Source organism: Oppia nitens, unplaced genomic scaffold (assembly GCF_028296485.1).
Source record: "Oppia nitens isolate AA-2021 unplaced genomic scaffold, nextdenovo-longstitch-racon4-pilon3 scaffold23_pilon_pilon_pilon, whole genome shotgun sequence".
NCBI classification, from domain to species: domain Eukaryota; kingdom Metazoa; phylum Arthropoda; class Arachnida; order Sarcoptiformes; family Oppiidae; genus Oppia; species Oppia nitens.
In genome coordinates, this window is record NW_026533203.1 from 1,190,737 (window position 1) to 1,302,730 (window position 111,994).

The 111,994-nt window shown below is 23.1% G+C and overlaps 28 protein-coding genes across 28 annotated transcripts; 10 read left to right on the forward strand and 18 right to left on the reverse strand.

Moving 5' to 3' along the window:
* Positions 1-191: 191 nt before the first annotated feature.
* On the reverse strand, positions 192-2,159 carry LOC128953800 (cytochrome P450 3A29-like). The gene is made up of 5 exons (XM_054299320.1): positions 1,983-2,159; positions 1,458-1,876; positions 1,085-1,387; positions 604-1,020; positions 192-535 (listed from the first exon to the last, which is right to left on the reverse strand). The coding sequence occupies exons 1-5, from the start codon at positions 2,027-2,029 to the stop codon at positions 192-194; spliced, it is 1,530 nt and encodes a 509-aa protein (XP_054155295.1). The 5' UTR covers positions 2,030-2,159.
* Positions 2,160-5,659: 3,500 nt separating this feature from the next.
* On the reverse strand, positions 5,660-6,779 carry LOC128953696 (uncharacterized). Its single transcript, XM_054299210.1, has 4 exons — positions 6,650-6,779; positions 6,321-6,575; positions 5,975-6,244; positions 5,660-5,894 (listed from the first exon to the last, which is right to left on the reverse strand). Exons 1-4 carry the CDS (start codon positions 6,717-6,719, stop codon positions 5,722-5,724), a joined length of 768 nt encoding a protein of 255 aa, XP_054155185.1. The 5' UTR covers positions 6,720-6,779; the 3' UTR covers positions 5,660-5,721.
* Positions 6,780-7,399: 620 nt separating this feature from the next.
* On the reverse strand, positions 7,400-9,058 carry LOC128953695 (cytochrome P450 3A29-like). The gene is made up of 2 exons (XM_054299209.1): positions 8,691-9,058; positions 7,400-8,492 (listed from the first exon to the last, which is right to left on the reverse strand). Exons 1-2 carry the CDS (start codon positions 9,034-9,036, stop codon positions 7,459-7,461), a joined length of 1,380 nt encoding a protein of 459 aa, XP_054155184.1. The 5' UTR covers positions 9,037-9,058; the 3' UTR covers positions 7,400-7,458.
* A 5,132-nt stretch (positions 9,059-14,190) lies between these two features.
* LOC128953801 (uncharacterized) lies at positions 14,191-15,303 on the forward strand. The gene is made up of 4 exons (XM_054299321.1): positions 14,191-14,354; positions 14,488-14,548; positions 14,615-14,691; positions 14,758-15,303. The coding sequence occupies exons 1-4, from the start codon at positions 14,283-14,285 to the stop codon at positions 15,301-15,303; spliced, it is 756 nt and encodes a 251-aa protein (XP_054155296.1). The 5' UTR covers positions 14,191-14,282.
* Positions 15,304-18,077: 2,774 nt separating this feature from the next.
* LOC128953802 (uncharacterized) lies at positions 18,078-19,002 on the reverse strand. The gene is made up of 4 exons (XM_054299323.1): positions 18,984-19,002; positions 18,779-18,941; positions 18,441-18,719; positions 18,078-18,357 (listed from the first exon to the last, which is right to left on the reverse strand). The coding sequence occupies exons 1-4, from the start codon at positions 19,000-19,002 to the stop codon at positions 18,078-18,080; spliced, it is 741 nt and encodes a 246-aa protein (XP_054155298.1).
* A 689-nt stretch (positions 19,003-19,691) lies between these two features.
* Positions 19,692-22,169, reverse strand: LOC128953603 (putative glucosylceramidase 3). Its single transcript, XM_054299100.1, has 5 exons — positions 21,756-22,169; positions 20,980-21,657; positions 20,712-20,893; positions 20,206-20,638; positions 19,692-20,131 (listed from the first exon to the last, which is right to left on the reverse strand). Exons 1-5 carry the CDS (start codon positions 22,119-22,121, stop codon positions 19,739-19,741), a joined length of 2,052 nt encoding a protein of 683 aa, XP_054155075.1. The 5' UTR covers positions 22,122-22,169; the 3' UTR covers positions 19,692-19,738.
* A 1,152-nt stretch (positions 22,170-23,321) lies between these two features.
* LOC128953803 (uncharacterized) lies at positions 23,322-25,016 on the reverse strand. The gene is made up of 5 exons (XM_054299324.1): positions 24,982-25,016; positions 24,069-24,197; positions 23,656-23,921; positions 23,525-23,577; positions 23,322-23,465 (listed from the first exon to the last, which is right to left on the reverse strand). Exons 1-5 carry the CDS (start codon positions 25,014-25,016, stop codon positions 23,322-23,324), a joined length of 627 nt encoding a protein of 208 aa, XP_054155299.1.
* A 1,977-nt stretch (positions 25,017-26,993) lies between these two features.
* LOC128953804 (uncharacterized) lies at positions 26,994-28,608 on the reverse strand. The gene is made up of 3 exons (XM_054299325.1): positions 28,429-28,608; positions 27,655-27,936; positions 26,994-27,261 (listed from the first exon to the last, which is right to left on the reverse strand). The coding sequence occupies exons 1-3, from the start codon at positions 28,488-28,490 to the stop codon at positions 26,994-26,996; spliced, it is 612 nt and encodes a 203-aa protein (XP_054155300.1). The 5' UTR covers positions 28,491-28,608.
* Positions 28,609-34,724: 6,116 nt separating this feature from the next.
* On the reverse strand, positions 34,725-35,736 carry LOC128953805 (uncharacterized). Its single transcript, XM_054299326.1, has 4 exons — positions 35,688-35,736; positions 35,464-35,599; positions 35,105-35,377; positions 34,725-35,001 (listed from the first exon to the last, which is right to left on the reverse strand). The coding sequence occupies exons 1-4, from the start codon at positions 35,734-35,736 to the stop codon at positions 34,725-34,727; spliced, it is 735 nt and encodes a 244-aa protein (XP_054155301.1).
* A 5,167-nt stretch (positions 35,737-40,903) lies between these two features.
* LOC128953613 (uncharacterized) lies at positions 40,904-42,405 on the reverse strand. The gene is made up of 5 exons (XM_054299112.1): positions 42,146-42,405; positions 41,863-42,070; positions 41,716-41,807; positions 41,443-41,626; positions 40,904-41,337 (listed from the first exon to the last, which is right to left on the reverse strand). The coding sequence occupies exons 1-5, from the start codon at positions 42,150-42,152 to the stop codon at positions 41,061-41,063; spliced, it is 768 nt and encodes a 255-aa protein (XP_054155087.1). The 5' UTR covers positions 42,153-42,405; the 3' UTR covers positions 40,904-41,060.
* A 1,203-nt stretch (positions 42,406-43,608) lies between these two features.
* Positions 43,609-44,655, reverse strand: LOC128953806 (uncharacterized). Its single transcript, XM_054299327.1, has 3 exons — positions 44,196-44,655; positions 43,944-44,089; positions 43,609-43,748 (listed from the first exon to the last, which is right to left on the reverse strand). Exons 1-3 carry the CDS (start codon positions 44,639-44,641, stop codon positions 43,609-43,611), a joined length of 732 nt encoding a protein of 243 aa, XP_054155302.1. The 5' UTR covers positions 44,642-44,655.
* A 2,465-nt stretch (positions 44,656-47,120) lies between these two features.
* Positions 47,121-48,120, reverse strand: LOC128953807 (uncharacterized). Its single transcript, XM_054299328.1, has 3 exons — positions 48,087-48,120; positions 47,538-48,000; positions 47,121-47,412 (listed from the first exon to the last, which is right to left on the reverse strand). The coding sequence occupies exons 1-3, from the start codon at positions 48,118-48,120 to the stop codon at positions 47,133-47,135; spliced, it is 777 nt and encodes a 258-aa protein (XP_054155303.1). The 3' UTR covers positions 47,121-47,132.
* A 1,912-nt stretch (positions 48,121-50,032) lies between these two features.
* Positions 50,033-51,157, forward strand: LOC128953808 (uncharacterized). The gene is made up of 4 exons (XM_054299329.1): positions 50,033-50,084; positions 50,209-50,713; positions 50,801-50,946; positions 51,027-51,157. The coding sequence occupies exons 1-4, from the start codon at positions 50,033-50,035 to the stop codon at positions 51,155-51,157; spliced, it is 834 nt and encodes a 277-aa protein (XP_054155304.1).
* A 4,730-nt stretch (positions 51,158-55,887) lies between these two features.
* LOC128953810 (uncharacterized) lies at positions 55,888-56,914 on the forward strand. Its single transcript, XM_054299330.1, has one exon. The coding sequence runs from the start codon at positions 55,898-55,900 to the stop codon at positions 56,912-56,914; it is 1,017 nt and encodes a 338-aa protein (XP_054155305.1). The 5' UTR covers positions 55,888-55,897.
* A 1,793-nt stretch (positions 56,915-58,707) lies between these two features.
* LOC128953618 (uncharacterized) lies at positions 58,708-60,546 on the forward strand. The gene is made up of 4 exons (XM_054299119.1): positions 58,708-58,840; positions 58,904-59,345; positions 59,451-60,113; positions 60,211-60,546. The coding sequence occupies exons 1-4, from the start codon at positions 58,795-58,797 to the stop codon at positions 60,485-60,487; spliced, it is 1,428 nt and encodes a 475-aa protein (XP_054155094.1). The 5' UTR covers positions 58,708-58,794; the 3' UTR covers positions 60,488-60,546.
* Positions 60,547-60,679: 133 nt separating this feature from the next.
* Positions 60,680-61,546, reverse strand: LOC128953683 (uncharacterized). The gene is made up of 4 exons (XM_054299196.1): positions 61,492-61,546; positions 61,331-61,402; positions 61,028-61,252; positions 60,680-60,960 (listed from the first exon to the last, which is right to left on the reverse strand). Exons 3-4 carry the CDS (start codon positions 61,224-61,226, stop codon positions 60,731-60,733), a joined length of 429 nt encoding a protein of 142 aa, XP_054155171.1. The 5' UTR covers positions 61,227-61,252; positions 61,331-61,402; positions 61,492-61,546; the 3' UTR covers positions 60,680-60,730.
* A 1,260-nt stretch (positions 61,547-62,806) lies between these two features.
* LOC128953811 (uncharacterized) lies at positions 62,807-63,771 on the forward strand. Its single transcript, XM_054299331.1, has 4 exons — positions 62,807-62,860; positions 62,940-63,035; positions 63,114-63,392; positions 63,483-63,771. Exons 2-4 carry the CDS (start codon positions 62,956-62,958, stop codon positions 63,769-63,771), a joined length of 648 nt encoding a protein of 215 aa, XP_054155306.1. The 5' UTR covers positions 62,807-62,860; positions 62,940-62,955.
* A 452-nt stretch (positions 63,772-64,223) lies between these two features.
* Positions 64,224-65,346, forward strand: LOC128953675 (uncharacterized). The gene is made up of 4 exons (XM_054299189.1): positions 64,224-64,347; positions 64,488-64,571; positions 64,635-64,910; positions 65,015-65,346. The coding sequence occupies exons 1-4, from the start codon at positions 64,265-64,267 to the stop codon at positions 65,271-65,273; spliced, it is 702 nt and encodes a 233-aa protein (XP_054155164.1). The 5' UTR covers positions 64,224-64,264; the 3' UTR covers positions 65,274-65,346.
* Positions 65,347-65,943: 597 nt separating this feature from the next.
* Positions 65,944-66,731, reverse strand: LOC128953680 (snaclec agglucetin subunit beta-1-like). The gene is made up of 2 exons (XM_054299194.1): positions 66,643-66,731; positions 65,944-66,521 (listed from the first exon to the last, which is right to left on the reverse strand). The coding sequence occupies exons 1-2, from the start codon at positions 66,713-66,715 to the stop codon at positions 65,977-65,979; spliced, it is 618 nt and encodes a 205-aa protein (XP_054155169.1). The 5' UTR covers positions 66,716-66,731; the 3' UTR covers positions 65,944-65,976.
* A 931-nt stretch (positions 66,732-67,662) lies between these two features.
* On the reverse strand, positions 67,663-69,091 carry LOC128953647 (uncharacterized). Its single transcript, XM_054299154.1, has 2 exons — positions 68,976-69,091; positions 67,663-68,926 (listed from the first exon to the last, which is right to left on the reverse strand). The coding sequence occupies exons 1-2, from the start codon at positions 69,052-69,054 to the stop codon at positions 67,674-67,676; spliced, it is 1,332 nt and encodes a 443-aa protein (XP_054155129.1). The 5' UTR covers positions 69,055-69,091; the 3' UTR covers positions 67,663-67,673.
* Positions 69,092-69,932: 841 nt separating this feature from the next.
* Positions 69,933-71,101, reverse strand: LOC128953642 (uncharacterized). The gene is made up of 2 exons (XM_054299147.1): positions 70,958-71,101; positions 69,933-70,861 (listed from the first exon to the last, which is right to left on the reverse strand). The coding sequence occupies exons 1-2, from the start codon at positions 71,013-71,015 to the stop codon at positions 69,969-69,971; spliced, it is 951 nt and encodes a 316-aa protein (XP_054155122.1). The 5' UTR covers positions 71,016-71,101; the 3' UTR covers positions 69,933-69,968.
* A 2,679-nt stretch (positions 71,102-73,780) lies between these two features.
* On the forward strand, positions 73,781-74,834 carry LOC128953812 (C-type lectin mannose-binding isoform-like). The gene is made up of 2 exons (XM_054299332.1): positions 73,781-73,796; positions 74,404-74,834. Exons 1-2 carry the CDS (start codon positions 73,781-73,783, stop codon positions 74,832-74,834), a joined length of 447 nt encoding a protein of 148 aa, XP_054155307.1.
* Positions 74,835-75,223: 389 nt separating this feature from the next.
* On the reverse strand, positions 75,224-76,047 carry LOC128953677 (regenerating islet-derived protein 3-gamma-like). The gene is made up of 3 exons (XM_054299191.1): positions 75,928-76,047; positions 75,825-75,863; positions 75,224-75,759 (listed from the first exon to the last, which is right to left on the reverse strand). The coding sequence occupies exons 1-3, from the start codon at positions 75,983-75,985 to the stop codon at positions 75,287-75,289; spliced, it is 570 nt and encodes a 189-aa protein (XP_054155166.1). The 5' UTR covers positions 75,986-76,047; the 3' UTR covers positions 75,224-75,286.
* A 10,688-nt stretch (positions 76,048-86,735) lies between these two features.
* LOC128953836 (snaclec lebecin subunit beta-like) lies at positions 86,736-87,352 on the reverse strand. The gene is made up of 2 exons (XM_054299357.1): positions 87,287-87,352; positions 86,736-87,217 (listed from the first exon to the last, which is right to left on the reverse strand). Exons 1-2 carry the CDS (start codon positions 87,333-87,335, stop codon positions 86,763-86,765), a joined length of 504 nt encoding a protein of 167 aa, XP_054155332.1. The 5' UTR covers positions 87,336-87,352; the 3' UTR covers positions 86,736-86,762.
* Positions 87,353-88,654: 1,302 nt separating this feature from the next.
* On the forward strand, positions 88,655-89,525 carry LOC128953835 (trypsin-1-like). The gene has a single exon (XM_054299356.1). The coding sequence runs from the start codon at positions 88,674-88,676 to the stop codon at positions 89,523-89,525; it is 852 nt and encodes a 283-aa protein (XP_054155331.1). The 5' UTR covers positions 88,655-88,673.
* Positions 89,526-90,046: 521 nt separating this feature from the next.
* On the forward strand, positions 90,047-91,009 carry LOC128953664 (trypsin-1-like). Its single transcript, XM_054299178.1, has one exon. It carries the CDS (start codon positions 90,075-90,077, stop codon positions 90,975-90,977), a length of 903 nt encoding a protein of 300 aa, XP_054155153.1. The 5' UTR covers positions 90,047-90,074; the 3' UTR covers positions 90,978-91,009.
* A 417-nt stretch (positions 91,010-91,426) lies between these two features.
* On the forward strand, positions 91,427-98,174 carry LOC128953813 (thioester-containing protein 1 allele S3-like). Its single transcript, XM_054299334.1, has 11 exons — positions 91,427-91,533; positions 91,688-92,138; positions 92,213-92,248; positions 92,325-93,823; positions 93,900-94,020; positions 94,127-94,364; positions 94,515-95,482; positions 95,551-95,828; positions 95,929-96,061; positions 96,123-96,191; positions 98,169-98,174. The coding sequence occupies exons 1-11, from the start codon at positions 91,460-91,462 to the stop codon at positions 98,172-98,174; spliced, it is 3,873 nt and encodes a 1,290-aa protein (XP_054155309.1). The 5' UTR covers positions 91,427-91,459.
* Positions 98,175-98,974: 800 nt separating this feature from the next.
* Positions 98,975-111,557, reverse strand: LOC128953814 (substance-K receptor-like). Its single transcript, XM_054299335.1, has 4 exons — positions 110,715-111,557; positions 100,527-100,627; positions 100,330-100,420; positions 98,975-99,313 (listed from the first exon to the last, which is right to left on the reverse strand). The coding sequence occupies exons 1-4, from the start codon at positions 111,555-111,557 to the stop codon at positions 98,975-98,977; spliced, it is 1,374 nt and encodes a 457-aa protein (XP_054155310.1).
* Between the last annotated feature and the right edge of the window lie 437 nt (positions 111,558-111,994).

The window sequence follows — 111,994 nt, forward strand, 5'->3', positions numbered from 1 at the left end:
TTTTGTAAATAATTAAGATATAATTTGTGAGAAAGTATGACATCATTATTCAAATAAATATAATTTTTATATAAATTGTTTACAAAATTAAAAATAATAATTATAAAATAATAATATTAATAATATTTGAAAAAAGAGATTTAAATAAACTATAGTTAAAATATGAGACAAAAGTATTATATAAAAAAAAATTAAAGACGAGTTGATATTTGTCTGGCTTTGAGATTAACGGCTAACTCTTTCGGTGACATTAATATACTTCCCTTAAAATACTCCATTTGTTTGCTATTATCAGGTAATGTAAACTCAAATCTGTGGATCAGTTTCGCCAAACACATCCTCATCTCATTCAATGCAAATCGTTGTCCAATACAAATACGAGGTCCGCCACCAAACGGGATAAAAGCAAAGGGATGGTGTGTTGAGTCTATGAAACGTTCGGGTTTGAACTTTTCGGGTTCGGGCCACAACTTCGGGTCCCGATGTATGGCATACGGTAATATTTCCACTGAACAACCGGCAGGTATTGTTATGCCTGAAAATATATTAAATAATTTATATCATATTTTTAATAATAAAATTAATAAGTAATATAAATAATACCAGTGTTTCCCAGTTTGTAGTCCTGTAGACATTCACGTTGAATACGAGTGAGAGATGGGGCCAATCGTAGGGTTTCATTAATCACAGCATTCAAGTACTTTAAGTGAACCAACTTTTCATATGTAAACTCATCAACAGTTTTGATCTCTTCATACAATTTTTGTTGACTTTCTTTGTTTTGCGACAAATAATATATAGCATGAGTTAGGGCCGCACTTGTAGTATCGTAACCGGCGATAAAAAATAGTATTCCCTGTGCTGTCAACTCATCCGGTGTAAGTGTGCCGATAGGTTTTGTTTGTTTTGTTTGTTCATTGGACTCATCGATGTCGACATCACTGTTGGAGTCATATCCGAGATCTTTGTTTGTCTTTTCCGAATCAATCATTAATTGTATAAAATCTGTCCTCCGTTTTACTGACAAATTAGAAAACAATTTAATTAAAATATAATTTCATCCATACATTACAAAAATACATACATTTATCATTAATTCCATATTTATTACGAGCTTTTCTTTCCTTTAATATTTGATTTGTCAGATCATCGAAATATTGAACGGCATTCACATCAAAGGGTTCACAGTTTAATAGTTTACCCAAAGGTGGGAACAGAACTGATACAAGTGCTTGAATATTGGCGTCGACTCCAAGAATTTTCTTAGCGTTTGTCACTATCGGATGATTCGGGTTTTTCACGGATTCAACATTTATACCATAAGCACAGGCACTGATCACATCCATAGCAAAAGCGCCGATATATTTGCGCATATCTACCGGTTCACCTGTTATATCAAATATTTTAAAATTATTTTTGTATTGAATAATAGTTTGACTTCAAAATAAAATACAAACCTTTCTTTTCGTAATCACTTAAACTTTCGACAAACTTATCGGATATGTCCGATATGTGAGACATCATTGCCCTTAGTTTTCCTGACGTGAATGTCGGCGATAGTATACTGCGAACCCGTTTCCAGTCATCGTTTCCCGGCATAAAAAACAGACTTTTATCGATCTTAGAGCTTCCGAAATGAAAGTGTTTGTGATCGGGAAATATATGGAAATCCCTGACCATTATGTCGCGCAACAAATCGGGATCATTGATACAAATGGCTTTCCTATCAAACGAAAATGAGCCATATATTGGTCCATATTTTTCGTATTGAGTTTTTGTAAAGTTATGGTGATTAGTGAAAAAGCCGCCCATCTCTATAAACTTTGGTCCGACTACACCCCGACGCGACCAATAGGTAAACCGTCGATACAGTAAACTATAAATATTAAAAAATAATATTAAATTATTTATATAACAAAATTAATCAAAAAATATATTTTCAAACTATTAATTGAAAACTATATTATTATTATTTTGCTTACAATAAGATTAATGAAACAGCTATTAGAACAACAGTTAGAAAATCCATTTTCGAAATAATTATTTGTTGAACAAAATATTACTTTTCAATCAAATATTTATTAAATTTATTTAATGTATTTGCAGATATATTACATTACATTACATCACATTATATATTGAAATTTGGAAAAAATCTTTGGATTTATAGTTTGAGTGGAAAACAGGATCCAAATATAGTCAGCTAAACATTACCTCCAATGCATTTGCGCACAAAGATTTATGTACTAATAAAATGTATTACAAATAAATTGTTTGATATTTTTAAAAGCTATAATTTGTATATATTTTTTATAACCTAATAGTTAATAATAAATACTAACAGAATATCAGGGATTTATTTTATATAGCATTTAAGTACATTCATTGCAAACATTTAGTGCAGTTGGGGTTTTTAGTGTACAAATTTTTATTATATACTATAAATTAATTTATATATGAGTACTGATTAAATTATCGATAAACAAATAGTAATATAATATGTATATTGAAAATGTTTATAATATGAATACAGTATGATATTAAAATAGAAAACTTAATAAAATAGATAATTTTTACACTAAGATCAACTCAAAAAAAATAATTAGAAAATATAGTTTATATAAATTATAACAAGACTGTTGTCAACAGTATTACAATATTTATAAATTAATTAAAAATTTCATAATATTTATTAAAATTTTTATTTCAAAAGTATAACATAGTATATTATAAATTATCAGTCATATAAAATCTGTTTTTTATAAGATCTATGTTTATAAACCTATAGTATTAATATTGTCTAACAAAATGACAAAATGACCTTGCTTATTTGTTTGTTTAGTAAACCACTATATTGTATGTACCGAAAGTACGCATACATACAGTATAGACGAAAAATAATTAGTTTGTTTATTTCTTTTCAGTACTTTTGGGGATTTATCAGATAAACAAGTTTTCATTATTGTTTTCAAACATTTTTTTGTCTGCAATAATAATATGGTATTGCACTATATATATTGTAATTATAGTTTTACTGTATATTAAATAAAATTTATAATAATATTATTGTGCAATAATATAATTAAATCGGAAATATTTTAGATTTATGTTTCATTATTTATTAAGAACTATCTTTTTTTGTATAAAATAATAAAATTAAAAAAATCTCATTTTTGATTTGGTATTCATTAATAATATAGCAAATAACATATACATTTTATGTCTTAAAATATGGTATTTTTATAAATATAAATGATTAAAACACTAAATTATGTATCAAAGTTAAAATAAATAAATAATTAATCATACATTATTAAATATTTTATATTTATTTTAATTGATAAAAACGATTTTGTATACTAAAAATCTATTAATAATTACTTAACTTTTATATTTAAGTAAACATTTAAGTTTATAGAGTATTATAAAAGAAAGTGCAAATTGATGGTTAAGTCATCAGTTAGACTAAACTCAAATCAATTTATAAACTTTAGCCAATCATATCATCATTTTTTTGTGCAAACGTTGCAAACACTTGTCAGTAACCAAACAAAAGAAATGTTAAGTAATTATATTAAGTATTATGTAAATCATTCAAATCTTATATATAATTGTCATTTTTAAAGTATGAAAATATTTTTAAGAATAAAATACTATAATAAAATGACCTTGTAACAATAGTTAGAAATTTAATAGACAATATAGATAAATGTAATCAGGTAGATGTTTATATTATACATATGTATTTATTGAAGATAACTTATAATAATATTTAATTATTAAGCAAATATAGATAGTTATAATATATCCTTTATATGAATGTATGAATTTAAATGTTAAAATACTATTTATCTTAATATTTGATAAAATATAGCCTAAAAATTGTAAAACATATTTAAAATTTATTTATACTAATTAAAAATGCCTATGTAAGATTTTTGCTAATCATAATAATTTATGTAAATTGTTAATTTAAATTACGCTTAAATTTAATTAAATAAAAATAAATTAAATTATATGATAAATAATATTTAAAATTAAATGTAAAATATATGACACACTATTAGTTAGTTATAATATTGTATAACTTTAATCAACTTTATTATTATTTATCACTAATTTTTATATTAAATATAAATTATTTTAAAAATAAATATAGAAATATAAATAAATCATTGTGCTATAAGTTATTAAAACTTTACAAATTATTTATACATAAAAATTAAGTAATAATAAATTTTATAATATTTAATAATTTATATATATACAATACAAAATAAATGAGATCATTAATAATTTTTAATACAAAATTAATTATTTTAAACAAAATAGATGGTAGTATCTATCATCGATGATACTGTTTTGAGGGAACCAGTAGTTTGTAATGATTTTTTAACAATAGGCACATGGTCAAATAAGAGTCGCATTACAATAGCTATAATAATACCAATAATTATAAGACATCCGCCACTTATGGATAACACTCCTAATAAATTGTCGGTAAAATATTTAGCAAATAACATGTGACTAATAATAACAAATATGTTAATTATAGCTCCAATTAGGACACATGTATAGGTTATATACAATGCATATAATTGATGTCTATTTCGTTGAACTACTGGTGTAAATGTATCTTCAGTTATGGTTAGTTTCCTCCGATATTTCAAACATAACAAATAGTTTAAAGTCATTTCTATTATTTTATTTCACACAATATTTAATTATAAAACCAAAACATTTAAAAACAAATTAATTAAAAAATTAGTATAATATTATTGAAAACAAATTTTTATAGAACATAATAAAAAATAATTGTAATGTAATTTTGTTTATTGCTATCAATAATTCATTGACTTATTATTATTAGTGACTTATTGAATATTAACATAACAGTGTTATTGAATACAAAAATAAATCTGAACAATACAATTGGAAAAAATTGAAATTTATAACAAATATATCACAATTAATAGCTATAAAACTTCTATTTATTAAAGTGCCTTGTTCATTATACCAGATATTATGCACTTATATTCATTGATCACTTAATATAAGTTAGCTATTAGTTTATGGTAAATACTGTACTATTAAGTGATAATTTTAAAAAGCGGTGCATTTAAGACAAAAATAATATTATGAAATGATTTCTTTTGTCTGCCACTTATACACATTAATTGATTAAATGATAAAAATATAATATACGTCAAAACAAGCATTTCATGTTTTTTGATCTTAAAAGTCAATTGATGATATGGGGACATACATGTTATAATTAACTCTATGGTATTTTAGTAATCATCTGTAATAATTGTTTCATACTTGACTTAAAATACATACCAAGGTATTTATTATTTAATCATAACTATCTAATATATTTAATATAATAATTCTAATTAATATTATATATTAATTAATATAATATAAGATATAATTTAAAATTATAATATACCACTGTATATAATTTAAGCAGACTTATATACAGATTATCAACTTTATTTAATAATATTTATTTCAGTAATAATATAAATTTATAAAGATAAAATTTAATATATTTAAATAATATATTGCTTATTTTGAAAGAAATGAATGCATTTCCGATATATGTAATAACTATACTATACTATCAAAAAAATGATAGACAATTAATAATATCATTGGTTATAAATTTATTGTTCATTATTACATCCAATAGTAGCAACTATTATCAAATATATCAATTTAAAAACAATTTGTTGGTTGAATACATGTGAATTGTGGTGGTAGACGACACACACATTTGTGGCATTTATTTGAACTATAAAGCGCTGAACCGATCGGGTATTTACGGGTCTCGAACTCACACATAAATGAATCGCTGTCCAAACCGCGCACTCGGATGGCACTAGATTTGGCTATAAAATATTACAAAATTATAAATTATTCAAAAATAATAATTCATAATAATATATAAATTTAATATTGATTGACATACGGCACTTGTAATCAATAGGACAGCAACCGGTGTCACTATAAACTGGTGTACAGCCGGCCATCAATCGTGGATCAGATTTCAGATCACAATTGATTGACTGACACTTTTTGTCATCATTTTTCAGACGTTCACTCTTCAGACATCCTGCGATGGGTTGACTGCAATCTATATGAATGTATTGGCCATTGGATACACATTTGCAAAGACGACAAATGTTGTCGTCGACAACGGATGAATCCAATGCCAGAGTCTGTCCTCTATAGCGACAATCTGTCAAATATTTTAATGCATTTATTTATCAGTAATTCAATTAAATTTCAGTTTATTATATTTTATAAATAAATACCATTTGTTTGGTTTACAAAATTGCTGGTTTCGGGACATTGATAACGTGATGGACACTCACAGCCGCCTTTAATGATGGGACGACATCCTCGTGTCATATAATGCTGAACCAAATGTTTGTCCACACATTGTGGACACATTTTTTTGCCAACAGTGTCTTCATATTTAATAGGATTTGGACTCAAACTGTATGATATATTAATGCGTCGCACCGGTACCTGACTTTGCTGTAAGTCATGCCATGTATTTGTTGAAACTTTTCAATTTAAATATAAAGTATTTAAAATTTAATTTTGTTAATAACAAAAAATTATTAAAACTAAATCATACCCAATTGTAAATTAATAAATTTTAAGATTATCGCTAAAATGAACACAAGATTTAGCAAATAATTAAACATTTTTGTTAAACTATTAAATATAAAGTAAATGAAACTTTCAAATWAAATTTATTTCAAGAGTAGTTATCCTTCAGAATAATGTAAAATATATAAAATTTTAATAAATATTTCTAAATTTARCTKTAATTTATACAAAATATCAAAATTATATTTCATAAGACATCATAACTCATTGTATGATAATTTGTAAAACTTGAATAAACTATTTACTATTAAATTTAATGACACATACTTTTAGTGTAAATCAAAAGCTATAATTTTGCCAATAATGTGATTATAAATATAAAGATATTAATAATTTATGATTCATTATAGGGTTGACTCACATAAGTTAGTCTAAATTTATTACTCTTTTCAAATTAATGAGATAAACATCTTTAAAACTTATAAATTTATAATACAATATAATTCAATATTAAATAAAAGTTTTTGGTATACAAGTATATTATTTTTAAGCTTATAATTATTGACAACTTGTTTCATAATTAAATTAGTTAAACAAATGATAATTTTAAAAACTTTTAAAAAGTGAAGTTAATATATTTACATCAAAAATAAATACGATTTTAAATTCATATACTTTAAATAATAATAATAATAATATTTGAAATAACTCAGAACAATAATAATTTAAAATTATTAATAATAGTTAAAACAAAATAAAAATAGTAATACCGGTATATACATATAAAAGCTATAATTGATTAAAAGATAATTAAATAAAAATAAAATATGCTATTTATCGGGCCTTAATAGTAACTTCAAGCTCTTTTGGTGACATTAAAGGTACTCCTTTGAAGAACTCGCGTTTAGCACCGGAAGCCAAACTGAAATCATAACTATGGATCAGTTTTGCTAAACACATCCGCATCTCATTCATCGCAAACCGCTGTCCAATACAAACTCGAGGTCCGGCACCAAACGGTATATAAGCAAATGGATGGTGTGTAGGCTCGAGGAAACGCTCCGGTTTGAACTGTTCGGGTTCGGGCCAAAACTCCGGGTCTCGATGTAGTGCGTACGGGTATATCTCGATGGATGTGCCGGCCGGTACAGTAATACCAGTGTTACCCAATTGGTAGTCCTGAACACATTCCCGGTTTATGCGTACCAATGATGGCGCCAATCGCAGAGTCTCATTGAGCACTGCATTCAAGTATTTCAAGTGATTCAGCTTATCGTAGGTAAACTCATCCACTGTTTTAATTTCTTCGTACAGTTTTTGCTGACAATCTTTGTTTTTAGACAAATAATAGATTGCATTAGTGATCGACGCGGATGTTGTATCATAACCAGCAATGAAAAACAACAGTCCCTGTCCTGTAATCTCATCGGGAGTTAAAGATCCCTTTGTTGTTATCCTACTGTTATCTTCATTGACCGACTTATTGGTCTCTAAATCATCGCCCGAATCATATCCTATGTCTGAACCAGTTTTCTCTGAATCGATCATCAATTGTATAAAATCTGTACGTCTTTTGTCAGTATAATTATTTTTGTGTTGTCTTTCCTGAAGAATTTTATTAGTTAGTTCCTCAAAGAAATTGGTGGCATTCAAGTCAAAGAACTCCAGTTTCAATAACTTAGCCAACGGTGTCATCAATAGGCCGATCACTTGACGTAAATTCACGTCAGTGTTTAATACTTTCTTGGCGTTAACCACAACGGGATGTTCAGGATTTTTGATTGAGTCCAGGTTTATGCCATAAGCACAGCCACATATCACATCCATTGCAAATGCACCGATCAGTTCRCGTATATTAAATGCGGCACCTGTAGGTGACAATTATTTTTTAATGAAATTATATAATAATTTTGAATGATTTAACAAATATTTTTATAATTTAGAATTTAWAATAAGTTTTGCTTATTTTTAATTAAAATTACTAGTTTTAGTATTTTTTTATCAAAATATAAGCAAAATTTCATTTTTATTCATTAATTATTAACTATTGAAAAACAAATAATTACCTGTCTTTGTGTGACTATTCAAACTTTGGACAAACTTGTCGGAGATGTCCGAAATGTGTGACATCATAGCCTTAAGTTTGCCCGAAGTAAAAGCCGGCGAAAGTATGGACCGAACGCGCTTCCACTGGTCATTACCGGGAAGAAAGAATAGTGAGATATTGACTGTGGATGAGCCGAGATTCATGTGCTTATGATCGGGAAATACGTTGAAGTCTTTCACCATAATGTCACGCAACAGATCCGGTTCATTGATGACAAGCAGTTTGCGGAATAAATCGTAGGAACCGTAGACTCGGCCGTACTTTTTATAGGCGTATAAAGTATAGTCATGGTGTGGGCCCAGCATATGTCCGATCTCTATATGGTTAGGACCCGACACTCCATGTCTTTGCCAGTATGTGAAACGTCTCCTAAAGAAACTGCAGAAATATGCAAAAAATAATAAATATTTTTATATAAATTAATAGTTATATCATTTATAATAATTTTATATAATTAATTGTCACATATTTAAAAATAATTATAAAGTATTTTTAGAGTTCGGGAAACTTTCCAAGTAAGGGAAGTTCCCTATTAAAAACCCTCCAATTTCTCGGAAAAATAGGGATAATATTTTGATTTCCTTTCATAGAAAGGAAAATACATTTTATATTCTACAATAAATAATACCAAAACTCTTTTTTTCGCATAAAATTTCATTAAAATATTTAAATATATAAATAAATTTGAATTTTATAAATTTAGTGATATTATTTAACAATACCATTCAGAATTCAATTTAATACAACATATATTATTCAAATTTTAYAATAAAATTTGTTGTTAAGGTTCACTAGATGGTTGCACAAAGAAATAAATTCCCTGRGAATTCCCAGAGAGCAGAGAAAATATAAAACTTTTAGAATATAAATAGAGGTAAGGAATTTGCCCGAACCCTAAGTATTTTATACATAAATATTTATAGTTAGAAAAATCATAACTTATTTTTTATAATTTATAACTTACATAGCGATGCATGTAATGAAAACAATACAAACTGTTAGATAAGGATTTGTTTCCCAAAAATAACTCATTTTTATAAATACAGTTAAAACAATTAAAATAAATTAATATATTAATTGAAATGAAAATTAATTTAATATTAACCAAAAATATAGTTATAATTACTAACTAAACTTTGAATAAATTGTGTCCCACCTTTTATATACATTATTTTGTATAAAACATTTTAGGACATTATCAAGGTAACTTTGGTACAACTTTTAGTGCATAAATTCAGTACTTACAGTATTGTACTGTAGTATAGATGAGTGTAATTTAATACTATTATTGTTATTAGTAATAGTAATTACAGTAAAAGTTGTTTGACATAGGGTTGTGTTTATAAATATTTTTAGGACATTTCTGGTTATTTTTCAATAATAATTTTGTTGATATAGCTCTAAATCTCTGTATTTATGGGGTATTTTTGTAAAATCACATTTTTCATAAATATTAATACTGTATTTTAATTATATTTTGGATACTTTGGATACTAATATTTAATTAAAAATTTTTATTATATATTTATAATAAATAATAAAAGTTGTAATTAATTTTTATTTAAAAATTTTATTAAACTTGCATTATCTAATGTGATAGTCATAAAAATGTTAATATAATTAAATAAAATTGATTAATTTATAAAGTACAAATTAATAAAAGTTTTTACTAATATTGTGTTATTATGTGTTATATAATTATTAAATTTTATTTTATTTTTTAATTTTTTATATTAACTTATAAATATAATATGATTAAATTAAATTATCAAAATTATTTTTWAATATTTATTAAAATATTAATATCTATACTATTCTACAAGGTAAATTGAATATTATTTACATTCAAAACTAATCAACAATAATTTTGTTATGTTTATTAATGTTTGTTAAGTATTTTCATTTAAGTGAAATTATTGAACAAAGTTATCAATTAATAAAATATTTCTAATAGACAGTACTTTCAAATTTAATATCTAAATATTAAAACATATTAATTTAATATATTATATTAAAAAAATGCAATTCAAATTTAATGAAAATTTATCAATTAATCTCAATATTTATGTTAAATATTTTTTTGCAAAAAATCCTACAAAAAAAATAATTGCTAACTAAGTTTCTTTTTATACATAAATAATTTTGCTTATAWCATACAGTATATTTGCTAAATAAAAAATAATAATTTTTGTGCTTAAAAATTGATAATTTCAAATAAAGAGCAAAATTCAAGTGAACCCATAAGTAGTTTTTGCATAAATCATTAAAATGAGATGTTAATGTTTTTAAAAAAATAATTATGTTATTATCAAAATGTATTTGAGATTATAAAAAAAGTTATTGTCATATTAGCAACAAATGTTAATAAAATAATTATATAATAATATGAACGTAAATAATGTTATCTGAAATCAAACTTATTATTCTATAATGAATGGAAATAATGATTTACTTTATATAAAAATAATCAATTATTTAAGTGATGTAAAACTTTCAAATAACTTATTTAATTATAATTTAAAGTATTTTATTTCATCAAAATTAATGCATTATATTATACTACTATTAATAAAATATTAATATTACTTTAGTAAATGTATTTTTTGATTTTTGTAAATTCAAACGCTTATTAAATCAATTAAGTTTATTTCAAACGCACCACTCATTTCTTTATTTTTTAAATTTAAGATTTCCAGTAAAATATATTTTAATTGTTTTTATGACAAATTAATACATTTTTAAAGATACCAATATATAAATATCATTCAAAAATAGTAATTGACTAATATTTTAAAAACCAATTAATTTATCAAAAAAAATAAATAATTAGTTATATAGTATAAGCATTAAGATTAAATAAATCTATAAATCAATATTTAATTGTTTTATTATTTAAAGATCAAATGATGCACTTGAATTTTGATCTATTATATCATTTTCAAGTGTAATCGGTTACTTAATTAATTGAAATATAAAAACATGAAATATACCATTTATAACATAATTAATTTATTTAATTCTAAATATAATCTAAATCTAAACAACTAAACAATGATTTCAATAAAATGTTTAGTAATTTTATTTTGCATAGACTTAATTGTGGCCAATGAGCTAATTATTGATTCATTTGATATAAATGTTGAACCATTTGAGAAGTTCATTGATGCGCCCAAATGTTTGTCTWATTATTCAAAAGGAAATAATGATCATTATATCACAAAAGAGTGGCGAAGATATACCTGTTTGGAAGATCCAAATGTTTCTAATGTCACCGATAATGTCGAAGTATTTTATTATTATTAATATTTGACAATTTTTAAAAATAATATTATACTTTAATTATATCTAATATATTATTATTTATTAGTGTTTTACTGACAAAAGTCTCACAAATCCTTGTTTTCTCGATTGCTATCCTAAGGCTAAAGACGGTATGATATTTACATTGCATTTAATTAATTAAAAAATTAGATTAAACTAAAATTTATACCTGTCTTTGAAAAAGACTCCTTCAAATGTATGACTGCTCCCATTAGTAATAGGTTTCGGATAATTGGAGCCAAATGTGGAGAAACATATGTATTATAACATTTTGTTACTTTTATAGTTAACTTATAAATTCAGTTATATTAATATAAAGATTTTTAAAAATATTGATAGCACTGTGATATAAATGGATGTTGTAATCAAGATATTGTCACACCATCAACACCTACTCCTTCCACACCATCAACACCTACTCCTTCYACACCATCAACACCTACTCCTTCTACACCATCAACACCTACTCCTTCCACACCATCAACACCTACTCCTTCTACACCATCCACCACTCCTTCTACACCATCAACACCTACTCCTTCCACACCATCAACACCTACTCCTTCTCATACTCCTTCTACACCATCAACACCTACTCCTTCTACACCATCAACACCTACTCCTTCTACACCATCTACTCCCTCTCCAAAACCTTCCCCAACCCCCTCCCCGACCCCATCTCCACAACCAATCCATTGTACTAAAGAGGGTGAACTCTTTGAGAACATTTGGGACAAACGATCATATTTTAAGTGCAAATTTGTCGTTGAATTGCATACATGTTTGAAGACAAAAGAAATATTTAACGCTAATTATGGCATTTGTCTTATAGATGAAAAATATCTGAAATGCGAGAAATCTGATAAACGATATTATCGTAATCCATATAATTGTCATCAATTTTATCAATGTATTGATATATCAATGTTTAATCATACAAAACATGCCAGTGCTGTTCAGATATGTGGAATGGGAAGTGAGGGTCAAATGGTTTTTGATGAAAAAGAGGAAACTTGTGTACCCGAGTCCATGACTGATCCCTGTCATGACCAACCAATACCAGATGATGACTCGCCCACAACTGTCACACAAACTAGTCATACGCCATACACATTGTCTACRGAGACCAGTTCGACATCAGATCCCATTACATCAGTGACCACTGAGATATACATAGACTGGTCTCAGTATATCTATTGCAGCACCAAATTAGGCTTTTTCCGTAATCCTTATAATTGTCATAAATTTTATCAGTGCTATAAAAACCAAGATGATAATATAACAATAAATATTGCCTTTTTTGACTGTCCTTACGATTTTGAGGGTAACCTAATGGTGTGGAATGACTATGAAGATACCTGTACTAATCACGACCCACGGGAACCGTGTCATGATTTACCCATTCCTCACATTACACCAACTACTCGGCTATTTTGATGTAATTAAATATAACTGACATATGATTAGCTAAAAATCATTATTTTAGTTATAATTCTACTAAATTGTTGTTTTTCATATATACAGTAACTTTTGTTTATAATATGATATGATATGCAATATTATTGACATGTTTTTTAATATTAACTTTAAAAAGTTATATTCTATTGTAATTTATAACTAAAATATACTGTAAATAAAATGAACTAAAACTTAATTATTAAAAGGATATTAAATTTTTCCTTAATTTTATGATTGATATTAAATATCCTTTAATTTCTTAAAATCATAGCACTTGAAAGTTATTATCCAATTCAGTGATTATTGTATTAGTATTATATAAAAGCTATAATCATTACTTATGATTATTTTTTTAAAGTCGTTGATTTCTACTAATTATATTTATTCATATTTTTATAGATAATTTTCTAATCTTAATATTAACTGGATTAAAGTATTAATTTATATAAATAGATTAAAATATTATTAAAATATTTGTTTTATTCATAAAAATAAAGTGTAAATTATATAATTAAAGTATTTTTGTTTATAAATGTTAATAGAATTGGCACAAAAAAATAACAAATATATTATTTAATTTGCATCATTGRCAAATATAATAATAATCAGCAAAATGAGTTATCACAAAATTTATTTAATATATGTGATCATAAAAATTGTTGTCATATTTGCCGAAGTGTCCATAGACTATGATCATATACATGTATACCCGGAGTCGACATTTAATATCACTGATCACTGTCSGACCCATTATAAAGTGGGAAACAAAAATATGTTTATTACGGAAACTTTGAGAAAACAAGTTTGCTTTGATCAACACTTGGATATTGAACCGTTGCAAAAGGTTTTTCATAATTAACTTTCAAACACACAATTTATTTAAATAATAACATCAAAATATCATATGATTTAAATATATCTTGTATTTTTCTAAGTATATATTGTTAATATTTATTTTTTAATATTTTGATTTTTAGTGTTTTACTGATGACTATGTAAATAATCCATGTTTTGTCAATTGTTATAAAGAAGTTGATGGTATTATCTATTTGATTAATTAAATAATACTATAAATAAATTATTGATAATATTTATATTGAACAGATCCGGCCTATAAATGTGCGACCATTGAAGACAATCGTAGGTTTCGAATGGTGGGTGCAGATTGTGGACCATTTTATGTATGTGATCATGGTCATTGATATATATATTGATATTTGCTATATTTATGCTTTATTTGTTTAAAGTATTGTAATTCAAATGGTTGCTGTGATCTAAAGCCAACTCCACCCGTAACAACTACTACACCAACATCGACGACAACACATACCGATCCATCTACAGAGCCGACCACTAAACCACCGGTATTTACATGCAGTGATTTCGGCAATTTTACAGACACTAAGAGTTCCCATATGTACTGGAGTTGTGATTATGAGATTCAAGTATTTGAATGTAAATATAATGAGATATTTGATGAATTTAAGGGCGAGTGTGTCGTTGACTACAAGCGCTATATATCATGTGACGGAAGAGTCGGCTATTTTGCTAATCCTTATAATTGTCATCAATATTACCATTGCTTTACTTCTGAAGACAAGTACTTTGAAGAGTCAATATATATAGAGTTTGATGACTGTCCTCTCGATAATAGTGGTCATCGCATGACATGGAATATACAATACAATAACTGTAYCCCTATTAATGACACTCAGCCTTGTCATGATAGGCCACTACCACCTGAAAACTATTTGAGTTTCTATGAAATTGATCATTCATTTAGTAATACATAATACAGTAAAATTACACTATATTTAGTAAAAAAATAAATTTATTTTAAATATCAAAAAGATTTTGATTACCAGTAAGTTATATTAAAAACATTTATAATAACATCTAATAATACTGTACCAAAATTAATGATTTATTATATTAAACAAAAAAATTATCATTAATTAAATTAAATAGAAATTTAATTATYATTAATTAATTCGAATGTAGCAGTATGTTCAAAAATTGTATCATGCTTATTTGTTTTTAATATAAATTGACATTGTACAAATATCAATATACCATTTGATGTAAATGGCAAATGTATTAAAACAAATGGACCTAAACTTGTATTTTGGTTATTATTATTAAAATATTTAACAGGAATTCCGTTTTTTGGAAAGTATGTGATGGAACCCATGTTTTCTTTATCTGCGATGGACTGACCATCGCATTGGGTCAGTACGACACTGTCTACTGAACTAATATTGTATTTGAGCCATTGTTTCAATGGACTTAGATTGATGGCCACACATGGAGTACCAAATCTTAAGCCGAAATCTTTTTCTTCAACGCACCGGGAGTTTTGGGTTTCATTTTGCATAAAACAGTAATAATTATTTTGATCGCCATTACAAGTGTTTGCACTTTCTTTATATGGTTTTAAAAAGACATTCAAACTATTAATATTTTTACGATAGTTGATCTCATCTCTGGCCCGATTGTGAATAAATCGGTCGTCACCTGAATTGTGAGGCCATACTTCAAATGTCGGTGCGTTAGTCGTGTATATCGTTACATATATTGTGTTAATGGAAAACAGTATAACTATTAACACTAAAATAAATGCCAAAAATATTAAGGAGTGAATCGAGTATTTCATGTATTTATTGTTGAATTTATTGATTTTCAACGGAAACGGTCGTAACTTTCGTATCGTTGACTGCATTGAACTTTCGCTTATCTTTATAGTCGATCGYTCGTCCATTGAATTATTATTTACATTAATTGAATCGCTATTATCAAAGTTTTTCAATCGCTGTGCACTTTCATCAATGGTATCACTATTTTTCGGTTCAATGCTTGTATTTAACTTATCCAACTCCATGMCAGCAATTGTTATTATAAATTAATATAATAAATCTTTATTATAATTACTATYACTTTAAATTGTATATTAATTACTAAGTAYTTTTAWCACACATTTTTAAATGAAATTATTTTATTGATAAAAAACATTAAYAATTATCAAAATAATAAAATTAAATTTTATCTAAAAATTTTATAAACAATTAAATATTAAATATATAAACAAATTTTAAAAAAATATTATATAAACTATTGTACTGTAGTTAATTATAATACTGGGTTTAAAGTTATACAAAAAACAAATAATATTAAGTGATAAATAAGTTTTACTTAATTATACATTTTAAGCATAATTTAGGAAATCTTAACAAAACTTAACAATAACTAATAGTTTTATAATAATTAATAAATAAATATTACAGTATACTCACAACATATATATTATATACAATTATTGTATGTATAGTACAGTTACAGTGACTGGTACAGTATATTGTATATTCACTGCAATAAAATAATATATATGTTGTGAATATACTGTAATATTCAGTAATTTATTTATAAAGTGTTATATAACTTGTATCAATTGAATTATATAAATAAACTTTTCAATATATAATTTTTTCCATTTCTGCAATAATTATTTCAATAACAAAATTTAGTATTTTTTTATAAATAATTGTCAAATTTATTGATTTATTACAATTGTTTTTATTGAAAATTGTTTACAAACTTTAATAAACAGAAGCGTTTGACGTTTACTCTGTTGAAGGCTTAACATTATTTTATGAATATTTTTTCAATAATAATAAATTTTATTAATAATAAAAATAATGTATTGAAGGTTAATTTTTATAAACCAATTCTTTTATACTTAATTATACATTAATTATATAGTAATTTAAAATATAATTCAATTTTTAAAAAATTTTCCTTTTAGTGATATTTTTAATTTGATTTTCTATACTTTTATGTTTTTATGAAATATACAGTACAGTACTGTATATCTTATGACTTATATATAAGTTTATTAATGATAAAAATTACAAATATTATAGTTACAATTATTGAATTGATTTATTTTAAATAAACATTATGTATAAAACAAATATATGTACCAATAGAGTACTCATCACTGTTAGTACAATCAAATCCTTTAATGATATAAAATAATTAACAATAAATGGTATGAATATAAAGTTGAGTGTCATTTGAATGTAAGTCCCGATCTGTGACTTGAATGACAACGAATAGCAACCGATATATCAAGAGATGAGTCCATGAATTACAACTAATACTATCATATCATAGATAGACACTTCTTATAAAGTAAATTAAAAGTTAAATTAAATTAAACTATTAAATTAAAATTTGGTACTTGTAATTGTAAAATAAAATTGTTCATTAATGTAAGAGAAAATATTTTTTAAAATTAAAAATAAAATATAAATTTATATTAGCTGATATAATAAATAAATTAAAATTTTATTAAAATAAAAATGTCAGTGTAATTAAATACAAGTATTATATAATAATAATTATTATTATTTAAAAATAAATTTATTAGAATATTTTTTATTTACTGATAAATTAATTTTTATGACATCAATAAAAATTACTTGAACAAGTATCAAGATAAATAGAATAAATATAAATGATCATGTTAAATTAAAAACATTAAATTATTATAAATTCAAATAAAATATTTTCATAAACTTCTAAGTCTAGGATCGCGGATACTGTCCAACACTCGTATGATAGGCATTACAACAGACTTATAACGCTTAGTGGTGTCGTTGACTGGACGTCGAGGATAACTGAGTCGATCGCATGTGTCGTTTGAATCATCATATTTGGTGCATAATATGCTTATCATATTTCCCTGAATTGAGTCCAAAAATCTAAGACTTGTTTCTATTTTCTCTTCATTACAATTATTTATTTTAAGACTCTGATCGTGAAAGCACTTCTGTAACCTATGATTACCACTAAATAAAATACAATAATATAATTGTTTTGCAAATAATTTAATTAATTAAAGTAAAAAAATATAGTTTAGTACAACCCTTACCAGCAAAGAATAGGTAACTTTTGGTTGTCATCCATTGACTTTACGGCCATCAATATATCCACCGATTCATTGATACATTTTTGGATCTCATCTTTTGCACTATTAATACAATCGGCCGAATGAAACAACTCTTGTAGTCGTTTACCAGTCTTACTGTTGCAAAGTTGTCGCGTTTGTGTCTTTACAGTCTTTATAAGAACCGATAGTAAACTTTTTGGATATTCCTTAAGACATGTTTTAGTGTATTGATCACTATTTTTGATTAGATCCAGTGTTTCACTAAATAATAAAAATATAGTAAAATTTAATAATAATAATAAAAATGTGAAAAAACATACTTGCAATAAACTTGAGCTTCTATAGAATTTAATGGAAAGTTTCTGCCGGAATTTCCAAACGTATACATTCTGGCAAATATACCGTCCAGTTGTCTATTTGTACGCTTATTACATGTTGTTGTTGTTGTATTTGTTGTTGAATTTGTGACATTTTGAGTGAACCCTAATATTGACAATTGAAAGATTATTAAAAAATTAATTATACTAATGCTATATAAATGCATATTGAGTATGAATGCTATCACATAAAATATTTTCAACAAAAAATAACTACAAAATTTTTTTATAAACTTGAACTATTTTTAATGTTGAAAACTGTTTGTTTAAAATATTTTAAAAACTAAACTTGAATTTCAAGACTATTTAAGCAAAAATAAAATCAATTCATAAAAACATTAGATTAGTGACTCTCGAGGGAGAGTTTACAGTATATAAAAGAGTTCAATGAAATGAAAATCTTAATAATTGTTACATAAATTATAATTTATTTAATAACAAGTTTTTGCTCAATAAATTGAGTGTCGGAAGTAAAAGTTTCATTTATATTAATAAATATTAATTTACAACAAAATATTGTTCAACAATAAGAGTCAACAACCAGATAACTGTTATAATATTAAAGATGTAATATTTAAAATAAATTATTATGAAATATGGTTTTAGTAATAATAAAATAACAATTTGTTATAATTTTTATAATATATTTTTTTTAAATATAGTTTTCGAGTCCTAAGTTTATCTATTGTACATAACTTATTATTTAATAGATTATTGAAGTGTTTTATTAAAATTATTGTTCATCAGAAATATGACTTAAATAATAATTTTCAATAACATTAATCAATAAAAAAATATTTTACTTAAGTTATATTATAATATACAAATCATAACTTTATTTTATAAAAAATATAATTATTTAAATATTGTTTTAAATAAATATAATGATTGACTTGTTTTTATTTAATCGTAATAAACCCAAGTTTGCAGTGACAGCGGCGCCACCTTTTGAATCAATTTGCCCGAAGATTTGGGATCTTCGACCACCAAATCAACATCAATGCCCTCTCTATTGTAGGTCACGATAACTGTTGCGGAATCGGGTGTACGGAATACAGCGTATGCCAAGTGATTGTTATTATTGTTAACCACTTGTGTTTCTACGCGCACAGAACCGGGCGGTAAAAACTTACTAAAGTGTCCCAAAGCATAGTACATGGGCTGTCGGTAATACTCTTTTTTGCCGGCGTCAACCAGTATGGGTGCGTCCACAAAGTTATTCTTCCAGTTGGGCCCTCCTTTCAAGTCTAATGCCATATTCCAGTCAACCCAACCCGTAACCCAATGTAACAGATCCTAGAGTTTAGCAAAAATTAAAGAATCTGTAAAATAATGAAATATACTGTAATATAATTGAATAGTAATTTTACTTGAATGATATCATCAGCATATAAATCAAACGAGTCCCAGGCGCCCAATTTGACCCCACCTTCAACACACGCTTCTGTAGCCAAAATCCATTTGTCCGGATGCTGAGCGTGTGGTGCATCCAACATAGTTTTCGGGTCGTGACCGTACCAATGAATGGCTGTACCGGCCGTATATTTAGCGGCTGTGGGATTGGAATAGTGTTTATCAACCCATTCCTTGACAAGACCAACATTATGGTCTAACATCATGACTTTGAGTCGGTCGGGACCCCAACCACTCCTCTCGAGAATCGGACCCAGTGTTGTGGCCACAAAATCTCTTTCAGACTCAGCATTATAGCCCATTGAATTCCACGGCACACCAGCTAACGGTTCATTTTGGACGGTTACACCCCAATGGGTTATATTATGTTGTTTATAAGCTTCTAAATATCTTTTATATTCAATAGCATTACAAGTAATTTAGTGTTACATAAAGTTAAACATRAATATTTTTTAAGGCATACTTAACAAAATATGTAGCATATATTTGCCAATATTCTCCACCCACCGGACCTTTAATATGACCCCCTACTACAGGTTCTGTTTTATAATATGATTCTTTCATCCATCCCGGAGCACTCCATGGACTACCAAAAACTTTCAGTGGGTGTGTGGCCAGTGATTGTGCTTTTTGAATGTATGGTATCTATATATGATTGTTATTAATATGTAGAGTTTGTTTCATTAATTAATTAATTATGTTAACTAATACTAACTAATAAACTTTATTACCTTATAATCGAGATCTTCCGGTTGTAGAGCAAACTTGGAAAGTGTTTTATCTTCAACAACAGGCATATATCCATTATCATCATAGGTATAGCCACGGGTTGAAAAATCGGATCCACCCATTGGTATGCGACCCATGTTGTACTCAATGCCATCTATGCTAAAGTAGTCGGCAATAATATTGTCGGCCAGTTTAGGACCGGCAGCTTTAATATTAATACCGGTGGCATCAGTAAAAGCACCGCCAAATCCAATGATCTCCTGAAACTTGACATCTCTGTTGACTTTGATGTAGACCTGTGATTGATCACCAGTTTCAATGGGCACCGGTTTGCTCTTATCATCCAATCTTAAAGAATCTTTGGTCAGTCGATGGCCGTAAAAGCTTGTCGTCCATCGGTTGACAACATTTGCGGGTGTTTTGTCCGTCGCCTCTATTTTATCGCATGGCTGTGACTCAGAGCACACACAAACAAAGTTATCATGGTCAAATGTTCTAGCATTGTTACATTTTGGTCTAATTGTATCATCAAATGGTATGTCTTCCAACACTAGTATCTCATACGATGGCTTACTATTTTCGCCGCCACCCCAACCATAGTACATAAGGTTAGTGCTCTTATAAAATTTGCCGACCATCCAACCAAACTGTTCATGGTAACGGGCGCTATACGCCTTTCCCTGTATTAATATATTTATAATAAATATTTAATAATGTATTTTATAAAAAAAAATCTAACATTTTAGTAAATGTAATAAAAATATTGTATAACACATACTCCTTGTTTGTCATTTCCGACTTCAATCGAACCTCTAGGTAACGTTCCTCCATAAGCTCGACGCCATGAGAGATGACAATTGTTGGGATTAGTTAGCACTTCAAAGTTCTCTTTTATCCCATACTCTTTGCCATCCATTGTATAGAAAAAGGTTTCCTCTTTTAGGTTAAACCTACCCGGAGTTAGTACACCGTTGACCGAAGATCGGGCCACATAAAAATCGCCGGCCGGGTTCTTATCGATAACTAGTACTGAGTGATCGGGTAGATTGTGGTGATCTGTTTTCACCCATTTTAGTTCACATGAGGCCGACCAACACAAGGTACAGGCCTGAGATACGATTAATATGTATAATAAATAAATCATTATTTATTAAAGTTGACAAAATAATTATTTAAAAATATATTAGTTTTCACAACTATTTATATGGTTGATTACAAGTGCTATTATAGATGAAATTTATCTAATTTTATTTATAGAGTTAATTAATTTATCTTGAATTATTATAGAGGATATTAGATTACATTGCTTATTTTTTTACTTAACACTATCTTGGAATCGTTACATTACAATTTTATTATATTTATATAATAACAAGGTTATACACATTATATTGCACATTAATATTTAGTTTTTTATATACAGTATTTGTTTTAGTTAATTGTAATACTAAAATTTTATAATTATACAATATTTATACTACTGTTATACTGTTAATACTAAATATTTAATAATTTAAAAGTGAACTATAGTACAGTACATATGAACTTAATTACAATATCTTATTTATCCCAATTGTGATGATTAAGATAAGTTGAAAAATTTTAATAATGTTCTAAAAGTTGTAATATTTTACAAATTTAAAAAAATAACTTTATTAATATAGTATTACTTATTTGTTTTTCATTTTATAATTTTAATTTACAAATAATGTACAGAATCAACAAATTACATAATTAAGTATATATTATAAATATATATTTTAAAAATATATTATTTTTAAATATATAGAATTAACTTATAATAATAATAAATTAAATATTATGGTAAATAATTAGTATTTAATCAAAATTTGGAAAATATATTATTAATGTATGTGACACTTGTACTAAAAGAGATATTTTAAAATTTATTATTAAAAAATATATAACACTTTTTTTATTACACTAATTAAACTACTATTAAATCTCTTTTTTATAATAAAATCGATAAATAAAACATAATACTTGAAAAATAATTTAAAAGCAAAACAAAACACTCGACATAATTTATAATAAAGTTAGATAATATTGATTAAATAAACCTAATTTTAACTATTTTATTAAAATTATAAATGTATAATGTAATATATTGAAAATATTTATACTTTAGTTATATATTTAATCATTTATAATACTGTATATTATATAAAATAAATATATTTTCATCTTTATCTGTTAAAAATATTATATAAAAAATATAAACAAAATTTTAGTAAATACTGTAAAAAATTTTGTGAAACAATAAGCTCTAATATAATAATTTTTGTAGTAATATATCAAAAATAGTATAAATTTGTTAAAAACTTTAATTTTGAAAACTATCCAATAATTGAGTTAAGGGTAAGAAAAAACTTTTAGTTCTTTTCTGTGATTTTAGACGTTTCGGTGTTTTCATTGTCCGACACTTATCGGAGTCTTCTTCATAGTCACCACATAACAGGTTCAACACCTGTGATGTTGAAGAATCAATCAAAGATAGTAAGGCCTCCTTATGTCGTTGTGAACAACCTTTTGTCTGGTCATAGCTCCGGGAGGCGCATGACTTAAAGCGATAATAATCACTATTTTTTCAATAATTAGTTTTTATTAAAAAACAATTATTAAATATTTTCATTAAAATATCAATTACCAGCAAAAACTATATATTTTTAATTTGTCGTTTTGAAGATTTTGTGCGCCAATCATAGCGTCAATAAGTCTCGTCATACACTTGTTAACAGATTTATTACTTTTTGTGGCACAAGGAAAGGCAGCCATAAGCTGATCCTGTTTTTTACCCGATTTACAGACATTTGCCATTTGTGTCCGAGCCGTGTGTACCGACAATGACATCACCTGTTTATTGAGCTGTTTGTTACACCGTTGGTTGTATTGATCAACAATTTTAATCATTTCAAGTGATGCACTAATTTATTTATAAATGTATAAAACTTATTGTAAAAAAATTAATTTTTATAAAATCTTATACTGAAGTAATAAATTACTAAATAATTAAATAATTTTTAAATACATATGAATTTAATAAAAATAAATAATAAGTATATATACAAACTTGCAAAACATTGGCAAATCTTCGATTTTTTTTGGAAATTTTCTGTCACTATCGCCAATGATAACAAGTTTGGCAAATATGTTATCTAATTTGTCCAGGGAACTTTTTGTACATGACAATGGCTTTTGACTGTATATAATATTTATACTAACAATTATCACACAAATAATTACAATAATGCTATTATCAAAACTGCAACTCATTGTTGATCCACAAAGTTTACTGTTTAACACAAAAAAACTTAAAACTGATTAAATAATTGAAGTTTTTATAGTTAATAAATATAAAAATATTATTTAAATCACTATTAGAAATCAAGTACAAATAAATTAATATTATTATTAATTAACAATTAAAAAATCATAATAATTTTTATAATTTATATACAACAAAAAACAGTTTTCATGTTCATTGAAAAGTCAATCATTACTTTTACTTTAATTTAATATATTATAAGTTCAAAATGCATTAAACAAGTAAAATAAATAAATATAAAACAAGTAAATTTGTTTTAAGGTTTATGTAACCTATCTAGGGTTGCTAAATAACTTTTAAATTAATCTAGAAATTTTATTTTAAATTATTTTATTCCGGCATTGATTTTAATTAAGAATGTAATACTGTATAAAATAAAAAATATGTTAATAAAAAACAAATTATACAAAAGATGGGTCATAGTAGTAGTAGTAGTATTATTAAATTAAATTTTATTTAATGATTGTAAATGTATGAATATTATAATATCCGGATAGTTAGAAAAAAAATTAGTCATGCTATTTGCTACCTGTCCAATACATGTTCACCCAATTTTTGACCTTAAAGTACTTATCATAAAACAGTAAATATTCAAAATGTTTAACAAAATGTTGTTTTTTACTTTATTAAATATAATAAAGTATTTTGAATATGAGACCAGAGGGTCAGATCACTTTCACTTTGCACTGGCATTTAGGGCATACAACTAACAGTCAGATATTCAAAAAAAACTTGAAAAGTTTTGTTTTCTGAAATCTATACGAGCCTTTTTTGTGTGTGTGTGTAGCAATTTTTTTGCGAATTTTGAAATTCTGACTTCAGATTCGGTTAGAGGACTACTAATAATGTATTGAAAAGTTGCATTAAAATTTTGATATCTCTTCGGGATCATATAGAAAATGGCGGCCAAAGTAAAGAAAATTTTAAGAAAAAATATTTTAAGTATAAATTTGAATAGAGCATCAAAAGCAAGCATAAAAATATGCATTAAAATTTTGATATCTCTTCAGGAACATAGAGAAAATGGCGGCCAAAATAAAAAAAAATTTAGGTAAAAATTTTAACGTTTAGAATTGTATAGAGCATCAAAAATAAGATATAATAAATTAAAATTATTTTTATTTTTTTAAAAATGGCGGCCAAAGTAAAAAAATTTAGGTAAAAATTTTAACGTTTAGAATTGTATAGAGCATCAAAAATAAGATATAATAAATTAAAATTATTTTTTTTAAAAAAATGGTGACGTATAAAAAATTAAGGTAAATTTTAGCGCTTAGAATTGTATATAGTATTAAAAATAAGATATAATAGATCAAAATTATATTATTTTTTCAAAAAATGGCAGCAAAAGTATGATTTTAACTGTTTATTTTGTTATACTAAATCATTTAATACCAAACATGATTATATTTGTTTATTTCATTATATTAATCATCTGATACTCTACATGACTAGAGTTGAGTTTATTTTGTCATACAGAGTAATTTGATACCCTACATGACTATGGTTGAGTTTGTTTTGTCATACCGAGTCATTTGATACCCTACATGACTATGGTTGTTTATTTTGTCATACCGAGTCATTTGATACCCTACATGACTATGGTTGAGTTTATTTTGTCATACCGAGTCATTTTATACCCTACATGACTATAGTTGAGTTTTGTTTGTCATTCCGAGTCATTTGATACCCTACATGACTATGGTTGTTTATTTTGTCATACCGAATCATTTGATACCATACATAACTATAGTTGAGTTTATTTTGTCATTCCGAGTCATTTGATACCCTACATGACTATGGTTGAGTTTATTTTGTCATTCCGAGTCATTTGATACCCTACATGACTATGGTTGAGTTTATTTTGTCATACCGAGTCATTTGATAACCTACATAACATTATTTAAATTATGTATATTTTACCAGTTTTTTATTTTTGTTACTATATAAATTAATACTATATAATTATACCAACTATTTGGTTTCAACATATTTATGATATTCAAGTTTTTTTCTAATAATGCTTTCTAGCATTCTTAACTGGTTTTTATATACAATAAATATTATAGAAAATAATCGTAAGTTTTGACAATAAAAAATAAATTTTATATTTAAGGGAATCATTATGTAAAATATAATTAAGGAATTGAAATCCATGTTTCTCGGTAAAAATATAATAAATAGTTTTAATGTATATTTATATATTGATTTAAATGATTTTAATAAGTATAATTATTTTATATTTTTATTATAATCACAAAACAAACATTTTGTAAATAGGAAGTAAAAAATAGGTAAATTTAATATATAATTTGTATTATCGTAAGTTAATAGTTAATAAAACATCAATTATATTCTAATAATTTTATTAAAATGCAAATCTATGAGTTGATAAATACAATATATTATGCAATAGTTTATCATATATGAAAATACAGATACAATTTTACATACAATATTGAAATATAATAACATTGTGCAAAAATAATTTATCATTAATAACAATATATTAATTAAATAATTTATATAAATATAATATTTTTATGTATTTTGATATTTGTTTATTTATTAATTGTTATTATTGTTTATTATTTAATAAAATACATAATGCAATCACAAAATTGTAATAAAAAGTAATAATAATATAATTTAATTAAATGTTTTAATTAATTATCCTTGAATTCTGGGAAAGTCTTTCATCATTTCAATGACAGGAAAGAGGAAACTTTTAGTCCGTCTTTGAGTGAGTGATAGTTTGGGTGCTTCGCCTAATTTGAGACACCTATCGGTGCCCTCTTCATAACCACCGCATAGCAAATCCAATACWTTGTCATTCAATGAGTCCATGTATTTCAATATAATATCAATCTTTTTATTATCGCATTGATCAATACGTTTGCCCGACTGAACCATACAAGCCCTTACTTTCCAACTTTCACTATAATTAAGTATTTATTTATTTCATAATTAAATTATTTACTTAAATTTCTATTTAAAAAAATGGTGTTATTTATTATATTATTGAAATTACACTAATATATTGAGATGTATAGACATTTTATAATATTGAAAGGTGTGTATTCAATATTATATATTATCAAAATTACTTGTGCTATAATGGGTGCGTCCTTATGTTGAGCCAAGTAACAGTGTTTTAATTAAAAAAAAGATTTTAATATAATTATTGTAGACTAGTCTTATAAAATTACAATTAATTTACTATCACAATAATGACTATAATGTATAATATAATTATTTTTTTTAACTTTTTTATTACCGGTTTTTTATATGAAAGAGATAATACTGTATTAAAGTGTGTGTCATATCATACCAGCAAACAAATGGTATTTTAAGTCTATCGTCTTTGACTGATTTGAGTGCAACCATAGCGTCGATGAGATTTTGATGACATTTGACGAACTCATTGGCCCCGGCATTAGCACAGGGACTCGCTCTGAATATATCTCGCCTTTGCTTAGAGTCCTTACGACATACGGTGTCCAACACTATCTTCTCCTCCGTATAGATGAACACTTGAGACACCTGTTTAGGCAAATGATCCAAACATTTGTCGGTATAATTCTTGATGACATTCAACATATCCATGTTTTCTCTAAAAATTATTATTATTATTATTATTATTATTATCATTAACTTAATATTATATTATGAAATCCAATGTAATAATTAATTATATATTTTGTGTAATTTGTGGTTTTATTATAATTTTTGTTATTGTGGTCGTAATATTATAGTTTAATCAAGGCTAAATTAATTAAACAGTTTTGCAAGTTATTTAATTGATCTAAAATATTTAGATCAATAGAAAAATACTGTATATAATTATTATATAGAGTCTATATTATAGACTAATAGTCTTATAATAAGTTTTATTAATATATTATAATTTTTATATTATAACTTATATAATTTTAAAACATTTTTAGTTAAAAATTTTAAAAATAATTTTTAATATATAATGCACAATAATTTATTTTAAATTTTTTACTTAATTATTTATAAAAACTTTTATATATAATTATTAATTATTTCTATAACTATTTTTATAAAACATATTTAATAAAATAAATAAACAAAGACTTACTGACAATATCTTCTCATTTGTCCGATATTTTCMGGCATTTTCCTATAGCTGCCAATTGTCATAATACGACCTAAATTTGTGTCCACCCGTTGCTGAACACGACTGTTGCAATCCGTCGACAATTTTTGTGTCAAACACAGTGTAACACTATATGTAAATAATTGCCAAATAATTGTTTTTATTGACATTTTATTAATTACTATTAATTATTAATAAAAGTATTTTTTTAAATTAAATTAAAATTAATTTTAAAAAAATTAATTGAAAGGAAACATTGCTATTAATAAAATTTATATAATATATAATGTGATTATTGTTATTATAGTCAGACACTGATTGTTGTTAGACATTGAATCGATTGCTAAATATGTGAACTAAACAATTAAATTGCAATGTCTTTTAGTAGCAGACATTGAATTACATTAGACTTCAAGAGAGAAAAATATTTTCGCCCTTTTTTTACTTAATATAACATTAAAGTCATGAGTCTTAAACTTTGTGTACAAAAAACTTAATGGTATAACCAAGGTATCGGTATTTTTGTTAATTCAAATGTTTCAACTATTAATACAATAATATAAAATATTATATTTATTCTTTAAAATATTTATAATTTTTAAGTCTATCTAATTTTGTGTTATAAACTGATAGTAAATATTTGTCTTTAAATTGATTTATTAAACGTTTTACAAATTATAAAATATCTATTGTTATAACCCTTGGTCTCACAAATAGGATTATCTCTTTATATAGCAGACAACATATGTATGAAAAATACAATACAAAATGAAAATAATAAAAATCTTGTATTTGATTTATGAGAACTCTTTATTGAATAAATAAATTAAAAATAACAATTTTTTATATCCTATTGTATTAAATATTTTGTTATTGTATTACAAAAGAGATTTTAATACTAAAAATCCATTCAAACGTATAATTAGTTTCTTAACAGTTCAGTTAATGGCAATATATTAACTGTATTTAAGTTTTTAATTTAAATTTATTTATAAAATTGCTTTATTATAATTTTATATATTGTTATTATTATTAAACTAATCGTTTGAAAACATATTTTTGAGATGTTTTATAATATCTTATATATTATATGAGTCAAAATATGTTAATTACTAGATATAGGAAACGACATTGACTTTGAAATTTTTAAACAAACAATGATTTATTATTTTATGTTAAAATATTTTTAGTCTTTTCCTGAAACTAATATAAAACAATATTTTTATATAATGTTAATAATATTTTTAATGTAAATATTTTTGATAGCTTAATTAAATTTGTTATATAACTTTTAAAAATGCATTGCAATTTGCATATATTGTTTCTAAAAATAAATTTACAAAAACATTTTTATTACTGTTATTTATTTTGTTATATATACAGTATACTGTATATATAATTTATAAAATTATTAAATACGCAATTATTTGTTATAATAAAAGGTCAAAATTTGATAAAATAACCTTGTTCTTTCTAATTTTACAAAATGTTAAAATTTTCTAAAACAATAAAGTAAATAATATAGCCTATATTTATTTATTTTTTGTGAAAGTGTGAAATATAACATATAAAATAATTTAAATATTAATGAATCAATAGACTTGTATTTTTTCAAATAAATTTTTAAAAATAACAATTATCTTGATTTTTAATTAGCATACAGTATAATATTTAAAACTATGAACTATGTATACGTATAATAAATAATAATGTTATGAAATTATCTTAAATCTAACTAAATTAAGATTTATTAAAAATAATTTTGAAAAAGATTAATAATAGATTTAAGATTAAACAAAATTATTTTTTTAAATGAAATATACAGTTTATACTCAAATAGACCAATTGATGACTACCTATACTATTGGTCCTATAAATTTAGTGTCCAGTCATCGATTTAATTAAATGTATTAATTATACACATAATATACAGTAGTTATAGTATTAATACAACTTTTTTGTCACTGCAATAGTCGCGACCTCTTTCGTTAACTTAATATAATAATATCTCACATTAACTACAAAATCAAAAAATTATTTACACAATAGATAAAACTTTTTTTATATAATTATTTGTATAATATGTACTCAGACAACTGAAAATAATTGAATAAAGTTTATATTAATTTTAACTTAATTAATTAATTAATTAAATAATAATAATAATATTTTTTATCATGTATGATCTTTCAATATAATAATTTATTTTGTTTTTGTTTCTATTAAAAGTAAAATAATAGTAATTAAAATTTACTTCTTTTTAAAGATTTATAATAAATTCTTTATTTAATTTATTTAACTATTAATATAATAATTATTATTAGAAACTTTTATATACTACCGGTAATTACAATTGATTTTAATATACAATCTATTGTTTGAATTTTAAGTATTATATTAAGATTAGGTCTTTACAATACTTTATTTAAAGTTTAAAAATAATTTGATTAAAAGATATTATTTATAACTATTTGATATGTGAATAAAAATTTAAAATTGTATTTTTTATATTATATAATTATTTATCTTAAAATGTTATCATTAGAAAAAATATAACCAAAAAAATTATGCAACAGAAAAAATTAATTAATTAAATTTTGTTTCTAAAAATAACATTTTGACATAAAGTAATGTATTTTAATTTTTAATTTAAACTCAATTGACGTAAACCTCTTCAAATAATTGAGAAGTTCACGGACAAAGTGAACACATTTTATATTAATAAATTTGTTCAAGGTAATTTTTAAGAAAATCTTATTTAAACTATTTTTTATTAATACTGTTATTATATAACTTTAATTAAATTGAAGATTATTATTATAAATAGAAATTAGATGTATGAATATACTTATGATGTAATTTACATGATATTAAAAATATTAATGTAATATCAAGTTTATACTCTTGAATAGAGAATACTCAAACAAATTATAAAATAAATAAAAATTGTTTTGCCTTATTTAAATATTTTAAATTGTATTTTAATTTATAATTATATAATATATTAATAAAAACATTTAATAGATGTATACCATTATATATATTAAAGAAATTTATAATAATTATACAATATTTAAAGATATCTCTTAATATATTCAATATAATTTGCAATTTTTATGTTTTAATACGCAATAATGTATATCTTATGACAAATTGAATGTTATTTTTATAAAAATATTATTTTATAAATAATGTTTTTAAAAATATTTTATTGCATATAACTTACTAATGTATAAAACTCGTGATATGTATAGTATTGGGCTTATAATACAATTTATAAAATTATATTGTCTTCTATCTGTTTTTATTAATAAATTGTTTTGCACTGCAAGTAAAATACAATTTTTATGTTTTTATTTGTTGTTTGTTTTATATATTGTTATTTAAATAAATTAGAAATGAATTAAATAAATAATGTATAAAATACAGTTTATATTATAAACAATCAATTATTTAGTTATATAAAAGCCTTTTAAAATAATTTTAATAAATGTTACATTTAAAAAATAAATATTATTGACTTTAATAATGTGTCACTCATATGAAATTTAATACTCAATAAATGTTTATCAATTAAAAACAATTGCTTATTATATAATTTTTATGGAAATTTATTTTATGTAAACTTCTCTATTTTTGATTTAAGTTTAAGTCCTCTACTTTTATTATTACTAAATTAACTAACAAAACATGTAATTTTTTATTGAGATCTTATAAATTTAGTAAATTTAAGCAACTAATGTATATAATCTTTAAAACTTGTTATATATTTATATTAAATTTATATTTCATAATAAATTATAAATATAAGAATTTATATAGCTATTAATTTGAAATTCTGTTAATAATTATAAATATAAATTTAATTTTAAGCTGACAGTTGGGCCTCAATATCAAATGTATATTTAGTATGCTATTTGATTATTAATTAAATAAAATTCAATGTCATTTTAGCATTGATTAAAAATTCTAATTAATATTTCAACAAATATTTAATTAATCCTTCTACAATTTATTAATTTTAACGTAAAATAATATAATAAAATATTAAATAATTTTGTAATAATTACTTTTATAACTGATATGACTAAAAATAATACAATTTAATTTATTTATTGAAAAATATCAATTTTTGAAACATTAAAGCTTTTTATTTATTTAAATAAGATGTTAGAAATATTTATAAATTTATTTATATTAATATTACAAATAGAATTATAATAATTATTTTTAATTAAAAAATTTATTTTACATTTTAACAATTGTTTTTTCTGATTTTATTTTAATGCCGAATTAATGTTATATTTTATAAATAATTATTTAGATATATATTATTAGATATTAACCAAACATTACACATCCATTAAATATAATATAAATTATTATTTCAGTTAATTACAGTACTATACAAGTATGTTGATGTCATATGATATAAATATTGGTAAAAATGATGATTATAGTGATGATGAAGTTATACTACACTTTGAGGACAGTTGTCTGTCGGACGTTGACGTACTTCTCATAATGTATTGTATTGATGACAGTTTGGGAGTCACTTAACAGATAGTTGTCGTCATTTCTATTGTTGTCACCGAAGATCCGCCAAAAATATTTCACATAAGAATTATTTGGATTTTTATTGTTTTGTTTTCCATTAGTTTTGTGTTGACTTTCTTTTTGTCGTTTTTCCTGTTGAAACTGTAGTAACTTTTTTGCATTCATTGCACTTTTATTTAATTTAAATTATTAATTTCAAAATATAAAACAATTAAATATATATATATTCACAGACACACACATTTAATCTTTATATTTAATTATTAAATTTTTTCTTTAAAATGAGTTATCTTTATTATGTTTAAAAAAATTTATAAATAGCTATAACATTAAATATGATCTTTAATTTTTACTCTTTATATCCTTAAAATTATAACATTAAAAGCGAGTGAAACCAAGTATTTAATATTATATAGCAAATGAAAGTGATATAATTATTTTTTTTAATTTATATATTTTTATATATATCACTGGTTGTCCTGACTTAGCACTTGAATATATTAAAGTGTATATCAATAACATCATTACGTTTATAGACGACAGCATTACATAAAAAGGCTGCTTATATAAGATCAGCAGATATTTTAAAATGAATTAATTATAATACTGTATATAAGATATCATTAATATTTTTTAAGGTGTTTTCCATTTCAGTTTTTTTCTATGATTCAAAATTATTTTTTATTATTGATTAGTTAATAAATAATATTTTTCAAACATTTTAGTAAATTAAATTGATTTGAGGTGCATTTTGTAATTATAATATAGTATTATTGTAGTATAGTATAATATTTTATCAATGAGTGCATAAAATTGTCGATCAGGTGCTAAAATGAGTTATTTTGAACAATAATTATTAAAATGCATTATTGTTTACATGAATAATATAAAAATCAAGTTTTGTTAGCAAAAATAAACTAAATAATTTAAAATAAAATTGAAAGTATTATAAATAAAATGGTGACATTAGTAATGACCTAATTGTTAAATTATTATGATCAGTCTAAATTTCACTAAATTTCACAATAATTATTATATATTGTAGACTTATATTTAAATAATAACTAATTATATTAAATTATCTATTTAAACACGTGACTTTGATAATAAATCAAATTAATGTAATTTCCTATAAAATAATAAAATGTTTCGATAATATGTCCAGAATTTATAAAAATTGTTTTATCACTCTATTTATTAAAGTAAAACCAAATGCACTGAATTATAATTATAAGATAAGCATTGAAATTGAAACTAGTGTTCAATCATGTTATCTCTTTGGATACTATTTTTAGAAAAATTAAATTTTTTACTAAAAGCCTTAATATAGTATAAATAAAATAATATATAATTATATTATTGCACTGTATAATGATTAATAAATTATTTGTACAGGTATTTTAATTTTGTCGATAATTTAATAAAATAAAAAATTCAAAATAGTATTTCTAGCAAACGTTAATATATTTCATCATAAATGACACATAAGAGCTAATGAAATGTAAAAAAGTGAAAACAATAATATTGTACTTAAAAATTACAACATTTATTAATTCTGAAGAAATTATTAATGAAATATTTTTACAATTATGTTAATAATAATTACTTTAAAATTTTACAAAATGTATTAAATGTTAATAATTACATTAAATATATTTATATACAAATATTATAATTTAAAATTAAATATAATAATACTATAATGTTTTTTTGAGTTGATGTTAGGCCGGTATGCTTTCAAGAATATCAATAAATGGCGGCAAAATTGACTTATATCTGGTTTGATTAGTTAATTCTCTGGTCCACGTTTTGGGCACCCGTAGTATCTTTTGGCACTGATCCGTCTCACGTCTATATTGGGTGCAAATGTGTCCAATCATTTGTCCGGTATATCCCTCGAGAAGCTGTTCAATGAGTGTAACACTGGTTTCAGTGCAGTCTTTTGAGGCACTTTCCGACGCCTCATGTGTTACACAATCTTCAAACTTATAATAATTACTGTGAAAAAAACAATAGATATAATAAATATATTAAGTTATTTAAAAATTAAAATAATTAATTAATATAATTTTAATTTTGAAACTCAATTTATTGAACTGACCAACAAATCAAACCGATTTTCAAATTTTCCGGTGCATTGATTGTTATCATAGCTTCATCTATCAATTTGCTCATACATTTGTCTCCCATTGGTTTGATGTCATTCAAGCACTTAGCCATACCTACGATATCTTTTTGGCCTCTTTTGAAAGTACAATAGTATTTATTTTTGCGAATCACTCCATACATCAATAGTGTAGTCACTTGATATGGAAATGCCTTCAAACATCGTTTGGCATAATTTTTCACATATAACTCTTTTTGTACTCTTTCGCTATTATAATAAAAAAAATATTGATTAGATTTGATTTAATTTTAAAATAAAAATACATGCAATAAATATATATGTATTGTACAAACGTGCAAAATTCATGCCGGTCACTTTCGGTCTCAGGTATGTTATGTTTTGGATCATTCAAGAAAAACAGCCATCGAGTTGTCTCATCCATGGCTTGTGGATCACAGTCCACTCCATTTGGCTTAAATGCATCGCTAACTGAAAAATTAATTAATATTTATAAATTATAATGTTTAACATTAATTCATAAATATTTGTAAACTTAAAAAATATATAATATACACACCAGTGATGCATATGATTGTGAAAGCAATGAATAATATGAATAATTGCATTTTTAAATAATAATAATAAATTAAATAAACTTTTTATACAAAATATAACTTTTATAATAACTTAGAAAATGTGTACGACTCTGTTGTATTACTAGTTATTATTCAATTTAACATTTGTGTATTTTTCATACAAATGTTTTGCTTTTATCACTGAATCACAATTATTGTTGTTGTTATTATAAGTATCATTAAATAGTCGCCAAAAGTTTTTCTTTAGCGACGGATTTTGTTGTTTATATTGTTGTTGTTGTTGTTGTCTCTCCTGTTGAAAGTTAGATAACTTTCTGGCATTCATAGCACAGGTAAATATACTTTTATTTTAAGTATTTTTATTTGTCAGAAAATATTTTATTATTTTCTAAAAATTTTCTTATTATAACTTAATAAAAACTTTTTTTGTGGATTAGTATAGGACACTTGTCAGCGATTATTATAATGCACTTTTAAATATATAGATAAATAACTATATAAATAGATAAATATATTGTTAATTCAAAACACAGAGTGAAAGTCCTTCGGTGAGTAGTTTACTAATGTTTTCGTCAAAAAAACTCAATTATTTGATTGCCATTTGGTTATCAAACTTCAGACTCTCTTTATATATGTGATGGAAAGCGATTCAAAAAAAATTTTTTGATGTGTTTTTCACAGTTTGTTTTCATTATACAAAACACGCTTTTTATGTTTTGGTTTTTACCAAATACTATGCGATCACCTCCTAAAACAAGAGAGAGAGAGAGAGAGAGAGAGAGAGAGAGAGAGAGAGAGAGAGTATTGCATTATTAACAAAAAAAACTGGTTGGCCTGGATTACATATCTATGCGTACAGGATGTACTATAGTTTCATTATTTTTATGCTATACATAGTGTTTAGTGTATTTGAACGGAGAGAGAGATCTATGGGCGGTTGGTTGTGAACCGGAGACACTAATTTTAAAATGTTTATATTTATTATAATAAATGATATTTAGTTTCATTTTAAGAGACTTTCTAATGAAATGTCTATTTTGATTAATGTTTATCACCTAATAGACAGCTATTGATAAGTTTGTTTGTAAATAAAGTTTCAATCTATTAGAAACAGTCGTTTAATTTCATATTCAATATGCAAAATAATAGGCGTATTTTAGGCCAAAAATAACCGAAAATTATATTTATTTTTAAAAATAGCACAAATGATATCATCGTATTATTGCAATCAAATGTTTATAACTTATATACAAAATAATAATCGTTTTAAACTCTGCATCCTTGACGGGTGCTCTGAAAAATTGTTACAAATCGCTAAAAATTACATAATCTGGAAATTTCTGATTAAAAGTATTGATGGATCATTTTGTTATTATTGCAATCAATTTATTATATTGATTTCAATATAGCATTAAAATTTTGTAATGGATATTAAAATTAATTTAACCAATGATAATATAGGTTATTATATAAAAAATATATTTGTTTTTTACTCAAAAATATTAAATCTTAATGTTTATTATGATATTATTTGAAAATATTTTTACTTTTTAATAAATATTTTTTGAGTTTAAAATTAATGTCATTTATAAAAATATTGTAGTTTATAATTTTACACAAAAATTAATAAATAATTATATATTATTCAAAAATAATATTTACAGCTTGTCAATCAATATATTATTTGATTTTTATTAGTAAACATGTTTAAATAAAAATATTATTCACACGTGCATCAAATCAGAAATAAATTTTAGAAAGCAATGTCTATTTATTTTTAAAAATGTCAATATCATAATTAATAACATTTATTTCAATTTCACAATATTATTAATTTTAATATAAAATAAAATTGATTTTTGATAATATGTTTACATTATTATATAAATATTAAAATTTTTGTAAAAACATTTAACATCACAATAATACTGTATTAAGATTTAATATACAATGATAACTGCAATAAATATTTATATACACTGTTTAAATAAATAAAATTTTAACAATAATGTTAAATATTTAAATAAATAAAATGTTTATATTGCGAAATTATTAAAATAAATATATTGGTAAATATATTTCAAAATTTGTTTAATTGTTATAATTTATTTCAATTAAAAAAAGCTTAACAAACAATATAAAGTACATTATATAGTATTTACAGTACAATATATTGTTATTTACTTTCCTTATGCTATATACAGTATATAATTTATTTCAACATTTTGTTTATTTTTTATAAACTTAAAATAAATTTATGTTTGGATTTTCCATAATACTAAATAATAATCTCAATATTTATTAAAATTGATTATATATATTATCTGAACCGTATATCTGGATCAAATAATTATAGCATATTAGACGGTATAGATATTAACAATAAAATAACTAAAATGTTAAAATAATTATCATATAATATAATCAAGGAAATTTATTTTTATATAAACAACTATATGTTTCTATAATAAATTTATTTTATTGATTTATATTAGATAATAAAAATATATTTTAGTATATTTTTTTATCTAATTCTAAATATATTCATTTGTATAATATAAATAAATAATTATAATTTAAAGATATTATATCGGTATATAAATATATATCACTTTTATTTATTTTTATTCTTATTTTTATATTATTATTATTAATAATAATAATAATAATACTATTATTATTAATTTTTAAAATCCATTGTCATAGCATTGAAATTATAATATTAAAGAGATCGGGCTTTTCCAGACACAGACACCCTCTCTAATACTAATCAATGTTTTAAAGGATAAAAGCGTTTCCCTAAAAATTATGTCATTAGCTTTGAAGTACAGGCAAATACTTTGTATTTATTTATATTTTATTTAAAAATTTAATGGCTAACACTGAAATTAAATCAATTTTATGATATTTTTATTTTTATAAATGTAAAAATTTGTATTTTTGAAAATTTTATTTAATTATGTAAAACTTTTAATATTGAAATTAGTGGATAGTGGATATTTTACTGTATATTTCGAAATAGAGGTCAAATAGGTTTACAAAACTTTAACAAAAAAAATTGTTTCTCAATAACACTTGTATATGTTGTTTATTGTAACTTTACTATTAAAGTTTGTCGATTTAGTGTTTTTTAAAAAAATAATAAGTTTGGTTAAAAACAATTATTTATAATAATCATCTCATTTAATATATTTTTAAATTATAACTATTGCAAAAATATCAAATATTGCCTTTAAGTTGTTTTATTTTGTTTTGTTTTAGTATAACATTTTTACATTGAAAACTTAGTTTATATTTATTTAGAATTAGCATAAGTTTATAATTTACCTAAAATAGATTGGAGTTATATATAATATTTAATTAAATAAATCATTAAAATTTTTGTTATTGAAATATTTATTATTAATAATTTTTTATTTAAAAATTTGTTAATTATTAGAAATATCATATGTTATAACTAATATTTTGTTTCACTTATTTAAATGCATTATTCAATGACAATTTATTTTGACAAAAAAAATTTTAACATGTAAGTGTACAAATTTTATATTGTACATTATAAGTTTTTAATACTATGTTTATAGTCTATGAAATATGCGTTATCTCATAAAATGCATTAACTTATTTTTTATTTTAATAAAACTTCCTATAATATTTAAGCATTTAAATTTAGTAATTAAAATTTAATTTTAGTAAAAAAAATTTCATATGAAATAAATAAAACAATTTTTTATGCAAGGCTTAAAATAATAATAATATGAAACAAAAAAAACTGCTGCTTAAGTATTTATTATAACAAATTATTTAATTGAAAATATTAATTGTATTCATCAAGTTATTTATACTCATATCCATATAATTAATAAATTATTAATATATTAATGGATTCTAATAAATTAATTTATTATTATACAATATGTAGTTATTTTCAAACAAACTTTTAAAAGTTTAAAAAGAGTTTTCTGGTTTTTTATATAAATATATTTGTGTGAGTGTGTGAGTGTGTGAGTGTGTGAGTGTGTGAGTGTGTGAGTGTGTGAGTGTGTGAGTGTGTGAGTGTGTGAGTGTGTGAGTGTGTGAGTGTGTGAGTGTGTGAGTGTGTGAGTGTGTGAGTGTGTGAGTGTGTGAGTGTGTGAGTGTGTGTAAGTATTGTACAGCAATGCTCTGTTGTGAAGGACAGAGACAAGTGCTGTCCGAAACAATATTGCAATAATTTGTCCGAATTTAAACCAGAAAACAAAAATCGTCTATAATTTATGTCAAAAATTGTGTGTATTTTAAAAAGTTTTATTTATTCAGTATAATCACGATTGTTAAAGGTTTGCAATCTCATGGGTAGATATAGGGGTAAAATGGCAAAAAAAACTCGAAAAATCTTAGGGGTTTACAATTTTATTGAATTTTTAAATGACAAATCTTACCAAATTTAAGTAAATTCCTTATAAATTCCCCAAATATTACCTATAAGTTTCTTTTAAATTTCCTACTTAATTTCTCAATACTCTCAAAAAATCTCAAACTTTTACAAAAGTTTAGAAAAAATAAAATTTTGCATAAAAAATATATAAAAGCTAAAAACAACTACAATAATTACTTGTATTTAACATTTCAATTATAATATGTATAATTACTAGTGTAGTAATTATTAAATACAGTATACAATAGTAAATATAGCTATTAGTTTATAATAATTCTTGCTATAAATTATGTAAAAAATTATCGTATAATTTCTGTTTATTATAGATGTGGAGTACAATCACATCAATATATTCAATGTATGGACAGTGATGTCAGTTATAAAGTAAAAGTATTGACCCATAATTTATGACTCAAAAATAGGTCAACAAATATTTGAAGGATTTTAAATGGTATGTATTTCTATAAGTGACAAATGTATTAAATTTAAGTCTATTTGAATATCACTTTGTTTAAGTGAAATATATTTTTTAATTAAATTATTTATATCTTTAAAAAAATTAAATAACAATTAATAATTTTATTTAAGTGTTTTTATTTAAATATATCGTATCAAATTTTTGTTGTTGATATATTTTTATATAAATTATATACAGTATTATGATTACTGTATATTTATTGTGTTTAATTTAAACTAACATAAGTTACAGAGTAGTTATTTTGATTAATAATAAAATAATTTATTACATGTTTCAAATTAAAAATGATAATTAATGTTACTTTTAAATAAAAAAATATTACTCAGAAATAATATAAAGTCTAATGTAATATAAAAATGTTAAAATAATTTTATGTTAAGATTTAAATAATACTTTACATAATGTATTGATACAATAGTTTGACAAAGAAAATACAAAATTAATTATAAGTTTAATCATTTAAATGTTTTCGACAGTAGACGTACTCAATATATTAATAAATGGCGGTAACAGAGAACGGGTAGACTTTTGTGACGACCGCTTTTTGGGGGTCTTTGGTAGTAATGACTGACATTTGTCGGAATCTTCTGTATATTCTCCACAAATCAATTGCAAAACATCATAACTATAGCCATCTATTATGCGTTCAATTTCTTGATAGTTACTATCACTGCAAACTGGTTTACCATTTTTCTCAACACTTATCAAAATGCATTGTTTCATTTTATAAAAGTTACTATATTTACAGTATATAATCAATAAATTAAAATTTTATTTTTAAATATATTATTTTTTTTATCAATTAATAATTTGGTTTAAATATAATAAAATATTTACATACCAACAAGCTATAGGAAGTTTAAGTTTAGCATCTTTAAAATTTTCAATGCCCTGTAAATCATCAATGTACGTTTTCATACAAGCATCACCAAGGTGCTTTATATTATTAGCACATTTTCCTATTTCTATAAATGAATCTTTACGCTTTTTGTTAGTACAATAGCCTTTATTTGTTTTGGCTACACCTGTGTGTTGATAAATTAAATTATAATTATTATAATAAAATTAATAAATATTATAACTTATAAAAATTAAAAAAAACAATTAACAATACCATAAGCGAGAACACCAGTCACTTGGCGGGGAAACGATTGCAAACACTTTTTTGAATAATCTTTAATACAGTTTTCATAATTTTTTATTTGTCTATAAATATAAGATAACAAAATTAGTTATTAAATCTAATTATTGAGAATATAACCTGCAATGTGTATTCATTGTAACCATATTTTCGGGAAATTTGTATTTAGGATCTCCAATAAGCAACAAATGCATCATACATTTATCGGCATCGTTGCCCGTCGAGCACTGGGACTTAGTTGAGTTGGCGGGTGCGCCATAAGTTATTACACAACAAATGCTGATTAATAGTAGAGGTAACAATAATTTTGACATATTTATTGTCAAAACTAAATTATAAACAACAAATATATGATTGAATTAATGAAAATAACAAAATTATCAGCAATATTTTATTTATATACCTTTCATTTAAGGTAACCCTCAATAATAAAATATCTATACTATACTTGCACTATATCTATATATATATTTATAATTTTTGATAAAACTGGTGGAATTTTTTTTATTACTTTTAACTTTGATTTTTTCAATTAAAATACTTTTATTGTTTATCACTTCAAAAATATATTGGAATTTTAAAATAATATTTTTTTATAAACTAATCATTTAACTTTCACTTTTCTAAAAATTGAAATATTCAATTGATTTATATAGGAGATTGGCGAATAAGAAAGTATTTAATCATAGATTTTGTATATAAAATGTTATTAAAATATATATTTATATGTTTGTATGTTATTAAACTTGTGTGACAAGATTGCCAAAAATAAATGCCTTTCTAATTATATCATTTAAAAAAAAAAATCTTTATTTTATTAAAAACATCATATAATGACTAATGTAGTTGTAATATACTGATCATAAGATATATCTATAGTCAATAATTAGTATTTATTGAATATTTTAAAGAGTATAGTGTTTAATAAAAACTCGTTTTTATGAGTTTCTTAAGTTAATTATTTTGTCAGTTAAATATCAGATAATTGTTATGTCTATAAACATTGAAAACATTTCAATGTCACGATTAATTTGATTTTAAAAATAATATTTTTTTTATTTAAAGATTTTAATTGAATTCATTTAAAAATTAAATTAACATTTGTTATATACTGTATATATTTGTTTCAAATTAATAAATAAATGTGAAATACAGAGAAAGAGAGTTTACTATTAGATTTAAATATAATGTTAATTTAATATATTATAAAAAATGAATAAATTTAATCCGATTATCAAAAAACTTAATCTAATTTGTATTAATTATAACTAAGTTATCATTTGTTTTTTAATTACAATAATAAACATTGTTATGAGTTTTAACTTATGACATGTGATTAAATAAAAATTTTCAATCATTTTCTTAAAATATAAGTCATTATTATTTAAATACATGTGGATATAGAATAAATGTAGAATATATGTTTTTGTTTATAGCCTATAAATAGAGTATACTGTAGTTACTGTTTTAAAATAATAAATTTTACTAATTGTTATTAATAATTTGTTAATATTAAAAATGTCTATTTTAGATAAAAATTAATATTTTTAAATAACAAATTTATTAATAATTTTCGGATTTTTAAGAGATTAATGATAAATATTATAAAATGTAATTTATTTTAAATATTTTATAAATAAAAAATTATAGTTTTAATTAATAAATAAAGATTAATACATAAATAGTTTGTATTTTTAATATTCAATTTTACAATTCTTTATTGATAAATATTTTATATATGAAATATTATGTTATATAATATTGTATTAAATAGTATCAATTAAAGTTATTTAAAGTTTTTTTAAAAAGGATTTTTACATCTAAACAAAGGTTTTTAATTGAAATTTTTTATTATTAAATTTATTTTTAACGACCAATAGGTGCGTCTTCTTTATCAAAATCACCAAAAATTTTCAAAAGTGGCGACAAAAATGATTTCGGTTTTATAATACCCGATAAATCAATGTCTGGCAACCCGTCGATCACTTTAATGCAACGATCACTTGCTATAGTAATTTTGAAAGATATTAGTTTATCAATAAAATAACAGATTTAGTTGATATGCATATTATTGTTTTAATAATTACATTGTTATACGAATATATTGTATATTTAATCAATTTAATACATTATTTTATTTACAATTATATATTAAAAGTTATCAATTTTTAATATTAAATAATTTAATAAAATATACATACAATCAGGATATTCAAAACACATGATATCCATAAGCTCTCCATATATTTCTGTGGCCCACCGGGAGATATAAGTGATGGTTCGAGGCGTACATTCCTTAACCTCCTCGGCCTCTGATATAAAACATTCGCGTAGTTTATGAAATGTGCTAATTATTAATTAAATTTTAATTATAATCATATAAATTAATACATAATAGTTAAGGTTAATAAAAAAAAGATAAATAGTAAATAATATAAAGTAAGCAAACCTACCAACAAATCATTGGAATCTTTTGTTTTTGTGTAGCATTTAAAATAGACATCTCTTGAGTTATAAATGTTTGATAGCATTTTTTGAGTCCCGGTCGGGCGTGATTCCCACAGTTGGCCGCTTTCATCAACTCGCGAGCTTTGGGTCCCGGTTTGCCACTCTTACAGACCGTTGCAAATTCACGCCTAATGGGAAACAACACGAACTGAATGGTTTTTTGTTGAAAATCTTTGAGACATTTTTTAATAAATATCTGCGAGTATTGTAATATTTTTGACGCTTGGTTACAAAACTTGCTTAATTGTGACGGTATAGTCGGGAAACGTTGGGTCAATAGTTTATCTAACACATCGTCCAACATTATGGCCGATTCATTACTGCAAATGATTTCATTGGGATTATTGATGATTGTTATCATTTGTCTGGTGCTGATACCAGAGCCGCGCATTGATTTGGCTTTCTTTGACTTTTGATTATTTGTTACATTACTTATTGCATTTACTTCTAAAATACAATTATATTAATATATAAAATTAATTAATTAATATTTATGTAAATTTACTGTATAAACATACATTACCTATAATTATAAAATATATAACTAATAATATATTTAGTAAAGAGCATTTAGCAAACATTTTATCACAATTATTAGTATTCAAAACAATATTATATTAAAAAAATAATTGAATGACAGGTTTGTTGATAATAATTGCATTTAAGATTATTACTCTTTATTTACCCTTCTGTAATAAAAATAACTAATTTTAATACAATGTTCTCTAAATACTAAATATAAAAATAATTATTAGTAAATCTTTTAATTTAATTATAAGACAAAGCACTATAAATCAAATACTCATAAAAACATTTACAACTTAAACAGTAAATTATAATTTTAAATTTATTATTTTACATATAATTGCTAACTTACTGTATATTTATTATACTGTAGTATAAATAAACTCAATGGTGTCTAGTGTTTATTTTTGTGAAAATAAAAATTTTATATTTTAAAAATATCATAAAATTTGTTATTTTCTAAAACTCAATGACGTTTACAGGGCGTTAAATAATCTAGTTTAGTATATAATATACAAAATATTATAAATTAACCTGTAATATCAAATAAGATAATTTTCCAAACTTAAGTCTAAATTAATAAATATTTGTATTATATAACAAAATAAAAAATATGTAATTTGTATTAAAAATGATAATTTAAAATTTACTAATCAAAATTAAAATATATAAAATTGTAAAATTCCACCAGATATTTGTTATATCCTTCATAACAACAAATTTATAAATAGCAATAAAATAATATTAATTACGGTAATAACATTTTTAAAACTTTAAATTTTTACATATTTTAGATCTATAAATCATAAATTATATATTTTTTTCAGAGATTACAGTGTTTTAAAAACAATTATACTGATCATACAATACATTTACATTATATTTAACATGTGTTTAATATTAATTATCATTAATCTTGATGCAAGTAATATATATTATGCGTCATTAGAATAGGATTAAGGATGTATTTGAAATATATAAAAACACCATGATACAATTAATACTATTGATACAATTGATTCATTCAGTAATATTTAGTTTTTCAATTTTTACTGTATTTAAAACTGTAAAATATAACTAAAATATATAAAAATGTTGATGATCATTTTTTTATTTTCCATTTGTAAGTCTAATTTATAAATATAACTAATATTATATATAAAATAACTAAATATTTGTTTTTTTCTATTAATTTCTTTTATAAATAGCTTACATTAGCTGTCAAAGTGTAGTATCGCAACAATTGCCGCAAATAGTGGCCGAACAGATACACACCGACGGCTACTTTGTGTTGTTCACTGAATTGGACGGACAACTCAAGCCATTATTACGCTTACCGACAGCTCTGAAAAGTCAAATAATTGACGACAAAAATTTAAGACAATTACCCATTTCTACTGATAAATCACATAAACAGATACCAGTTATTAACGACTCTATACAACAAAACGATGGCTCTATTACTCTATTAGTTAATAACATAGCAGTAGCTGTCATACCTGCAGGTAATACACCCGACACCAGATGTTTCGGTGGTTTCGGTAGATTTGGTGGTTTTGGAGGCTTTCCTGCATTTGGCAAAAGAGATACTGAATCTGAAATAATAGAAATTACAAAAAACAATAGTGAAGAACCAGAAGAACGTTGTTTTGGAGGATTTGGTGGTTTTCCCGGAGGTTTTGGATTTGGTAAACGAAATACTGATGAAGAAACTAAAGAAATAGTTAATGAAAAACCAGAATTCGGATTACTTGGCAAACCTGAAGAACGATGTTTTGGTGGTTTCGGCGGTTTCCGTGGATTTCCCACAGGTTTTGGTTTTGGAAAATAAATAGATTTCTATTTAATATAATTATTTATAAAAGAAATTAAATATTTTATTTATAAACATATCTTAAACATATTTAATAAATTATATATAAAACATTTGGCTAAGTTATTATTCATTATTAATTTATATTTACATTTAATTGAATATATACAGTACAGTAATCTTTTAATTACACAGAAACGAGTTATACAAGTTGTATATTAAACTTAATAAATTGATTCAAACATTAAGTTAACAATAATTTATCAGTATTTTATCATTTTATATCTGTATTTACTGTAATTTATTATAATATTCTTAAAAAAGTAAATTGTTTTATTAACAAAAAAAAAATAAATTATTAAAATCAATAATATACGATTTTACAATCATCTCAAAATATATTGTATAATTATATAATTACAATTAATAATAAAGTATTATATTTTTTATTTAATATTTTAATTATCACTGTTATTAAAAATAATTAATTATATTAAATCCAATATTTGTGTCATTGTAATCATTGTCTCAGAGCTCATGTATATTATTTGTTGGGAACTTCACTAATACTTTCCATTAAGTCAAGCATTGGTAGTAAAAAGTTTGTTGGTTTTGTTTTTCCCAAAGGTATCTGTGGTTCTGGAGTTTCTTTAATCAATTTTAGACATTTGTCTGACTCTTCAAAATATTGGCCACAAATAAGGTTTATGGCTGAGCCCAACATCTTTAGTACATATTTTTCGGCCCAATCTATAGTATGTGATGTACAGCCCTTTGTTTCCTCAGTGGCCTCTCTTAGACACAATCGATAAGCATTTGAATGACTAGTTTTGTAAGAAAAGATAAATTTTTTAAGATTTATACCAAATTTTTTATATATATTTTAATTATCATAAAAATATTAATTAATAATATATTTTTATACAGTATTTAATACTAGTAAACATACCAACAGGTCATATAAATCCGACTTTTTTCTGGCGCTTTCTTTGCACCTAACAGTGCGTCAATCAGTTTTGTATTACACTCTCTGATCAATAGTTTAGCCTTATTAGCGCACTTTCCTGCGGTCATCAGTTCTCGGGCCTGTTTACTAATTTTGCCCGCTTTACAGGTCAACTCCATTTGTTTAGCGATGTTATATAACATAATTTTGGCCACAGTTTGGGACAGTTGTCCGGTGCATGACTTAAAATAACCCAAAATAAATTGCTTATTTTTATCATATAAATTACAATATTGTTTCAGTTCGACAGTGGTTTCCGGTACTCTCTGGTCAGTTCCCGGCGGGAATAATGTGGGCAACAATCGCTCAATTGTATCAAACGAACGTTTGTTACACCTAATAGTGGGCGCCTCCTTAAATATATTATCAACGTTTGTTTGTAAGCATGTTATAAGCTTTATATTTGCTAATATAATAATTAAAATATTTGATTAATTAACAAATAACTTATTTATTAATTATATACAAACAATATTTTTATAAATTTATCACCTATAATAATCATTAACAATTTCATGTGAAACATTGTTTAAATAATTTTTAAAATTTATCATAAGCACATTTTTCAACGTAGATAAAACTATAAAGTAATCAAAATATAATTAACAATTAATTAGATTTTTATCATTTGATGAATAACTTATAAATTCTATTATACTATTATCACTAAATTAAAAATTTAGTTTTACTAAATAATATTAAGATATAAAAAAAACTTTTTATAAATAATTATAACTTTCGTATGTTATTTATAATACATTACATAATAAATGTTATTTTAAAATGTTTTGTTAGTGCTTTTATACTAAAATATATTCAATGTTATCATAAATAATAAACATGTTTGACATACCAATTGATTATAAGTTAATAAAGAGGTCACTGTCATTTTGATTTAAATTATTCAAAAATTTTATCTAAAATTATAAATGTTTTTACATATAAAATTAGATAAACAATTTTACAATAATAATCAAGGAAAACATTTTAAGATTAAATCGTATATAATATCTTGGTAATTTTAGTTGATATAAAGCAATAAAAATGTAATAAATTGTCTAATAAATAATTATAATTTATAACTTTCATATTAAATATTATACATTATTAAACAAGGCTATTAAACTTTGAAATTTAAAAAAAAACTTGATTACTACTGTATTAACTATATTACTAAAAAATTATATATTTAATATTCATTTTATATCATAAACTTACTGTTTTGCTATTAGAGATAAAAAAATATAAATTTCTAATAAACTTTTTAGAAATAAATAAACTATTACACTACTGGATCCCTATATCTATTTTATATATTTTATAATACTGTATAAATAAAACATAATATACAGATATACTTATACTAAAGAGTCAATAAATTAAACAATTGAATAATAAATTAACTGTAAACTAGTTATAAATATCTATTTAATATAATTAAGTTGTTAAATATCACTAACATTTCTTGAGTAACACATTTAAAGTGTTGTTTTTTTGTCAAACGTTTTAAAAATACAACAAAAAATAATATAATATTTTCTTATAAATCTATCATAAGTTTTTAAATATACAAATTTTTGCTATTTTACCCCACTCTATACCCCTCCCCCAGTGTAATATCTAAAATATTAATGTATTTGTTTGCATATTTTTAAACATTTGTTTTCGTCTATTTTAACACTTTGGAGAACTAATAATCGAAAATATCTTTTAGAAACTTTCTAGAATTTTTCAAATTTTTTTTATAAAATTTTCTTTTTTTGCCAACTCTAATTGTTATATATTGTATAATGATTAAATTTAAAATACAGGTATTTGTCATGTAATTAATGATAAAACTTATAATCAATATGATAAAATAAATTATTATTGAAATTTTGATAAATTTTATTTGATTATTATATATTTAATATAAAATTACTTATTTTAATAGTTTTTTTATAAATGTTTTTTTATTTATTGATATTTTTTTATTGTATAATTTTTTTTATTTTATTATAGACAATATCATATTTTTGATATTCTAGTTTTATATTTACTTATAATTATAATCTTAAAAATTACTTGAAGGTCATATATAATTAATCGATGAAAAAACTATTCAACTCTAAAATGTAATTTTTCTAATTATCAATTACTTAATAATAATTATTTAGTTTATAAATTTTAATTTTATTTGAGTTACTTTATGATAATATAAAATTTACTATAAATCTTATAATATTCATTTTTCAAAATTAAGTTTTTGTCTGTTTGAACAATAAATTATCATAATTTATACTTTTTATTACATTATTAATTTATTTATTCAACATTAAATAACTTGAAACTAATTATAATATCTTAAAATTGCAAAACATGTTTTCATTTTCTTTATTTATTAATAGTAACATTATATATCATTATTACTCTTTTATATACTCAAATACTCTGTAAAAATGTTTAAAATTATTATTGCTATTACTTTAATACTATTAATTAGTATATTCGGTAAGTTAAACAATTTATTTTTAGTGTTATTTATTTTAACATTTAATAATTTTTAAATAATTAAATAAATTATTTAAAATATATAAATATAAAAATTTTAATTAAACTTAAATAATAACTAAAGATAGCGAACAACAAACAAAGCGTTCAAACAATAATAGCAACAATAATACTAATAAATCATTGAGTGATGAAAAGCCATCGTTTTTTGATTTGACACCATTTGGAAAACCACAATATGTTGAATGTAATAATCAAACGATAAACCGATTGGATGTGTTCACACAAAAACTGGTTGAATCCCGGTTCCCAACTAATGGTCGAGAACTGAGAAATTTCTGTAACACTGGTATAAAAAGTGCCGGTTTTTTGTTGGGTTTTGCCAAACACTGTCTGACAGAGTTTACCCAAAAGGCTTTACAAGTGGTGTTTTATCCGGTGACCAATGAAATTAGTCTTATTTGTAAATCAGGCAAATTGTCTAACAAAGCAAAGGCTATCATCAAAGCCGCGCGTTGTGGTAACGCTGCCCGACCTGGGCTTAAGAAATGCTATAACAAGTTTATAATCAAAGAAATAGGTATCAAATCAACTAAAGACAACAAACTCAAGATTCCGATGTTGTGTTGGTTAGCATTACTAGCATTTAGTTTAATAATTTAATTTTGTTTATATTTTTTAAGTTTTAATACTTTATATAAATATCATATTAACAGTGAGTTTAATGTATTGCGTGAGTGCTTCAAACAGACAGCAGAAGATAACAAAGAGTGTACGCGACGTACCATTGATTTTGTTGAACGCTATGCACTGGAAATGTTTGGCGAGATTTTAAATCTAATGTGTTTTGATTATCACGATTGTAATCATTTTATATATCAATTAATTATAATTTTCATTATTTAATTTTAATATTAATTTTCTATGTATTGATTATAATAGCCAGTGATAAATGTGATCGCATAAGAAGTTTAGTGCCTGACATCAAATATGAAGAAATAGAAAAACCAAAATCATTTATACCACCGATGATTGATATTTTGAAAGATATTGGCAATGGATTTGATTTTTAGAAATTTATTTTATATAAATTGAAAAATTGCTAAACTTTAAAAATTAATATTTTCAAGTTTGTATTGTAATTTAAATAGTTAATTAATAAACAATTTTTATAAATTAAATTTAGTTAAAATTACTTTACAAAATAATATTGTAATCTTAAATACTACTTAATATATTTTAAAATAAAATATATCAATAAATTATTAGATTATTTATTGATCATTAATTGATTTGAGTTAAATAAATATTCAAATAATTAAAACTTGACAACATTATCAATTTAACAAATTTACATTTCATTAAATTAAATATATTTTAACTATTTTATATAATTATAATATTAAATATGTTTAAGAAATGATTACAAATAAAATATTTAATTTCTTTTATAAATAATTATATTAAATAGAAATCTATTTATTTTCCAAAACCAAAACCTGTGGGAAATCCACGGAAACCGCCGAAACCACCAAAACATCGTTCTTCAGGTTTGCCAAGTAATCCGAATTCTGGTTTTTCATTAACTATTTCTTTAGTTTCTTCATCAGTATTTCGTTTACCAAATCCAAAACCTCCGGGAAAACCACCAAATCCTCCAAAACAACGTTCTTCTGGTTCTTCACTATTGTTTTTTGTAATTTCTATTATTTCAGATTCAGTATCTCTTTTGCCAAATGCAGGAAAGCCTCCAAAACCACCAAATCTACCGAAACCACCGAAACATCTGGTGTCGGGTGTATTACCTGCAGGTATGACAGCTACTGCTATGTTATTAACTAATAGAGTAATAGAGCCATCGTTTTGTTGTATAGAGTCGTTAATAACTGGTATCTGTTTATGTGATTTATCAGTAGAAATGGGTAATTGTCTTAAATTTTTGTCGTCAATTATTTGACTTTTCAGAGCTGTCGGTAAGCGTAATAATGGCTTGAGTTGTCCGTCCAATTCAGTGAACAACACAAAGTAGCCGTCGGTGTGTATCTGTTCGGCCACTATTTGCGGCAATTGTTGCGATACTACACTTTGACAGCTAATGTAAGCTATTTATAAAAGAAATTAATAGAAAAAAACAAATATTTAGTTATTTTATATATAATATTAGTTATATTTATAAATTAGACTTACAAATGGAAAATAAAAAAATGATCATAAACATTTTTATATATTTTAGTTATATTTTACAGTTTTAAATACAGTAAAAATTGAAAAACTAAATATTACTGAATAAATCAATTGTATGAATAGTATCATGGTGTTTTTATATATTTCAAATACATCCTTAATCCTATTCTAATGACGCATAATATATATTACTTGCATCAAGATTAATGATAATTAATATTAAACACATGTTAAATACAATATAAATGTATTGTATGATCAGTATAATTGTTTTAAAACACTGTAATCTCTGAAAAAATATATAATTTATGATTTATTGATCTAAACCAGTTGAGAATGCTAGTAAGCATTGCCCAACAACAAATTTTAATGGTATAGATTACATCAAATAGACCACATATGCATTAGTATAATTTTTAATTTTGTTATTTCAATATTTTTTTATCTTGTAACACTGTTATTTACAAGTATTAATTAAATATTATTATCAGTATTTTAATTATAAATTAAAGTAAAAATTAATATAACTATAATATAATAAAATGATAAATAAAAATTTTACAAAACTGATTATTATTGGATAATTATACTTATTTATATAGGTATCCCATTTTTATAATATTATATGTACAATATTATGTCTCTTTAATACTGTATATTTAAAGTATTTCCAATAACTATAGATATGGTGATTCCATAGTATAATAATAAAGTTAAATTTATATTTTATTCTATTTATTCATGAGATATTTTCTAGAAACTTTCTCACGGAAATTTATTAGAAACTTTCTATTTGCCCATCTCTAATTGAGACAGACATACACACACACACACACACAGATTTATGCATTTCAAAAAACAAAACTTTTTCAAAGTTTGTTTGAATAATTAAGATTTCAGATTTTTAAAAATTAATTAATTAATATTATTCTATTGTTATGACGAATATAACAAAAATCTGTATAAATTCATAATTATTTCATTCAAAAGTGGCTATTAATTTAAATCAACCTTTAAATTTGTTGCATAATTTAATTGTTATTGATTTATGTAATTTAACTGCAATTATAACTACATTTTATTTAATTATTACTTATAAATATTGATATTTTTAATGTTTGTTAAAGTTTTACAACTGTTGAATTATATTTAGTAAAAATTTGTTACATATTTATTGATTAACTATAATTAAATATCTTTATATTTATCAACTTGTTTTACATAAAAATAATGTTTTTTTTTGTCAAATGTCTTTTAAATTTATTTATTAAAATATTCTTAAAAAACTAATAAATTAATAAACTAATATATTTTGGAGTTCTTATATATTTTTATAAATATTTAAATAAACATTAAATTATTTATAAAATATGTTTTGATTGCATAAAATTATTAAGTTTTTTGTAATAACTATTATAAAATTGAGATATTTGTTTGAAAAAACTTTTTACAAGTTTATTGATTAACTATAATTAAATATTTTTATATTTACTAACTTGTTTTCGTTAAAAACAGTGAACTTTTAACGTATAATTAAATAATTTAATTATTATTAGAAACATTAAAATGCGTAAAAAGATATAACCTTTTGTTTATTATATATTTTAATTCTTTATAAACTACAGTACAAAGTGTTTAAAACAAATTTATTATATATTTGATTATAAATTAAAAATGAATTTTACTAATATGAATTTAACTATTAATAATGAAATTAGTTATTTTAACAAAATTATTGAAATAATTATCATTAAAACTGGGTATATTTATAGTTGTAATAATATTATAAATAATTATTATAACGAGTCAAACATTATTTATATTTATGGAAAGGTTTGAAAAAAATATATATTTTAAATGTTAATTTTACGACTAATATATTATCTTTAAATTTTATTATTTAGGGAATTTATTTAGGTGCAACACTATCTATCATAAAATATCTAACATGTACTTTAAACTTATTCATTGTTTTTAATGTTAATGATGAAGTTTTTGATAATGTACAGTATATTTATTTTATTTTATATAAAATTATATTATTTAAATAAATTGTATTATTAATTTAAAATTATAATTTATAGGCATTAACTATATTACATCCAACGCCCTCATTCATGTTAGATCCTRAGTTCAATATGGATGGCATACCAGTCAGGGAAATATATTTATTGAAAATGATCAGCGGTTTGAAAGTTTCAAACAATAACACATTTTTATCCTTTTGGAAATTATTTAGCTTAAATGTAAGTTAAATAAAAATTAATTTTTATTTTATAATTTTTTAAAAATTTAATAAATTAAGATATGGATCCTGGTAATCATATTTTGGATAATAATTGCAATTTTTATATGCAAACTTAATAATAATAATAAAAACAATAATCAAATTTATTTAGAAAACTTTGAAAAAATATTTTTTGAGATATTTCGTACATTAACACAACAAACATCACACATGATATTTGGATTATACAAAAAATGCAAACATAAAAATACTGGAAAATTTACGCTAATTATTATTATAAATACAACGCTTATCTTTTCATATGTTATCTCAAAATCGTATTCAAGTGTTTTACTTAAGACATATATAGATGTGAGATATATACCAATTGTCAATACTTATGATGATATCGACCAAAACAATAATATATTAATTGCATCAACAGTGGGTTTACTTGAATCATACATTGATATTATAGATGATCGACAATATAAACATATTTTGCATACATTTATCGATAGAACTAAACAATTAGAAAGTAAATTAAATACATCGTTAAACAGTAAACATATGTATAAAACACAATTGTTTAAACTATTAATTAATGGTCAAATCATATTTATGGCACCATCATTTTTTATTGATAATTTGGTTTATTATTATCGCAAATATCAAGATTTATTTATTATTAGTAATGATAAATATTTTCATGAATATAGCTATTATTGTGTGAGAAATGGTCATAAAAACAGCAAACAAATTATCTTAATGTAAGTCCAATTGATTTTGATATCTATAATAATAATTACATATAAAATTGTTATTTAAGGTACAAACGTATAACTGAATGTGGATTATTTGACCATGAACAATTCATTGATAAATTATTGCTAAATATGAAATCACGATCAGCTGAGCAATTGATTACTAAGAAATATAATTATATAAATGGGTTTTACAAAATCAATCTTGCTGATTTTTTAAATAATATTCTTTCAATTATAATTGTTGGATATATATTTAGCATAATAACATTAATTTATGAATACATTCATTATATTGTTAGTTATATTTATAATTTTTGTAAGTAATTTAGATTTTAATTAATATTTTATCCATTGTTTAATGTATTTAAATCTAAATATTGTTCACTTGTTATCAAAAATACTACGTTATATGCAACCATTAATTTGCAATTTTTTAATATTATAAATAACAATTACAGACAAAATAATAGTAGTAAAATAAACAATCATATGAATAGACAATTTTTATTCAATGTATTAAACGTTAATAACTACTGTAATTAAACTAAAACTATATATTTTTTAAGCTTTAATATTAAACTTTGCTTTAAAATATAATTTGAATAATAATTAAAATGTTTTCAACGTGTAAATCGATGAAAATACTAGTAATTACATTATTGTTAACTGAGCTAACAGTGACCTACAGATGCCAATTAATGCAATCATACGACTACCTGTTTGAACCGTGCATTTATCAAGAGTCTAACAATACAAATGAGGTTATATGCAGTGGTGACGGGGATCTCAATTTGCAAACAACGTTCAAAATAGTAGACAGACGACTACCAACACCAATGAAAAAATTTAGTCGACTTTATATCAATAATACGGCACTTAAGATATTACCAGAAAACTCATTCAGAGACGTGACGTTTGACGAGATAATCATCGATGGCTGCAAAAACTTGGAACTATTGCACGAAAAATCATTTACGGCAACAAATTTGATAACAAAATCCATTACATTTAGAAACAATCAAAAATTAAGTAATATTTCAGTTTTCGATATCTTAAGTAAATTTATTAATTTAGAAGAAATCTATTTTTTCAATAATAACATCAAACACATACCCGACGAGGCATTCAAACCAGTGATCGGACCTCAAGTCAAACTAGAGTTCATTCAATTTTATGGCAAAACAATTGAAAGTATTGGTAACAATCCTTTTGCACACTTGAATAATCTGAAGCTTCTGGATATCAGTCATACGTCTATCAAAACTATTGGAGAAAAGGCATTTGAATTTAATACAGTTTCCGACAATTATTTGACTATCTATTTGTTTGGCAATAATTTATTAAACGAAACGTCATTTTCGGTGAATTCGTTGTCAAATATCAAACGTCCCGTTATTTTAGAAATTGAATTTATGGGCAAATCGTGGGAAAATCCCGTTTATTATAGAGAGGATATATTGTTGCCATTTTTGCAGAGTAACCCTCAAAATAACTTATCCATGCCATTTACTCCATATATTGATTGCCAAGATTGTCGAAATTATTGGCTTATTATTCACCAACAATGTCAACAACAGTTAAATCATACATTAATTTGTAACAATAGAAATCAATTCAATGATCCTGGTAATTTTATAGATTGCACTGTGTAAATTTTATTTATTGTATAAATATTCATTTAACTTTATTTATTTATTTTATAATTAATTGTATTAAACAAAAAATTGTTTATATTATTTGTATCTATAGTTAACTAGAATATGAATAAAATAAAATATGATTGATACAACTGACATATACAAATATAACCAAAACACCCAGGTCATATATTGTTATATATGGTGGTAAATTCAAAATGATCATCATCATTTTTCAATTGATAAAATTGTTGTGTATTAGTATTGTTTGGATTCAAAATTTTTTTATCTCTTTTATTTCGTTATACAAACCATTCTATTAATAAATAAATTCAATAATTTTATTTAATTTTATAAACTTTTAATAAAATGCAAACATTGTGTCCAAAGTGCGTGAATGAGTTAGACTTGTAGTCTCTCTGAGTGTAAATGCAAAATATAGTACATTACCATCACTTGATATATGAAAATCAATGTCTTATACTATTAGATTGCGTTCAGTTAAATAATGTTTGATTAACTCAAGTGTTAGCCCATCAAAAATCAGTGCAGTTTTACCATCGGCACAGTCATCAAAGTCTATCTCCATATTTTTTTTGCCGATCAAATACTCCGTTAAATCCAATACATAGTTATCTGTTATGTTTTTCATTTTATTATCCCTATCTTGAGGTACTTTCTATTGAGTCCTCTAGCATAACAATAGAGGACAAAATAATAAAGTTATAAATTGTGGTCATGTGTTATAAAAGTTTGTCGGTTAAGCAAATAAACAAATAAAGGAAATTGCAATCATTTCTAAAATTTTATAAGAAAATTTGATTCGTCTAACTATAAATCACTTTATAATTTATAAATTACCTGTATTTTCTATTTACCGGTAGATATAATAAAATATATATATAATCACTATTATACTTATATTATTCAAGAAAAATAATATTTTATAAGATAACTATAATACAGTATAACAAACATTAAAATATAATTATATAAATGTCTTTTAAATTTATTTATTAAAATAAAAATATAAATATAATTGGGAGTTTCCTTAGTATTTTATTTAAAAAACAGTAAATTAATTAATAAAATTTGTTTTTTGATTGCATAAAATTATTTAGTTTTTCTGTAATAACTAATAATAGAATTGAAATATTTTTGTGAAACTTTATCTCTTAAATATTCAATGATGTGCTCAAAGGTTATACGGAAACAATGTTTTTTGTTGAAATAAAAACAGTATTTCAATTGTACAAAACTAAATTAATAAATTTCATTGTTTAAATTAACTTATTGAAAATGTTATGTAATTACAGCATTTTTTTATAGATTTACTAATTTTATATAATAAATATATTATTTACTAATATAGTATAACTAATAAGATAAAATTGATTTCTAAGGTGTTTCCAAATTAGTAATGATAAAAAAAATGCAAATATTAATATATTAAATGAAAAAATTAAATATAAAAAGCGCAAATATTAATTAGTATATTAAACTATCAATATTAGAAAATACTGTAAAATAACAAAACAAATTAAATGTTTTACTTGTAGTATAATATATAATATAAATAAATAAAATTGTTTAATACAGTAATTGCTTCACAAGTTATTTTCAATATCATAAATATAGTTAAATGTAAATTTTTTTCCAATAATAAAAAATTCAATAATTTTAATAATCAATGCATCCTTGGGTTTAATGATAGCCACAAGTATTTATTAGATTTAAATAACAGGTTTTTTGTGTTATTTTTCTATCAATTATTATAATATGTAATAGAGTTTACTATTTCTAGTGAAGTGATTTATAATTATGTTTTTGGTCTTTTGTTTGCATTTTTGAATATAAATATTTTCTTTGTTTAAATAATATTAATATTAGAAAAAATGCACAATTCTTTAAAATTTTACATTTTTATTACATTGATTATTGGTAAGTAAATCATAATTTCCAATTGAAAATATACGTAATTATATGCTATAATTTCCAAAATAGTTAATGTAATCAATAGTAATGCTGCGCCAAATAATGCTAACGATGCTAATTGTAATAATAAAGTGCGGGCAAAAATTGATAGACAAGTCTCCCAAATTACTCCCATATTAAATGGCAATAAATTACCCGAAACTGTCAAACAATTGAACAAATACTGTACAATCAGTCAATTAACACTAAACAGTGTGGCCTCCTATATGAAGTCATGTATGGGAACGTTAGGTCCTATAATGGCTAAAGAAATGCTTCAATCGAGTAAAAAATCATATAAAAGAGTTTGCATTAACAGTGCAAATGAGGAAAATGTGGCCGAATTTTTAAGCACCAGTAAGTGCTTAAATAGTGCGGCCAATCATATGGACAGTTGTGTTCAAAATATATTCGACGTAATGACAGTATTGCCCCGAATCGAGGAAATGGATCGTATGAATTTGGGCTGTTGGTATGGATCAATTATTTTTCAATAATATCTTAATATCACTTAATTGATTATTTTAATTAAACGTTAAAACTTTAAAACTTTAATTAATTTTTTGTTGTTGAATAGCCATATAAGCAAATTTATAGGTTGCGCCAAAAAGTCAATGATTAACACAAAACAATGTAATGGATTGCATAAACAACTAATAAATCAAATAAACAATTCATTGAGTTTTGTATGCAATGATTATTATCTTTCAAATAATACAAAATGTGCTAAACTAATGGCACAGACACCTAAACTAGACAATACATATGTGCGACCGAAATCACCATTTTCTGCGGCTATGGAAATATTGGATAGTTATAGAAGTATGAAATGTACTAAAAAAGCAAATGAAAGGTTAGATAAGTTAGTTCAGAGATTGTTTACATTGGGAACACCGGATCTCATACCTGAAAATGGGGCCCAATTGAAACAGTGGTGCAATACTGCTATTAGTAATATACCGTTTGTTTACGGTTATGTGGAAAGTTGTTTAAGCGATTTTGGAAAATTTTTAGTCAAAATGATGGCCAGTTTGGGTATTAATAACTTTGAACCGTATTGTTCTCCAAAAGGCTACGATAATATGAACCGACCGAATGCTCAAATGCAACAATATATTAAAGCAGCCAAATGTGGTAATCTTGCAGAGGATAAGCTGATTGATTGTACCAATAGTTTTATTGATGGTGTGATGGGTATTGTGGAGGCGCCCGATAATTTCAGAATTAAAATGTCATGCTGGTCAATTTACTTTTATTATATTTATTAATATTATAATTTATTACTAATTAATTATAATCTATTAATTACAAAAAAATATTGTTTATTTTGTTTATAGCAATGCTTACAAATACAGGACATGTATATTCAACGCCACGAACAAAACCAATGGTTGCGACACAGAGACAGTTGTTTGGGCTGAAAGTCAAGTAATGCAAAATCTGAAACCGGCTATTGATATGATGTGTGCCGAGCACTGGTCGTCAACCGGCAAATGCGCTAAACTATTGATAGAAATTCCCAAAATGGATAGTAAAACATATGAGCGCCCAAAAAGTGTATTCATGCCTATCATGAAACTGTTTGACAGTTTTCCTGACGTAGAGTTAAACTAAACAACAAAATAGTTAATACTCTTTTGTAGTAATTATGATTCAAAACTATCAAAATGTTAGAAATTTATTTTTTATTTTTTTTTATTATAAATATTTAATTAAAAAAGGATTGTATAATTTTGTTATAATTACTAATAATAATTGCATAAACATTTTTAATTGTGAAATTATTTATAATTTATTTTACATTATATATAATGTTATTTATAATATGCATCATAATATGTATGGTTACAATTTAGTCTAATCATGAATAGCAGGATTTAATTTGATATATCCATTATCTAATTGACAGTTTGACAAACAATTTTTGCCGGTCACCTGCGCTGATATCCATTTCATAGTCACAGAGCTCATACCTTTTCCGGAACAACCGAACTGGTCGTCGGCTATATAAGAGTTGGCCGAGAAAAACACGTCACCCTTACAGCGGCCCTCTGTTATGGTACCGGTGTTTACTTCAACCATATTGCCTTTTAATAGTATTAAAGTACTGTAATTATTAAATAATATACTACAATAATTATATAAATTACAAACCATTCAAATATGAGTAATAGACAAGTAGTTTGCCAATTGTTAGATTCTCTGGTTTGCCGTTCACTATAGCCGTGTATGTAAACGGTGTTTCCCACGAGTGATAGCCATTACATGTGGCCTCACCCGCCAACGTTGCGTTCAATTGAATGCCACTAATCACTGATTTTTCATTGCATTTAATACTTTTCCAAACAGTCATTTGTGTCTTGAAATATGGAGTTATTGCTAAAAAATAGTAATTATAAAATTAAGTTTAAATAAAAATTACAATTTAGTATTTTATTGTTGTTATAAATTACAGACCAGTTTTGTTGCCAACTCTAGGAAAATCTTGGGGAACATCAAAAGTTTGTTGAAAATCCAATGAAAATTTAGCTATAAATTAATTATTTAATCAATAATATATAATTAATACTTTTTTTTGTTAATAATATTATTTTTATAATAAAAAGTAGTAATAATACCTAAACTATTCAAAATCAAACAATTAAACAAAATAAAAGTTAAAATAAATTTGTCCATCATTTAATAAATAAATATATATTATGACCTTTATTAATTATTGAATAACTAAATATTTTATTAATTATTATTAATGAATAAATAAATTTTCTGTTTACTTAATATTTATACTAATTTGTAATTTTTTTATCTTACTGTTAAGATAATTATAATTATTAAGATTAATTTATACAATACTATACCTATATAATAATTTTCATAGTTTCTCAAGTTTTATTATCAATTTTTAGGCACTTGTATTTGAAACTTTTGCTACACAATGTATGAATAAGTATATTAAATAGCAAGTATTTGTCAACATCAAATTAAATTAATAATAGTAAATAGATTTATTAAATCATATCATAAGATTATTTCCACTATCTGTTATTTTTACTTAATGTATATTTTTAATTTTACCACTAAATAGTTTATTAATTAAAAAATAATTAGATGCAAAGCATAATAGCTATGATTATAGAAACTCTTTATAAAATACATTATTTTAATACAATAGTATTAAATAATTTTATAAATAAAAGTAAAATTGTTAAGTTTTATAATTTTATTTACAAGTTTTGTACTAATTAGTAAAATTTTCTTATTTTAATCACATTTTTAATAATAAAAAGTAATAATAAATATTCATTAATTCCAATAAATTAACCTTGAGGCAATGCAGTGTATTAATTGTTATTTTTATAAAAATACAATATTTATGCATTTTCACAGATTTTTATTGATAAACAGCTAATTTTCACGAAAAATTGAAATAATATATTGACTTCATATAAAATAATAAATTTTAAGTTTTATTGTAGTTAAAAATAGTGTAAATTGTTAATTTTATGATATTACACAACTATATTATTATATATGCCGTCTCTATTGTATAATGAAAATATCATTATATGGATAATTAGTTATTAAGTTCCAGTGATTTTCAAATTTGGGATTTTTCTTTAATAATTGCCAATTAATTTAATTATTAGTTAGTATTATAGTATTTATATTTTATATACAGTGCTGCATTTATACATTTACTATTGCATTTAAATTGTTTAATTTAACAATTTTATTAATTGATTATTATTAATTCAAACATATATTAAACATAATATAATTATTACCTATATTATAACTATAAATATTTTGATATTATAAATAATGTTAATATTTATTTAAATTTACACAAATTAAGCAATAATTTTTCAAATGCACATTTTTAATTAAGTTTAATATGAATATTTGTTTAAGTGTGATAGCAATGCTATTATATATATTTAATGCACACATCATCATCAAAGTCAAATGTAAAAATTGTAAATTAAGGTAATCAAATATATGAWAAAATAATAAAATTTAAAAAATCATTGAATTAATTAATAATAATCAATTATAATAACTTTAGTAACCTTGATAATGTAATGAAGCCATTGACAAAAATGATCAGTGACAAAAATACTAAATGGCCAGAAAATRAAAAACAAAAACAAAGCTATTGTCGGTAAGTCATTRACCTTGATTGCGGTTTTATTAACTAAAAAATGCTATTATTATCGAAATATTGATATATTTATTATAGTCATATGTATGTGTCGGTACAAAAGGCCGAGAATCACGTTCAACAATGCTATCGGRGAATATCGGCCTCACTGTTAAAGTTTTCAATTGCAGGCATCGAGAAAATGAATGTCAAGATGTCGTGCAAAAGTGATGCCGAAATGAGCCGTTTCATCGACCGATCCAAATGTGGTAATAGTGCTAAACGACTGATCACCCGATGCTACTCAAAATGGTTACAAGCGTTGGCACTCATCCGAAATGTGACTGAAGATGAACACCGATTGCAAGCCTTTTGCTGGTAATTGAAAATATAGTAGACATTAAAATTTTTCAAAAAAAACTTTTATTTAATGTAATTAAAATTTTAATCTACATATTAATACTGTAGTTCAATAAAGGATTGGACTAAATGTTCGCACGATATCTATCGCAATATTAGCTCAAAAATATGCTCAAAGAAAGCTGTCGAAGGATTTAATAACTATATCCAACAGTCAACTATAGATCCAATAAATATAATATTTTATTGTAAGGATCATATACCTAAAAATTGCCAAATTGTTAACAAATTTATACCAAAAAATAGAGGCAATAGAGGCAAAAGTGGTAGTAATAGTAGACAAAAATATTCAACACATTTTCCTACTGTTGTAGATATTACTCATTCAATACATTAATTTATTTATTACTTAATTTTTAAAATTTATTCTTTAATATACTATATATATTATATACTGTACACATTAATTACAACATATTATTACGTATATCATATTATTTAATWTTTTATAATAAAGTATTTTTAATAAATACTTTTATTTACAAATTATAAAATTATTTTTGTGATGATATCATTAAAAAATATTCCAGACTATAATTTAGTATTTTGAATATATTATTAAAATTATTAAAAATCACAAGTTTCAACAATTACCTATAGATTTTAATTCAAACATATACTTGTTTTTTTTGTTATTGAATCCATTAGCTGTCAAATTGTCTTTAAAATTAATACTAAATACTAAATACTATTTAGTATTTTTTGTTTTTTAACCGACCTTGACAATGATAGATTTTAAAATGAGCCGCATATAAAAGTGAAAAAACATTAATAAAAATTTTTAAATTCATTTAAGATATTTTTGCAAACTATAAATTATTTGTTACAAAATGATTATTAGTATTTTTAAAATTTGTTTAATTTTTTGTGTAATTAAAATATGTGTTTCTCTTGAAAAAGGATGTACTATGAGGTGAGATTATTTTAATAAATGCTAATTTTTAATTATTAAAATTTATTATTATAGTTAAATTGTCTAAAAAATATCTGATATTATTTATTCAATATATATATACAATTTATATATACTGATTAGTTATATAATTTTTTTAGTGATTTGGACAAAATTATGGAGAAAATAGCGACTTTTCAACTTGAATTTCCAGAAAATGATAATAAAATTAACAGCCATTGCCGGTATTTATAATATATATTATAATAATATTGTTATTTATTATCAAATTATAATATAATTGATAGCAAATATCCATCCGATATCCGCAATACGCGGTCATTCATCAAGAATTGCACAAAAGATGCGTCAAAAACATTGATGTCTGTATCGGTTCACTCAATAGAAAAAATATATAAAAGTATGTGCCGTACGACTAGTGATAAATCAAAGTTTGTTAGACTCAGTAAATGTACGAATAAAGACAAAAAGGCTAATAAAAAGTGTTGGTATCATATGATTGACAGTTTGACCCTAATTGCCAATAAAGCTGAAAGTAAACTGAAAATACCTCTAATGTGTTGGTATGTACTTTATCTTTCACACACACATACAAACATTTATACTATATATAAATTATATATATATTGTTAAATGTAAACTTTGGACTATAATTATGTTTTATTAGTACAATGATTAGTTGGAAAGCCTGTGGGATAACTGTATTGGAAAAGAATGGTTCACAACATTGCAGTAACAAAGACGTCGAAACAATGGATGCTTTCTATGACAAAGCAATGATTGATCCGATGAACATCTTTTGCGCCGATTATGTGGACAGTGATCTCTGTCAGTCTGTTAACCAAAAAATGCCAAAACAGGCGCTCACGAGATCCAAGTTTGCCACCCCTTTCCCGGCTGTTATTGAAGTTTTTGATAAATTATAATACATTTTTAAAATAAAAATAACACATTGTTTTATACATTAAAATATAATTATCAAATATTATATAAATCATAATCTACCAAATGTGCAGTTAAATTATTAAACAAAGTTTACTAATTATTGTGTAGTATACTTTAAATATTATTGACATTATTGTGTAAAAAAAACATTAATTGCTATTTAATCTTATTGATACAATTAATAATTATAGTATTAAAAATTTTTAATTTAAAACATCAATACTATAGAATACAATACCGGTATTTAATATACTTATTTAATATTAAAAAAAAACTTTTACTTAATAATTACAACAAAACTATTATTAAAACTTATCTAAAGATATTAGACTATTATAAAAATACAATACAGTATTATAAATATGATAAATTGCTTATTATTATTAATCATTAGTCAAAGAATACTTATTAAAATGATATTAAATCTAAATTAACTTATAAAAAAATATATAAAATAGATAATAACAAAATCTTAAAAATTAACATTAAAAATGCAATTTGATTATAACAATTTCAATAAAACATACTAATAGTTATTTTAAAAAACTGTAGTCACAAACAAATAATATATCTTTATTTCATTCTATAAATAAAAATTTAATTTAAATATTATTGAAAAGTTAATTTATCAAAATATTATATATAAAAATAATTAACTTTTTTTAATTAACTAATATTTAATAATTAAAACAAATCATTAAATTTTGTTGATTTACAACATGTTTTCTGGAGATCAGCGATAGTATTTTGTTGTTTATTAACCAACTTTACTAATTTGATAACTCTTGCCAATACGTCTCTAAGGGACAGTGGTGTTGTCTCGCAACCTACTAGTGCTGACTTTTGACTGCAATCAGTAGTATTCCATACACCGCCTGATTCGTTGGTCAATTCCATGGCCACACATTTGACATTGCCGTCAATGATGGCCCTGTCATCCCAGTGATGGTAGTCCATTAGGGAGTTATCTGTCCACTCAAATTTAGTGCCGGTATACTCGAGACCAATCCATGCCATTCCCGAATTGACGGTGAAAACATTTTTGTAGACAAAATCTTGTATTTCTTTATTGTGTATAATAATCAAAGTGGCCAACGGGTCTTCCTTCAGGCACAGGGCTTCCGCATCCAATTTACTGACATTCCCGAGATTTGCAAAAGATTTATAACACTTACCATTTGAGTGATATACCCATTCAGATGGACAGCCGGGATCATTCAATGTATTATCTATATAGAAATTTTTATTAGTTAAATATATTCTTAAAATGTTAAAATATTAATTAATATTTTAATTATTTTTTTTGTTTTATTTATTTTATAAATTATTTAATAATTACTTATATAATACCTAAGTTTTCAATTGTCGTAATAGCTGTTAACGATGTTAATACAACAAAAATTAAAAAATAATTTTTAATCATTTTAATTATTTTAAAATAAATGTCTTAAACTATTATATAATATTATTATAAAAGTTAAATTAATGAATTATTTGTATTATATCCTATTATTTATACATGCTAATTTTTATTATAAATCACACAATTAATAAATCTCTTTATTAGTACCGCTGATTAGAAATTTATTTTTTCATTAATTAAACACTTGATTTATAAAATAATAGATGATAACGAATTATCATTTTTTAATTATACAATTTTATAACATTAAATTATAATTAATACAATTGCAAAAATAGTTTACACCACAGTTATCCATTTATTTTTTAATAAGATAAATTACAATTAATTATTTTAATTATGTTAATCAATATTTCTGTATTGTCTCTGCAAAGTTGAGTTTTGTGTATAAATATTTATAGTTATTATTTTTAATTTAATAAAACATTATGTATTTAAGTTTAATTAACTTAATTATATAATTTATGTGTTTAGTAATAAATTGCAGATATTATAAAAAATTAATTATATAAAAATATATCCAAAGCTCTTTTAAAACATCATTATAATCATGAAAATAATAATAATTTATAATTAAAAAAGACACAATTTTTGTTTATTAACAAATAATTATTTACACTTTTATTTTAGTAAATATTATTTTTATAAATGCTCATAAAAAAAATTAAATTTTATATAAAAATGTTAAACATTATTATTATATCTGTATTTATTATATATTATACTTTACTGTATAAGTTAATGCTTGAATACTTTATTATATTTACTTTGACTTTACTCAATACTTTGTTATACGGTATACTGTACTTGAAATACATGGTATATCAGAAACTTTTTTCATTATAATAATTTTTGTAAATACTTTAAATTTTTATTACAGACATCTAAATATAAACATAGTTTGATTTTTTAAAAGATAAATTGAATTTTAATCATTTTTAGTCCTAACATAATATAACTAATTTTCTATACGTTTCCATATTTTAATGGCTGTATTTTGTGGTCTATTTTCATCATCCGATAAATAAAACTGAAGTTGAGAGATGGTATCACCCGATACCAACTGTTCAGACCAACCACGATTGATATAGACAACACTGGGGTCATGTTTACTGATGTTTTTAAGACCTGACAGTCCCACTGCATTAACCTTAGTAATACCCGGTGTATTGAAATCTTGGTTTACTTGCCATTTACCTGAGTTACCTCCCAATACCCGGAAAAATAGACCCGCATATTGACTGCTCACTTCTTGCCATTTGGTATTACTAAACAAACTACTGGGTTCGTGTTGATTGGGTAACTGTATGTATATAAACCCGATAGGTATGCCTCCCGTTTGAATTGAATCTACTTTCTTATTAAGTAACTTATAATCTTTGTCGAGATTAGTATAGTTAGTCAACAAATCTTTAAGTTGCGACTCGTCTTTTAAAAAATCTGTTTTCAATGTCTTTATATCAATTGTTTGTGAACTGAAATCCGTCTGTAGTTTCTTAATACTAGTGTCCTGTTTGGTCACTTGACTCTTGAGTTGATTGACATCTGATTGATGTTTAGAATAGTTTCCGACGATTCCTTGTATTTCTGTCTTTTGATTAATGATTTCAGTTTGTAATGACTTAGTCGTGGATTTCTGTTCAGTCATTGAAATCTCTAATTCTTTGAGATCTAGTTTTTGTTTGTCGATAACCTTTTGTTGTTCACTTGTATTAGTTATTAGTATATTAATTGTTATGATTTGTTGGTTCACTACTTTTGTCAAATCTATAATCATTTTGTATAAATCATTATAGGAATGAGTTATTGTTTGGCAACCGACCAGTCCTTTAGCCGAACAATCGGTAGTATTCCAGTCGCCACCCGTTGACTGATTTAACTCAATTGTCACACATTTAAGACTACCATCAATGATAGCCATATCGTCCCAATGATGGAAATCCATAGGAGAGTTGTCTGCCCATTGAAACCTATTATCTCTAAACTCTAATCCAATCCATGCGTTACCGATAATATCGGTAAACACTTTATTAAAAACAAACTCTTGAGTTTCCTTATCGTGAATCGTAATCAACTGAGCACTGGTACTCTCTTTAGCACATAAATCCTTGGCCTCATGTTCTGTGACTAAACCGACAGTCTTTAGATGTTTATAACATTTTCCGTTTGAAAAATACAACCAACCGTTTGGACAGTTGCCTTCATCAGTGCCTATAAAAAATATTTTTAGAATATTTTTAAAATTTTTAAAATTTTTAACCTGAGATTTGATAATAATTTAAAACGTTGAATATAAATATTAATTTAATGGTGTAAAATAATTTATCTATTTTACTCATTTTAATTTTATTTGAAGTAGTTTATACTGGTATAAATTATTGTAATGACTATATTAAATATTACTATTTATATATAAAATTGATTATATACATATTATAATTTTTATCATATTATTGCATGTTTAATGTTTAATAACTATTGTTTGTCACTATTGAAAACATCAAAAAATACCGCTTAACAGTTAATTATTTTTTTAATATGATATCTTAATTTGATAAATAAACTCATTGAAGATTCCACTTAAAAATATCCTTTAATATTAATCTATAAAAAATGTATATTATTTTAAAATTAATTATACAAATTTGATTTTATAATTTATAGTGTAAATATTATATTATAAATATTAAATTAAGTTAATTAATACAGTTTATTTAATTATCAATACTTTTAACACTATACTAATATTTCAATACATTAATATCATCCCTTGATGTTTTCGTTTTGATTTTATACAATTAAATAATCATTATTATTGTATTATAACATTATCATTATATATATATTATAACTTTTAATAATACTGTATAATATTAGATTATAATTGTTTATTATTATAAACATTTGAGATTATAAATCCAAAGTTTAATAAATTATTGACATAAATTTATAAACTTATTTTGCTTGGCTAACATAATAAAATGTTTAATAAAAAGTAATGTTATAAAATGTATATTTATAGACAATTTAGAAACTAAAAATAAAATATGAATACTTTTATATTTAATATAAACTGTATTATAATTATGTACTGTATTAATACAAATAGCAATTCAATTTTGATTCAATTAATTCAATAAACAAAATAAATATTTATAATAAATTAATAACATTTTAAGGTTTTATTAGTTTTATTTAAAATATAGTTTTATACACATATATATTAATATATTATATAATAATTATAAATGTATTATTTGGTTCGTTTCCAAATCAAAATGGCTGTATTTCGAGGTCGGAGTTCATCATTTTGAACGGTAAACTTCAAAGAGTTGAGAGCCTCTCCCGGGACTAACTCAGTGGTATTGCCGTCGACTGGTAACTGTATGTCTCGTTCCTGAGTCTTATCCGTATGACTCACTTGATTTAGACCAACGGCATTGATGTGTGTAATCATACGCTCCCCGGCCTCTTGAATGTTGACTTTTTTGGCGTCAAACAGTGCACTGGTATTACTCGCAGCTCTAAAAAACAGTCCGGCGTAGTCATTGGTCACATTACTCCACGTGTAATTCGGCCAAAGTTTTTTAGGATCTGACTGTCCCGACAACTGGACATATATGAAGCCAATGGGAATCATATTTTTTTGCAAATCTGCCATTTGTTTAACAATTTTATTGACTTTCGTATTGAGATCGGTATCGGAAGCGCCGCCAATCTGACAAATTACTGTTTTCTTTTGGTCACATTTATCAGTCATCCAGTCGTGTGTTAGGGTATCGCCTGCACCGCTGACCTCTAAATAAACACACGGATTGGTGCCATCAATGACAGCGTCGGCATTGAAGTTGGCGTAATGTAACGGATCGCCCGAACTGTGCCATCGAAACTGTTTGGTACTCTTATCCCATTCGGCATCAATCCAGACAACAGCTTTGTCTTTCAATCCGTTAACCACAACGATATCATTCTCTTCGACCATTGTTACGGCCGAAACCAAAGTGGCACTGGAGTTGGCTTTAGAGCACTGGGACTCACCGTCAGTCACTGACAACTGATCAGTCAATGCTTTGTAACATTTAGAGACCTTTCCTGTTTTGTCTGTCGTTGTTGTCCAACTGTCCGGACATGTGATGGCACTAAATACTAAATTAGATAATTATATTAAAGGGATTTTTTAATTATTAAAAAATTTTGCTAAAATTATATATATATATAATAATAAGTTATAAAATGTTTAACCTGAAGAAACATTGAAAGCTATAAAAAATAAAATAATAAACTTTAATGTGTCTAACATTTTTACAATACAATGAAAATTTTTGTCAATTAAATTTATAAAATAAATAGTTTTAAAAATTTTACATTCTATTTAAATACAATTGTGTTATCAATTTATACTTGAAATTTATCATTAAATAGTTAGAGAAAACAAACAAAGATGCAGTTTTAACTGTAAAAATCAATTAATTATAAATAATTAATTATAACATTTCATTGTAATTTAGTTGTAATTGTAGAATTACACAGAAAAATATGTTTTAAATAATAATTTATTATTTTATTAAAAATAATAATTTTTATTTTTGAATTATTCTTAATATTTAAATAATATAGGTTTTGGTAATAATTTTAAGTTACGGTATTCCGATTGCTTATATTAATAAATCTTTATACTTATAGACATTATAATTTTTTTCTAATATTATAATTACGAAATTTATAAACTATAACTAAAGTTACCTAATATTAAATTATATTAATAAATTATTATAAAGTCAGGGTTGCTAAAGAGAGGGGTATGGGGTAAGTTATTTTTATGCAAAGCTATTAAATATTTTCTAAATTTTTGTAAATATATGTTTCAAATAAATATTCTGAGAATATAAAGGAATTAAATTGAAAATATTTTCTTTTATTGTGGAATATATAAGAAATTAATCTGGAATATATGAGGAATTTATAGGGAATTTATAGACAATTAATAGAGAATTAATAGGAATTAATAGAGAATTAATAGAGAATTAATAGAGAATTAATAGAGAATTAATAGAGAATTAATAGAGAATTAATAGAGAATTAATAGAAAATTAATAGAAAATTTATAGAGAATTTACTAAAATTTAGTAAAAATAATCGTTTAAAAATGCAATAAAAATTGTATACCCATCTTATACCATCCCCAAGATTTTTTGAGTTTTTTCTAACTTACCCCCCCCCATATATATATATATATATACCCCCTGAGATAGAAAAACCTTTTGCAACTCTGTATACAGTATACAGTATAATAAATAATATTATTTAATTATCGACTAAAGCTGTATTTATGTCATAATCACTAATTATTATTGTCTTATTTTGAGTATTAATAAAAAAATATGTATTTTAGTTCAACATTTGTCATAGATAAATTTTATATTTTTAATGTAAACTTCAATTATAGATAAATACTTAAGAGTAGTGTCCCACATAATTAATAATAGTGTCAAGTTAAATTAATGATAAAAATATAGCAATTTTGATAGCATATGTGAGAAATATAAAATTTTGTGTAAACATTAATTAAACTTATTAAAAGTTACCTTGATTTATTATTAATTTTAAGTTTCTAGTTAGTTTTTCATAATCTATAATTGTAATATTGTAGCATAAAACGATAATATGCATTTCATAAACATGTTATTTATTTATTTAATTCATTAAAAAAAACTTAATTTGAGATTAAATTTAATCAGAATATAAAAATAATTTTATTTAGTTTTACAACAAAACTGCACTTTTTATTGAATTATATTATAAATCATTTAAAAGATATCCATTATTTGTTTCGTTTCAATATCTCTATCTTAACATTTTGTGGTCTCATTTCATCACTAGAGATGACACCTTTGAATGAACTCAAAGCCATTCCCGGATCCAACTCTTGACTTAATCCGGTTTAGATGATTGTATGTTTTGAATGATGATTCGGACCGCAGGTAATATTAGTTACTGCCGTTAGCCAAACCTGCTTGAGTCCGGGGGTCCTATGATTTTGTGAACAACTTTAGACAAATCAAATTTTAGTGTATTATTTTTGATTACATATTTCTGGCTCCCAAAGGTCGACACCATTATTGATAGTGATTTATAAAAATACCAGTAATTGTCATTATTAATTGACTGTCTAAAAATTATTAATTGAATTGATCTCAATACTTAAATACCTAGAAGTACTTAAATATTATTAATTTATGTAATATAATACATAAAAATTAAACATATTTAAATATTACTATTACATATTTATTAATTTATCAAATTATTAACATTAAATATTTTTGTAAAATTTTATAAATTTTTATTTGTATTTATTTAGATTATAATTGATTATAAAATGAAATTGATTATTTAATATCATAATGTTAATGTTATAAACAATTTAATATAAAACAATTAGATATTATTTAATAATACTGTATTATATCTTATTATAAATTTATTTATATATCTATCCCTTATATCTTATATTTAATCGTCTATTTAAATCTGGAAACAATATTTTATAATTTATTTAAAAAATTAACGAATTCATAGACTTATTATTTATTAAAAAAAGACTTTTAGTTGAAGTGTTTAACATATTTTATGGGTCACAACATTGTATCAGCAAATCAGTAGTTCTGGTCAATTGAAGATCATATCTAACACTTAATATCTATAAAGTTAAGTAAAAATTAGAAATAAAAATGTTATTAATTGTTATCACTTGTAATGATAGAGTTTAAATGTATTCAATTTATTTATTTAGATTTAATACATAAAATTGACATATTTTTAAACAAACTCTAACATTAAAGTCCAACCAATTGTCAGATCTGGTCCTCAGTTGACCACTACTGATGATAAGTCGATATCATCGAAACAATTGTCCACAAATATACCGCTAGTTTTCCGATACAAAAATATAATTAACAAAGTTAGCAAAATTTGCATTTTATTATAATATAAGTGTCAATAACTACAAAGATTTTAATTAATATTTAAGTTTTTTTTTGTAAATACTTGTACATTATATTAACAATGTTTACTACTATATGTCAGTAGTTGTGTATTATTTGAAAATAGTTGTGTAAATACTGTATAATTTACTGTAATATTTATACCTAAGTACCGGTAAATATATAATACTTTATTCTAATAAATAATAACTCATTTTTTTTAATTTTAATAATTATATAATATTACAAAATAATTAATATAAATGAAGTTAATTATTTCATATACAGTACATATTTTAATTAAATATAAAATAATAAATAAATTCATATAATTTTTATTATTTTTATAATTAAAAATAAATTAAACAATGAAATTATTATATTTAGTATTATTAATTTCATCGTTAAATAGTTTGATTTATTCAAATGAAGGTATTTTTTAAAAATTATTATTATAAAAAATTAATGAAATTTAATATTTTAATAAAAAAATATTATAATGTATTATATATAGAAAACAGTGACACAACAACTACTGATGAAACACAAAGTCAAACACAAATTCAAACAGAGAGACCATTTGAAGTCATCATAAGAAACATTGATCGCAACCATTGTAAGTGTATTTTCAAAGTTAATTAATGTTATAAATACTGTTCAGATAACGAGACAATTGATTATTTATTACTTGTTTTAACAACAAAGTGATTAAATCAAGTATTTGTGAAGAAAGTGTGGAAACGGGTGACCGATGCTATTATCTGCTCACTAAAAACGCTACTTTCGCTGAGGCCAAGCAATTGTGCAGAACATTGCATTCAACCGCCCGATTGTTGTCCATTGAATCAAAGGAGGAACAGGAGTATGTCCTCATTGCTCTACCCATTAATATTAAAGATATGAAAGGCGGCGCTTGGATTGGACTCCAATTTGATGCAAAACTTAAGAAAGCCGTTTGGGACAGTGGTTTGCCGGCTAAGTATTATAATTGGCCTAAAAGTCAGAGCAATCAAACAATGAAAAAAACTGATTGTATCAGAATGTCTACAAATACTAAATCATTGGGTGTTTGGGATAAACATGACTGCAAAAAACAGTTGTCCGTCGTTTGTCAAGTGTTTGAAAGTAAACTTTAAATTTTATAAATCAAATGATTGATATAATCATCAATTTTATTATAAGTAAAATTTATTGTGTTATATATATTAATATAATATTTTCCCCTAAACATACATTTTTAATTTTAAATACTTTTATTTAATTGTATACTATAACAGATAATTTATCAATAATTTTCGATATATATATTAATTAATATTTTTATAATATTTTTAAATTACTAAATTATATAAATATATTGTATTTACTCAAATATTATATTATAATAAAATTAATTATCGACATTTAAGAAATTTTTTAAATATTTTATTTCAAATAATTATTAATATAATTACAATAAATATTGAAAATTTTATAAAATACTGTATATTTAATTTATTTATAAATATAATAATTAATACGGTATATTAAATAATACTAAATTATTATACAGTATATTACAAATAATTGGATATTGTATTAATAACAATTATTTTTTTGAGCTCAATTCACACACAACATTGAGGTTGGCCTCACAGGGATGACTGTACCACAAACCCAATGAGATATTTTGTACAGACATACGGGCGCAGTCACCCCAATTGCGGGCGTCTTCGTCATCAAAAGCACAGTTAGGTCCCGGACACCAATTGAAGTACGGACTGTCAACACTATTATCCCAACGCCATCTTAAATGTTGAGGAGTGTCGTGTGTTAGGTTAGCCCATCCATACTCGAGACCCAACCAAACGTTGTCTTTAATATTAGGATTTGAAACCAAAGCTGAAGATATAAACTGTTGCTCTTCTTTAGAGTTTATGGTTAAGAGTGCGGCCTTTGGATCCAATTGTTTGCAAATGTTTTTAGCGTTTCCTTCATTTTTTAATTGACTTAATAAATAAAAACATTTTTTTATTAACTCTCCGCCAATAAAATCTTCTTTACAAACAAAAGATTTAACACCTATTCAAACAATTGAATAAATAAATAAATTTAAATAATATTTTTTATAAAATCAGATAGAGTACCTTGATATATTTCAATTTTTCTATTTAGTTCGTCAACATCTATTAAAATAAAATATGTTATTTATTTTATATTATTATTATTAAACTAATAATATTGTATTACCATCAGTTTGAACATATGATAATGCAATTAAACTGAAAACTAATGTAATTATTTTCATTTTAGCATATAATTGATTTATTAATATTAGTAAAATTTAACAATTACTTTTAATACAATATATATTTCAAAATTTTATTTGTATTTATATACTGTAAACAATAAAATTTTTTATCTTAGCAAACTAGCTAATAATTATACTATTATATACATTTAATAAACTGATTAATTAATTTGATCATTTCAAGGTGAACGTCAAAATATTATGTATTTTTAGTACTTTTTAGAGCATTAACATTAAACTGCAATAATAATAATTTGTTAAATAACTATTAATATTAAATATAATTTATAGTAATTTCTATGTTAATTTTAAAAGTAGAATATTTAATAAAAAATTAAATGTATAATTTAGAAATTAAACTTTAATTGTTCATTTTTAAAAAAAATAATTTTGTCAATTTATAATATAAATTATTTATTTTAATTTAATTTAATTAAAACAATAACATATTAAATATTAGTTTATTTTCTCTAAAATAAAGTACTAAATTATACATTGATTAAATGTATTTGTACTTATTATTGATAAAAAGTTTATAATGTAGTTTATATATTATATAATTATTACTAAAAAGATCTGATTATAAAATGCACTAAATTTACAGTATTTACTTAATAATTTATTTGCATTTTGATAACAAATCAATTTGAATTATTTTCATAATTTATTTTGTAAATGTTTTGTCATATTATAGCTTAAAGTTGACAACTGATTAACTTTATTTTGCGGTTTCAATAACTAACAAATTAAAAAAAATATTTTCCATATACACTACAAATAATCTATAATATAGAGTCTATATACTGTACTTATTGTTATATCTAACTAACTCATGTAATTGCCAACAATTACAAAGAGAGAGAGAGAGAGAGAGAGAGAGAGAGAGAGAGAGAGAGAGAGAGAGAGAGAGAGAGAGAGAGAGAGAGAGAGAGAGAGAGAGAGAGAGAGAGAGAGAGAGAGAGAGAGAGAGAGAGAGAGAGAGAGAGAGAGAGAGAGAGAGAGAGAGAGAGAGAGAGAGAGAGAGAGAGAGAGAGAGAGTATTAGGCTATGTAACCTGAGTTAAAGTTGTCTTAATATATAAGTTCAATGCAATATAATGTCACTCAAGTAATTAGTGGATAAAATAAATTGCTATTTATATATTTAATACTAAATACATATTAATATATAGAAAATTATAACTTAGAAGTCACTAATAAAATAGACAATACCACTTAATTAATACAGATATAAATATATATATTAAAACATTATCGTAATAGTTGTCCAGACAATATTGCAAACAATTTTGATATACTTATAATTAACAACATATTAATATGACTAATCAAATTGTGTTAACAAATTATTAAGTGGTCAAAAGCACTTAAGTAGATATTTTTTATACTAATAAACTTTTATAGAAAAAAATGTGTTTTTATTAATTTATTTAATAAACATTATATTTATAACAATTATGGCATTTAATTCAATTATTTGCATATTTTATTCAGTTGTTTTACTAATAAAAAGATAATTGATGAGAGTTTATGTCCTAATTGTTGCAATTGCTTCGATGCTATTGAAGGTAAAACATTTAAAAATTATTTTATCATTTAATTGCTAATAAATTAATTTGAATTATAATATTAATTTTTACTCAAAATAAAAGTTGATAATGGATATAACAATTCAATAAGTTTAGAATGTAATGGTCAACTAAAAATTGAACATGATCAATTTGAAAAGATCAATAAACCGGTTAACACATTATTATTATATGATATGAATCTTTATTTGGCAGATAAATATTTAATAAATTTATGTGATTTAATCACTTACTTGTTGGCCAAACTTAGTTAACCGCAATAACTAGCGATATATTGGACACGTGTTTCGGAAAGAGATACTACTTTCCTTCATCAGCACTGGCGGTCAACTGAGATATATCTCAGAGCCGTGTGTTTACCATTAGTGAGGTTAGGGTGCGAGGGGTTCGAGATATGCAGTTATTGTGTATTTATTTAAGTAATTCAATATAATGTGAATGTTTATAGATTTGTGAAATTTTTAAATATAATTTTAATGAGAAAATTATTATTGTATATACAATGCCAACAGAAACAGCCCAATATAGGGCTGTTATCTGAAAGGCATTACATAATTATTCAATGAATATAAATATTATTTAATTAAAGATAAATATGAATTAGGTATACATGTTTTGGAGTTTTGTTTATCATTCATTAGGTTTTGTTTTTTAGATTTTAAAGTTTCAATTCTCCAACTTTCTAAAAATAGTCTAGCATTATAATTATTTTCAATATATGATATCTTAATATCATCAAAATTAATATTATGTTTGTATTTTATTGCATGAAAAGCAATGTTACTTTTATTTATATAACTATTTTTTATAGCATTTTTATGCTCATTTACTCTATTTTTTAAATTTCTATTAGAAGTACCAATATATACAAAATCACATTCATTGCATTTAATTTCATAAACAATATTTGATTTTAAAAAAGTGGGTTTGGGATTACTATTTAAAATATTTTTAATATTTTTTCCTTTTTTATAAATAACATTTATTTCATGTTTATACAATTCCTGTTTGATTTGTTCACTTAAGTGTTTATAATATGGTATACAAATTGTTTTTGTAATATCAAATTTATTAATATTTATTTTGTTTTGTTTGTGATATTTGTTTTTACATGAATTAATAGTATTTGTTATAAATTTTTTAGGATAATTATTTTCTGTAAATATTTTATTTAATAAATTTAATTCATTATTTAAATTATATTTATCATTAATTTGTGATAAGCATCTATTTACTAATGTTTTCATTGCTGTGGCTTTATGTTGTGTTGGGTGATGAGAGTTATAATTTAAATATCTGTTTGAATGTGTTGGTTTGCGATATATAGATGTAATTAATTTATTATTATCTCTAGTTAACAAAATATCTAAAAAATTTAATATATTATTATTCTCAATTTCTATTGTAAATTTTAGATTTCCTATGTTTTTAATAATAGTATTAATATGATTAAAATATTTTACATAATATCGTTTGTTAATTATTAAAAAACTATCGTCTACATAAAATCTAATATAATTAGGTTTAAATTGTATATTATTTAATGATATTTCAAAAATATGAGAAACTAAAGTTTCAGCTATTATTGGGCTCAGATTGCAACCCATTGGGGAACCAGCTATTTGTAAATAAAATTTACCATTAAATGAAAAATAATTATTATACATACAAAAATTAATTAAATCTAATATTATATTTAATGATAGTGATGTTCTAGTTTTCAATGTATTGTCTTTAATTAGTTTAATTTTTAATAAATTTAATGTATAATTAAGTGGAACATTAGTAAATAAATTAATAATATCAAGTGATATCATTATCTCTGAATTAGTAATATTGTAATTTTTAATATCATCAACAAATTGTTTTGAATTTTTAAGTGAATATATACTATTTCTTAAACTAGGGGATATTATTGTCGATAATTGTTTAGCTAATTTAGAGCATGGATGATCACTATATGGTATAATTAATCTGGCTGGATTATTTGGTTTGTGTACTTTAATTAGACCATATGCTATCGGCATATTATAATTAGTTGGATATATTTTATTATACTCATATTTATTAATTTGTGTTTTATATAATCTTAATTTATTTTTAAGTTTATTTGCAACTAATTCTATACAATTATTATCTATATTTTTATAAATCATTTTATCGGATAAGATATTTTCAACTTTATTAATGTAATCTATTTTATTTATAACTACTGTTTTATTTCCTTTATCTGCATTAGTGATAGTTATATCATTATAAGTTTTAATTTTATTTAATGTTAATAATTGCTGTTTTGTTAAATTAGGTTTAACTAGTTTCATATTTTTAAAAATATTTATTAAATTAATTCTTATATTTTCAATTTTAGGTTTATCATTAATTAAATAACTAATTTTTGATTCAATATTTGCAATAAATTGCTCAGGTTTTATAGTTTTGGGTACTACTTGAAATTTGGGATCTAAGCATAAAATAGACATTTCTGTATTATTAAAACTTCTATTAGATAAATTTATCACCCAGGTATTATTAACACAGTTATTACTAACTAATTGATTATTAATGTTATTTATTTTATTATTTTTTGTTTTATTATGATATTCAAGTAATTCATTAAATTTTCTTTTATGAATTGACCTTGTATATATTTTTGTTTTATTAGAAACTTTTAAAATTCTAAATTTAATATCATTAATAATATTATCAGGTAAATATTTACTAAATTGTTTGAATTTTAAATCACTTATTTTATATAAAAATTTTAATTTTTTATAACATGCATTCAATCTATTTTTAAGAAAAGTTAGACTGCATATTTTAGCAGCTTGTATAGACTCGGGTATATTGTCAACTGATTTGACAATTAAACTTTTGGGAATTATATCATAATTATAACATTTTTTATTAAAAGTAATATGTTCTCTATACCTGACTATTTTCAGCATATCTCTCTCCCATGACCTGTACCTCCTAAGGCCGTCCACATTAATGTGTTTCACAATTAAATCATTGAGTTTTGTGTAGTTGGCACTCATTTTTAATAAATTTATGTGATTTAATCACTTACTTGTTGGCCAAACTTAGTTAACCGCAATAACTAGCGATATATTGGACACGTGTTTCGGAAAGAGATACTACTTTCCTTCATCAGCACTGGCGGTCAACTGAGATATATCTCAGAGCCGTGTGTTTACCATTAGTGAGGTTAGGGTGCGAGGGGTTCGAGATATGCAGTTATTGTGTATTTATTTAAGTAATTCAATATAATGTGAATGTTTATAGATTTGTGAAATTTTTAAATATAATTTTAATGAGAAAATTCTGTTGGCATTGTATATACAATAATAATTTTCTCATTAAAATTATATTTAAAAATTTCACAAATCTATAAACATTCACATTATATTGAATTACTTAAATAAATACACAATAACTGCATATCTCGAACCCCTCGCACCCTAACCTCACTAATGGTAAACACACGGCTCTGAGATATATCTCAGTTGACCGCCAGTGCTGATGAAGGAAAGTAGTATCTCTTTCCGAAACACGTGTCCAATATATCGCTAGTTATTGCGGTTAACTAAGTTTGGCCAACAAGTAAGTGATTAAATCACATAAATTTATTAAAAATGAGTGCCAACTACACAAAACTCAATGATTTAATTAGATAAATATTTGACTAAAAAACTGCACCTGGCTCATTTGCAATTAAACAACGTCTATTTTAATACATATGATTTGCTTAAACATAATATATGGGAAGACAAATTTGACCATGATCAGTTACGTGTTATTTCTATATTTAATACTTTATTCGTAAACTATTACGATTACATATGGAGTAATTTTAGCATGTTCAAAAATTTGCAAGCTATACATATTGAGGGTGGTCAATTGAAAACATTAGATACTAACAGTACTCCATATTTCAATGGGCATAATATTATTACAGCAACATATGATAATTGTGAAATACAGTCTATATCTCAAAACTACATTGCTAACTTTTCCCAATTGAAAATGTTAACAATAAAACATAATTATATAAAAACATTGAATTGGATGTCCAATAAATTGAAGCACTTGTGGTATTTGGATGTTCGACAAAATTTTATAGAGTTTATACCAAATGATCTTGTTAATAAATTAAAATCACTAAAAGTATTAAAAATAGAACAAAATAGAATTAGTACTTTCTATTTTGAAATATTCCAGAAACTTACTAACAATTTACGAGAATTTTCATTTAATAAAATTTCAGGTATCGTACAATTACTTTAAGTTTATAAAGTTTTATTTTAATATAAATGTTTTTATAAACATATACACAGATTATGATGATAAAAATGTTATTTATCCATATAATAATTATTTTGTTGGCAATAATAGCATGATATGGATTAAACAATTTTTATTACACAATCGTAAATATGATGTTCAAAATTATTCATTTTGTATTTATGAATCATTAAACAATATGCAATGTAAAATGTGGACTAAATATTTGCCCTGCTCACAATTGGATACAGATATGTTTGACTATTCAAGTAAAGTCAAAATACTTTTTATTTTTAAATGATTTTTTAAATTTTAACAAATAATATTTATATTTGTATTCATAAATGATCTAGATCGTATTAGAATTTCTAGTAAGCTTAATATGTTTATGTTTGATTCAAACCCATTATATATATCGGGTGCCGATATGGGGACTATAAGTATAACTAAATACTATTCAACAATACAGCAGTCAATGCTTGATATTCGTAATTCAAAATATGAAATACCAATAAATATGATTCGCATTTCACTATCTATTGATGATCTCTATGCAAGTAATCTAAAACTGGTATATATTGAGACTTTTTGGTCAACAATTAAATTTCTATTGGAAACAGTCATCGATGAGGCAAACAATTACTACAATGTATTTGTTTTGGTTAATCTATTTAAAGCAGATATTGGTGCCATTAATTTGATCAATAATAGTACACTATTTGAACATTATATAAAAAAATTGTTGATCACACTATCAAAATATAATGATAAAAAATCGCTAATCGGTTGGGAAATTTTGGAAGATCCAACAAGGTTAATTAATCAATATAAGGATGACCAATGCTGGAACAATTCTGAATCACAACTAGAATTGCCAACTGGAAAAGTGACGTCAAAACAATTATTATATTTTATTTCAAGACAGGCGGCTATATTGAAAAAACTAACACCAAATAAATTTGTAAGCATTGCACCCATGATATCGATTAATAACAATTACTACCCATTTAGTGATTATTGTCTAAATCAATCATTGATCGCTAATAATATTATCTATAAAAATCAAACACTAATTGATTTTTATTCAATAAAAACATCAGGGTCAACATTAGTTTCAAGTCAATCTGTTAATGATAAAGCTTTTATCTATATGAATGATAAAATTAACCTAAATATATGTCAACAATTATTTGATAATTATACATCAATACTTGTTAATTATGGTAATTGTATTAACAATAATGAATGTGTAAAGCAATTAAAATTTGTCCGACAATTGAGAGGACCATTATATTAATGGCTTAAATAAATTTTATAATTATTAGTTGAAAACTGTAATTTGTTTTGTACTGTACATCTTTAAATTGAATCATTAAATGTTTACTTTATTGTATAATATAGTCTTTTAATTATTTACTTTTAATTATTACTTTTTTAATTAATTTAATAATTAATTTAATTTATTGTTTATATAAACTTATAATAATGTAAATTATTGTTTAGTTTCTTAAAAACAATACGATAGACTAAAATATATAAATAAAAATAGTATTATGTATTATATTCATAAATTCAATACACTATATCTTATTACTTGTGGATTTCACCTATGGATTTAATATTTTACATTATTTTACACTATTTGATTTATACATTAATACTAAGTTATATATTTGTAAAAATATGATTAATTGAGAGCATATTATCAAGTGATTGTCTTCAGATATCATCAGATTATCTTTTACTATTAATACATTATAATTAAAAATATATAACTAACTAAAACTAAGCAATAATTTACTAATAGACTTGAATTCAATATTTTTCTAATTATATAAAATATTTTACATTTTATATAATGTCAAATTTTATTATTTGCTTTGATATTTGATTAATCGTGAAAATTTTATTGACATTTTTACTTTAGCAACTTTACAACTTATTAGTATTTATAATATAAGTTATAAGTAATACTATTATTTTATATTGTTATCATTTTAATGGAAATTTTGTTTATATGACTATAAATAAATATATAAATAACATTAATTTTATTTAATGACAATTATATTTATATCGATTATTTTGCCAATAGAATTGGGATTTCGTATTTATAATAAATATAAGTAATATAGTTTATATTTATATTTGTGTTATTCAAAAAATAATTAAAAATATAATATAGCTTTATATTAAAATTATAATGAACATAATTATATCTAAAAAATTATATTGTAAATAATAAGTATAATTTACTAATTATTCAAATGAATTACATTATTACTAAAATAAATAATCTTTTTTATAATTTATATAATAAAATCTTAAACAGAAATATGAATATCAATGCATCGATAGATACAACTAAAATGAAAAATTATATTAAAAATATAAGAAAATTTAATTTTTATGAATCATTTGAGATATTTGCTGTTAATAATTATTTATTAATGTATCCCAATTTTGAAAGTTATGTTAATTCCACTAAAATTAAAAAAATATATAATCGTCAATCAATAATTGTTTATATATTGTGCATAATCTCGTGGATCAATATTATTAGATACATATTAGTGTTTTATTACAATAATCTTTGGATTTATCACATATTTGGTGAACCATTTGCAATATTATCTAGGTGTGATATATTATCATTAGCATGCACAATTTACTTTATTTTATCATCATCCATACGTATGCAAATATAAAATAACTTAATTTGAAAAACACAATCGTATTTAATGTTTATTATTTTTTTTATCTTTAGAAATAGCAATAATATGTTTGCAAAGAAATCAAATGTTTTACGGGTTTGATTTATTATACATATGTAAAACATCGCCAAACAATTTAATTATAAAAAATAAACAATTGACATTATTTTTAAAGAAATCATCATCGTCAATTATGATTACAATTAAATATTCTAAAATTATGACTTATTTTTTATTAACAACTTTTATTATTATAACAATATTATCGTATTTAAAGTTTTCTTATTCTTTGTATACAATTATTTGGAATATTTTATTATTTATTTATTACTATTATATTATTTCATTAGTATTTTTTTCTTTTGAGATCATATACTTAGTAAGTCTTTATATTAGACTATCATTTAAACAGTCAAACAAAAACTTCACGATATATTTAAAACAATGTAAATCATAATTTAACATTAATTTGTTTGTTTACTTATTAATTAATTTTGTATTTGTTTTTTTTAGCTAATATCAACAGATTTGACTACAATTTTTTCAATTATTGTTTACGATATCATAATCATTGTTGCAAACATGTGGTAACAATTAATTCAGCATTTAAACATATAATGTTTATCTATTATTATTTAAGTGTACCAATTATTGACATTACTGTTATTGCAGCTATAATAATAGCTGATCAATTAATTATCAGATTACTTATAATTTATGTTTTATTTATGATTATTTTTTGGATATATCTATTAAATTCATTTCTATCGGGTATATCACGTGAATCACACAAATTGTATCCCACATTGCATTCAATACACTGTAACGTCAAACTTACAATTAAATTGTCATTAAAAGTGCAGACATTACTGAATCGTTTGTCGGGACCAGTGATTGGTATCTATTGTTGGAATTTATTTGCATTCACTTACTATGAAATCTATTTATTTTCTGCTAATTGTTTAATGAATTTTATGTTATTAATGACAATATTTACATAATTAGTATTAAAAAATATTTGTACTTTTATTTATTTCTATTATAAATATTAATTATTAAAATATTGCATAATGTAAAAATTTATTTAAAATTTTATTGTTATATTAAAATCTAATATCATATTTATTTTTTAAATAATGTGATGTTTTAAACTGGTAGTGGTACAGTGGACAATGATAGACATGTAGTACATTACAATAGAAACTGGCAAATGACACATACAGTATAACTTTAGTTCAAATACTATACAAAAACACTTTTAATGCATAAACAGTGTATGAATTATGATATTTTTGGTCACTCTCTCACAACATATGTACCTAAAGACCAACAGTGCTGTCAGTGACACAACTTGTGAAGGACAGAGACAAGTGATGTCCGAAACAATATTGCAATAATTTGTCCGCATTTAAGGTTGAAAACAAAAATCGGCTAAAATTTATATAAAAAAATTGTAATAAAAAGTAAGTTATAAAAGTTTTTTTTATTTATAATGTGTGATTGTGATGACATAAACTTAAATTATATAATATTATATTTCATTTCTTAAATTTTGCATTTCTTAATTTTATAATACTAATGACTATTGAAAAATCTATTATAATATTTTAACAAAACCTTTATTTAAAAAATAATTTAATAAATAAATATTAACTTACAATAGAATAAAAAATATTTTCTATTAACATTAATATTAAAATTTAATATTGTAAATTTAACAATATAGTGAAATAATTAAATATAAAATATAAAATAAAAAGTATATTTTAATAATTTAAGTAGTGGTTTCATAAAATATTGTATAATGTAATAGTACCAGATGTTATTTAAAATAAATATAATACATTATTTATTTTAATTAAACAAGTTTTTTTGCAAAACTAATATATAATTAATTATAAATAGTAAATAAGTACACTATTTAAAAAATTATTTTTATAATTAATCTTTTATTTAATGCGATTTTTATTTTACACGTACTATAATCTATAACGCAAAAATGTATTTGTAAAAATTGAAAATTGTTATTTATTAATAATTATTTTCAAAAATAATAATTTAATTTATAAGTAATAAATAATTGTGTTATATTTTATTATTATTATTAATTATATAGATAAATATCATATAACTAATCTCATAATTTAAATCTCATATTTCTAATATTTATGTTATAAATTATTTATTATATTTATTTAGATATAATTTCACAGACAACACCCAACTGTGCAGTACAGGGATGGCTGTACCACAATCCCAGAGATGATCCCTTTTGTACAGACATACGGGCGCAGTCACCCCAATTGCGGGCGTCCTCGTCATCAAAGGCACAGTTCCTACCGGGACACCAATTGAAGTACTGACTGTCCACACGGTTATCCCAACGCCATCTCAGATTACGGGGAACGGTATGCGGCAAAGTAGAGTATCCATACTCCAGACCCAACCAAACATTGTCTTTAAGACTGGGATTTGATGCCAAAGCTGACGATATAAACTGTTGCTCTTCTTTGGAGTTTATGGTCAATAGCTGTGACTTTGTGTCCATTTGTTTGCAATGATTTTTGGCCTCATTTTCTGTACTCAAACCATTCAATACATAATAACATTTATGAATGTCATCCTTGCAAACAAACGGTTTATTTGCTAATAAGAAATATTTTAATTAAATATAATTAGTTAAAAAATACTTTTAAAAAATTATAACTAGTATACCATATGTAATTGAAATTAAAGTTGATAATACTAAAATTATTTGTTTCATTTTAAATGTTTTAATTGACTTGTGTTAAAATAATTATTTTTCATTGTTTTTATACTATTTTTTATAATATAAAATATTGCTATAATTAATATTTAAGAATATACACGTCATTTTATAATATCTAATATATTTCATATTATAAAAATAATATGTTATAAACATATCAAGGTCTATATAAGTTTGAGTTTAATAGGATATAAATTATAATAGAATTTTTTATTAAATGCATACAAAATATCAATTATTATATCAATTCAAATTGATTTTAAACTAAATTTCAGTCATAGTATCACAAAATTATAATCAGAAATTATACTTTCAAATCAAACAATATCATCATTAAGTTAAATTATATTGCTGTATATAATAGTGTTTTTGTATATTTATTATTGTTAATAATAAGCTAAGTATTTTAGAATATTTTTGTCTATTTTTATTAATATCAATTTATAGTGATATAATTTACTGTAATATAAAACAAGTGGTAATAAAATGATGAAAAATAATACAATAACTATTTAAAAAACTTATATAAAAAAGTGTCGACCATTAGTGATAATTCCATTTTCCTTATTATTGCTATATTTATTTAATGACAAATACATGCTATTTATATACTGTAAATTATTTACTAACATTAAAAGTATAACTTATGTAAATGACATATTATCATTTAAATTACGGTAATATAATATTTTTGCAAAAATATTTGTTTCATGTTTTTTATTTAGTAATTATTTGTTATATATTTTTGTACAATTCTGCATATTCTTTTCATATTTAATTCCAGACAATTAATTTATTTTGTAATTAAAAACAATTTTTGTTATTTTAACAAATAGTACTAATTTTTATATAAAATGTAATTATATGTATATAATTGAATTTATTTTTATTAATTTTATAATATTTTAAAATATATTTATTAATTATATTAAATATGATCATATTATTTAATGTAAACAAGTAAATACAATATTTATAGCACGTTTACAAATGCAAACATAAATAAATTATAAAATAATAGACATGACAATGAAATAGTTCAGATAATGCTATTTTATTATATAACTGACTATCTAACTACTTAATTATTTAATGTTATATGTTATTTATAAAAATATGTATCATTTAAATACAGATTAAATTAAAAGTTTATTGCTATTATAATCTATAGAATATTTGACAATGTTATTAAAAATAGTATTGATTTTACAAATTTTCAATTATCATAATTGTATGCAATTATCAAATTCATTCAATAAAACTGACATCAATATTAACTATACTATAACTAACAATACAACTAATAATGACAGTAATATCGCATTAAGAGATATGGGATATACTGAATATGATTACATTAAGATGATTACAATGGATAAGCCGGTGTCACCAAACCCACTAACTCAAGATCCGAGTTCACCAGAGTTGATGTTTTGTGGATATCTGTCGAGTGAATGTCAATCTAACCGTATAACTAACCGAGTCGTTAACGGCAATCTGGCTCATGACTGTTCGTGGCCGTGGATGGCCGCACTATTGATGGGTGACATGAATTTTCAATATTGCGGTGGAGTACTTATTGATAAACTACATGTGCTGACAGCCGCACATTGTGTGGACCCGAATACTCAAGTAAAGATACTGTTGGGTACACTTGATCTACATAAACGGCATTCCGATGCGCGTGAATATATGAGCTCAAAGATAACTGTTCACAACAAGTTTGATTGGTCTACTATGGAAAATGATATCGCTTTAATTGAATTACAGGAATCGGTTAGATTCACACCGAGAACATGGCCCATATGTTTGCCTAAACAAAACACTGACTATACGGGCGATAAGGCTTCAGTTGCCGGTTGGGGAATAACCAGTGAAAATGGCGACCCTATTGATCAATTGCAAGAAGTGAATGTTCCCGTTTGGGACATTCATGAGTGTCGTCGAGCCTATAATGACTCGTATATATCGGACAGTATGTTATGTGCCGGTCATGAGGAGGGCGGCAAAGATTCGTGTCAGGGAGACTCTGGTGGTCCCATCATCTGGAGAAACAACTGTTGTGAACCCTATCGTCTTATTGGTATAGTTTCGTGGGGTGAAGGTTGTGCCCGGCCTAACAAACCCGGTATCTATACACGTGTCGACAGTTTTATTGATTGGATTAAGGAAAACATCATTTAATTGATAAAAATATTACTATATTGTAGTTTATTTTATATAAAATATTATACAGTATGTAAAAAAATTAATAATCTATTTATATAAATTATATGTAAGTCTATTATTAATTTATTATTTTATATTCTATAATAATTATATTACAATAAATTTATGTAATAGTATGTACTCTATATTTCCTGATTTAAAACTTTATATTTTATTATCAAAATTAAATTTCATTTACAATATGAAAATATAATAGTAGTGCAATGTTATTATAAAGTTTATACAATAATATGATTTCCTATTTTTTCTTATTTTTAATATTATACTATTATAGTGTATATACAATATATATCAATATTTCTTAAATATTTGCTTAATTAAATACAGTAAAAATATGAGGATATAAATCTAAAAAATTGTCAAGTAACATTTTTTAACATTTACACTAACTTCCCGACAAATTATATTAATTGCAATCATATATAAATGCTATTAATTATGCAAATTATATAATCGAAAAAGTTTATATAATGTAAATTTTTCTGTTTTATTAAATTATAAAAAATGTTAAACACTGTTAAAATAAATATTGTATTTATAATATTATTGATCTTATGTTTGATACATAAGCAAAATGCCTTTGATATGAGTAGCAGTGATGATGGTGACGGTGCAGTCACGTTGAGTCCATTTTATAGTTCACAAATTGAGATACGGTGCAGTGCCGGGGTTTCAAACCGAGTAATTGGCGGCAAATCGGCGCAACGTCATACGTTCCCGTGGTTGGCCGCTATTATTTATGGTGACGACTATTTGCCGAGTTGTGGCGGATCATTGCTAAATCATCAATACATTGTGACGGCTGCACATTGTGTTGACTTTCTAAAAGGTCCCAATGAAATCAAAGTTGTGTTGGGAGCGCATGAGTTCAAAAATGATCCAGGTTATGTTGAACCTAATACCACCACTTACCCGGTCGAGTCCATACATATGCATTCCGATTGGAGTAAACGTACGATGAAAAATGATATTGCTATTTTGAAATTAAAGACACGGATACCTAAATTTACTAAACATGTCGTCCCAATATGTATTCCGTGGACCGATGATAAGTTTGTCGGCGAAATGGCCACAATTGCCGGTTGGGGAGACACTAAGGTTGGCGGAAATAGAAGTGAAATTTTACAGGAAGTCAGTGTCAAGATTTGGGATAATAAGGATTGTGGTAATGTATATAAGACTAGACCGGGTATTACGTCGAGTATGCTGTGCGCCGGTGAAGCACAGGGAGGACGCGACGCCTGTCAAAATGATTCGGGCGGTCCACTCATGATTAACATCGGTAAAACTAAATGGACACTAATTGGTATAGTTTCGTGGGGTTATGAATGTGGACGACCCGGTATGCCTGGTGTTTATACACGGGTCAGTGATTATACCGATTGGATTAAAGAAAATATTAAATAAATATTATAATTAATCTTAAATATTATTTTAATAAAATTGAGTATTGATTTTTGACATTTAACTCAATATCTATTGTCTAATGTTATCAATTTGTAAATTACAGTAATATTTATCTTTTTATTAAAATTTTATAAACTATAATAATTACATTAATTTTATATAATATATGATATTATTATATATTCTATGATTATAACCATGACAATTTATATATTAGTTATAACACAAAATTTTAATGTATCTATTGAAATGCAAAATATTGATTTAGATATATTGTTTTTAATCTAACTTATATTGATTATTACAAACCAATCATTGAATATACAACTAATAAATCTTTTTTTATATTACTTAAATTTATTTAACAGTTTATTTATAACATTAATTTATTACTGAACTTATATGATTGAAGTACTTATAAGTTAGTTGTAAATATAATTTTTAATAAATGTTTGTAAAAAATTGCTAATAATTCCGTAGCAATGAAGGTTTACTTTAATATTTTTTTAAACTATTGTTTATTTCAAATAATTATTTATATTAATTTGTCATTATGGTAAATATAAAAATTTTAAACTTATTTTAAATTATATAAATTAATTATTAACTTATTATTAAATATTGTTATATTAATAACGAGATTTTGTTATTTAGCATATTTAAGAAATTAATTTTGATATAATTATAATAAAAATAATACTCTTTATAAGTGCCAACAAATTTGCAATAACTGGTCCGACAAACATTGAAAGATGGATATCAAACAAGATATTAGTCAATCTTTATGAATGGGATTTTGACAATACTATGATAATTGTTGATATAAACAGCAAAATAGACACCGGTATTAAAACCAGTCAAAACAAAACATATACGTTAAAGACACCCACACCTGACCTTACGTTTGACTTTACACTTACCGATCAGTGGCCATATGGTGGCTGTACGGCCACTATAACCGGTCTGAATGCTGCCAAAGCTCAAGTGTTTAGTCAGACTATGAATTTAAATATGATTAATAGTAAATATCAAGTGTTGGTTCAAAGTTCAAGTGATGTTTACAGTCCGGGAGAAAATGTAATGTTTCGGGTAATTGTCTTAAATGAAAAGTTCCAAAAAATTGATAATAAAGTTATTAATAAGTTTAGCATTTCGTTAACAGTAAGTAAAACTTAAATTATTGTTATCTATCATTAAATTAAAATATTTAATTAATTATTTAAATAATATTTTAGGACCCATCAGATTTTGATAAACAATATATGACTATGGTAAATTATAAGATTTAATACTGTATATTAAAAAATATTTCTAAAGTATATTTAATTTTTAATATTAATTATTTAGGTTAAAGGAGAAATCAATACAACAGATAATTATTATCAATCTTTTTTCAATTTGTCAAACAGTGTTACAAATGACATTATATTTAACCTGGACACAAATGCACCCGAAGGAACATGGTCAATCAACATTAATATTGATAATACTAATGTTATATATAAATTCTTAGTTTCACAATATCAAACACAATTTGCTAATTATGTTACAAACATAGATAAGATTAACGATTATAGGAATCCCAAAGTTAATTTATCTATTGATGTCAAATATGATTTTATGGAAAATGTACATGGTCAATTGATGGTAAATGTAACCAAAGATATTGATTGTGACAAACAAATACCCATTAAATGTTGGGTCAGTAACTTCAATGATTTTGATACCCAACTGGACTTTAGTACTACACCAATGCTTAATCCTAAATGTGATAATCAGTTTAATGTTTATATACAAACTATAGACAATTTTACCAGACAAGTTTATCATGATAAAAAAATAATTAAATTTACTAATGTACCAATTAACGTAGTATTTCTCAATGCCAATAAACAAATTAAACCTGGCTTAAATTTTAAAGTATTTATAAAGTTTTCATTAGTGGATACAACTAAAAAGTTTATTTATGAACAATTTAAAAGTCAATTAAAAATCATACCATATGTTAACAATAATAATACTTTAACACCGGTTAGTATTGCATCCAATGATGACACAATGATGCTTGAATTTAGGACAGATACTAGTTTTACAAATATAGTGATTAACGTTACTTATTATAACAATATTATTGCAAAACAAACATATATACCGATTAGTAGTTGTGTGAAAACATTTTTGACAACCGAAATGACCAATGCTTTGACCAAATCAAGTATCGGCGATGAAGTACTTTTAACCATCAATTCAAATGAAAATATTGCCATGCTCAAATATTATTTTGTGGTTAACAATAAAATATATAATGCAAGTACTGTTAACTTTACCAAACCAAATACTGTCCAAAATTTTCTAGTAGTTCCCGATAAATATATGGCACCCGTAGCACGATTTGTGGCCATGTTTTACAGTCCGACCAGCGATACATTGGCCACTGATTTTGTTGACTTATACATTACACCAAATGATGTGTCAAATCTAAAGTTAACAACAATATCATCCAATAAAACTGTAAACAATTTTAATCAATTTACTGTTGAATCAGCAGCTAAATCATCGCTAGTATTATTTGCCGGACACAAACTCATCAATGGTTATCAAATTCAAGAGTTTAATGTTATCAATCAAATTAATGAAATATATAACCAAGCTCATTTAGCAATGGCTAAAAATCCCATCACATTATCATCACAAATTACACTATTGTCAAACACAATTGCCAAATGTGTTGAAGTCTATGCATCCAATGAACATGATATTGATCCATATGATCCAGATTATGATAAGATAATCTATAATAATAATGGTATGATAAGTAGTACATTGGTTTGGGATAAAATGCAAATGTATGTTATGTAATATTATTTTAGGTGTCAAAATCATGCATGTTAACTTTAAGCTTTTTTGATACATTATATTTAGTAATAGCAATAAAGTATCTTTGGAGGCAACTATACCATCGTTAAACAATGGCAAATGGGAAATATCAGCTATGTCAATTGATGATGACAATGGTTTTAGTATCAGCAAACAAACACTATTAGTAAGTTTATTAATATTTATTTTTATTATTTTTACTTTTGCTTTTACATGATATTTACTGTTATTTTATAAACTTATTTTCAATAATTGTTATAATATTTATTAAGATATACAGAAATTCATCAGTGTATATGGAAATAAATATTGATTATAACATTAAACAAAATGCACAATCACAATTAGATATTTTAATATACAATAGCCTCGATGATGATATAAATGCTATTTTTAAACTAAACGAAACAACATCAAACCAGTTAAATCCTAAAATCAAATTTGATCAATGTCATTTTAATGTATCATTAATATCTAAGAAAAAAATACTAAAAACTTGTTATATTGTGGGCAATATTGTTGGATATGCAAACTTACAAGCTCAATTAGTTAAACAAAATAATAATACTAATAATATGACAATATTAAATCAAATTGACAAACAAATAATAATTGATCATGATGGATATCAATATTCAACTGTAAATGATATAACTATAGATATGAAAGATCCAAAAATTACATTTAACCAAATAATTAATTTAAACTATTTTGATAATATTGTTGAAAATTCAGTAAACAATTATTTGGTTTCATTGTACGACAATAATGATAAAAATTGGTTTAATCAAATTGATGACTATGTTTACCATGGTGATTATAATTTTTTGCCATTCGATCAAAAAGCCAGTCCTCCATGTAATACTAGATTTTTGACCATGGTCAATCATGTCTATATGCTATCATATATGGCTACTCTAGGTACAAAATCACAACCGGATATTGATAATGTAATAGCAATTATTAAATTATGGATCAATAATAAGTGTATTTTAGCACAATTTGATGGCTCTATAGCATCACTGCAATGTACAGAAGTGACACCCACTGGAGCTAACAGATACAGTTCAACCATTGGGACGATTGAATACTTGAAAATGATTAAACTATTTCGTCAATTCAATAGTGATTATAATAATGAAATCTATTACACGAGTGCTTGGCTTAAAAGACAACAATTATTTACCGGCGAATTCTTGGAAAGAGATCCCAATCAAATTGTTAAAATACCACCAAGCTCATTTCCAGGTGCTTATATCACGGCACATGCATATATTGCACTGGTAGATGATAATGAACAGGTAGTACAAATGGAATTTTATAGGACACTGGAATATCTTGCAACTGTCTATCCTAGACTAACAAATTCATTGGATAAAATATTAGCATGTTATGCATTGCACCTGGGTCAACATATCAACAAAGATGTTTGTTTTGAGGATATATTGCCACTAATTAAGTCAGACAATCAAAGTAGTCTATATGTGGAACCGGATACTGATCCCGAAGCCAGTATCTATATGTTACATTTGTTGGCATATCGTAAACATTATCAATTGGCCATTAAATTTGTCAAATATTTGAAACTAAAAGAAAAATCTGATGGAAGTATCACCGATGGTATTCCGGTAACATTTAAAAAAATTAAATTTAAGTTTATTAACATTTGATATTAATTCATATTTTTATATTAAAGAATATTCATGCTAGAAATATATTGATTAAATTAATGAGAGAAGCAAATAATTTTAAAAATATTGACCATAAAGTTACAGTAAATATTAATAATGCAATTAATTATACTGTTAATCAAGCAAATGGAGTACCGTTTGTCCATAAATTGAATGCCGATATCAAACAAATCAATATTACGTCAAACGGTTTTGGAAAATTGCATTTATATTTAATACAAAATTATAATAATCATAATGAGTTAAATAACACACAACAAACAAATTTAATAATGTGTAACAGGTATGCATTATACTCTAAAATATAATATAAGTGTATGTACTGTACATTATTTTTATATAAATATTTTGAAAATATTTTATATTATTATTTATTTCAATAGCGACGACAAAACGATAAAATATAATATAAGTGTCAATGAATTTATTTTACCAAAAGGAGTAGTTTTGTTAAAAAATCAATTGCATAACATTTATATGCAAAATGACAAACAAATAATAGTGATGGAGAAACAAGTATTAAATATATTTTTTATTTACGTTTATTTAATGAATTAACATAAAAATCTTTTAATAGGATTTAAAGCAAATGTGTTATTCGTTTGATATGCAAATAACCTCTGATTATAAACAGCCAAAAGCTACTGCTATTGATATTTATCCAAAAATAGATATAACTAAATATGCTTTACATTCAATTTAATACAATATTCATTATTGTTAATTATTGTTTATGTTTATGGTAATAAAAAATTATTAATATTATGTTGAACCAATAAGTTATTCTACTAATTAGTTATATTTTTTGTTTAAATAATTTTATAATACAAATAAATTATATTATAAATTCTGAATTAGTTTAGTATAAATATAATATTATAAAACTATAGACTACAGTATAATATATATATATACAGTATATATAAAGATAAGATATACAAACTTTATATATACAAAAATTTTAATATTAGTATTTTAGTAATATTTATTAATCTTTATTTTATTATTAATATATATATATATTTATATATTTATTAATATATGTAACATTATGAAATTACTATATCTTTTAAATAAATAAAAGTTAATAAAATATTGTTTATAAAAATAAATAGTAGAAATATACTATATAAATAATATATTGTTTTATACTTTTAAAAATAAAAAATAGTCAAAATTATGTATTTAATTTAAAAATTAATTTTAGTTATGAAAACTCCTTTACTCTAAAATAAAATTTACATTCGTTTTATATGATAATAAATTATATGCACTTTTGAATTAATAATATGAAAAATAAATGATGTGTACAAACATTTAGTTGATTTATGATTTTAAATTTGTGAACATATACATGTATGTATATTATGTATATATATATATATATATATATATATATATATATATATATATATATATATATATATATATATATATATATATATTATTTTAAACTAATTTGTACATTAAAAAACCTTTAAATATACTTATTATTTATATAAATTTATCATAAAAAATGAATGACAGTTATTAAACAAAATTAAGATATATTAAAATAATTATCTGAATTCACAATCTTTAATCTTTAATAAATTTACAAAATCTTTACTAAGTTTCAAAAATAATTTTTAAAAATATATATTTTTACTAATTCAAACAATTTATTTAATTTATAATAACTAATTCTATGTATAATTTAGTTAACAAATGAATTTTATTTTAATTAATTTAAAATAAATTTATTTTATTTGCTTCATGAATGTAAATTTTATTTAATATTAAATAAAACATTTATTTACATAACCTATATAAGATTATTTTAAATTTATTAATAAATTAAGAGTTATATTTAAATTATTTTATATAAATTATGCAATACTTAGGTAAATACAATATAAATTTATTGTCAAAATAGTTTAAACTAATTTTAACAGGAATTAAACAAAAATAATTTTTGTTACGACTATGGTTTCTAAGGAGATAGACATAGACATAGATTTAAAAAACACTGTATTTTTTAATTGTTAAGTTTATGGGTTTGTTAACAATAATAGTTACGTTATCTCTAAAACTACTCTATATATGAGATTTGAAATAAAACAAAATTATTTATTTAATCTTTGAATACTTTTACTTTCATAATTTCTACGAGTTTTAAAAAAATGATCTTGTTAATCGCTCAATAATTTTATTTTATATTTATTTTTTATTTTTTAAATTAATTAATTTTATTTTTCTAATTAATTTAACTAAAATCATTTCCTAGAAAACTATAATTATAAATAAAATAATTTTATTTTAAATCAACTCCAGAGATAAATTATTTAAAAATATTAATTTAAACTATTTTAATTTTTAATATTATTATTAAATTTTTTATTATACTTAAATTCAAAATTGAAAAATTTAATTATTACTATGAATTCAATAATGTATCGTATATTTAATATAAACTTAGTATTTGTTCAAAACTTTAACGTAAATATTTTCTTATAAATTTATGTTTTACAAAATTTAATTTAACATTTTACTACATTTATTCATATATTTTGCATTAAATATATAAATAGATAGCATTATAAAATTCCAATTAAATGAAAAATATTTTTTGTTCAATTTTTAGAAATGATAGATCTTTTATTGTAGAATATTTTTATATGAAATATTATAATGTTTTAAATATAATTTACATTTATCTAACATTAAATTTTTATTATTTATTTAGTCAAACATAAACATTTTTTTTATAACAATATTTTAACAGTTTTAATTAATATTATTATTATTTGTATATATAAGTATATTTAAAATTTTAATTAATTTATATAATTAATTAATAATATTTAATAATTCATTCAATATACAAATGTTATGCTTATAGTATTATAAATTTTGAATAAATAAAAATATCTTAATAAAAATCATATAAGTATAATCCTAAAAAATAATTTTCATATAAATAATAATTTATTTTGATCAATATATAATTTTTCGTAAATATAATATAATATATATAAATGAAATATATATGTTATTTCTCATAAAATTGTTAACTACAGTATCACAATCATAACATGAATGACTGTTATTTTCGTTGAGAGAAACAATAAAATTATATATATTGTTAGCGATGGTTTGTGTCAACAATTCATTTTATATTTCTGTTTATATAGTTTTTCATATGAGTTATATAACAGTATAGGAATCTACGGTATGTACGGATAAATAAGTATATACTGTATATATGTATCAATATTTACTGTATTTACTTAATATAAATGACTAGACAGAGAACTCATTGTTGACGGATAGCATACTATTGTTCAATCTATCATTATTTTCACACATAATTGACTCGTAATCACAATTACAGTACTTTTTGTATGCACCGTTAGTTTTTTTGGCCTTGGAGTTGTTGCCATCATTATCTTAGACTCCGGTATTCATTGAATTAATTTGCGTATTAATTGCAAGCATTTGATGGACAGTTAGTCCAATATTTGAGTTGTTTGTTGGTATGCGAGGAATGCGTACTAATGTACTCTTTTTGTGATGATTTTCAAGACTCTCCGGTTGGTGACTGCTATCAAAATGATTCAATTGGGGACTAATGTGGCTATGGGTTAGCCATTGGCTGTGCTCCACATCGGTAGTTGTGGTCACAACAATAGTGTTACCATTGTTTGTTCGGTGCGGACCTATCTGTCGACAGCACTGACACCAACAACAGCACCCAGACCGGTGCCGAAACTCAGCGTTAAATCGCTCCTAAAATTTAATAAAACTTATTGTTAACATTTATATTATTAAAATCAATTTAATTAAATTCAATCAATATTAGCTTTTGTTATATTATTACTAAACCAATAAATTTAGTTTACTATCAAATTAAATATAAATAATCATTTTGTAGAGATATTTGTAATTTATCGTAGTATTTGGTCCGCCTATTACTGAATAAAAATATCCATTAACTGTATTATTAAAATTTTAATACCAGTATAAATGTTAATGATTTTCGAGAGAACTACGATTACTTTTAACAATTTATTGTCATTAATATTAAATGTTTGTAATTTAGTTGGTTGTGATGTAATTGTTTTTATTATTTGACTATTGTTGTAGTTGTTATGACTATTTTATATTAGTATACTGGATATATATATGTTATATAAAATATGATATATAACTTTGTATAATTTATATGATATTTTCTAATACTATATAAAATATTTGTAATGTTTCTAAAATAACTAATGTATTGTGTTTTTGATATTAATGAGTTACAGTCGGCTATGAAATTAATTTATACAGTAAATACTACAGTATATGTCTGTATCTAAACTCTAGGTTCTACAGTATATATGTATATAAATATCATTACTATTTTGCTAATGTAATAATAACTAATGAATTATTGTTTCAATTCTTTCATTAAGATTTCTCTCTTAAAAACAATGTCTACTATATATTTTAATTTTACAAAGTGTTAAATCAAATAATTATATTTATTTAATATATACAGTATAAACAAAATGTAACAAATAGTATAATGTTTTCACACTTAGTAATAATAATAATAAATTATATTCATATTGTTTTTGTAACTTTCGTGTTCACTGAATATTTATTTTCTTATTTTTAATTTTAATTGTGTCAAAATATATATTTTAAAAAATATTGTTTATGTATATGTGTGATTAATTATAGGGATAATTAATTATTTTTGTACATAAATTATTAGTATAGTATATATATAAATATAGTAAATAACAATGACATACACTATAGATGGCATAAATAAATGGATTATAGCATGAATTGGACATTGCCAAAAAGTGACAAAAAAACCATATTATGTTAATATAACGATATCTATAAAAATACAGATAAATTATTTTTTTTAATCAATAGATAATTTAAATGTTAAGTATGTTATACAATCGTAGAAATATACAAAAAAGTGTTATTTAATACAAACTTATTAATTTCGATATATATTTCCTGTAATATGTTATACAATTGATAGGGTAACCAACAAATGCCAAACAGTGCCACAACAATAAACAACATCTTTATTACCTACAAAATAATAAATAATATTAATTATGTTTTATGTTATATATTTAATATATAGTATAAAATTTTATCTTAATAAATAATTATTAGTGTATCATAAACATTAGGTCATTATTTTTGGTCATCAAAAATATCTATTTGTTGGTTATAAATAATTTTATTTAGATAAGTTATTATATTAGCAGTTATAGAAATTATGTCTTAATTAGCTATAAATATAATAAATAAATAAGTTTTGTAGTTAAACATTATAAATTACAAATTTTATAAAGTAAAATATATCAGATTTATTATATATATTATAGAAAAATACTTATAACAATATATTAATTATAATTATAACAATAAACAATATATTAATTTAAAATATATTAATTTATTTCACTGAATATAATTAGTACAGTTTAAATTATTTAAGCTATAGATTATACAATACAATACTATTGACTTTAATTATTATTATTATTATAGTTGTGTTACATTTGTTATTATATATGTTGGTTATATACATATGTATTATAGTATTATATATAAGTTAAAAACTACATGAAAAAAATCAAATCCAGAGTCGATCGATAACAATGAAAGTCAATTGAATGGCAAAAACAAATATTTCTTTGATTTTGAAATCTCTCTCTCTCTCTCTCTCTCTCTCACTCACTCACTCACTCACTCACTCACTCACTCACTCACTCACTCACTCACTCACTCACTCACTCACTCACTCACTCACTCACTCACTCACTCACTCACTCACTCACTCACTCACTCACTCACTCACTCACTCACTCACTCACTCACTCACTCACTCACTCACTCACTCACTCACTCACTCACAAACTCATTTTATTTCTGTCAGTGATATTAGTATTTGAGTCTAAAACTATAATCACAAATAAAACCAAATATTGTAGAGTAATTTGTGTGATTTGTCGTAGCAATTGATAACCACTTTTTTGGTATATAAATATATATTTTTGTTTTTTTCTGTACATAAAACAAATCTCTTGAGTATTGAAATACAACATTGAGTTTATTTGAAAGATTTAAAGTAAAGTCTAGTGTTTTTCTATGGATTACTTGCGATTAAAAGCAATAGAGAAATATACGATTGGTTTTAAATGTCAACAAATAAAACACAAATGCCTTTTAATTCTCAACAAATTATCCGTCAAATGCTTTGAGAAAATGTCACCAATTTTTACATTAATTACTAAACATCTTGTTTTACACAATATTTCTCATTGTATTTACTAAATACTATTTACTGTTTATCTCAATTGTCTATAAAAATAGACTATATATACTGTATTAAAGATTGTATAGTATTAACACAGTATAAGTCGCATTGTTATTCAACTTAACTCTAGTTTTCAAATTAAATGAATAAATATGAAATATTTTTATAATTACAAAATAGTAATAATAGTAATCGTATTATTATATTAATAGTTATATTGAGATTCTATTAATATAATTTTAATATTTTATGTATTTATTTAAATACAAAATATTAGCATTGATTATATTATTATACATTTTTAAAGCTTTTGACAAAAAAAGTTTTGCAATAAAATTTAAAAAATAATCCTTAAATTATTAAATATTTAATTTTAGTAAAAAATACATGAATGTAAAAATATATTAATAACTTATTGCAAAACTTTTTTTTAAAATAAAAAATTTAAAAATAAAAACTATAGTAAAACTTGTAGCACTTATACTGATTGAGAATATATAGATAGATAGATGGATAGACACACACATAAAAAAGTGATAAATTTAGTCGAAATTATTTTTATTGATGAAAAAAATGTGTTGGCGTTACCATGTAATGCAAAAGTTCAATAAAATAGATTTTTGTTATTTTTATTTATTTTTTATATATAAAGTATGTACTGTATATATGTGATCTGCAAATGCGACAAATAAATTATAAAAACATGAATAACAACAAAACATTGTGTTCACACTTATTTGAAAAACAATATATTTTTATGTCCACATTAATTAACGACTTGCAAAATAAATTGCTATATATTTACATATTAGCAATAATATAATATTTTAATATTAGAAAATAAATTCTCATTTTTATTAAATTAACAAAATTTAATCATAAATTTCTATTGAAAATTATTATAATAAATGATTTTGCTATTGAATGATGGATAACATATTTTAGTTAAAGGACTTTAATTAAATACGAGATACAAAAAACAAGATAATGAAATGTTTATATATTGTTAAGTATTTAAGTTATTATAAAATTTAATATTATATTATTAGATAAATAAACCTAAAACATCAAACATTAAAAGACCTGTATTTAAACTAACATTTTAATTAAAAATATGGGTATAAGTTGTAAACAGTTGCAAATATGACTGACCCTTCAAATAACACAATCCAATGTCTCGACACAATTTGATGATAGCGAGTATAACTCATGAACTCAAATATTATTTACATTTTATATTACTATTGTTGTTGTTGTTGTTGTTGTTGTTGTTGTTGCTAATGCTGTTATTGTTGTAAAAATAAAAATTTGTATAAATGACAAATTGATTTTTGTATAGAATTTTAATAAAATTTGTTTTGCTGTAACTATCAATACATACAACAAAACTAAATTACATAAAACATAGACAATGTTTTGTTGTTTTATTTTTTCATTACATTCTATACTAAACTAACAAATGAATCGATATATCAGACCATTAAAGCAATTGTGTTGTCGACACTTTACGACCACATCTTTTGGGTTTATATTGTTAATTATTTTTGATTATAATTCACAGTTAATAATGAATATTATAAATCTTGAGTTAAATAATTAAGATATATAATTTATTTTACTTATTATTATTTTTAGATTATTAAATCAATAGTATTGATACTTAAAGTTGTTTTTATAGTTTTCTGTTAAGATTTTTTTAGTTATTTTATTTTGTTAACTAACAAATCAGACTATTAGGTCATATAGAGATCACCAAATAGAAAGTTTCTAAAAAAATTTTCAGGAATTAATTTCTAAGAAATTTAACTTTATTGTTATACTATGGGATCCCCATATCTATAGCTATTGTAATACTATAAATGTATTGATAAGAAATAATACAATACATATAATATTATACTATATAATGTAGTACACTATTATACAAATGGATACCTATATAAATAATTATAATTATTCAATAATAATCAGTTTAGTAAAATTTTATTCATCATTTTATTATATCATAGTTTAATATAATTAAATAAATTATTTTTTTACTTTAATTAATATTTAAAATACTAATACTAATATTTAATTATTACTTAAAAATAATGTTAAATATAACATAAATAGACATTTCTCTATTATTTCTTTTTTTGCCAACACTAGGGTCATGTATTTCATTTTAATTTAATAAAAAATTTAAATAAGACATGAATTAATTTAATAAACAGTGTAATCCAATAATTAATTGCAATTATTCTTAAATATCTGATTAGTAAGTTATACAAAGTGCGGGTAAATGAGTTAGAAATCGATTCAATGGTTTTTATTTTTGTCTCAAATGAATTAGTATTAAGAAAATAATGCCTAAAAATAAATGAATCAATTCTTTAGACGTTTGTATCCGTAATACACAAAAAATGCTAACATATAGAGAATATTCTGTATATATATAAACTGTTTATATAAGTATTTGTCTCAAACAATGAATTTATCTCAAGAATTATCAACAAATATAAAATTATCACTGAATTCTTGGTCCATCACGACTACAATATATTGTATTATATTTAATATATGATATATCAGTAATATTGTATTGAATTTGGGTTAATATTATTAATGCAAGCGCTTTGGTGTACAATAATATGCCATCAAATGAATGGCAATCATTGTGTCCGCTCACTGTCTCGACATAGATATGCCGTATATATAATGTGTAATGAAAATAAGCAAATATTATTAAATATATTTAGTATTATATGGTATTAATAAAGCAAAATATCAAATGACATCACTTCACTTATTAAACGAACTTATGATAAAAAATTTAATAAAAATTCATTTTAATATCAATGAAAATTTATAATACAATTTAATTATATAATGTATCGTTATATTGTATTTTAACATATTATATATTAAAAGTTTAAAAAATATTTGGTTGTAAACTGATCAAATTATATATATAGATGCGTTATATACTTATAAATTTAGTTATATAAATTGATGTAAAAATTGAATACTTAACGCACTTTTGGAGTATATTTATAGAAATGTCTTTTGTGTGACAAAATTTATAGTGAATGTCAAAGATTTAAATTTATATGAAAATCTTTTAAGAATATATATAAATTAAATTATGTGTAAACTTATGTCAGTCTGTATGTGTGTGTGTGTGTGTGTGTGTGTGTGTGTGTGTGTGTRTGTRTGTATGTATGTGTGTGTATGTATGTGTGTGTATTTATTAATATATCAATATAAATTTATACAGTATATTATACATGTTATATATGTGTGTTTATGAATGTTTATACATTCAATTAGACATCAATTTCATGTGCAGCAACTTTAAGGCCAATTATTTAGATTTTTATTATTCTGGTATATAAAAACTTTTATCTGCTATTATATAATTCAATATAAATAATCAAAGGTGTCAGTAAATTATAACCTAATTTTAAATATATACGATTTTAAAAATAAGAAAACAATTTTTTATTTACTATTCTATTAAATTCAATTATTAAATTATAAAGTAAATATGATATTACACTACACACAAAAATCTTATATACAATTATCGTTTAATACGTGGTTTAAAATAAAGTTTATTTTGCAAAATTGTAAAACTATTTTTATGATTAAATACATTATGCGTTATTTGTTTTAAATTGCTTTAATTTTATTAAATATTTAGAAAAATCATTATAACAATTCTATTATACAGTATTTTAGTTATTATAGTACATATAATAGTATTATGTATATATAGGGTTAGGTCAAATTTCATCCCTCTTTTTAATTTCCAAAAGTTACCTATTTTTCGTGCTCTCTTGGAATTCCCAACTAATCTATTTCCTTGTGCTACACCATCTATTCAACTCTAAACAACAAATTTTATTATAAGATGTTGTATTAAACTGTATTTTAAGTTTTATTGTTAAATAGTAATACTAAATTTATTTTTGCAAATTATGCAAATAATTAAGTTTTCGTATTATTTATTTTAAAAATATAAATATATTATCCTTTCTAACGAGCTATGGAGGAAAAATAAAATATCTTCCCTATTTTCCGGGAAGATTTTATTAGGAAATTCCCTCCCTTGGAAAGCTTCCCAAACTCTAGACATATATATTATAAATATAAATTTTATATTATACCATAATAAAACTTTGTTAGTTGTTAATACACTATATGTGTAAACAACAAATTAATAAAATCAATGTTTTGGACACATATGTCCTCATTTTAAGCACCACTTGATCTACTCTATCACATATTTACCTTATAATAAAATGTTGGACTCAATACCATTATAACTGTCAACTAAATAATCAAATTTATTGAATGATTTCTTTTAGTTTTAATGAAATTTAAGACCATTTCAAGGAAATTGTGGTTTTAAAAGTTATATTATTATCGATAAAAATTGATTAAAATTAAATTGACTAAAATCACATTTTATTAGTAATTTTGTTTATAATACAGTAATACAGTATATTTTGTATAATGAATAGTATTGTACCGTACAGTATATATAGTATAATATTGTAGTAATGCATAGTAGCTTAATATTACACACATAATTGATTTAAATGCATGTCAAATACACGACAACATGTTATTTTGATATAACTATACCTTATTAAGAAAAGTTACATTAATCCTCAATATAAAAAGTTAAATTCATTTATAAAATTTGTTCAACATTATTTTATATATAATTATCATATACTGTATATACGTTTATATTTATTGTATATTGGTTAATGTCTAGTTAATTATAAAAATACTAATAATTAATCTATTTATTTATAGAATATATTATTCAAATTAATTAGAAAATAAATACATTGTGTTATTTACTAATGTTTATAGTAATGCTTATCTATTATACAGTAGTTTTTGTATTTTATTTGAATGCCGACAAAATATATTGAATTTAAAATATATGTACAATAAATGTACAACAAATAATGTTTATTTTATACTTAATAATTATTAATTTAGCATAAAGATTTAATAGTATATTATTAAGTTTTAAAAATATATATTCTAAGTCATCACATTTGAATAGATTATCAACAATATAAGATATACTACAATAAGTAGTTTAAATTTTTTAAAAAATATAAAAGTAGTAAAAAAGTAATATTGTAGATACTATGTATTAGACATTATTTTTAAAAATTGTAAATAATAGTTACAAATAAAATTGATAGATTACGTAAATCAATTTAAATTGATAGATAAATTCAAAATTCGAAATTTAAAATTTAAAATTTATTTTTTTATTTTCTCAATTCTAATGTTATTCAAATAAAATATATAATCTTTTTTATAGTAAATCATATAATAAGATAATGTTATAATAATCTTTATGCACTTTATATAAATCGTACAGTATATAATAATATTAAACTTTTATTGTGCTAAAAATAGGTTTATTTGAAGAAAAATGCAAAAAAAAAATAGATAAAGCTCAAACTAACACTTACCACATACATACTATACATACGTACACACAAAATTTTAATTATTAATCGGTTATTATAATCATTTAAGTTATAATTATCCATATTAATATTTTGTTTTTATTATGTAATCTAAAATATATAAATATTAAAAGACAATTAACTGTGCTAAAAAACATTAATTAATTTTATAATAGATATTAAATTTATTTATGCATGACTATAAACAATATATATAGATAATGATATCTTTAATACTTTATACATTAGTACACTAAATGTAAATACAATATAAATATTAATAAATAAATATATTAAAAATTATGAAATAAATTGGAAAATATAGTAATTAAATATTTATAAAGACTTGAATATGTATATCACAGTCAAGTGCTTTCTAAAAAATAATTAGAAATTATAATATTGATTATTTTTAACGATTTTTAATTATTTTATTTTTTATAGTTATACTAACCCCTAGATTATAAAAATTATATTAAATTATTTTTTTTATTTTTAATGCTCGAAAAAACTAATTTAAATTTTTGTAATACAAATAATATAAATTTAAAAACTAATAAATTTATAATTATAATTACTTTCATTGTACATTATTTACATTTTGACAAAAATAATATTGATTTTTAATGTAAATTAAATTTAAACTATTGTTTGTATAATATGTAAATTTTAAGAAATATTAAAAATATTTATTTCAATTCTCGTTGTTTATTATACTGTATATTTACATTCATAGTATGAGGTCTTTAAAATATATTAGAATTTTTATATTATTTTTATATAATTTTAAAACAACATTATGGTTGTGTCAGAAAACTTTTTTTTTATATACATCAATCATAAATAAAATTTGTCCACTAATACTATTAAATATATATATATATATATATTTCAAAGTATTATTGTCTTTTAATATATATTATAGCAAACATAGCTGAAGATTGTTTTAAAAATTATTTAATAATATGAAAATTTTGTTATTTTTTATGTTTTTCTATTGTTTTATATGTATGAGTGTTATGAAATAGCCATCAATGGACCGTAACTTATGTTATTAATAAATGCCATTTCATGTTATGGTCTAATATATATAGAATTTGGTCATACATTACATTAGAAAGAGAGAGAGAAAGAGAGAAAGAAAGAAGGAAAGAAAGAGAGAGAGAGAGAGAGAGAGAGAGAGAGAGAGAGAAAGGAGAGACTTATAAAAGTAAAACTAAATAAATGATAGCATTTTTTTGTTAAGACTTTTATATTTATATCATATTTTGATTACAATTCTCTCAAGAATTCATGAAATTAGTGTAATTTATAGCCAATAATTCATTAAAATAAATGACAACTTATTAATATTACAGACATATGAAACACATACAAACACACATAACTCGTGTGATTTGTAATAAGTATTGTATTATATTGTCAGTTATGATATGTAAGTCTTTCTTTTCATTATTTTAATATATATATGAGATATCAATAAAAAAAAATATATATATAATATATTATTAACAACAATAATTAAATAATAAATCTATTTAATATAATCTATATAAAGAACTATACTTATATTTTGTCATTTTTATTATAATTATATTTAATTTTCCCCTAAATTTAAATTATTTTTATAAAAAAATATAATTTCTACTTAATTTTTATTCTCTTTATATGTAAATATGTTCAGCTATTCTACTTTATTTTTATTTTATAAAATTTTAAGTATATTTTATATATTTGTGTAACAATTATAAAAATTATCTAATAATAATAAAAAGTATATATTTTAATACTTTATTATAAAAATAAATCTTAAATATAAAGAAATGATTTTATTAACTGTTATTTTAAAAAGATATTTAAGTTATATGTTTTAGTATCATTAAGTAATAAATTTGCTTCAAATTATATTGATTATAAAATACTAAACATATTATATCATTTGTATATTATAAATACTAACAAATTATATATATTTGAGAATCTTATGCACTAAATAATTGAGAATTATTGTATTATATCCTAAAAAGTTACGATATCTTAAAGTTAAATTATATACATTTGATATATAAAAATTATATAACATATATTATAATATAAAAATCTTAGATGTAGATTATTTGAAAATCCAAATAAAATAATATATATAAAATGACTTATGATTACAAATAAATGTAAAGTAAAATATATGTTGCATTTACTTGTATTATATACTAGTAATTCTCAAAAAATATATATTATTTTGTTATAAAAATATAAATCATTTTTGTACTGTAAAAATGTCTGTTGTGTTCTCAAAATATTAGACTTATTGCTAACTTATTTTCTTTTTGTTTCAAAAGCTTTTATTTTAACAGTAATTTTCTATCGATCTCTAAACCGTTATTATTGCAATAATAATAATAATAATAACTATAATAAACTAGAATATACAGTATAATAAAAAATCTAAATTTTAGGATTTGTTTCTCATTGTTTGATACACAACTCATAAACCTAATGTTGATGTGAAACGTTATGTATCATATCATATAATATAATATTTTATCAATACTTTATATGTTTGTCATACCGTATAAATACGGTAGTTTGAGCATACATTGTATAGCACATGATAATTTGATTAGTAACTGTATATACTTAACATATACTGTACATATAAAAATCTTTTACAAAAAAAAAATTTTATAGTTGTAAAGTATGAAAACATATAATAGACATAATATTTTTTATAATTTTAAGTTTATATAAGTAAAGGAAGATTTTTTTTTGTAAAACAATATAATAAAACTTATATAATATTATAAAAATAATTGATGATATTATGTCAAAATAGTTAGAACACCTCAAGAGAATTATCGCATATTTATACTATAAATTATATACAGTACTTGACATACCATTTAAAATAGCTATGATATTAGGTATTGGAAGTTACTTTTATATTGTTGTTTGTAAAATAAATCGATAATCAAAAAATACAGTTTCAAAATTGATTTTTACAACTTTTTTCACAACTCATTGATTATAACATTATATCATATACTGTACATTAAGACGTAAACTCTATAATACAGATAATTTTGCAAAATGTTTTGATATTTGGTTACGATTTGTGCCATAAAAGCGTTTTTAAATTTTTAAAAAGTTAAACTAAAAAAATACAATTTTCATATTTTAGAATATAACTTATTAAATACATAATAATATTATAAAATATAAATATTACATATTTAGACTCATATGCCGACTAATATTACAAAATATATAATTTAAAAAATAATATTTACATAAATTCTTTATATTATATTATAGTGTGATATAAATTTATATTAAATAGAAATTAAATAAAATTTAATATATTTACTCGTTTTTTGTTGCGATTAACGTGCGTTGCGTCGACCCTAGAGTTGGCCGGCGCCTCGTCGTCCAGATAAAGATGGACACACATACGGAGGTAGGCATACGATATGATGACCAGTGGTATTAAGTATTGAAGTGCCACAAGAGTGTGGTTGTAATAGCGAAACACTTGTGCACTGAGACCAGTGTTGTGACAAAACGGAAGGGTATAGTCTTGTGTTGTCTCATCCCATGTGAGCTCAACATTGAATGCTATGAGTGTCGGGATTGAAGCAAATATTGAGAACAACCAAATGGTTATTATAATAAATTTGGTCTTTAGTTTTGTGGTGCGCGCCTGCAATGGATGGAGCACTGCCCGATACCTGTCCAATGCTATGGCGGTCAACGTAAACACCGACACATTGACAGACACTACCTGTACGGTTGGACAGAATGAGCACATAAAGTATGGTAAATCCCATCGCTGTAGAAGTGCCGCCTGAAACTGGAACGGTATGGCAAAGGCACCGATCAGTATATCGGCAAACGCGAGGTTTGCAATAAAATAGTTGGTCACCGACCGCATCCGTACCGACCGAAGAACTATCCATATGATCATTGAGTTGCCGATAACGGCGCACAAAGAGACACAACAGTAACAAATTGATAAAAATATTGCCAATTCTGTAGGAACTTGATATAAGTCAAACTCTTCGACCTCATTGAAAGTTTGGTTGTCTTTAAGATAATACTCGTCACCGCTATTATTGTCACCACTAATCAGTGTATCATTTATTTCGGTGTTTGTTATGGTAGTGGTTGTAATCACTTGAAGACTGGTTGCAGTAGTTCTCATAACATCCATAGTAGTTGAGATAATTGTCAATTAAATATATAAATTAAATTATAAACTAAATTGAATAAAACTTTATATGTGGTTAACGACAAAACAACTCTCAATTGTATAATACATTTAATTATATTTTTTTATTAATAAAAACCTCAACATTAATGGTCAAACAGAAAATGTTGTGTTCAGATCATTACATTAATTGGTGACACAATTTTCAATAGTTGTTGTATAAGTTGTTGTAAAACTTTTTACAAAAGCTATTTGTCGTTTATATATTGATATTTGAGGCCAACATTTGATAGCACTTAAAGAAAAGTCAGTCTCTCCACACTCTCATCAATGACTGACTTACTATATATTCCCTGCAAAAGGCATACATAATGTAAAGTCATATACAGTTTACATATACGGTTGCACTGATATATTTGCCATACTATTAATGATAGCGT

What these genes read in the sequence shown, in the direction of transcription:
- LOC128953800 (XM_054299320.1), bottom strand. Translation starts at nt 2,029, where the DNA reads ATGGATTTTCTAACTGTTGTTCTAATAGCTGTTTCATTAATCTTATT. An exon ending in AAGTGATTACGAAAAGAAAG is followed by an intron (nt 1,388 to 1,457) that starts GTTTGTATTTTA and finishes TTGATATAACAG; the next exon opens with GTGAACCGGTAGATATGCGC. An exon ending in CTACAAACTGGGAAACACTG is followed by an intron (nt 536 to 603) that starts GTATTATTTATA and finishes ATATATTTTCAG; the next exon opens with GCATAACAATACCTGCCGGT.
- LOC128953696 (XM_054299210.1), bottom strand. Translation starts at nt 6,719, where the DNA reads ATGTTTAATTATTTGCTAAATCTTGTGTTCATTTTAGCGATAATCTTA. An exon ending in ATTTATTAATTTACAATTGG is followed by an intron (nt 6,576 to 6,649) that starts GTATGATTTAGT and finishes TAAATTGAAAAG; the next exon opens with TTTCAACAAATACATGGCAT. An exon ending in TCCTATTGATTACAAGTGCC is followed by an intron (nt 5,895 to 5,974) that starts GTATGTCAATCA and finishes AATATTTTATAG; the next exon opens with CCAAATCTAGTGCCATCCGA.
- LOC128953802 (XM_054299323.1), bottom strand. An exon ending in GAAGCTCAAGTTTATTGCAA is followed by an intron (nt 18,720 to 18,778) that starts GTATGTTTTTTC and finishes TTTATTATTTAG; the next exon opens with TGAAACACTGGATCTAATCA. An exon ending in AAGTTACCTATTCTTTGCTG is followed by an intron (nt 18,358 to 18,440) that starts GTAAGGGTTGTA and finishes TATTTTATTTAG; the next exon opens with TGGTAATCATAGGTTACAGA.
- LOC128953603 (XM_054299100.1), bottom strand. Translation starts at nt 22,121, where the DNA reads ATGATTTATTTATTATACATATTAATCGTATCTCAGGCCTGTACCTTG. An exon ending in CGGAAGATCTCGATTATAAG is followed by an intron (nt 20,894 to 20,979) that starts GTAATAAAGTTT and finishes AATCATATATAG; the next exon opens with ATACCATACATTCAAAAAGC. An exon ending in ATGCTGATGATATCATTCAA is followed by an intron (nt 20,132 to 20,205) that starts GTAAAATTACTA and finishes GCTAAACTCTAG; the next exon opens with GATCTGTTACATTGGGTTAC.
- LOC128953803 (XM_054299324.1), bottom strand. Translation starts at nt 25,016, where the DNA reads ATGCCAGTGCAAAGTGAAAGTGATCTGACCCTCTG. An exon ending in GAAAGTGATCTGACCCTCTG is followed by an intron (nt 24,198 to 24,981) that starts GTCTCATATTCA and finishes TATTATATACAG; the next exon opens with TCAAAAGCCATTGTCATGTA. An exon ending in GAGCTATGACCAGACAAAAG is followed by an intron (nt 23,466 to 23,524) that starts GTTGTTCACAAC and finishes TCAACATCACAG; the next exon opens with GTGTTGAACCTGTTATGTGG.
- LOC128953805 (XM_054299326.1), bottom strand. Translation starts at nt 35,736, where the DNA reads ATGCAATTATTCATATTATTCATTGCTTTCACAATCATATGCATCACT. An exon ending in GACCGGCATGAATTTTGCAC is followed by an intron (nt 35,378 to 35,463) that starts GTTTGTACAATA and finishes TTATTATAATAG; the next exon opens with CGAAAGAGTACAAAAAGAGT. An exon ending in AAAATCGGTTTGATTTGTTG is followed by an intron (nt 35,002 to 35,104) that starts GTCAGTTCAATA and finishes TTTTTTTCACAG; the next exon opens with TAATTATTATAAGTTTGAAG.
- LOC128953613 (XM_054299112.1), bottom strand. An exon ending in ACAATGAATACACATTGCAG is followed by an intron (nt 41,808 to 41,862) that starts GTTATATTCTCA and finishes TTATATTTATAG; the next exon opens with ACAAATAAAAAATTATGAAA. An exon ending in AAACTTCCTATAGCTTGTTG is followed by an intron (nt 41,338 to 41,442) that starts GTATGTAAATAT and finishes CTGTAAATATAG; the next exon opens with TAACTTTTATAAAATGAAAC.
- LOC128953806 (XM_054299327.1), bottom strand. Translation starts at nt 44,641, where the DNA reads ATGCGCGGCTCTGGTATCAGCACCAGACAAATGATAACAATCATCAAT. An exon ending in AAGATTCCAATGATTTGTTG is followed by an intron (nt 44,090 to 44,195) that starts GTAGGTTTGCTT and finishes ATTAATAATTAG; the next exon opens with CACATTTCATAAACTACGCG. An exon ending in GTGTTTTGAATATCCTGATT is followed by an intron (nt 43,749 to 43,943) that starts GTATGTATATTT and finishes AAATTACTATAG; the next exon opens with CAAGTGATCGTTGCATTAAA.
- LOC128953807 (XM_054299328.1), bottom strand. Translation starts at nt 48,120, where the DNA reads ATGTTTCACATGAAATTGTTAATGATTATTATAG. An exon ending in ATTGTTAATGATTATTATAG is followed by an intron (nt 48,001 to 48,086) that starts GTGATAAATTTA and finishes TTATTATATTAG; the next exon opens with CAAATATAAAGCTTATAACA. An exon ending in CGGATTTATATGACCTGTTG is followed by an intron (nt 47,413 to 47,537) that starts GTATGTTTACTA and finishes TTACAAAACTAG; the next exon opens with TCATTCAAATGCTTATCGAT.
- LOC128953808 (XM_054299329.1), top strand. Translation starts at nt 50,033, where the DNA reads ATGTTTAAAATTATTATTGCTATTACTTTAATACTATTAATTAGTATA. An exon ending in ACTATTAATTAGTATATTCG is followed by an intron (nt 50,085 to 50,208) that starts GTAAGTTAAACA and finishes TAATAACTAAAG; the next exon opens with ATAGCGAACAACAAACAAAG. An exon ending in AAGATTCCGATGTTGTGTTG is followed by an intron (nt 50,714 to 50,800) that starts GTTAGCATTACT and finishes TCATATTAACAG; the next exon opens with TGAGTTTAATGTATTGCGTG.
- LOC128953810 (XM_054299330.1), top strand. Translation starts at nt 55,898, where the DNA reads ATGAAAATACTAGTAATTACATTATTGTTAACTGAGCTAACAGTGACC.
- LOC128953618 (XM_054299119.1), top strand. Translation starts at nt 58,795, where the DNA reads ATGCACAATTCTTTAAAATTTTACATTTTTATTACATTGATTATTG. An exon ending in CGTATGAATTTGGGCTGTTG is followed by an intron (nt 59,346 to 59,450) that starts GTATGGATCAAT and finishes GTTGTTGAATAG; the next exon opens with CCATATAAGCAAATTTATAG. An exon ending in AGAATTAAAATGTCATGCTG is followed by an intron (nt 60,114 to 60,210) that starts GTCAATTTACTT and finishes TTTTGTTTATAG; the next exon opens with CAATGCTTACAAATACAGGA.
- LOC128953683 (XM_054299196.1), bottom strand. Translation starts at nt 61,226, where the DNA reads ATGACTGTTTGGAAAAGTATTAAATGCAATGAAAAATCAGTGATTAGT. An exon ending in CTATTACTCATATTTGAATG is followed by an intron (nt 60,961 to 61,027) that starts GTTTGTAATTTA and finishes TACTATTAAAAG; the next exon opens with GCAATATGGTTGAAGTAAAC.
- LOC128953675 (XM_054299189.1), top strand. Translation starts at nt 64,265, where the DNA reads ATGATTATTAGTATTTTTAAAATTTGTTTAATTTTTTGTGTAATTAAA. An exon ending in GAAAAAGGATGTACTATGAG is followed by an intron (nt 64,348 to 64,487) that starts GTGAGATTATTT and finishes TAATTTTTTTAG; the next exon opens with TGATTTGGACAAAATTATGG. An exon ending in AAAATACCTCTAATGTGTTG is followed by an intron (nt 64,911 to 65,014) that starts GTATGTACTTTA and finishes ATGTTTTATTAG; the next exon opens with TACAATGATTAGTTGGAAAG.
- LOC128953680 (XM_054299194.1), bottom strand. Translation starts at nt 66,715, where the DNA reads ATGATTAAAAATTATTTTTTAATTTTTGTTGTATTAACATCGTTAACA. An exon ending in TACGACAATTGAAAACTTAG is followed by an intron (nt 66,522 to 66,642) that starts GTATTATATAAG and finishes ATTTCTATATAG; the next exon opens with ATAATACATTGAATGATCCC.
- LOC128953647 (XM_054299154.1), bottom strand. Translation starts at nt 69,054, where the DNA reads ATGAGTAAAATAGATAAATTATTTTACACCATTAAATTAATATTTATA. An exon ending in AAATTATTATCAAATCTCAG is followed by an intron (nt 68,927 to 68,975) that starts GTTAAAAATTTT and finishes TATTTTTTATAG; the next exon opens with GCACTGATGAAGGCAACTGT.
- LOC128953642 (XM_054299147.1), bottom strand. Translation starts at nt 71,015, where the DNA reads ATGTTAGACACATTAAAGTTTATTATTTTATTTTTTATAGCTTTCAAT. An exon ending in AGCTTTCAATGTTTCTTCAG is followed by an intron (nt 70,862 to 70,957) that starts GTTAAACATTTT and finishes TATCTAATTTAG; the next exon opens with TATTTAGTGCCATCACATGT.
- LOC128953677 (XM_054299191.1), bottom strand. Translation starts at nt 75,985, where the DNA reads ATGAAAATAATTACATTAGTTTTCAGTTTAATTGCATTATCATATGTT. An exon ending in ATCATATGTTCAAACTGATG is followed by an intron (nt 75,864 to 75,927) that starts GTAATACAATAT and finishes TTATTTTAATAG; the next exon opens with ATGTTGACGAACTAAATAGA. An exon ending in AAAAATTGAAATATATCAAG is followed by an intron (nt 75,760 to 75,824) that starts GTACTCTATCTG and finishes TTGTTTGAATAG; the next exon opens with GTGTTAAATCTTTTGTTTGT.
- LOC128953836 (XM_054299357.1), bottom strand. Translation starts at nt 87,335, where the DNA reads ATGAAACAAATAATTTTAGTATTATCAACTTTAATTTCAATTACATAT. An exon ending in TTTAATTTCAATTACATATG is followed by an intron (nt 87,218 to 87,286) that starts GTATACTAGTTA and finishes ATTTCTTATTAG; the next exon opens with CAAATAAACCGTTTGTTTGC.
- LOC128953835 (XM_054299356.1), top strand. Translation starts at nt 88,674, where the DNA reads ATGGGATATACTGAATATGATTACATTAAGATGATTACAATGGATAAG.
- LOC128953664 (XM_054299178.1), top strand. Translation starts at nt 90,075, where the DNA reads ATGTTAAACACTGTTAAAATAAATATTGTATTTATAATATTATTGATC.
- LOC128953813 (XM_054299334.1), top strand. Translation starts at nt 91,460, where the DNA reads ATGAAGGTTTACTTTAATATTTTTTTAAACTATTGTTTATTTCAAATA. An exon ending in TATATTAATTTGTCATTATG is followed by an intron (nt 91,534 to 91,687) that starts GTAAATATAAAA and finishes ACTCTTTATAAG; the next exon opens with TGCCAACAAATTTGCAATAA. An exon ending in GTATCACCGATGGTATTCCG is followed by an intron (nt 95,483 to 95,550) that starts GTAACATTTAAA and finishes TTTATATTAAAG; the next exon opens with AATATTCATGCTAGAAATAT.
- LOC128953814 (XM_054299335.1), bottom strand. Translation starts at nt 111,557, where the DNA reads ATGGATGTTATGAGAACTACTGCAACCAGTCTTCAAGTGATTACAACC. An exon ending in ATATATATCGAAATTAATAA is followed by an intron (nt 100,421 to 100,526) that starts GTTTGTATTAAA and finishes GTATTTTTATAG; the next exon opens with ATATCGTTATATTAACATAA. An exon ending in TTATTTATGCCATCTATAGT is followed by an intron (nt 99,314 to 100,329) that starts GTATGTCATTGT and finishes ATTAAATTTTAG; the next exon opens with GAGCGATTTAACGCTGAGTT.